Raw genomic sequence first — 144,179 nt, forward strand, 5'->3', positions numbered from 1 at the left:
AATCTTGGCTCTTTCCCCATAAAAATATGATTGAACTATTCCTATTGCCCTTTCAGAATTCCATTGTTCTCAAATATCACCAACCCGCTATTATATAGGCTTCATTCAACCATGATATTATCTGGATAACAGCAAGAATTGTCATGTAAACTCACCTTTTTTTTTTTCTGTAGGGGACGTAAATCATTTATTTGTATTTACCCCAATCTCCAAAGCTTTCCTGTAGATCTCTCACATTCTAACCTCCCTGGTTGACCTGATCCAGATTTTCCTTAAATTGGCTGGTTGTCTTGAGGAAATGTGACAGAGTGGTTATGCTGAAAGCCAGATTGCTGGCCAGGCGCGGTGGCTCACGCCTGTAATCTCAGCACTTTGGGAGGCCGAGGTGGGCATATCACCTGAGGTCAGGAGTTCGAGACTAGCCTGGCCAACATGGCGAAACCCCGTTTGTACTAAAAATACAAAAATTAGTCGGGCATGGTGGTGGGTGCCTGTAATCCCAGCTACTTGGGAGGCTGAGACTGGAGAATCACTTGAACCCAAGAGGCAGAGGTTGCAGTGAGCCAAGATTGTGCCATTGCACTCCAGCCTGGGCAACAAGAGTGAAACTCTGTCTCAAAAATAAATAAATAAATAAATAAGCAAGCCAGATTGCTGGGGATGGGATACTGGCTGGTGACTATAGGCAAGTTACTTAACCTCTTGGCCTCAGTGTCCGCATCTGCAAAATGAAGATAAGAATGGTATCTGTTTCATCAGGTTGTTGGACTGTTAAGTGAATTAATACATATAAAGCATTCCATTTGGTGCCTTGCACATAGTAAGACTTCAGATGTTAGCTAGTATATTGCCCCATACATGGGTCATACTTGCAGATGATGTGCAAGTGAACTCTGCGCTACTTTTCATTACTCTGCATTAAATAACTCCACAGGAAATATAGACATTTGCCTCATGGTATGAAAGATGATCTGCACATCTGAAAGAGGGCAGTGATCTCTGGTCATCAGTGTGTACTTTTACCTTGCTTCCCAGAGATGCATATAAAATATAAAACCCCAATTCATTCATTTCTGTACCCATAAATTCAACTCCCCAAGGCACTGGGAAATTACCATCCTGTTGGGTGGAGAAGTCAGAACTTGACCTTTCTTTTCTACTCTGTGATTGACCTTGTGTGTTAGAGCATAAGTTGAAAGAAGAGGAGGCGTGTCTCCCAGATGCTGAAGGTACTCTTGCACTCTTCCAAGAGTGTCTTACTCATTCAAAAATATTCATTGAGAACCTACTGTGTGCCAGGTACTGCTGTGGGTCCTGAAAATACAGCAGTAAACAAGGCAGATGAGGTCTTTGTTCTCTTGGAGCTTGCATTATCAAGATCCAATAAACTCCAGCATCCTACAAGAGTTTATTATTAATTGCCTCTTCTTCTTCAGTGCAACATATTCAAATGATGACCTTCAATGGCTGCAAGAGTCTAAAGAGCCCTGTGAACCACCAAAGAAAAACAACATCATGGCCACTATAGTTTTGATGATATGCATATTTTGTTGTATTATAATACCTTTTTTTCTTTTCTTTTTTTTTGAGACCGAATCTTGTTCTGTCACCCAGGCTGGAGTGCAGTGGTGCAATCTCTGTTCACTGTAACCTCCACTTCCTGGGTTCAAGTGATTCTTCTGCCTTGGCCTCCCAAGTAGCTGGGATTACAGGTGTGTGCCACCATGCCTGGCTAACTTTGTATTTTCAGTAGAGATGGCGTTTCACCACATTGGCCAGGCTGGTCTCGAACTCCTCGCCTCAAGCAAGCCACCTGCCTTGGCCTCCCAAAGTGCTGGGATTACGGGCGTGAGCCACTGTGCCCAGCCTTTTTTTCTTTTTAGAATTGGGGTCTTGCTATGTTGCCCAGGCTGGCCTCAAACTCCTGGGCTCAAGTGATTTTCCTGCCTCAGCCTCCCAAGTAGCTAGGACTAAAGCATGTGCCACTGCAACCCACTCTGTAATACTTTTTTGAAAACAGATAGTCCATATAACACATCTATAGCCTCCATAAATGTTTATTTAAACTGAAAGGCCGTTCCTAGACCATATTGAAAAATAAACATGCTTCCTCTACATGGTTTATTTGCACAGTGTGATTGGTTTTCATTTGTTTGTATGTTTTCCTTGTATGTGTCCTTCAGTCTCTCTCCAAGTGTGTCTTTCTTAACTCTCTGGATTTTGAGCTTCATCAGGGAGGAACCTTTCTAAGCCTATGCACACCCCACTGATGTCATTGCCTGACCCACAGCGAGCCCCAGTGTGGGAGGGCCAGATTAAGTTGAAGGGAAAAAAAGATCTTGTCTGCTGCCTCATAATATGTCCAAGCCCTCTCATGAGGTCTTAACGTGGGTGCTGTCCTCTGATAGTCAAAGGACACTGTCAGGGCAATGAGGTCCTAACACTCCTCTCCTGTGTGTGGCTTTCCCAGCCTCTGTGAAATGACCAGATGAAGTGGAGCTCTCCAAACTGCCCCCAGCACCCATGGTCTCTGCTTCTAAGATGCCTGGGCAGAATCCTTGGGAGAGCCTGGGGTCTGAAGGACTCTGTCTGCTAGGATGCCAAGAAGAGGCCAGGAGTTTACTGCAGATTCACACACAGGCACACAGAAGGGAACATCCCTGCCTGCCCTGCCCCGTCCGTGCCCTCAGAGGAGAAATGAAAACGTGCCTGATTTCTTGTGATAGGGGAGAATCTATCCCTTGGAGAAAGAAGGCCGTTTACACCACAGAGGGAGGATAGGGAAGAGGAAGAAAAACTCGCATATGGAAAGGGACACTAATGGTAGGGAAAGAAGTTTTATTTTCAAGCTTTTAAGAGAATATTACAAACAACAGAGAGTTTTAAAAAACCCTAAAAACTAGTTTAAAAAAGTACTTGACAGTGTCCTTTTAATACCCATGGATGACGCGACCATTGTGCAGTGACAACCAGAAACTTTGCAGGTGAACACCCAGTGGCCTTCCCTGGCAGGGTCCCCAGAGCGAGCAGGAGGGGTCCAGGGGTAGTGCTCCCTGCCAGGCACCCTTGGGCCCACCTGGCTGCACTGGAAGGAGCAGGGAGCACAAAGCACTGAGCATCAGCCTGACTGCCTCTTTGGGGAGGGTTCCAAACAGGGAGGGTTCCAAGCAGCAAGGAATACTTGGATTGGGCTCTACTCCACTCCTTGGGGCACACTGGTCAAGCTCCTCCCAACCACTGCAGCTGCTCTCTTGCAAGCCCCTAGGTCAGGGGTGCCCTACCGTGAGGGGACTGGGTCTGTGCATGTGCCAAGACAAGAAGGGGCTGGCATTGCACATGTCCTGGCCATGGTGGGGTTGGGTAGTTGGGAAAGTTGCTCCGGGATTGACAGCTTCCAAAGCTGAAGCCACAGCAGCAGAACTGTGCTTGAAATATCCACTGGAAATCTGTACTTTTCTCTAGGGGTGTGTGTGTGTGTGTGTGTGTGTGTGTGTGTGTGTCCTGTAAACATCTTTGAACCAAATCACTATAAAATAAATTAACAAGGGCACAGAAGGACACCCTTTTCCAAACCTAAGCCCTCTTTTAGCCCACCTGAAATTGGGAGTTCCATTTGGAAGTTCCTTCAGGAAGGAGACACACCTCTCCCTCTGGCTGCTCACACCAGCATATCCCTCCCTGAGCATCCCTCCCTGACCATCCACCCCACCATCCCCACAGCCATTTGTCAGTGAATCTTGCCCATCCAAATGAGCCCAGGAGCCCCAAAGGCAGTGTGTCCCTGCCAGCTCACCCGTGCCTCCCCCTTTCCTGGCTGCCTGCAGAACACAGCCCCAGGAGAAACAAAACCAAGCAGGGCGAGAGCAGAGCAGACCACAGATGCTTTTCCTCTTGGCCCCCTTGGCCTCCGGCACTGCCACAGTCACACAGGCTTTGCCTGCCCTCAGCCTCTGCTTCTTCGGGTACCTTGCCTGCAGGTGCATTGGGGCAGGGTTTTTCTGTTGGGCCAGGTTCAGCCTGTATTGCACTTTGTTGTTGAGTTGGTGTTGGTTTTCATTGTTGTTGTGGAGAGTGGCATTGACTGATTGGAAATAGCAGAACTGCTCCTGCACCAGCCTCACTCCCGCTCTGACCCTACCCCAGGGCTCCCGCCAGGCCCCCCACCCTCTGCCTGCTCCCTCTGTTGGCTCCGGGGGTGCCACTGCACCTCCCCACCCTGCTCTGGGCCCTCAGTGGTGGTCATGGCCTTCCTCCCGGGCCTCTGCTCTCACACTGTCGTGACTCTCATGACCAGCTCTCGGCTGCTGCCTGGGGGACTTCGCTGTTCATGAGGTCTCAAGTGACTCAGGATGTGCAGGATGGTATAAGCACAGTGGTGATGGGACAGAGGGCCTGAGGGGTGGCCGGCAGCCTGGGCAGGGCCCTGCTCAGGGGCAGGGGTGCCTGCGGTCTCCTCTTCCGAGGAGGGGATATTGGCCTGGGTGGATGAGGAGGTCCGGGGGTTGGTCCTGCCTCCTGCCTTTTGATCCTCCAGGTCTTTTGTCTTGTCATAGTTCAGCACTTTCCACTGCTGGTTGACAGCCTGCCACCGTTTAAAGATGCGGTACACCGAGGGTCCTTCATGGATGATGAGACCTGAGGCAGCAGGGAGAGGAGAAACAGAGGCCAAATGAGAGGAAGTGGGTCACGGCCAGGAGACCACAGTCTCTCTGAATCTATGCAAGGTATGGGCAATGGCTCCAGTGCTGAGCCATGAGAGGACCATCCCTAGATTCCCAGGCTCAGCGAGTTCCAGTAGGCAGAAGGTGGAGGGGCCACCAGGCCGAGTCCATGAAATAGTTGAGCACCTTCAGGCAGTGCCTTCGCCCACTTCTACTCCACCCCACCCCCTTCCTGCCTTGACAAAATCCAAATTCATCCACTAAGGCATAATATAAATATCTTTTCCTCCCTCTATTATGTATCCATGGCACCCAGTCCTTAGCAGATGTTGAATGAATTGTGTGCTTTTAAAGCACCACAAAAGAAAACCCATGGTTTCTCCACACCTGCTAAAGGTTGCTAGAAATCCCACTGGTTAACTCTTTGCATGGATACCCCAGTACTACTGAGATACAAACAGCCCTTTGATGCAGTTATATCTGCCAGAGGCAGTGATAGAGTTGGAAACAAGTTACACCAGGCAGCAAGGCAAATAAATAATCATTGTGTGCCTATTGTGTGCCAAGCACTGGGGATACTGCATTCGGCAGGACACCCTCTGAGAGCTTACATCTTCATGGAGACACACAATAGACAAACAAACCAAAGTGACAATTTCAGGTGCTGACAATTGCCTTAAGGAAGATAACTGGGGTTAAATATCCACTGGCTGCAGGCATTGAGATCCTGTTTTAGCAAGGGTGGTGGGAAAGGCCTTTTGGAGGAGATCATATCTGAGTTGAGACTTAAGTGATGAACAGGAGAGATCCATGCAAAGATCTGGAGAGAGAGCACTTCGGTGGAAGGAACTCCAAGTGCAAAGGCCAGGAGCTGGGAATGGAATGAACAAGGTCAGAGAGAAGGTCAGTGTGACCAATACAGTGCAGCAGTGAGGAAGTGGAGGGAGGTAAGTTGAGCAGAGGCCAATGGATGGTAGGGTCTTATAGGCCATGGCTAGGGATTTGCATTCTATCCTGAGTATAATGGGAAGCCATTGACGGTTTCAGTAGGGGGAATGATGTGATCTGATTCACCCTTCATAAAGCCACCTGTGGCACCTGTGAAGAGGGCCAAGAGAATGAGTGGAAAGCCAAGCAGGAAGCAGTGATGTCATGTGGGTTGGAAATGGTGATAGCATTGACTAGGGTCATGGTGGTGGAGCAGTGAGAAACTGCTGGAGTCAGGCTGTGTGCTGGAAGTAGAGCTGAAGACTTGCTGATTCGCAGGGTGGGAGTGAAGAGAAAGATCTGGTCAACTTCGAAGCTCTTGGCCTCAGCAGCTGCATGAATGGGAAGCCATTTCCTGAGAAGTGGAGGGCACCAGAGGCAGGCTATGGATTTGTGTGGTGGCTGCGGTGACTGGATTCATTTCCTATTGCTGCAGTGACAAAATACCACACATCTGGTAGCTTAAAATGGGATGCATGTTTCTCTTACAGTTCTGGAGATCAGAAGTCTAAAATCAGTCCCACTGGGCTGACGTGAAAGTGTCAGCAGGGCACCTTCTGGTTCTTTCTGGAGGCTTTGAGGGGGAAGAATCTGTCTCCTTGCCTTTTTTCAGCTTCTAGAAATTGCAATTTCTGCCTCGTTCTTGCATCACTCCAGCCTCTTTCTTCTGTTCTCACCTCTCCTACTACTCTTCTGTCATCAGATCTCCCTCTCCTTCTTGTAAGAACACTTGTGGCTACATTTAGGGCCCACCTGAATAATCCAGGATACTGTCCCCATTTCAAGATCCTTAAATTAATCACATTGGCAAAGTCCTTTTCCATATAAGGTAACATTGACAGGTTCAGGGATTAGGACCTGGATGTCTTTGGGGCCCATGATTCAAGCCTATCAGAGAGATTACTAGCTACATTTTGGTCATGGTTAGTTTAAGGTGTCTGATAGGAATCTAACTAGAAGGGTCAGATGGGCAACTGGACATATGAGTCTGAAGCTTAGGGAGAGGTCTGGCCTGGAGATAGAAGCCATCATTGTAGAGGTAGAACTTGAAGACTTGGAAATGGCTGAGACCTCTTAGGGGAGAGAAGAAGGCCAAAGACAGAGCCCTGGACTTCAGGTGTTTAGAGGCTTGGTGGAGGCTTTGGTGGAGATAGGGCCAATGAATGAGGCTCAAAAGAAGCAACCAATGGGGTAGAAGCAAGACCAGCAAGTGTGGAGACCCAAAAGCCTAGGGAAAGATTCAGAAAGAGTGCAGTGACTCTTTACAATGTTATCAAGAGGTCAGCTTGAGTAAAATGGGAAATGACCACCAGTTCCTTGGGCACAGAAGGAGGGAGAATGATAGAAATGACAGCAAGAAAATCAGGTAGTTCTCATCCAAGTACACATATATTTTTTTTCCCATGAAGTCATCAGCTAAGATAGAAGAGATAAGAGAGGAAGTGTTAAAGATTTGTGGAGAGAGGAGAAGGTGGGAAATAATTATCTCGGAAAGTAGGAGTGTGAATTTACAAGGGAGATGTGGTAGAATTAGCTCACTGTGTTAAGTATCCACTTGAGATTGGTAGCCATAAATCTGAAGTGAATCTAGTTACTGGTTGTGTGATTTTTCTCCACCCCTTCAAACTGCTTGCTCAGGTGCACATGTGGAAGAAGAAGAAACCTGGGCTTAATCAGGGTAAACGGTTTCCCTGGGCAAACAGACATGAGAATTATACGTACTTGCAAGAGAGTGATTATCATGCTGGACCATGGAGCCCAGGCTGGGGATGAGAATACGAAAGGTATAAGGAATAATGAAAAGTGGAAAGTGAGAGATTCAAGGCCAAGTCTTTATGAGGTTAGAGGATTATTGGAGTCAGTGAATGGGGGGTGATGGTTGGAGAGTGGGATGTTTAAATCCAGATTTTGGAGGTGGTGTGGTTACTAGCAATTATGAATCTAGGATGTGACTATTTGATTGGGGCTGGAGTGTGCTGGAGGCAAAGATCTTTGGAGCAGGGAATTGGAAAGACTATCTGCATCAGCCATCCTCAATGCTACCAAATATCCCCTTTTTATAACAAATATATTTTAACATCATCATTCCCATCCTGAAATGAAATTCATAGCTACTCTGTCTTTTAAATTAATATAATGCCCTAACAGAGAATATAAAATAAAAATAATAAAGGGAAATCTTTTATAACAAAACAATATACATTTCAGTGAAAATGCTACGGTACAACTACATTAGGAAACAGACAAACAAATGAACAAACCCCAGATATTTCCAAATGCCTCCGGGGGACAGGCCCATCTCTGCCAAGCACTGATCTATGTAGTGCTGAGGACAGGAGTGGGGGGAGTGTATGAGCAGGTGTGTGAGGGTATCTGAGGACTGAGTAGGCGGCCAGCATCCAACAGCATCCAGAAGGGAAAATGGGTGGTAAAGAAAGATGCACTTTGGCTAGGCGCAGTGGCTCATGCCTGAAATCCCAGCACTTTGGGAGGCCGCGGCAGGTGGATCACCTGTCAGGAATTCAAGACCAGCCAGGCCAACATGGTGAAACCCCATCTGTACTAAAAATTCAAAAATTAGTCAGCTATGGTGACACGCGCCTGTAATCCCAACTATTCAGGAGGCTGAGACAGGAAAATTGCTTGAACCCAGGAGGTGAAGGTTGCAGTGAGCTGAGATCATGCCACTGCACTCCAGCCTGGGTGACAAAATCAGGACTCTGCCTGAAAGAGAAAGAAAGAGAGAGAGAGAGAGAGAGAGAAAGAAAGAGAAAGAAAGAGAGAAAGAGAGAGAAAGAAAGAGAGAGAGAGAGAAAGAGAAAGAGAGAGAGAAGAAAGAAAGAAAGAAAGAAAGAAAGAAAGAAAGAAAGAAAGAAAGAAAGAAAGAGAAGGAAAGACTTCGAAGAGGCTGAGACTTCTGAAGCATGAAGGAAGACAAGTAGTTGCGAGTGGTAATGGAAATCAAGAAGGACATGGGCCCCACCTCCAGACCCCACAAGACACAGTGTATGGGGGAAAGAACAGCTGCCACCAGTGTGAGGGAAACGGTGTTCTCAGGACACAGCCATGCTTCAGGTAGGAAAGACGGAGGGAACACACAGAGAGGAGATTGCTAATGATGGACCATGAAGTGCAGGGGGGCACAGTGAAGGGCTGGGAAGATGGGCTCAGATGTAGGGATGAGCTGAGCAGGAAAGGGATGCTGGTGCAGAGAGTAAGGCTGCCAGGAGCTGGGCCCTGTGATGGTGGATGAGATGATCACACAGTGGGCTTCATCCCACAGCTACTGAGGATCCAGGGGAGCAGCCGGCTTGGAGCAAACAGTAATGAGTCACCCCAGCCTCCTGGTGCAAAACCTCAGAGCCTCTTCAGTCTCCAACAGGTTGCAATTCTCGGAGACCAGAGCCACCCACAAGGCCACTTTCTCCTCCAGTGTTCAAACTGTGTCTGAAATCATGCCTCGCTCAACGAGTCTTCAAGGTTCATCGAAAAAGAGGTAGTCTCAGGGGTTTCTAGCCCTTTGTTTGGATCACACCCCTTTGAGGATCTAATGAAGGGAAGGACCATCTCTCTGGAGGGGAAAGAAAACAGACACTCAAATTGTCCTTGTACTAAATCTCCTGAAGATCACTGGTGGACCCTCTGCTCTGGCCTGACAGATGCTGAACAAAGAGACTTCTTTTCTGTCCCACTCTCTCACCCTCTCCCAGTTGTACCAACTCCCATCATCTCTGCCAATCTTTTGAATGTGTACCTATGCACCCTTGGCACTGAAGCCATTCATCTGTCCATTTATCCCACAAACCTTGTTTGAACATTGGTATGTTCTTTTCTCCAGACTGTAAGCCCCTCGAGGACAGAGCCAGGTCTGGTTAATCTCCGGCAGCTAACACAGCACAAGGAGTGTAATGGTACAGTGGAAGAGATGGGGTGTGGAGAGAGAGAAGTGGGATCTTCTGAAGCCCCAAATTCACTCTTTCCAGTAAGGGACATTACATTTGATTCTCAATTAGCTTCTTGATCAGACAATTTCGTCCTGATTGAAGAGTGTGACTTAAATTCCTGGTGTGAATGCTGCCTTCCAATTATCTAACTGTCTAGTGTTCAGGAAGTAGTTAAACCATTTTAATGGATAGTTGGCTGAAGGTGAAGAAGGTGGACCTGTTTTTCTAGATAATGCTTGTTTGGGAAAAGAGGGAAAAGCACAAACTACCTCATTCAAATCCACTCTTCACAGCCCTTCCTCTGCTCCCTGCTCTACAAATTTCTTATTGATTTCTTGGGTGGCAGCATACCGAAGAAACAGGGGAAGATGACTGGGGCTCATCTGATAGGAGCAGGTGACGCGGCCAAGGTTGAAGAGGTGGGAAAAAGGGAAGGGGGATGAGAAGTGGCAGTGGATAGAGAAATAAACTGGATTCGATTGGGAAGAAAGGCTGCTGGTGAACAGAGGCAGAAAAGTCACAAGAGGAGAAAATGGGAAATGAGGGGGCATAGTAACATCAGAAACCCAACAAGTTTTGATTAAGTCCTTTCTGGTTTTTAAATACTTAATTTAATGGTGTTCTAGTGGTCACATACAATGTACCCAACCCTGGGCTGTATTTGTGGGAAATCCAGTTCTAGAAGAATTGTCTCCTTTGTCTTTCCAATGTCTCTCCACCTTCCGGGGCTCCTCTTCCTCATAAAGCTGCAAGCTCCACGGGTCATCAGAATCCCACCCCCACTCCATGTCCTGCTAATGGCCTGGGTTAAGTGATATAAAAGTTACTGACACTCTAGAACAGTGCTTTTCACACTTTTTCTTTTTGACAGGGTCTCTCTCTGTTGCCCAGGCTGGAGTGCAGTGGTGCGATCATGGCTCACTACAGCCTCGACCTCCTGGTTCAAGCGATTCTCCCGCCTCAGCCTCCCAAGTAGCTGGGACTTCAGGCACACACCACCATGCCCGGCTAATTTCTGCATTTTTTATAGACACAGGGTTTTGCCATGTTGCAGACTGATCTCAACTCCTGAACTCAAGCGATCCTCTTGCCTCAGCCTCCCAAACCCCTGGGATTACAGGCATGAGCCCCTGAGCCCAGCTGCCTTTCACACTCTACTGTGCATCAGAATCACCCAAAGAGCTTGTTAAGACAGATTCCCAGGCTGCAATCTTGGAGGCCTACTGGCTTAGTAGCTCTGGGCTGAGGCCTGAGAATATGCATTCCTAAGAAACCTCAGGTGAGGCTGATGCTGCCTGTGTGTGGACTGCTAGGCTAGGACATGGTTTTTATTCCTCACAGAAGGTTCTAAATTTTGATCACAAAACTTATTATTTAAAAAGTAATCTACTTCCAGATGTCATAGACATGGAAATGGGAAGAAACGGAAGAAATAAATACTTCCTCTCCTAGACCCAAAGGCCTTTGTGCCCCACAACTAAGAGTTAACTTACCAGTGAGTATGTATTAATATTAAGCTTTCAGAGTGTTTGCCACTTACTCACCTTGCGGCTTTAGGTAAGGGACTTCCTCTCTCTGAGACTCAGTTTTCTCATCAGTAAACCCTTCCTCATAGGGTTGTTTTGAGATTAAATAAAGTAATGAGTCCTGCGTGCCAATACTTGGTACCGTGCCTGGGACACATGTAACACTCAATGCCACATGATATTGATTATCGTAGGGGAGATTACAGGACACAAGAAAAGCCCACTCATCTCTCTTCCTCCTTCTTCATTGGCAACCTTGTCCCCAACACAAGTACCTGCTCTTTCATCTCCTGACTCCCCAGCCCTCAGTCAAGTCATTGTTTATAGATGAATGACATACCAGAGGTAAAAAGCACTCTAGAGACCAAATGATTCTCATACTGGTGCCTCCTCTCCAACCACAGAGAGGCACTCTCCTTCCCTGCAGAATTCCCCACTGTCAGACAGCTATGGGGTGAGGCTTAGTAGTGTCTCACTCTGAAGCCCTACCATTGCCAACCACCCATCTTCCAGATTCCACTCCTCCAGCGCCCAGCCCTGTTAAGAACCTGGACCAAAGCATATATCAGGCAACGGTTGAAAGAAATGAATATAACCAGCTATTTTGGGTGAGTTCAGGGGGTACTGCTGGGAAAGGCCAGGTTGACAACATCACTGCCTGCCCAGTATTCTCCAGGGTGCAGCTTTATACTGGACACAGGTATGGCCAGGCTACACGTCACATGAGCTATTATAAAATTACAAAGCTTATTATAAAGTTACCATAAAGTTACAAAAGTAGTTTATTTAAGTAAACATGCCAACACCTTTCTATATCGAATCAGAGTTTTGTCTTTTAAAATCCCAAGGATTGCCCTTTGGAAATAGGGTATTTACTCCTATTGGGCTATCCCAGTTCAGAACATTTCTGGAAATTGCTCAATGGGGTTGGCCTTCTGTGACAGAGATGGCTAACGGTCCACTAAAATCCACACTCCCTTTCCTTGGTATAAAGTTGCCACTGAGAAGTTACATTTTCTAGCTTTTTGCACCAAGGTGAGACCAGGTGACTAGTACTGAATGTGACCACAAGCCAGGCCAGCATTTAAGAAATGGGTCTAGGGAACACTCATTCCATTTGATTTTATAGAATGAGGTTTGCCCAATAAAAATAAAAACAAAGAAAAAGGAAATGGGTATTGAGAGAAAATGTGTGCAAGGCTGGCGCAGAAGACGACTTATTCATGCTGTCTTTAATTTTCTATTAGCTGGAGGCAAAAGACTCAGCAGCCCAAGGGGCCTGTGGAGCCCAGAGATGGAAGGAGTTTGGGACTCCAAATTGTTGTGTGGAAGAGAATCTCCTACAGCTCAGGAACTTCTATTGGGTTAAACCACTGACACATAGGGGCTTATTTTTTTCTATCTGCTGAAGTTACCCTAACTAACATACCTACAGCTCTAGGTTAGGGACCACACAAGAAGTTTGTGGCTTGATGGCGTGTTTCATATTGTCCCCAAAATGTATTAGCTGGCTTGAGCTTCCACCTTATTTATCAAATTGGGGCTATTTCTAGTCACAAACCCACTGCCAACAGACAGGCCACTCCTGAATCTGTTCTGTGCCAAAGAGAGTTCCCAAGAAATATTCCTAAAATACGTTGAGCTTTGTCAGAACAACTGGGATAAATGAAATGCCTCTCGAGGGGTCTCTTTGGAAAAGGACTGTGCATCTGCTTCTAAATCAGTCATCTTCATCTCTAAGCAACTAGCCACTTGGCTGTGGAGATTGGTGGCCGTCACAGGAGGCCCCGGGTGGGTGGGAAGGAGTTAACACGGAATCTAGAAAACCAGATAAGCTACATGCAAGTAACAGAACGTGGATGGGCATCATCTCGCCAGTTTCTACAGCTGCTGCTTCTCATGTCAGTTTTGTGGCCCAGCCCAATATTGCTGGGGATGCCCCACGGCCACAAGTGTCAGCCTTTGCAAGCCCTGGCATCTCAGTGTGGAGGTGACATCAAAATCCTGGGATGTCAGACCTGGAAGGAACCTGGAGGTTGTTGGTTTCACCCCTCTCATTTATAGATGAGGAACTAATTGTAGAGAGAGGGAGTAACTTGTCCAAGGCCATAGAGGTGATTAGTAGCCGATATGGTTTGGCTGTGTGTTCCCACCCAAGTCTCATCTTGAATTGTAATCCCCGTGTATCAAGAAAGGGACCTATAATCCCTACATGTCAAGGGAGGGAGGTGATTAGATCATGGAGGCGGTTTCCCCCATGCTGTTCTTGTGATAGTGAGTGAATTCTCACAAGATCTGTGTTTGGAAGTTCCTCCTTCATTCTTCTCTCTCCTGCTGCCTTGTGAAGAAGGTGCCTCCTTCCACTTCTGCCATGATTGTAAGTTTCCTGGGGCCTCCCAAGCCATGTGGAACTGAGTCAATTAAATCTCTTTCCTTTATAAATTACCTAGTATCAGGGAAGTCCTTTATAGCAGTGTGAAAATGGACTAATATAGTAGCTATTCTGGTCTTCAGACCTAGATCTGCTTCCTAGTTTCTTGTACTGCACTAGGCTGCCTCCAACAAATGTTCCAAGTTTCCTAATCAGGAAATTAAAAGGTTTTACAGGTAGAGTCATTTCTAGCTAGGAGGAGAGGAAGGAATTTTTGTGGCATATGTATGTTTTGTAGTTAACGTGGGTTAAAATTAGGTTTGAAAGAAAAATGTTTGTACAATCCTTCTGCCCCCATCCTCTGCCTATTTGCTATAAAATGAGATTTAAATTCCTTCATCTCAGAGGACAGGGGCCAGGCATCTTTAAATCACTGAAAAGAACCTCAGGGGACCACACACAGAGGAAGCTTAAAAAAAAACAAAACTTTCTATAATTTTGCTGATTACCATATTCTACTGTTTTAAAGCTTTGGAAATAATCTCAGGAACATTCCTTTCCTTCCTTCCCCTGACCCCATATCAATCACAAGTTAAAAACAAACATGATGAAGAAGAGAGCCTCATTTTTGCAGAGTTGACTATTTGATGTCCAATCTCTTACATCTGTGGAGTTAAAAGAATGTTTTTTTGGTGCCAAAGCCCTTAATTAATTTGCTCTTGTTAAATCCTAATAACTTGACCCACTGGAGCAGAGAATACCCCATTTGTTTGCTGGGAGGCTCTGTCAGCTTCTCTGCAGCAGAGGACAGCGTCATTAGAGATGACAGAAGAGGAGGCAGGTGGAACGAGGACATTAGATATAATCAGATCTTCTCATTGAGGCGACATGGGTGAGGGAACCAAGAACCTTCAAGAAAAAGCACTACTCCAAATAAGAGCAGACTTTTAATGACGTGAGGACACAGGTTCAGGCAATCTCTATATCTAGGCTGCGGCTGCATTCTGATTATAACAGTTTCGGCAAACCTTTCTTGAGTGTTCCCTCTGAGGGGAATCCACCCTGATCAAGCGCTTCCTACCTGGTCCCTGATGATTACAAGGACACACTCCTTTACATTTGCCACAGTGCTCAAACCTCTGAACCACCCTCTGATGATGGTGTTATTATCCTATTTCGTAGACAAGGAAAGGGAAGCAGAGAGAAGTGCCAGTTCCTCAAGGTCACAAGGTTAGTAAGAAGCTGAGCCCTGGGCCATTCTGTAGTACAGCTGCCACTTGGGAAACCCACCACTCTGGCCTTTGTGACTCAGTCCTTCCTATTGTTTTCTCATTCTCTATCTTCAACTCTCCCTTACTTGGTTAGTGTCCCCTAGTCCTCTGTCCTCAGCCACATACTCTCTGAGCACTGCATTTTCTCATCAAAACCCACAGCTTCAAACACCTTTTACTGTTCACTTCCAAATCTGTCTTCAAGCCTCATTATCCAATTGCCTACAGAAACCTAGGCATCCACCAGAATTTTTTTTTTTTTTTTGAGACAGGTTTCACTTTGTCACCCAGGCTGGAGTGCAGTGGCATAATCATAGCTCACTATAACCTCAAACTCCTGAGCTGAAGTGATCCTCCTGTCTCAGCCTCCTGAGTAACTGGGACTGCAGGTGTGCACCACCATGACTGGCTAATTTTTTAAATTTTTGTAGAGATGAGGACTCACTATGTTGCCTAGGCTGGTCTTGAACTCCTTGTTTCAAGTGATCCTCCTGCCTTAGCCTCCCAAAATGCTGGGATTATAGGCATTAGCCACCATGTCTGGCCTACCAGAGATTTTTAACCCTCTTTTATCACCAGCCCCAACCCCATCAGTCACCAACCCTTGTCAGAACAGGACCAATGCCCTCAACATCTTCCTCTATGTCACAGGAGGGGACCACCTGTGTGCTATAAAAGGCCTCTCCCTCTTTCTACCCTGACAAAGAAACCTCTTCTTAGTATTGCCTTCTCCTCCTTGTATTCCATAATGTACTCCATGTGTCTTGTTTATCTTCTACCACAAACTCTTGGCTTAGAGAGGCTCTTGCCTCTCTGCCTGCATTTTAGGCTTAAGGTAGTCCTTTTGTTCTGATGCCTTTGCCAAGGGCATACCCTTTTGTTGTCCTTTGTTCTATCCATTGCCCATCCCATTCTCAGGCTCCACAATGGTGCCCATTCCCCACTCAAGCCACACTCTGGGACTCTCACTCTCCTGAGAGGGACCCAAACAACCCTATCAAATCTACATCCTAAGTACCTCTCAAGGTCATCCCTACACTTCTTCCCTACTGCCACTGTGTTGCATCTCTATTTCTTGCTTAGCCTATTACAAGCATTTTCCAATGAAGTCCTTCCCTTCCCTATTCTGTCCACCTCTGACCCATTCTCTCCATAGTTGCTAGAGTTCAATTTAAAATGCACATCTGTTCACATTTCCCCATTTGAACTAGAGTTCAATTTAAAATGCAAATCTGATCATATTTCCCCATTCGAAATTTTATCAATGCCTCCCCACCACCAGTGGGGTCAAATCTGAGTGGCTTAGCATATGACCCATGACTCTGTGGGATTTGGCATGGCCAACTGCTCCAAGCCCCTTGCCCATCACCCACCTCCCAGCCTGACTATTTGCATTGAGCCATACAGACTCACCAATATTTCCTAAGCATACCTGGCTCACTCATGTCTCTGCACCTCCATACAATGCTAGTTCCTTTGCCTGAAATACTCTTTCCCCCTCTTCTGGATGAACTTTGATTTGTCTTTGGAAACTAGCTCAAGGATAGGGTTTCTTCCTTCAATAAGCCTTCCTGGACTCCCCCAAGAGAGTCAATTGCTCTCTGCTCTGCTCTACCTTCCTCTGTACCATGTACAGCCCATCCTGGATTGTGACTTATCTGTAGACTATGAGCTCCTTGAGGGCAAGGAATTGTGTCTTATTCATCTTTTTGTGAATGTTCTCTAGTTTTGGGAACAAAACAAGGCAGCCAACAAAAGCTACTGAAGGAATGGATATGACCCGCTCTGACTCAAGTTCCTCTTTCCTGGGCTCACACTCATTCTTATGTTCAGATCTCAGTCCCAGCTCTTATTATATGGGGTTCAGTGATTACCTTGTCTCCCTCCCCAACAAGAAGAAAGATTCTTGAAAGCAGGTGACTCTCTCATTTGAGTGTATATACCCAGGTTCCTCTGAATATTTCTTTCTTTTTTTTTTTGAGACATGGTCTTACTGTGTCACCCAGACTGGAGTACAGTGGCACCATCATAACTCACTGCAGCCTTGGCCTCCTGTGCTCAAGCGATCCTCCTATCTAAGCCTCCCAAGTAGCTGGGACTACAGGTGCACACCACCACACCTGGCTAATTTTTTTTTTTTTTTTTTTTTTTTTTTTTTTTTAGAGATCTCTGGTAGGCCAGACATGGTGGCTAATGCCTGTAATCCCAGCATTTTGGGAGGCTTAGAGATCTCTAAAAAAACACCCTATGTTGCCTAGGCTGTATCAAGCAATCCTCCCAGTTTGGCCTCCCAAAGTGCCAAGATTACAGGTATGAGCTACTGTGTCTGGCCTGAATAAATATTTTTAAATTAATGAATAAATGGATTCCCCAAGTTCATGTTAACTAGATTTAGCTTCTCTCACCTGAAGAACCTTTCACCAGAGTGTCTTATAGGGAGATAAACCATAAAATTTCATCTCAATTTCTCAGGCTTCTCTCTCAATTGATGTCAAAATAGCACAATCAAAAAGGAGATGCAATAATGGCTAACCTCCCAAACCCTGAATATAGGACAGGAGCAGCTGGGGCTCACTGAATTTCTGATTGTTACCAGCAGTTATTATGAGGGTCAAAATATTACTGGACTAATTTCCCCCCAACCTGCCTCCCCAACCAAGCTCTGCATTTGCAATTTTACAGAGCAATCAGAGAAGAAATAGATAGTAGAAAGAGCCCTGGAATTACAGCCAGAAGTTCTTGGTCCAATCCTCTGCTCCACCATTTTCTTAGCTGTGTGACTTGGAGCACAGTTGCTTTAAGCCTTTCCTCACCTGTTAAATATGCATCCTAATGCTTATCCTGCTTATCTTTTGGGGCTAATCGGTTTCTCTCTGTTCTTGCAGGGATGTCACAGTTTGTTCCATCCAAAGCAACATATGTTTGGCTTTCACAGTGGCATGCATTAGTCTAGAAAGTTAGGACCCTAAGCTAAGAGATGCTTTGTCTGTCGAGGCAGCTTGTGTCAGTAATTGTACAACCCTCTGGTATAACCAAGTCTAAAGACATCATCCTCAACTCTGGAGCTGTGCTGTATCAAATAGGGAGCTCAGGCTTTCCTGGCAGTCATTTCAGGCAAAATCCTTTGGTAAGCACTGAGCCATTCTCTGAGAGTCACTGTTCTGGAGTCTTCTCATTGACTGCTAAGAGCCAGTTGGATGGATACAGCTGTGGATGGGGTTGAAGCAGCTCCATGGGCAGCAAGCAGGCAGTGTCCTGCACAACATCCTCCTGGGTTCCTGGCAGGGCATATCTGCAGAGCTGCAGTTGGCTTTCGTGAAGTTTCTCCTTGGAGTCCCTCCCACTTTCATGAGCTGTCCCTCAGCACACCGCTCCAAAAGGAAAGGTAAACACATTGTTAACGATTTGTTAAAACTATCCATTTTATGTTTACTCGTATTCTTTACTATCTGTGGCCATTTAACAGTCTTAGGGAATAAACAAATTGTCCTTGGTATCTGAAATATAAAGAAAGTCTAGAGACTCATCGCAGCAGATGGTTTTGTTCCTCTTCTCTTACTCGGCTTTTTGAGCCAACACAGGGCTAGACTCATTTTCTTTTCTCCTGATGATAACATTTTTATCTCAGGTGCTGAATTGCTCCACCCATCCGAGGAGCTTGGGCTTATGGATATTGATGCTTTTTTGTCAATGTTTTCCTCAACCAGCATTTCTTGAGAAGATGCCCCTCTGCTGAAATCCCTTCCACTCACTCTCTGCCAGGGAGCCTTTTCTTCCTCTTCCCATTCACATTATCTTCTTCCACTCTCTCAGGACTTCTGGAAGGGAACCTTCCCCCTTTTTCATGGAAGCAAACTAACCTATCAGGTTTTGAAACTGTAGAATGCCTCAGATGTAAGATAGATGCCTCCCGTGGCTCCTGCCTTTGTTTCTGCCTTCGTGCAGCAAGAAGACCACGCTGAGCCTCCTTCTGGCAGTCCCAGCCAGGTCTCTGTTCCCTGTTCTAGCTTCTCTGTCTCTCATTGGTTCAGTAAATCCGGTTTGGGTGGCCAGAGGTCCAGGTTCATGGGTGGAGGCAGGAGGTGGTGGGAGAGGGGTGATGGGGACATTTTCTCCTTCTCTCAAAGCAAACTGCACCCTGGGTTGGCATTCTGGAAATTTGATGAAGTTGGAGTGTCGGTGGTGTTACAGCATCACTTGAGTTGGGGGCAACCCCTGGTTGATGGGTGCTTTATTGGGGATGCCTGCTGGGAGCCTGTGGCTTTGGGCTTCCCCGAGCACAGTGACCTGAACAGAATATGACTTCTGCGGGAATCCTGGAAATGATGCTCAGGTGGACCCTATACCCATGGTTGTGGGTCTCATCTTCTTGCTCCTGAGGTACTGTTTGGGAGCCAAGAGAATAGCCGGGGACTAGGATGTGGAGTGCGGTGAGGACTCCCTGCAGAGGTAAGCCCGACTTGCCATCCCAGAGGCTGTGGTTCCTGTCCTACATTGCCCTGAGTGAATCTAATGCCAAGTGTGCTCTCTGGAAGTCCCCATGAGTCAGAATGTCTAGTTGAGCCTAAAAATAAAGATATCCCTGGCAGGCATTGCAGGCTCTACCCGATTCTCCCTCCAGAGAGCCCTTAAAAAGCGGATATTTTTGCACCAAATTGTGCAGTGTGATGCGTTTTCCCTCTACTGGACAGAATACTGCACAGAAGGAGAAGTTGAATTTCACCCTCAAACCACTGTCATCACTACTGGTTATCATCATTTTACCATCAGTAAAATCCCCATCATTGCAACCCCAAGAACCTGTTTGTGGATTCCCACCATTGCCTTGCACCTCCCACTCTCTTGCAAGATCACATATTACTCCTTTTTATTTCTTCTCCTAGCATTTTCCCCTGTGGACAGCCTCTCCTACGAAAACCCTGAACTGAGAGTTCTACTCTGCTGTGGGAGTCAGCCTAAGACAAATGCTTCTGTTTCAGAATTTCACAATCTGAAAAATGGGAAGACGAATCCTTGGCCCCACAGTCATGCTCTGAAATGGTATAGGTTCTTATTATAATCAATACAATGATAGAGCTGTCTGAACTCCTTAAAGGTGAGATGGTCTAAATGTCAATAGATCTCACCACTTTTGGATGACACTGAAAGCAAGTAGGGTCCCTCTGCATTCCCTCTCCCATCCCATAGCTGTCTCCAAGCAGTCACTGGCTTGTCAGCACAGAATGGATAAATTATGGTGTGCTTTTGCATCTTGGGCTATTATGTTTTCCGAAGAAAGGAAAACAATGAAAACTCTCAATATTCAGCCCACTCTGCTTCTCCCAATAAATTGAAGGACTGAGTGCCACATGCGTATAAGAAAAAGAATTAGAGAGATAGAAGTGTGCCAGGGAAAAGGCAGGGAGCTAGAAAAAAGCCAAGAAACAGGAGGAGGAGGAGAGATGGCACAGAGCCCTACTCAGAGAGAAACACCATGAGAAGGAGAGACCAGAGCACCAGGCCAGGCTGAGTGGGAGGGCTGGGAGGCTCAGAGCCATGAGGAACAGACCTATGCATGACAGCCCCCTTGTGAGTGGGCCCAGGTGCACTCAAAGTCACAGGTGGCATCTGTAGGTTTTCCATAGGTCACACCATGGGACTCCTGCTATCTGGTGCAAGACGGCTAATGGAATGAGCACTGGGTTGTGAGTCAGGAGACCTCGCTTTTAATCCCAGATAAGAACCTTGAGCAGATTATTTCCTCTCTCTGAGCCTCAGTTCTCTCAGCTGCAAAGCAAGCAAGCCAGACTGGTCGATGACATGGTGGTCTCTTCTATATTCAATACCGTCTTCAAATCTGTAGAGCCATTGGTGGTAGCGGGCATTTATGCTCCTCTCTTTTGTCCGTGCTCCCTCCAGGGAAGGAACTTATTTCCCTGCCCTGTTACCCTATTGATGTTGGGCTTACTGACTACTTGTGTTAGCCAATAGGCTGTGGGCAGAAGGGAGAGTGCACTAGTTCTGAGCAGGCGTTTTGAGATGCATTGCAAGTTTCCACCAAGCCCCCTTGTTCTCCTGCATTCATCTAGGAAAATAGCACACCCAGTAGTCCCTGCTCCATTAGCCTGGGTCCCAGCATGAGGAGACACTCAGAGCAGGCCTGAACCCAATGCACAACCAGAAGTTAAGCCCAGCCAACCTCAGCAGAACCAAAGCCATCTCCCAAACCTCTGAATGGGAAATCAATGTTTGTTGTAAGGCACTGCGATTTGTGGAATTGTTTGTTACTGTAGCCAATGCTGACTAGCTGACTAATACATCATGTGACAGGAAAGCATGTCTTATAGGATACATCAGAGACTGATCTAAAGCCTGCCTGAAGGAGAATGAAGGGCAGCTAGAGGGGCCCCTCCACTGTTTCCCCCTTCCATGCCAGAGCTGCTGTAAACCTCCATATGGAGACACACCTGGCTTTTGGCATCAATAATCCAGGGCTCAGCAGGAGTAGGAAGGGAGTTTGGTGGGAGGGGGAAAGAAATGAGAATGCATCAATGTCAAATTGTTCCCTGTTCATAGTCCTCCAAACCTGGGCTATCTGCTTCTCTCACTGACTAGGTGCTGTAACTAAAAGACTCTTGAACTTGGAGTTGAAATATTGGTTTAGCTAACGTGGAGAGACAGCAAGATGGCTTAGAGAAGTTTACAAGTTCCAGCATCCCTGGTCTCTGGCTGCTGCAACCAGTATGTAAGTCTCCAGGCTTTTCTGATCCCTAATATTAAAGAACTCCAAAGAAATTCACACAAACATCATCCCAGCCAAATTCTAGCTAATAGATATTTTTCTGCCAAACAGAGAAGTGTAGCATACAATATACATACTAATAACACCTGGAGAGGATAACTGTGGAACTCTAATGCTCCCAGGACTGTGACTTAGGGGATAACCTGAGAGTTCTAGGGTGGGATGTCTGACCAGCGCTTCCCCACCTCCTTAGCTGCTTGGACCATATCTTCAGAGTCAGCAGCCACAATCATCTGTTGGGGGAGGGAGGGGAAAGACCCAGCCCTCAACCACCCAAACTACATGGTGGAAGAAAGGAAGAATATAAACTTGGGGATGGGGTCAGGGAAGGAGCAGGATCTAAAGCAGTAGGTTCCAATTTTTTTTTTCTAAAACACTGAAACCTTTTAAACGAAACCTTATCTGGAACAGAAACACATGTAAATAGATAAAAGAACAGAAGCCATGATGAAACAGGAGTGAGGATTTGAAGCCTCTCTGTGTGGCATTCCTTTTCCATTCCCTGGTGGGATGGGAGAGCCTGGAGCTGTGTGTGAGGCCCCAGTACTACACAAAGCTGGAAAACCACTGGACTAGAGAAACTCAGAGCATTGAAACAGGCTTAGAGAAAGCTGGAATAAGGCAGGGAGTGGGGGCAGATTCAACCATGGCTGTCTCTAGGCAGTTTGCTGTGAAGAGAATGGAATGAAATGGGCAGGCATCCCTTGTCATGCTTGGCAGTATAGGGTGCACAGTGGAGAGGAGGCCATGCACATCCTGCTTGAAGTACATAGACTAACAATTTTTCCCAAATCCTCCTAGAGGCAGGCCTCATCTTTATCTTCAACTGTGCAAGACAGGTTTGTTTGGGAAAGATCTAGATCTTTCTTCTTTTCCCTGCCTCCTCCCCCTTCCCATCCACCCCTTGAATCCAAGCCTCTGGCCTCTCCTGAGCTCCCAGTTCTCAAGCCTGGGGCCATATCTGCTTCAGCCTCCCACAGTGGGGGATCCTGAGGGATCTGTCCATCCCACGAGCACATGGTTCCCCACTTCCCATGGAGACAAACCCCCAGACCCACCTATGCACACCACGTCCATGAAGCCATACATCCCGTAGCAGATCTGGAAGAGAAGGTCTTGGCGCTGCCATCTTGCCGAGGGGCTGAAAGTTGACCAGATGAGCCAAGAAATACTGGCGATGAGGAAGAGGGAGCCCAGGATGGCGGCTGCAACCTGAACCTTCTCAATGACCGTCAGAGAGATGGCCTGCCACTGCAGGGGAGAGAGTGGCCAGTTAGCAGTTGCTTGGATGCCCTTATCCCATTCCCACCCCTCTTCTGTCTGCTGCTCCAACAGCTCACCTCTGATTTAGGATTTAAGCCAGGGCTTTCCAACCTGTGGTACAATGAGCATTTTGCAGGTTTCTGAATTTCACATTGAACTTTTGATGCAGAGGAAATCTCTGTCACACCAAATGATCACAGTTCATTGTAAGGAGGGGGCTCTAGGTGGGCATGGCTGGAAAGGAAGACCCTTAGACTTGATTATGATATACACAGAGAAATGGAGGGAACAATGAAAATGCAGAGCTAGTGAGGGTGATGTTCTAGGCCCCCAGATGATTCTTTTATTTATTTATTTATTTATTTATTTATTTATTTATTTATTTATTTTGAGATGGAGTCTTTGCTCTGTCGCCGGCTGGAGTGCAGTGGCACGATCTCGGCTCATTGCAAGCTCCACCTCCCGGGTTCACACCATTCTCTTGCCTCAGCCTCCCAAGTAGCTGGGACTACAGGCACCCAACACCATGCGTGGCTAATTTTTTTGTATTTTTTAGTAGAGACAGGGTTTCACTGTGTTAGCCAGGATGGTCTCGATCTCCTGACCTCGTGATCCGCCCACCTCGGCCTCCCAAAGTGCTGGGATTACAAGTGGGAGCCACCATGCCCAGCCTGCCCCCAGATCATTCTTTTCAGAGAAACACAGTCTATTTTCTCACTAACAGGTGCTGAGAGTGCACAGGCTTTTTTGTTTTTGATTTTTTTTTCTTGCTTTCTACAACATCACCTTGCATGCCCCTTAATTTATATGCTAGAGATTACCAGTTCAGTAGACAAGAGAATGAGATGTGGGGAGAGAGAAGAAAGGCAGCTTATAATTTACTGAATGTATATCAACGCTATTATTTCATTTTTTAACAGAAAAAGCCCTGTGCTTATACCAGTATTGACAGATGGGTTAAAGGCTAGGGTGTGGGTGAGTTTCAACTCTGAAAGTCTATGATTCTATGGCTGATCCAGGCAGTACAGGTCTGAAGGAGCCAGGAGTTAGATTTTTAACTTGGGGTTTATTCATGCACTTACTCAAGGAATATATATTGAGTATTTTCTATGTGCTGGCCACTATGCTAGGTGTTGGCAATGAAGCCCTAGGTGAAAACAGACAAGGTGCCTGCCCCTGTGGAGCTTATAGTCTAGGGAACTTAGACAACAATATAATTATTTGAACCTGCAATTTATCAAGGGTAAATCAGGGAGGAACATGGCACAGTGAGAGCTGGTGATAGGGGGATTCGACTTCCCAGAGGAAGCAATGCTTGAGCTGACTAAGTGGTTACTAGGCAAAGAAAGGAGGGAAGACTGCTCCCGGCAGAGGGAAGAGCATGTAGAGAGGCCTGTGCCAGAAGAAAGCATGGGAAGGATAAAAGCCTGGGAGAAGATACAAGTGGGTGGAGTGGAGACAGCAAAAGAGCTTGTGGGGTGAGACAACTGGAAAAGGAAGAATGAGAGATCACACAGGCAGAGACTTTGTGCTTTGTCCTAAGTGTAGATGTGATGATATGAATGGTTTTAAGCAGAGGACTGACAGGATCAAATTTGGGAAGGTAGGGGGAGGACATCTTTTGACTGGACAGATTTGCATAGCACTCTGCAAAGAACACCCCCAGAAAGCATCTCACTGAACTCTGAGGAAAGGCAGACTACTTTCCCTCTGCCAACAGGGAGACCCGGATGGAAGCATTTGATTCATTCTGGCTGCAGCTGGGATTGGCCTGGCCAGTGGCCTCCAGGGAATTTTAACTGTTGGGAAACATTTCACTTGCTGGTCCAGACATAGGACATCAGCCTCTACATTTAATTAAACAGATAGCCTCCATTACAGGTAATTGGGCCTTTACATTTTCCACTGTTTCCCCCCGCCTAGGGTTACACATAATGAAAGGATTTTCCAGAAGATGACTTTATCATACAGACTTCTTTCATGCACAACAAATGCTTTTTCCAGGACCTGCCCTCCTGCCTGGAAAGAGGGCTTCTGGCTGAGTTTTTGTTTCTACCATTGAGGCATCCATCATCCTCACTTTCTCCTGCTCCTCTAGACTTCAAAAATGCCAAATATAGAGGCCCAGAAAGCTTCTCTTCATCCCTAAAACCCCTTCTACCACCTCTGAAGCCAACTGTGGAACCTAAATGGGGCTCCTGACTGCAGTGTGAAGCGTGACGAAGGAGCAGGGTGGGGTTCTATGGACAAGGCACTCTCCTCCTGTCTGTCCCATATGAGGCTCCACAGAGATGAGGGAGAAAGCAGAGAGTGAGCGAGCTCTGAAAACTCACAGGAGGGCTGGGAGGGGGAGATGGACACCCAGGGTACCAGGCTGCCACCAGATCCCCACTCTGATCTCAGTATCATGAGGTTTCTCCATACCGTGAACTCCCATCCTGCAGCACCAATGAATGGAGAGACAAGGGGAAGAGCACAGAGACTGAATGCTGTGTGTCTTAGAACAGGAAGGGGCACCGACTGAGGGATCAGATGACCCGATCCTGATTGGGTTCCACTCCTACGCACTGAGTGTGACCTAGGAGAAGTCAATCAATCATGAGGACCCTCAACTTTCCTTTCTGTAAAATAGAAATAATTGGTCTTTCCTGCTTCCTAGAGTGTTATGTTAAATGAAATCACTCTTAAACCAGTGCTTTGAAGGGCATTCTTAATGATGTTTCAGCAAAAATACAGATCAGCCTGTCAAGGCGGGGATATTCCCAAACGTGCCTGTGCAGAAGTTAAGACCTGGACCCGGGAGTCAGACCCCCACATCTACGCCACCACTCGGTAGCTGTGTCACCCTGGGCATGTTGGTGAACCCTTCTGTGCCTCCATTGTCTCATCTGTAGTTTAGGAAAAATAATAGTGCCCACTTCACTGGGTTGTTTCCAGGACTAAATTATACAATATATGTGAATATTTAGAACACTGACTGGCCCCTAATAAGCACTAACTAAATGTTCATTAATAATTGCAATTCACATGTAACAAAGAGACAGTAGGAAGCAGCCATGAAAACTTTAGACTCTCAGGGCCATGCTGTGCCTCCTTTCTCAGTGGTTCTTCTGGCTGGAAATATTGCTTCTGGAGGGTCACTGAGATGATGCCCCATGTGACACAGGAAACAGTGTATTATTTCTCACAACTTTTTTGTTTTTTTTTTGAGACAGGATCTCGCTCTGCCACCCAGGCTGGAGTGGTGCACTGGCATAATCATAGCTCAATACAACCTAGACCTCTTGTGCTCAAATAATCCTCCCACCTCAGCCTCCCAAGTAGCTGGGACTACAGTCATGGGCTACTACTCCCAGCTAATTTCTTTTGTAGAGACAGGGTCTCATTATGTTGCCCAGGCTGGTGTTGAACTCCTGGCCTCAAGTGATCCTCCAGCCTCAGCCTCCCATCAGTGCTGGGATCACAAGTGTGAGCCACCATGCCTGGCCTATTTCTCATGACTCTGTCTGGGGCATGAACCAGGAGGTAAGAGAACCAGGAGACCTGGAAGGAGCTTCCCCTCTCTGATAGCAGAGGCAGGCCTGGGATTCCCATCCATTGCTCCGCCCACTTGTGGTGGGGCCTGCCAGCTCCATCCTACACTGCAAATGATCCAGCTGGGCTGGGGCACAGTAGCCCAGAAGTTGCCCACTGTACTGAGCAGGCAGCTGTCTCACATGTTGCTGGGCCTGAGGAGCACAGGACATACAATTGGGACAATTTGGACCACAACCACACAAAATTGCTTCTAATCCAAACTACTTCCTTCTTCCAGTGCTATCCAGAAGTGAGATGGCATTTACTGAGCACACACAATTGCATTTCCAGGAGCAACAGAATCAGAGGGAGCCCCCAGCAGTGAGTGTCAAGAACCTCACAGTGGAAGACAGGGTAGGGACTCAGGAATATATCCATATGGATCCTTATAGATCCATATTGCTAACACTGCCACTTGCTTACCTGACTTGGGAGATTAGAATAACCTTTTCATTTTTTACCCCCAGGAAAAAGTTATCCCTAAATGCATTTTCACTTTATGAGCCAAGGGTGGAGCCAAGGAAGGGTGCTTTGGGGTGGGCTCATGAGTTTGGAATCTGATCCTTTCTTGAGGCTTGAGCCGGCTGAAAAGGAAGGGGAGGGTTAATGCATTCAGACCCCTGCTGGAACCCAGAGGATGTGGAGTCAGCTGTCTCGTGACACTGCTATTTTAAGACACTTTGAGATTTTGAAATGAATTGAAGATGGAACCAGCAGCAGGGAAAGGCACCTCTTTATGACCCCTTGGTATACTACTAAGAAGGCTAAGGTGCCTGGGGCTTTTAGTGCCACCTTCCAGAAATGCCCTGCAACCCCAGCACACTTGTGTGTGTGCAACACACACACACACACACACACACACTCATTCCTGGGATTGCCCCATGTAAAACTCTATGGGGTGTAAAATAAAACACCCTGGACACCATAGCTGTGGATGCTTCCAGCTGCTCCTCCATGCAAAGACCCCACCGCCACCATCCCTCCCAACCCCCATTACCCCTCCTGGGCTTTCAGGACTCCCCCCTCCACCACCACCCCAGAGAGGAGGAGTGAGACTGTGCCAGGAGCTGAAGTCCCCATCCTCACTCTCGTGCTCACTAATTGATTATGTGGCAGCTTAATTGGCTGATCATGGATATGTGGAGGTATTTTCAGAAGCAAAATGCTCTTTGTATGTGTGTGCTCCTCAAAGGAGAGCTGCTTGATTTGGGGCATTTGTGAGGGTGGCACAGGCCTGCCAGCTCCCCTGGGGACAATGGATGTGTCAGGGCAGGGATAGAGGGGTGGGGGCAGGCAGCGGATCCCTAAGTTCTGTCTGAATCTGTGTGGCAGGCCCTCATTCCACCCTGGCCCTGCCTGCCTTTCCACAGTAGCTTTTTAATATTCTCTCCCCTTCTTCTATTTCTTATTGTTCTTATTCCCATTTTTCTCTGCCTCCCTCTCCTGTTTCTTCTGTTTTTCCCTCTGTCCCTTGCCATTGGAAGTGTGGTCTCTGAACCAGAAGCATCAACAGATGCTCCAGACCTACCGAATACAACATCCCTGCTCCAGACCTATAGAATAGCCTGCATTTTGAGAAGACTGCAGATCAATTACATGCACATTGATGTATGAGAAGTGCCATTGAGTCTATTCTTCTTATTTCTTCTTTACCAGCCCATAGCTTGATCTCAGTCCTTCTCCTCGCCCCTCCCACCTTCTGTCTTTTTGTTTCCTGTTCTCTTCTGCCCTCTGGCCTTTCTCTCTTTTTCTTCTTCTCCCCTGTCTCCTTCGTTTCTTCCTTTCCTTTCCTTCTTTCTTCCTCTCCTTTCTGCATTCATTTATTCATCCTTTCACTTACTTATTCTCCCTTTTCCCTCTGATTCTCCACACTTCTTTCCTTCTGTATCTATTTCCCTCTCTTTGCCCCATCTCTTCCTCTTCTTGCTGAAGCTTAAGAGAAAACACAAATGTCCTTTCATCCCCTCCTGCCCCACGCCACCCACCGTGCTTGCCCACCCAGCCCATCTTCTTCCTTTTCCTCAAACTGCCCTGAATCTAAGGTGAAGTAAGCCTCCTGCTAAAGCAGGTGGTGTGGAAGCCCCAGGCCCAGCAACCCCACCAGGCAGCCCTGGGTTGTACCTGCAGAGGATTTTTTGTGCTTATGGCGATGACGTGGTACTTGTAGTAGCACAGCTCGCAGCTCCAGCAGCCCCGCTCGCTGATCCACTTGATGAGGCAAGGCTGGTGTGTGCACTTGACCGAGCCATCACAGCGGCATGGGCTCAGCAGCTCCCCCTGCAGGGAGAGAGCACAGGGTGATGAGGCTGAGACCTACAGTGGCTGGTGGGTGAGTGATGGGCGGGAGGGTGGCAGCTGCAGCCTGGTTTGGGCCACCCAAGTAGGCCACAGGCTTTGTTTGGGGGCACCAGACTCCATGGAGGAGGCCTGGGCTCCTGCACCCCCACCATGAGAGCCAAACCATGTTGGTCAGCACAACAAACGGCTCTGAGCCCCTGCTACTGCTCGATACAGCACAGTACTATTAATTACTAGGGTTCTACGAACATGAGCGGGCTGGTTTCTGCGGAAGCCTCTGCTGTTCACAGTGGGGTGTCAGGCTGCAGAAGTGTCTCCGTAAAGGCTCAGCCAAGGGTTGCAAACTCAAATGCCCTCAAGGACAGACAGGCGACAGAGATAACAAAAGCTAGCTAGTGGAGACTGAATTGGAAGGATCAGACCCAAGCTAAAGGGAAAGCCACCATCAGCTCTAGCCAGTGTAGATGTGGGGATCTAGGAAGTTGGACAAATGCCCTCACTGAAGGCCTGGGTCCCTCCAGCCACCCTTGGGTCTGGCTGGCGGTAGCTAGGAAGCCCAGTTTGGAGGAGTTGGAATCAGAGAGGCAGAGGACTGAACTGAGCAAGATGGTGTGAGGATTTGAAACTTCCTTTGAGTGGACGGCAGCATTGGGCTCACTCTCCAGAACTTCCCATGACCATATGTCAGATGGCCATGGCTGAAACCTGTGTTTTTTGTTTATTTGTTGTTTTTGGAACAGGATCTCACTCTGCTGCCCAGTCTGGAGTGCAGTGGCACGATTGCGGCTAACCGCAACCTTGATCTTCTGAGCTCAAGTGATCCTCTGGCCTCGGCCTCCCAAGTAGCTGAAACTACAGGCATGCACCACCATGCCCGGCTAATTTTTTATTTTTTTTGTGAGATGGGGTCTCTTCATGTTGCCCAGGCTGGTCTTGAAATTACGGATTTCCATCTGCCTCTGTAATCATGCACTTGGCTGCAGACTATAGAAGCAGCTCGTCCTTCTAAGATTCCTGGAATCATATTTCTTTTCCATTTCAACTCCTATCATTCAAGGATCTCACTGTGGCCTGGCTGAGGTTTGGAATGTCCTTTAACACCTGGTCTACCTGTCAGCTGTTACTGTCTTCAAGATGATTCGAATGCCGCCTCCTACTGGGAGTGGTCCCTGACTTCTCCAGGTTGAGCACAGTGCTTTGAGCTCTGAGTGCCTTATGCTGAGTGACTTGGGCTCATCCCTGTTAGCACACTTGGCACATCATTATGAGGGTCTATGCATATCCCTGTCTACCCACGAGAGGAGCCCCAGAAGGCAGGGTGAGGTATTCATCTTTGCACCCCTTTCCTCCAGTGCCAAGCCCTAAATAAGTTTTCATGTTTGAATAAGTACATGAAAAAATAAATCAAGTGTCTTCTCAGGTTGCCTGCACTGCCTTGAGGAACAGGAATGAGAATGCCCACTCTGTGAGAATGGGAACCACATCCATTTTGTTAACTCTGGGAACAAACATCTTGCTCAGTGCCTGGCACTCTGTATTTGCGCAATGAATGAACTTGGCAGAAATGCTCAGGTGCTCATCCCCATGAAACCCTCCTTGGTTCCCCACTCTGCTCCTCCAATATCAACAGGCCCTCTTTGCTGTGGCTCCAGGCCCTTCCCATACCCTCTGTTATAGCACGCCCCCATTTGCTCCTCACAGGGACAATATCTTATCCATCTTTGCAGCCCTAACATCTAGTAAAGGGCCTGGTAAAGTTTGATACTCAATCCAATTTTGAGAGCTGAATGCACGCATATCTGTTTTATGAATGAGAAGTTTTGCTTCTCTAGGACATGGCCAGCCTTTGACTACAGGTAGGCAGCCACCTCCTGGAGAGGAGAAGAAGAGGCTGGAGATGCCCACGTTGCTGGGCATTTGGCACACCCATCACGGCCTAAGGGCCCTTGTACTGAGGAGCTGCTATATGACTCTGAAAAGGAAACAGGAGGGGATGAGTGGAGAGACATGCTGGGGGAGGGGTGGAATTCCTCATTATTCGTGGCAGCATTTCCTAGGCTCATTAATTCTAACAGGATGAGCTGGGTTTGATTAATCGGATTGCTAAGCAGCCACGTCAAATTGCCCATCAGGTAAGAGACATTACTTCTGGTCCCTGGCAACGGTGCTGAATGACAGTGAAGTCTCCACGCCTTGCTTCCCAAGCAGCAGCCAAGAGACAAGGCAGGAAGAGCTGCTGCCTGGGGCACAGCTGATAACAAGACCCAGGCTCTGGTTGTGGGACCACTGGGGCTCATGGGAGCCCCCCGAGCCTCAGCATGCTAATCTGGGTGGAGAAAGGAGGAGCGTGACCTGGCCTAATCCCAGTGCCTGGCTAAGGGACAAGAGGCCAGGACTATGCTGCTTCCCCTCCAGCGAACCATTCATTTTCCTTTAGGGAGAAGAAAATCCCAAAAGACAGCATAGGGACTTGCTTCTGGCATTACAAATATTAGAAAGCAAGGATGGTCCAGGTGCAGTGGCTCACGCCTGTAATGCCACACTTTGGGAGGCCGAGGCAGGTGAATCACTTGAGGTCAGGGGTTCAAGACCAGCCTGGCCAACATGGCGAAACCCCATCTCTACAAAAAATATAAAAATTAGCTGGCCATGGTGGCATGCTCCTAAAACGCCAGCTACTTGGGAGGCTGAGGCAGGAGAATTACTTGAACCCAGGAGGCAGAGGCAGAGGTTGCAGTGCCAGCCTGGGCGACAGAGTGCAACTCCATCTAAAAAAAAAAAAAAGAAGAAGAAGAAAATAAAGCAAGGACAACAAACTGTTAGAAAAGTTTAACTTTGGTAAAGGAAAAAGGAAGTGATGATTGGGTATTTGCTGTGGAGGTTGGGTGGAATCCAGAGAAACGAGCTATTTTAACTCTTGCATTCAGGCAAATTTTGTAGGTTATGATTTAGTGTATTTCTATATACATTTCGGGGAAAGCCCATCATCTTTTTAGTGTTTAGGGCTTCTAAAAAGCTTTCACAGGGACTCTTTGCCAACTACTGGTCAGACCTGTATGTCTCCAAGAACAACAGAAGTGGAAATGAGCCAGATGGATTCAAGCTAAACTTAGGAAGACGCTCTTTGCAGTAAGCTCTGTTAAAAGCTAAATGGACACTGAGATGAATTCTCGCCCCCTCTACCCTAGTAAAATTCTCTCAATATAAGAGATATCTCTGATTGAGGAGAAAGGTTAAATGACTCACTCAAGGTCACACGGGCGTCAGACGCTGAGCTTCACCACCCGCTGTGCTCATCCACCTTCCATCCTCTGGATCCTGCTGCCCCACCTGCACCTGTGCCTGTAAGTCTCCCCTTCTCCAGGTCCCACCCCAATTCCTGGCCCAGCTCAGACCCTCAGCCAAGTCTCCCACCATCATCCACAGTTTGGTACTTCACCATTTTCAAATGCTCTGGGATTAGAGCTGCTCCTACATACCCCCTAGAACTGAGCACATCAGCGATGTACAATTAAGGCGTGCTTACTAATTGAACAGGCCCCAGGGTATGGGAAAGGAAAAGCCCCTCTGGTCCAGCTACTGCGGCTCCAGCATTTGGGCTGGGAGGATTACTGTGATCTTGTTTGCAGAGCTCAGCAAACTCCACAGATCAAAGGGACTCATTAAATGCAAAGGGCACCAGACACTTCCTCAATGATCTGCTCAGAGTGCTGGGGCCAGAGACTGCCCTGGGAATGACTAAAACAAGAAAAATGGGATCTTCTCTAATCATCTGGCCCCCAAGGGACACACTGTGGGGGAGTGGTGAAGAACATGGTTTCATTGTTCAATTCCCAATGAGAACACGTGGACACAGGAAGGGGAACATCACACACCCGGGACTGTTGTGGGGTGGGGGGAGGGGGGAGGGATAGCATTAGGAGATATACCTAATGCTAAACGACGAGTTAATGGGTGCAGTACACCAACATGGCACACGTATACATATGTAACAAACCTGCAGGTTGTGCACATGTACCCTAAAACTTAAAGTATAATAATAATAAAATTTTAAAAAAAAGAACATGGTTTTGGGAAACAGCCGCTTTGTTTTTGAGTGTCTGTTCACCAGCTGTGCAAATTTAGCCAAGTCTCTTAACCTCTCTGAGGCTCCATTTCTTCATCTTTCCATTGCAAGTAACTCTTACCTCCTCAAGGGTAATTGTAAGGATTTTTTTTTTCCTTTGAGACACGATTTCACTCTGTTGCCCAGGCTGGGGTGCAGAGTGGCATGATCATGGCTCACTGCAGCCTTGAGCTCCCCAGGCTCAAGTGATCCTCCCACCTCAGCCTCTTGAGTAGCTGGGACTACAGGCACATGCCACCATGCCCAGCAACATGTATTGTACTTTTTGTAGAGGTGAGATTTCACCATGTAGCCCAGGCTGATCTCAAACTCCTAGGCTTAAATGATCCTCCGGCCTCAGCCTCCCAAAGTGTAGGGATTACAGGCGTGAGCCATTGTGCCTGGCCTGTAAGGATTAAATGAGATCATATATGCAAGAGTTTGACACAGTGCACGGCACAAGTAAGTCCTCCTGTTAAACTATTACAATTCTAACTCACATTTCTGTAAGAACTTTAATTTCATAGTTTTTTCTTCTGCAACTCTATTTCCTACTGTCACTCTAAGACAGGTGAAATAGATAAGGAAGGGAACGACTGCCTAAAGAAAAGAGTCAATTGAGTCACCAAGAGCAGTAAAGATTAAAGAATTTTCTAAGAGACTCTGCCCTCCTGGGATGGATAAGGGACCCTGACTTCTAGCCCAAGATTGTTCCTTATGTCACCTTGGGGACACTGGGAGCATCTGGGGAAGCTTCTTTTCAGGGGATGCCAAACAGAAGAAGAGTGCAGGCCTCTTGCATGGGTTAAGTGGGGTCGTGCTAGAGGCAGGAGGCAGGAGGTGACCCTTTTAGCCTTGGTTGTGATGGAGGTGGTGGGAGGGAGAACAGATGTATTCCGCTCACCGCAGTGGGAGACAATAATATCCCTCCCCAAAATACGAAGGCGTGTTGAGCTAAGACAATTAAGAAGCAGCAGATTTAGGAGAGCTCTCTGCTCTTTCTCTATTTGCATAAAAGCAGGACATAGATTTACAAAGACAAAAGTTATCCTGCCTCCCCCTCTCCATCAGGAGAACAAAGATAAACACTGAAGACAGCTTTAGACCCTCATCAGCCTCCAGATGACACCAGAGGAATTTATATATATCTATATATGAATATATATAAAAATTTATATATATATAAACATATATATTTATTTTTTATTTATTTATTTTTTTTGGAGACAGAGTCTCGCTCTGTCACCCAGGCTGGAGTGCAGTGGCACGATCTCAGCTCACTGCAAGGCTTACTGCAATAGAGGAATTTATATTAACAAGCTTTACTCACTGAAGTTCTTTTGCCCTTTGTTTTCTTCCCCACCCGAGTTGCTGCCCATAGAGACTCAAAGTCCTTTTCCTTTGTCTTGCCACTTCTCTAAAAATATATTGTTTTCGTTGAAGATGCTATATTAGCCAGAGTTCTAAGCCAGTGAATTGCCTTTCATTGAAATTTCTCCCACATGATACACACTGCATACCCTAATAAACTTGCTCGTTTTTCTCTTGTTTATCTGTCTTTTGTTACAAGGGTCTGTCCCAACTAGAAACTTGTGATGGTTGAGGAGAAATTGTTTCCCTCCCAACACTGCCAATAACACAGCAAGCTGCAGACGCCAGTCTCCAGTTGTTTCTCCATTTATAGATTTCTTTCTGTTTATTTTGAGCTTGTTTCATTTTTCACATCTTTCAGTCTGAAGGTCTTGCTTCTGGAGTCCCTAGCTTACCTGGTTGCCATGGTAGTGACAGGTAAACCAAAGACTTCCTTTTCTGCCCATACAGGTGTCAGGCATCCCTGCCACTAAGTAGAAAGAAATAAATACAGTCTAGTGTAGCAAAGGCAGTCCTGTACCATGCTGTAGTTTGGAAATCAGAGAGAACAGAACAAGGAGACAATAGGAACACCAGCCTTGGGGTGCAGTTTAGGGGCATATTCCTTTAATAAGACTAATATGGTGGTGAAAAGCTTGGGCTCTAATCTCAGGAAGACTTGGGTATATCCAAGCTGTTACAATCTGTGTGACCCTGGGCAAGTTGCTTAACGTCTCTGGGCCTTGCTCAATTATCATTTATTCATTAAATATTTATCTACTATGTTCCAGGTTTTGTTTTAGGTGATAAGGATACTGCAGTGAATGGAACTGACTAAAATTCTCTAGTCAAGACAGACAATAAATATGATTAAAAAGTAAACCATATATACCTAAGAGACTGTTATGTGCTATGGAGAAAAATAAGCAGGGAAAAGGGAAATGGAATAGAAAGGAGGGGGTGAGTTGAAATCCTACATAGGGTGACTGTGTATGAAGGCTTCACTCAATGGAGGTATTTGAGTGAAGAGCTGAGGAAAGTAAGGGAGCAAGCCATACAGTTATTTGGGGGCTGAGCATTCCAGACAGAGGGAATATCAAGTGCAAAGGCCCTGAGGCAGAAACATGCCTGGTATGTTCTAGGGGAACCAAAAAGGCTGGTGTCTCGGGGGTAGAGTAGTTTAGAGGAAGAGGAGCCGAAAATGAAGTTAGAGATATAACAGGGATCAAGAGTCAGGGGACAGATCAGGCCAGGCTTGTGAATCATTTTAAGGACTTGGCATTTGTGAGTGAGATGGGCAATCATGAGTGTTTTGAGCAGAGGAGAGTGGCATGATCTGATCATATTTGACAGGATCACTGGCTGCTCTATTGTAAACAGACTGGAGGGAAATAAGGGCTGGTGTTGTGTTCATCCAGGTGAGTCACGATGGTGTTTTGGACCACTAACGTAGCAGAGGAAGTCCTGAGAAATGGTCAGTTTCAGGATACATTGTGAGGATGTAGATGTTAAGATTTGCTGATGGATTGGATGTGGTAAGGAGAGAAGCAGAAAAGTCAAGAATGATGCTAATTTTTACCTGCACAATGAGAAGGATAGGGAGTTACCTTTAATTGAGATGAGAAAGACTGAAGGAGTTGCAGGTTTGGAGGAAAGATTGGGAGCTCAGTTTCAAAGTGTCAACTTTGAGATGCCTGTTAGATATCCAGGAGGCGATGTCACGTAAGTACTGAAAGACATGTTAGTCTGGAGTTTAGGGGAAGGTCCAGGCTCAAGATATAAATTTGAGAGTCATTTGGTGTACAGATGGTGTTAAAAGCTGAGTCTGAATGAGACAACCAAAGCAGTGAGTATAGGTAGGAAAAGGAAGGGGTGCCAGAGGTGATCGCTAGAGGATGTCAATATTTAGAGGTCAGGAGATGTAGAAGAACCAGCAGAAGAGACTGAGAAGGGAAGCTCAATGAGATGGCAAGAGGACATTTTTCCAAAAGCCAAGAAGACGACACTGTTTCAAGAAAACAGGGAGTAATGGACCTTGTCAAGTGCTGCTGATGGGAACCAAGCATTAACCATGGACTTCGCAAGTTTTCTTTCTGGTTTCTTCTATTTTCTTAGTGCAATATGAAGAAAAGGCATAGGCTGAGAGTGAAGATTGGCAGGGGGAGGTCCTGGATGTCTGAGGACTGGTATAAAATAGTCATCCAGGAGAGTTCTAGGGCGATTAGTCTAGAGAAATAAAGTATGCTTATGGGCAGCATGAAGTGTCCTTTCTATTAAAATAAAATGGCTCATCTGTGAAACTGAGGGAGGAGGGTAGTAAGAGACTCTGTTTAGCTCCATGCCTGGCACACAGTAAGCTCTCAGTAAATGCTGGCTAATAGGTAAGAGTTTATAGCAGATCTCCTCACTTCTAAGCCTACCTTCTCACCTACTTCAAATGTTGATCAATTTTCTGGCTTCCTTTCTTTCTCCTCTCTGTAACATTTTCTTATTAATAATTCTATTGTTATAAATATTTCACAGTTCTACATACAAACACTTTCACAGACATTATACCATCTACTACCTCAAAAGCTAAATGAAGCTAATAACAATTTCCTTCACTTTATAGATGAAGATAGAGAGGTTGTTACTTGCTCAAGAAAATGGAAAAGGAGGGCTCTGGAACCCGTCTGTCCATCAAATTTACCCACATCCTCTCTGCCCATTGCAGTGACTCTTGCCTTCTGTCTCTTCTCCCACCCACAGCAGCCTGTCCATCAGACCCTTACCTTCTTTGTCCCTATGTAAGAGATGCCCTTGCTGGCTCCCCTGTTATCATATTAACACCAAGACAGAAACCATATTGTGCTTTCCTCTGAGTCCCTTTCCTCTAAACCAGTTCCTGGTTGGTGGTATTTATTGGGGATTATTTGATGTGTGTTTATGTTAGGGGGTGGGACAACATGGGGTTTTACTTCCCCTTCACACTTTATTTACAACCCCACCCTTGGTGAGGGGGAGATATCTGTTAAGAGAAAGTTAAGGGACAGAGGTTTTTGGAAGCATAGCAACCCATTAAAATATGCTCTGAGATGGAGTCCACATTAGCAGGAAATGTCCAGTTGCCTTGTAGTTGTTCCACTGTGAAGACTCAGAGAATCTAAAGCCTTAAAATCAGAATTTCCCCTCCAGGGTGGAGGTGGAGCCCATGTGTATTAGTGTGGGGAGGAATGGGTATAGGAGCAGAAAAATTCACTGGACTTGTGGAGAAGAATAAGGAGAGATGACAGAGAAAGTAGGAATTCTCCAGTGTCCGTATTAGATCATCTCTATGATGATAGACTTGAGACAGAAAGTACTGTTTTGTAACACTTCCTGGACTCTATATTTGAGGAACCAGCTAACAATAAGGCTTGTCAGTAACACACACACAACCAACTTTATTGGCACAACCAAACTGTGTGTGATATTGACCAACTATTTGTGTCTGTGATCCGGGTTGGTGGAAAGGGTTTGGCAGGGGAGGAGACAAAAGAGGATCACCAATGGGGCCAGCGAATAGAAATAAGCTAGGAGAAACCAGAAGATTCCAGTGTCTTCTTCCTTCAGGACACCAGGCAGTAATTTCTTCACTCTACAGACCTGTGGGAGGTCAATGTATCCTGGTGTCAGGATCAAGAAAAATGACCTATCATGAAGACCTTCTTTCCAACAAAGATTGTGGAGGAGAGATGAATGGAGAAGGGTTTGACTCCTGCTGCCCTAGAGAATGATTGAGTTTCCCCCTTATGTGTGGGAGACAGGCCGATTGGCAAGATGACCTTCAAAGATCCTCTATGGCCCTAGAATCCATTGCTGTTCACAGACCAGCCAATCTGAATTCTCCTCATGTGGTGTCTGATAGTGTGTAAGCAGCTCTTTGTTTTCTGGCTGGAGTCCGTCCCAGCCAATCCTTTAGCTGCACCACCCGTCCATGGCATTTCACGTGCTCCCTTCCCAGCCAGCTCATGCTGGGCTTCTCGCTTCCCTCCTGATGGCACCAAGGCCAAGTCTTGGCTTCAGGAGACTAACAGTGTGTTGACACTGGCAAGAGGAAATAAGGCATTGTTGCAAGATAATTTGATTAAAAAAAGAAAGAACTCTATTACTAGGGAAAAAAGATTTAAGGCCTTAATGAGCTGTAGTTATCTACACTAAATCCAATTAACCACATAATTATTTCTAGTTCTACTCTCCTACCAGCAGCTTACTTTCACACAAACACACATACACACGTTTAATCTGCTTCCGTCTTCATGGAATATTTTCCAGCCTTTCTGCTCATCATTTCAATGTAAAAAAAAAAAAAACAATGTAAAAAGAGACAAGGAAAACAAACAGATCCAAGCCAAAACTTCCAAACTATGTTTTTCATTTTCACAATAATTATTTTGTTCCTACAGTGCTTTTCTCCCTATAATTTTACTGGTATAAGACAAATGTACCTATTTCCTCTAACTGCCTCTAAATTTACTCAACCAGTACTAGAAAGAAGAACTTAGCCTCACAATAATTGAATTTAAATAACATCCAATTCTATGAAGTCAAACATGATCTGCATAATAAACAAACCAAGCTATATGGGGTCTGGCGGAAAAAAAGGTCACGTTTAATGTGTACATTTATAATCATATCTGTATTTCTAATGACCTAAATGTGTAATATACTGTCCGTTTGTCTTTCTGCATAACTCATCATTACCATCACCATTGTTACCAAACAGCTACAGTTAAAGACTGACCTGCTCTCAGTTCTCCCCCTGGCTAAATAGAAAAGCATAATTTAGATAAATCTTGCATGACCAGAATTGCGCTATTTGCATATGTTGGGCTGGGCCTGTTTTCAAGGTCCAGGCCACTACCCTGAAATTTCAGGGATGCCAGGTCACCATGTTCTCTTTCTTTCCCAGAAATCAAGCCAAGGCAAAGGCACAGGCCCCCTGGCAAGTTAAGTGGCAAATACTCTTGCCTCTTACGAGCGGCCTTCCGTACACAGGCAGAGGGATCCCAGCCTCAGCTGTGCAAAACCCTCATGGTGTTCTTTGTAGGAGCTATGGTGAAATTCTTCAAAAATTAATTTTCAGTCACTGTAATTAATATTCAGTGTATTCAGGGGAAACAGCAGATGTTGCAAGTGCAAATGAGCTGTGATGACAAGTTACACTTCACTAATGTTCCGGATCATGGCCCCAGGCACTTAGAAACACTTCTGTGTATCACTGACTCTTACAAAGCAAGAAAAGCAAGATCTTTCCTAAGAATCAATTCCAGCTCTGCCACCCTCTCAGGCTGGCAGCCATGGGCTTAAGCAATCTAAGCCTTGATTTCTTGGTTCTCAGAGTTTAGCATGTGTAAGAATCACCTGGGAGGCTTGTTACGCATTCAGAAGCTCAGGCTTCACTCCAGAGATTCTGATTCCATGAAGACCCTCTCTTCTTCTCTTGAAGTAAGGTTGGCTGAGACTCATTTTGTGAAGCGCTGGACCAGATACTCTTCAGCAAACCTTGTCTCCTACATTAAGACTCTTATGTATACAAAGATAAAAATAAATACTAATAGCTGAAACTTACTGAGCACTTATCAGGTGCCCAACCCTGTATGCAAGCATTGACTGCTGGGTTCAAATCCCAGTTTTTCCACTTGCTTGGTGAGGGATGTTGTGCAAGGTACTTATCCACTCCAAACCCCATCCACACCATCTGCAGCTATACTGCTTTGCCAGTGCTTCTGCTATTGTTGCAGCCTCTCTTGGTAGCTCACGCCTTTGAACATGTACTAGAGGCTAGGTATTGTCCTGAGCACCTGATATGCATGGGGTGATACAGCATGGTTAGCGGGGCCTGCAGACCGAGGCTGGATGGGTTGAATCCTTGCTGACCTGTAGTGAGTTTTCTCAGGGGTAAAGTAGGATCAAAGATACTTCCTGCCTCCCAGGTGCTCATGAGGATTCAATGGGATAACACAAGGTGAGGGTTTTTGTTTTTTGTTTTGTTTTGTTTTTTGAGACAGGGTCTTGCCCTGTCACCCAGGCTGGAGTGTAGTGGCGTGATCTCAACTTACTTCAGCCCTCAACTTTCTGGGCTTAAGCTATCCTCCCACCTCAGCCTCCTGAGTTGCTGGGATTACAGGCCTGCACCACCGTGCCCTAATTCTGTTTATTTTTTGTAGAGATGGGGTCTCGCCATGTTGCCATGTTGGGATTACAGGCGTGAGCCACTGCACCCGGCTGTGAGATGTTCTTAGGACCCTGTCTGAAACCTAGGGAGTGTTTATTGTGGTGTCATTGTTGGCTTTCATGTACCCACCTATCCATACTTCATCTCTTCACATGCTAACAAAAAGAGGTAGGGAGAGGACACTGCTCTCTTTGCTTGTGGACAAGGGGTGCCTTCTGTGTGTGGCCTTCCCAGGCACCTCACTTTACTGCCTTGTAAATGAAGTTCATCAGTCTGAAACCTGAGAGTGTGTATTTGCCTGGGAGCCTAGATCATGTGTGTGGGTAATAACTATGCTGAAAGCCAGCTGTCTCCAGGTGTGGCTAACAGCCCTGTTGTGTCAAGGGGAGGAAAGAACAAAACAGATACCCCATGGCTGGGCGCGGTGGCTCACGCCTGTAATTCCAGCACTGTGGGAGGCCGAGGCAGGTGGATCACGTGGTCAGGAGTTCGAGACCAGCCTGGCCAATATGGCGAAACCCTGTTTCTACTAAAAATAGAAAAATTAGCCGGGCATGGTGGCGAATGCCTGTAATCCCAGCTACTAGGGGGGTTGAGGCAGGAGGATCGATTGAACCTGGGAGGCGGAGGTTGCAGTGAGCCAAGATCGTGCCACTGCACTCCAGCCTGGGCAACAGAGCAAGACTCCATCTCAATAAATAAACAAACAAACAAAAATAAATAAAAATAAAAGTACAAAAAAAATTACTCGAGCCTGGTGGCATGTGCCTGTAGTCCCAGCTACTTGGGAGGCTGAGGCAGGAGAATCGCTTGCACCTGGGAGGCAGAGGTTGCAGTGGGCTAAGATCGTGCCACTGCACTCCAGTCTGGGCGACAGAGCGAGACTCCATCTCAAACCAAACAAAACAAAACAAAAAAATCAGATACCCCGGCCCTTTCTGCACCTGCCGGCCTCCATGTCTCTTCCTAAGGACTCACCCCTCCCCGAGCCTTCTTCCTGCACATGTGTGTGTTTCTACCTCCTGTGACCGGAGGAAACAAACAGCATCTCCTCTCCTTACTTCCTGGCTTTCAGGTAGGGCTGTGAGCTTGTGTGTTTCTAGGAGCAACTGGGCGTTTTGTTTTGCCTGCAGAAAGTGAAAGCAGGGTCCAGAGGGTAAAATGATCTGCATTTTAAGAGCTTAGCAAGGAAAGGGGAATGGGAGAAAGAAAAAGAAACCTCTGCCCTATCATTTTCTCTGCCCACTTTATAAAGACATTGCAGTAAACATTTAAATTGTTTTTCAATTCTTTCTCTATGTGGGACTTGTATTTCTTCTTCATTATCAGCTTCATCATTATACTCAATTTAAACTGAAAAACCTGCCACCCAGAGAGGGCACTGGCCTTTCTGAGGGTGGCGTAATGGGGCAGCACTGAACTAGGAAAAAATTGAAGACCAAACCCTGCTCTGGGCTCAGAGCACCAAAGGGGGGGTCCTGCGCCCCTGGGAGATTGATGCCTCGTCGTTCTCACCAGGTGATAGCCGTGCCAGAGTCTGCTGGAAACCTGGCCCAGTTCTTTTCACACCTCTCAAGGAAACGTACTATTCCTGAAATCTTGGCTCCAGTTCCCTGTCAGGAATAAGCATGCTAAGTAGAATCTGAATTACTATGGCGTGTGAATAGACTTCGGTCTGTTGACTCCCAAGCTTCTGCTAAGCTGCTCCAAGTGGCTGTAGCTTCTGTCATCTTGGCAATTTTATTTTCTGTTTCAAAGAATTCTACATTCCTTACTTCTAGAGCTGGGAAGGGCCTGGTCATCAAAGGTCCTCCTCTCCTCCCCCAGCATCTGGTCAGACTGCCTACCCCCAGTCCTGGCAGATGGAAGGGAGCTCTGGGGTCTTCCTTGCTCACCAGTGCCTTCCAGTTTTCCCATTCCGATCCATATGTGAAAACCAACATGAGACAGGGCCAAAGCTCATAGAACAGCCCACACCTCTGCACTCAGGGATCAGGGGGATATTTATGGACCAGCACTGTTTCCGTCCAAAGGAGAGAGGCCATAGCCCATGGTCTTCTTCTTGGTTTTGTTTTGTTTTTTGAGATGGCGTTTCCCTCTTGTTGCCCAGGCTGGAGTGCAGTGGCACAATCTCAGCTCACCGCAACGTCCGCCTCCCCTGGGTTCAAGCAATTCTTTTGCCTCAGCCTCCCAAGTAGCTGGGATTACAGGCATATGCCACCACACCCGCCTAATGTTTTTGTATTTTTAGTAGAGACAGGGTTTCTCCATGTTGGTCAGGCTGATCTCGAACTCCCCACCTCAGGTGATCCACTCGGCTCGGCATCCCAAAGTGAGCCACCACACCCTTCCCCTATGGTCTTCTTTTAGGAGCCATTCAGCGGCATTGGTTGAGCACTGACTCTTAGCCCTGGTGTTGAGAACTCAAGAGGGCGCCTGCCCAAGAGACATTCACAAACGAGGACACACTCTCTCAAATCCAGATGGATTCTCAGCTTTTGCCATGCTTTTTAGGCCTGTATTTCACTTAATTAATAGCTGGTATATAACATATTACCTTTTTTATTTCAGATGACTAGATAGTTAAGCAATCAAGACCTGCTGTTCTCAGTTATTTTCTGGGATTTGGTGACCCAAGTTCATGTTCCCCATCCTCTTATGCTTCACAATTATTTAATCTTCATTCATCTTCTGCTCAACCATCGTCCATCCACCCTGAAAAGTTCTATTTTTAAATTCTATTCTTATGTCATTGATCATTTCAACAACCACTTTTTTTCCAGACTACTTTTACCAGTCTTTTAGTTTTTTTTTTTACAGGGTCTGACTCTGTTGTCCAGACTGGAGAGTACAGTGGCACAGTATGGCTCACTGCAGCCTTGACCTCTCAGGCTCAAGTGATTCTCCAACCTCAGCCTCCTGGGTAGCTGGGACTACAGGTGTGTGCCACCACGCTCAGCTAATTTTTGTATTTTTTGTAGAAATGGGGTTTCACCATGTTTCCCAGGCTGGTCTCAAACTCCTGGGCTCAAGAGATTCTCCTGCTTTGGCCTCCCAGAGTGCTGGGATTACAGGCGTGAGCCACTATGCACAGCCTCTGTTAGGTTTTTAAGGTATGTTTTCCTGCTACATTTGAGATAGCCATGGATGTATGTGCCCAGAGGCTGGGAAGGAAAAATTATTCCCATCTTAAAATATCTTAAAAATATGTACAGATTTATTGTAAATCAAAATTTTCCTCATAACTACAGCCCCTTCCCACACATAAAATTCCCCCTAAATCAGGAACATAATGTACAGCCTGTTTTTAACTTGTATTTTTCCATTCACACTATGTCACAAAAAAATTCTCATGGTGATCCATGATTTCACAGGTCCTGTCCATGAGTTTCCTGAGAAGACAGTCCTGGAATGGAATTACTAATTCAAACGGCATTTTTAAGGCTGTTACACATACTGCCAAATCAGCCTTCAGGCGGATGACACAAATTTCCACCTATGTCATCTGAGCGTGCCACTATCTGCTGCTATTGCCCCATGTTTGAGGTTTTGTCCTTTCTCCTCATTCTCATGGGCAACTGTCAACATCACCACCACTGTGATCCTGAAAAGAAAGGCTCAGAAGACATAGACAGTCTGGGATTTTTTTTTTTTTTTCCCCTACCTTTCTTTGCACTGTAGGGAAGGAGTGGGATGTGGCTGCAGGATTGGGGAATAGCTAAGTCAGAAATGAGCAGCAGTGCAACTGTGGCAATCTTGGAGGGGGGTCTCAGCCATGAAAGAGAACCAGGGGGTGCCTTGCCAGCTGGAGGCTGCAGAATCTTAGCTTGGGTATTTTGCCTTCTCCGTGGAACTGACAGATGACAGGAATGACGTGGAGTATTCTTATCAAGCGTCTCAGCATAGTCAGTCTCTGAGATGGCAAACTTTAGGGCAAAGACACCTGGGCTGAAAGGTCCCACATTTAAAACTTGTCAGTCAGATAACTGCCCACCACCACCCTCTGTAAGATACCTAGATATGGGAACCCCACACTCTTCCCCAATAAGGCTCTTGTGTGACTAAAAGACTTTGTGGTTAAAAACATATCTTAATCTAACCTGTATTTTCCCTGCTGCAATTTCAGCCTTTTCCTATCTTTTCATGGTGAATGAACACCACACAGGCTTTCAGATCAGACAACTTCTGGCTCCGTCATTTACTAGCTGTATCAGTTAACACCAGCTGCTGACTTCACTTCTGCATATGCATTCCAAAATTAGTGTCTTAAAATAACAACTACTTATTACTTTTCACAAGCCTAAAAGTTGACTGAATGGTTCTGCTGATCTGACTTGGTTGATCTTGGCTGGACACTGTCTGATTCAGCATAGGTTGACTGTCCTCTGCCTCATGTCTCTTATCATCCAGTAGAATTGCCCAGGCTTGCTTGCCTGAAGGCAGAAGAGTTCCCACCAGCAGGAGAGGGCAAGCACTTTTCAATGCACAAGCACCTTTCAAGCCTCTATTTGCATCAAGTTTGCTAATGTCCCGCTGACCAAAGCAAATCATGTGGCTTACTTCGGAGTCAGTGTGGGTAGGCATTACCCAAAGAAAGTGGCTATAGGGAAGCATGAAGATCTAGAGCCGTTAGTACAATCAATCTACCACATTAACTTTGTGACCTTGGGCAATTCCCTTAGCCTCTCTGAGCTTTAACTCTATAATCTATAAAAGTGCAGAATTTTTTTGGGATTCTTTGCTATAATGTATGTAAAATGTCTGCTACACGATAAACATGCCATATTTATTAATTTTCTTTTCTCCTCCTTTTCATCATTTGAATTTTTTCTTAAATGCATATATATGTGCATATATATATGTCCATCTCAAGATATATATATATACATATATATGTATATATACACATATATATGTATATATATACATATATATGTGTATATATACACATATATATGTGTGTGTATATATATATATGACTTACTCTGTCATCCAGGTGAGAGTGCAGTGGCATGATCACAGCTCACTGCAGCCTCGACCTCCCAGGCTCGAGTGATCATCCCACCTCAGCCTCCCAGGTAGCTGGAACTACAGATGTGTGCCACCACACCCAGCTAAATTTTTTTGTATATTTTATAGAGAAGGGTTTCATTATGTTGCTGAGGCTGGTCTTTAACTCCTGGGTTCAAGCAATCCACCCACCTTGACCTCCCAAAGTATTGGGGTTACAGGCATGAGCCACCATGCCTGGCCCTTAAATGCATCATTCTTATACATTACTTTATACATACAAAGCTCGAAGATAATAATAATAAACATTATTCCCATGGCTTCTGTTGAATCCCCAACTCCTAGCCTGTGCCTAATCAAGTGTGCCCTCAATTCATTCCAATGGTCTGGAATTTGAAGACTAAGGGAATCAAAGAGTATCTCTTCCCTTTGTTCCTGGGACCATCAAGTTGTGAAATGACCTCTTGGCTTTCTGATCTGGGTCCACTACCACAAATGAAATAGAAAGGAGTTAACACATTTGCATTAACTGATGATTCTTAATAGAGGCAATAAAATGAGAAACCCCCATTTCCTAATTTAAATGTGGCTTTGGGGATAGGATAAGTATCCTGGCCGCTCCTTAGCTAATCAGGCTCCAGAAGGGACATTAATTGCAGCCAGCGCATCCTGCTGGGGAGACCCAAGGCTGCCAGCTCCCTTGCTGAGAATGGAATAGAATTTTAATTGGCTGTGAAAGCATCATGGTAGGAGGTACAGGGAAGAGTTGGTCTGCTCCCCCAAAGCAGGTTAGGGAAGCTCCAAGGGAAAGGACTCAAACAGGTGCATGGCAGCAAGAACGTCCCATGCTCAGGGGCCTTCCCGGCTGCAACACCACAGTTCCAATTCCAGGGCTGGACTCCAGCCTAGGTGAAGGACCTTCTCACACTTGGGCGATTAGTACCGGAGCACGGAGCCTGTGAATCTTCTCATCTCTGTGCTTCCCCCAACTTCCATGAGAGAAGCACCACATAGTTACCGTCACTTGTATTGTCAATCTTCGACTTCAGAGAGGTCTCCAAATATAAGCTCAACTCCCCAGTGTACTGTGTGTGTGCCATTTGTCCATTTGTATGGTTTGAAGCAATGGCACAGCATTCCTGTACTGTTGTTTCAGAGCAATGCGAATTTATTTCACTCAAATAAAGTAATCTAACTATGCTTAGGGAAAAGTTGTTCTCATGGCAATGAGTATGTCCTTTCTGCCATGGCAATTTCTGGAACACAAATATAGAAAAGAATGACATGTGAAGGTCAATAGATGAGACTATGAAAAACAAGACAATATAGCTTTTTAGCCTAAATGTACAATGATGCATGTGGTTTTTGGAGAATGTTGGACAAATTACTTAACCTCTTGGTGCCTTAGTTTTCTAATTATTAAAATGAGGGCAATAGTATTGCTGATCTAATAAGGCTTTTGGAAAGAATAATGAGATGTAAAGAGCTTAGAATAGTGCAGAGTCTTAATAAACATGTCTTCGTGATTCCTTCTAGTGAAGTGACATAGAGAAGTGGGACCAGTCATTGACCCACCCAAGCTCTGTCAACCTAGTGGTATAATAAATCTGTTGGCAAAAAGCAAAGCAGAACAACAAAAACACGCAAGCAAAATCATTGCTTTCAGGAAACTATTTTGTGAGACAGAAGCTTGATAAAAATTCAAAATTTGCAGTAAACTCTACTTCATTAATACTTTAAAACTCACAGCAATAAACCATCACTTAGAACAAGTAAGCAGTTTTCTTTTTATTGTGCATTTTGATATTTATTTTCAAAAAAATTTTTTTTCTTGAGACGGAGTCTCGCTCTGTCACCCAGGCTGGAGTGCAGTGGTGTGATCTCGGCTCACTGCAAGCTCCGCCTCCTGGGTTCACTCCATTCTCCTGCCTCAGCCTCCCAAGTAGCTGGGACTACAGGCGCCTGCCACCACGCCCATCTAATTTTTTTTTTTTTTTTTTTGTATTTTTAGTAGAGATGGGGTTTCACCATGTTAGCCAGGATGGTATTTATCTCCTGACCTCGTGATCCACCCGCCTCGGCCTCCCAAAGTCCTGGGATTACAGGCATGAGCCACTGCGCCCGGCTATTTTCAAATTTTTATTGAAAGTTCATCACAAACTCAGTAAGGAAGGTGAGCAATACATTGAAGAGGACCATTGAAAATGGAATTTTAGGCCGGGTGTGGTGGTTTATTCCTGTAATCTCAACACTTTGGGAGGCTGAGGTGGGCGGATCACTTGAGGTCAGGAGTTCAAGACCAGCCTGGCCAACACGGTGAAACCCCGTCTCCACTAAAAACACAAAAATTAACCAGGTGTGGTGGTGGGTGCCTGTAATCACAGTTACTTGAGAGGCTGTGGCAGGAGAATCGCTTGAACCTGGGAGGTGGAGGTTGCAGTGAGCCAAGATAGCACCACTGCACTCCAGCCTGGGTGACAGGGTGAGACTCTGTATCAAAAAAAAAAAAAAAAAAAAAAAAAAAGAAAATGGCATTTTGTAACTATAAAGATGTATTTATAAAGATATAAAGGATCCTAATTTGTAATCCCCCCAAAATCACACCTCAATTCCATTTCTTCTCTCACAGCTCCTTTCTCCATTCATACTTCCTGTCTCTTCATTGAGGAGTAAAACATCCTGGTTTAAGCTCAGAACATAGGAATGAAAATAGGGAAGAAAATATGTGAACAATGCACAGTGTTCTCTCCGAAATGGCAAGAACTTCATCTCCTAGAAAAGCACTCAGAAGTCCTTGGCCTTTGGGAAAAAAGAGCTCGCGGAAGATGACATTGGTTCATTGTCCTTAAAAGGCAGAACAGGCCTCCCACTATTGAAAACAGCTCATTCCCTTCCACACCTGGTCCTCAGATCATGCTTGGGTGCCCAGGCTCCTGTGCTTAATCTTTCTTAACTGGATCATCAGTGCTTGGGAAATGGGCAGGATAACCATTTAAAGAGATAATTGACTGCACAAATCAGCTCATCCCTTCAAGGGATAAATTTTCTCACACTTTCTGGTTCTGTAATAGGTCAGGGGGTTGTTGGAGACAGAGCTGGCTTTTTCCCTGATGTCCAGGGTCCTGAAATGAAGTATGGCTGGGCCACTTGACTGGGAGTGCAGTTACAGAAGCCAATGCTAGTGCTGCAGAGAGCGTGATGCCCAAAGTGGGTGCATCTCTGATGGTGTAAAGGATGAAGAACAAGCTCTGAGAAAGGTTAGGTAAGTTCCTGGCTTTCAGTCTGTCCCCTCCACCTGCCAAGTGAGCAAGTCTGTTCCTCTTGCCAAGTGAGCTGCTGTTTTTCTCATTGGTTAAATGGGATGTTGGATAAATCATCTCTACTAGTCTGACAGTTTTTTATATTTAAAGATTTTATAAATTATACAAAGGTTCTGTAGATGAAAAGCAACACCAGATTCCAGGAATTGCTTAAAGGTGAGGTAGGCCAAAGGCATAGAAGCAGGAGTTCTTTGTAAAGGAAGGGAGCAGCACACTTCATGGGCAGGTCAAGAGGTCACCTGGAAATGGCACCAACAGCTACTGGAAACCTCCTACCCACCCCAGGACCCTGAAACAGGGAACTTGGAAAGAGAAATTTAGGGTTGTGTGTCTGCAGCACAACAGAGGGTGAGACATGTCATGGGGGTACTCAGGTTACTGGAAAGATTTGCTGCCTAGAGTAGAAAAAGGTAGATTTCTATTGCTCACCCCAAATCATGTATAAAGAGCTTCTGATTCACTTTCTCATGCGTCTTAGCTTTTACTTGGCTTCTCATATATACATATAGATTCTAGAATGAGTTTCCTTGACATGGGGACATAAGTATTCTAGGTATTGAAAAGGAGCATCTTCAATTGTAGCTATAAATCATCTTTCTGGTCTCTATCTTGATTTCTTATTAGTTTTCTTGGCTTGAATTATGACTTTACAGGATATGAATACCCAGGGATAAAGGGCCACTAAATCAAGGTGCCAGACTTGCAAAACTGACACCTAGATCCCTCAGTAGAGGAAAGAGAAGCTGTTTGTAATGACCAAGGACAAATCGAATGGTTTCCCTCAGGCCAAAATTTCTCCTAAGGTTGATCACCTCTTCTCTTCTTGTCCTAATTCTCCTTGCACTCTCATCCAAATAGGAGACTCATCATTCCTAAAATGTATATAAGGCCAACATAATGTATTTTTGTTTTTATTCCATTTTTGTTTTTGCTCTATAAATCTCCATCAGTCAAGTCTGTCTGAGACCCTAGGGCAATGTAGAAAACATTCATAGGGAGGCTGACGTGGGCGGATCACCTGAGGTCCGGAGTTTGAGACCAGCCTGGCTAACATGGAGAAACCCCATCTCTACTGAAAATACAAAAATGATCCAGGCATGGTGGCATGTGCTTGTAGTCCCAACTACTCAGAAGGCTGAGGCAGGAGAATCGCTTGAACCCAGGAGGTGGAGGTTGCAGTGAGCCGAGATCACGCCATTGTACTCCAGTCTGGGCAACACAGTGAGACTCCGTCTCAAAAAAAAAAAAGAAAACATTCATAGACTGCATGGAAGTCATTCAATTCAGCATGCAAGCATCCCATGCATCCTATTCCTAATCATTCACTAGCCTCTCAGTGACAGGAAGCTTACTACCTCACAAGGGTACCCACTGCATTAAAAAAAAATTGTTCCAATCAACAAATGCTTGCTGGAGAAATGAATAAATATTAGATTACAAGCTGCAGGAGGGCAGGACTATGTGTAAGGCATGGCAAAGAGGCATTATTAAAGATGTGAAGATAATCAGGATATCTGGTGATGTGTGTCTGTATTGGTGAGTCCGGTATGCATGTGGAGCCAGGAAAGGAGATAGGTGGGTAAAAGTTCAAGGTTATAAGGTATAGTTCAAGGTTCAAGTGTACCAGGTCTGTCTGAATGTGCATGTGGTCATGGTCTATAGTTTGAATGCTCTTTTGCAGCAATTTCCTCCATCACCTGTCCCACCTCTGTCTTCTGGGATAAATCCTTATTCCTATTCACCTTAAGTATCACCTTTCTTGCTCTGGCTCTAACGCTAAGACAAAAATTTCAGAGGCAAGAAGAATGGAAGAGAGGAAGAGAAGAAGAGAACATGAGACAAAAGAGCCAGCCTGGGGTGCTAAGGAGCTGCCAAAAGACTCAAAGTAGCAGAATGGGTGGGCAGGCCCTCACTGCCTGAGCCAAGCCAGCACCTGTTCACACCCACAGACTCAGACTCTATGGCCCAGAGCACTGAATCCATGTTTTTGGCCTTCCACTAATCAGACTGGTTTTATCACAGGCCCATATGGAGATGGAGCAACTTGCATCATCCTGGTCATATAAAAGAAATCAAGGGCTGATTGTCCTTGCCAACCGTCTCCCTGTACTCAGCCTGTCGGAGGAATGACATTACATAAATCCTCAAACATAAAGAGGCATAAGGACGGCACACATCTTGCCTTGGCATCCCACATATCTAATCTAAACATTCTCTGTTCTCACCAGGACATCCCAACACATTACCTAACCACACCCCACCCCTCCTGCGCCAAAACATTTTTTTATAATAGTTGTCATTATCATTATTGTCATCATCATTACCATAATTATCATCATTGTAGAGATTGTCTGAGTTCACCATTTCAACTCCAAGAACATTTTGATTCTGTATTTATACATGCAAAGTTTTAATTGAAATTATACATGCAAAGTTTTAATTGAAATTTATCTGCATTGATAAACTCTCATTGACAATCTATTCTCCAAAGAGAATTCTCTTTAGCCAATTTAATTTTTGATCAATCTTTTAAAATATAGAGCAGTTAAATTGTTTCCATTTTTTCCCATTTCTAATTTAATGTTATTGCAACTTTCCTCAGGACAAATCATTTTATAAGTAAAATAGGTATTAACCACTTGATAAGTTGATCAGTTTTGGATCCACATCAAAATTTACTAATTATAGTTCTGTCAATGAAGACTTTATTGTGTGGCTTTATAATCTTTCCAAAACTATTTTTTTCTAGATCAAAGTTTGCAGATCTGAATTTTGTCAAGAAGTTGTAATCTTCTGCCAGATTTTAATAAACCATACATTTAACTGAGGGTGGTTTTGATCACTATCAGTTTTATCTTATATTGAATATTTCTAAATATCATCAGAGTGAAGGTGTCCTGCCATATTATAGCAAGGGTACGTTACTAACTGCTTAGTATATACGGGCATCAAGTAAACATTATCTCATTTAATTCTACAGCAGTGTTGAGGGGTGGATATTATTATCCCCATTTTATAGATAAGTGAACTGAGGCTAGAAATGAGATCACTTGCCCAATCTCATACAGAGACTCTGTGATACACCTGGGAATTAAAAACCAGGACTTTGGGTGTTAAAATCTCCTTTTTTTTCCCCTACTGTACTGTTTTTTCCAGTGTCTCTCAATTCATTCATAAGTATACTGTGTTCACTGGCTGTACGTGCATCTCATAACACATTTTACCTTGTTTTTGCCTACCTCTTGTCCTCTGACTCTCTCTCTCTCTCACACACACACACACACACACACACACACACACATCCCCTTTGTGCTCCCAATAAAGCACAACAGACTGCCACTGTGCTCCAGGCCTCACCCTGGGAGCAGCACGACTTCCTCTCTCCTCCCTCCCTGGTAGGTGAGTCCCACAGCGGCCCCAGGAACCACCTGGAAGGAGCTCCCATGGCCAGCACGTTAGGTGGGCCCTCACAGGTATGCCTCTGAGTTCCAACTGGGAAACCTGAAGGAGGCAGCCCTGCAGGGACTCACAGGGGCTCAACCGCTGGCTGAGGGAGTCCATCAGTGTTGTTTTATTTAGAAAGGAAGAGCATGGTTTCTCAGTGGAGCACATCCAGACAGTTTCCTTTTTTACAACAAATTACAAGGGGGTGGGAAGGAAAGGAAATGGAGGAATAGAGGGAGGGAGAGGGGTTTCTATTTTTAAACCCTTGCTAGGCATTAGTTCTGTGGAAGTTTCTGTGAGGAAGGAAGTAGGAAGAAAAGATGGGAGTGAGCAAGGGGTAACTGGTGGGAGGGGTAAGGTCTAGGGAAGCGATTTTCAAATCTACTTTTTTTTTTGGAACTGGAATCTTTTCTCCAAAGGTATCCTATGAATAAATGCCAATATGAAAAATAAATAAAAGGAGAGCTGTTTATCTCCATGGACATAGGCAGCTTCCTGAGCCCTGCCCGCTTGGCTTCTCCCGGAGCACATGGAGGCCCCCGTGACAGCTCGACTGAATACAGGTTGAAACCACTTGTTGAGCAGGGTAAGGGAAAAGGATCACATTTCCATGTATTCATTCATTCGTTCATGAAATACTTATTGATGCCTAGGTGCTGAGGTGGGAAGAGCGCTTGAGGCCAGGATTTTGAGACTAGCCTGGGCAACATGGCAAGACCCCTATCTCTACAAAAAAATTTAAAATTTGAAAAACTTAGCTAGGCATGGTGGCATGCATCTATAGTCCCAGCTGTCCAGAAGGCTGACATGGGAGGATTGCTTGAGCCCAGGAGTTCAAGGCTGCAGTGAGCTATTATTGAGCCACTGCACTCCAGCCTGAGTGACAAAGCGAGACCCTATCTCAAGAAAACAAAAACAAAGAAAACCCTCAAAGTTGGAGAAAATATGTGTTTAGACAAGACAAAAAGGCTGGGTGCGGTAGTTCATGCCTGTAATCCCAACACTTTGGGAGGCTGAGGCAGGCAGATCGCTTGAGCTCAGGAGTTTGAGAGCATCCTGGGTAACATGGTGAAAACCTGTCTCTAACCCTCAAAAATACAAAAATTAGCTGGGGTTGGTGGTATGTGACTGTAGTCCCAGCTAGCTGAGAAGCTGTTCAGAGGATGGCTTGAGCCAAGGAGGCAGAGTTTCCAGTGAGCTATGATGGTGCCACTGCACTCCAGCCTGGGCAACAGAGCCAGACCCTCTCTCAAAAAAAGAAAAGAAAAAAAGTCAGGCACATGGAGCTCTATCCTGAACTCCAGGCCTTACTCCCTAGAATCCGTTTCCTGTATCACCCACGCTGAATGCTGATGATAGGCCTGTGCAATCCATATAGGCAGATGGCACAGAAGAGCCCTACAGTGTGCCTGGTACTGCCTAAGGTGTGGCTTGTAAGCCAGGCCTGCACTCTGCTTCCGGAACTCTGAGTTGTGATCCTTCCACTAACTTGCTTGTGCTTCTCAGCATTTGCCCCTGAGAGTCCTCAGAAAGACATCTTGCAAACTGATACAGGAACCCAGACTATGACGTATGCGTGCTGCCCAGACAGTTATATATCATTCATAGCTCATTAACCTGAGCTAAAAATAGAAAGCCACTGCCATAGCCAGCTGTGAATCCTCCAGGGTCTGATCCTGGTTTGATTGTAATTATACAACCTGCTTAGCAACTCCTGGTCCCCTGTTCCCATTTTTTTCCTATTCTTTTCGAAGAAGGGTGTGGATATTCAAACCTATTCATGGTTTTCATGTTTGCTCCTTGTGAACGGCAGAAGCAAAGTACTTGGAGAGGGAAGAGAATGGTTATCATGGTCAAAATGAAGTCTTGGGACTAGCTATAGATTTCCATCTCCTTGCCTTTTGGTCAATCTTCACCCCAACCACCAATCCCCTATAAGCATAAAAACTGGAGAATTGATTCTAGTGGCAACATATCTTCACAAAGCATTTGGTTCTGAAGATCCCATGACACTTTAAAGATGGTTTCTGGAAAAACCTAATTAATCCTCACAGTGTGTCTTTCAGGGAAGAGGTTTTGATCTGCGTCTACACTGAAGCTGGAACAGAATAAGACAGGTGAAAATTATAGCAGGAGAAATTCAAGCTAGAAGAGAGGTAGAATTACCAGATGGTATGGACATGAAATAGATTACCATGGCAGCTGGTATAACTCTTTTTCCAAAATATTTTTAACACAGGCACGATCTCCCTATAGTGGACATAGGACACTTTCCTTTGCTTATCCTGTTCAACTCACGTGGTCCACGTGAAGCTAAATTGCACCTACCACATCCAAGTTCCTAGGGTGTACATATAACCCCAGCCTAACTAATCAGAAGACTCCTACCCTGGGACACAGTGATTGGTTTAGAAATGGGTTACATGACCCAAACCATCTGAGGAGGGCTTCCCAGGGATTTTACTTAAGCTTTATTGGAAAAAACTATTTTAGTCTGAGCTGAGTTTATGAGCTACAAGTACAAGATAAACTTGGAAACCATCTTGCTTCCACATGGAGAGACCTGAGCTAGACCCAGCTACACAGACCAAGGGATGAAAATAGAAAGAGAGGCCTCGGCTGTAACCACATGCAGCCATTCACTTCAGCTTCCCTGTTTTCGTATAATTCCTTTTTTTTAATTATTATTTTGCATGATATAGTTCCACTTGGCTTTCTGCCCCTTTCAACCAAAAGAGCTCTAACTGATATAGCTCCATTTCCCTGATTCCGAAGCCCAATCCCATCCTAGCTACAAACACACACCACCTATCTAGAATGGCTTTGGTGCCTTCTGGCTCAAAACTGAGGAGCTGGCAAGAAGAGGGGATGATGACAAACTAATAACTCTAGGATTATCCTTCCCATTTTATGATAGGCAAAGTATAGAACCACTGGGCCTAGATGAGACCCTGGAGGGCACCTACCCAGTGCAATCACTCAAGTGGTGGCAGGCGCCTCTCAACTTTGCTACCAAGTGGTCACCTAGCCTCGACTCCAGTGATGAGTCTCCATCCTTGCTGAGGCTGCTCTTTCACTTTGGGGCAGTACTAATCATTAGATAGTTCTTTCTTTTCTTTTCTTTTTTTGAGGTAGGGTCTCACTCTGTCACCCAGGCTGGAGTGCAGTGGCATGATCATAGCTCACCGCAGCCTCAACCTTCTGGGCTCAAGCAATCCTCCCCCCTCAGCCTCCCGAGTAGCTGGGACTACAGGTGCATGACACCAAGCCCAGCTAATTTTTCTAAATTATTTATATAGACATTCTCCTTATGTTGCCTGGACTGGCCTTGAGCTCCTGGGCTCAAGCGATCCTCCTGCCTCAGCCTCTGAAAGTGTTAAGATTACAGGTGTGAGCCATCATACCCAGCCAGTTCTTTCTTAAACTGAATCAAAATCTAGTTGTCTGTTATTTCTAGCCACTGGCCCTCTCTTCTGGGGTGATGCAGGGTAAGCTTGCTCTCTGCTGCATGATAACCTTCAAAGTACTGGTGGGTAGCCAGTCTGGCTTTCTGGTCCTGCCATGTATTCCAGCTACTCTTCATGTCACATGGTTTTAAGTCTCTTCTTACAGTCACCTTTTTATTAATCTACTTTTGGGGGCATGTGGCATTCAGGCCTTCATCCTGCACAAGAGAGGTGTTAGGCTGACAAAATAGGAGTATGGGAGGTCTGTTACTCCCCTTTCCTGGATTCCATACTTCAGTGAGGATAGACTAGGACCACATTAACATCACCAAGTGATGGGAAGGAGTGGGGGAAGGATTATTTTAAATTAAATAGTAATATATTGGATTATAAAGAAGTCAAATATATTAAGAAGGAAGCCAAATATTACCTACAATCCTACCATCTAGAGATAAGCACTGCTAGCACCTTATTATCTCTCCTCTAATCTTTTCTCTATACAAATATAAACATAATTTTCAAATAAACTTTAGAATCAAATTCTGAATACTTATTAGATTCAGGAGCATATCCCATGCCATTAAGTAATTCATGGAAATATTATTGGTGATGGCTCCATAATAGTCCATGTCTGAATTTTTAAATCATGTCTTTTTTTTTGGGTGGGGGGGATCTCACTTTGTCAGAGTCTCACTCTGTCATCCAGGCTGGAGTGCAGTGGCGCCATCTCGGCTCACTGCAACCTCCGCCTCCCAAGTTCAAGTGATTCTCCTGCCTCATCCTCCTGAGTAGCTGGGATTACAGGCATGCGTCACCACACCTGGCTAATTTTTGTGTTTTTAGTAGAGATGGGGTTTCACCATGTTGGGCAGGCTGGTCTCAAACTCATGGCCTCAAGTGACCCACCTGCCTTGGCCTCCCAAAGTGCTGGGATTACAGGTGTGAGCCACTGCACTCGGCCGTAAATCATGTCTTTATTGTTAAACACTTAGGTTTCCTCACATTTTTGCTTTAATAGACAACCACAGTTTGAACATTTTTAGTAAAAATTTATAGAAATAAGATTAGAAATCAGTAGGGTAAGAACCTTTTTTATTATTATTTTAAATTACCAGACCATGGGCTTGCATAAGAGTAAGGACTTCTGTAAGGTTCTTGCATCTTCTTAGCAAATTCTAGCCCAGAAACGACTTAGCCATTTAATCTCCCATCCATAGTGTATGAAGCACTTGTCTTATCACTTTCTGCTCAGGATTAGGTATTATAATTTTTATATTGTAATCAGTGTATTAGGAGCAAATGGTATCCAATTGCTGTTTTAAGTTGTATACATTGATTATAAGGTTGATTTGTTTTTAGGTTTGATGAAATAATTTTTTATTAAATTTTATTTTAACTTAGATTCAAGAATACATACGCATGTTTGTTACATGGGTATATTGTGTACTGGTGGGGATTGAGTTTCCAGCATATCTGTTTCTCAAATAGTGAACATTGTGTCCATCAGATAATTTTTCATCCCTTATCCACCTTCTGGAGTCCCCAGTGCTTATTATTTCCACCTTTATGTCCACTTGTGTCCATTGTTTAGCTCCCATTTATAATTGGGAACATGTAGTTTTCTGTGTCTGGGTTCCTTTACTTAGGATAATGGCTTCCGGCTTCATCCATGTTGCTACAAAGAACATGATTTCATTCTTTTTATGTCTATGTAGTATTCCAAGGTGTATATATACCACATTTTCTTTATCCAGTCAGCTGCTGATGGTCACTTAGGTTGGTTCTATGACTCTGACATTGTGAATAGTGCTGTGATGAACAAACAAGTACAGGTGTCTTTTTTAACATAATGATTTCTTTTCCTTTGGGTAGATACACAGTGTGGAGGTTGAACTAACTTCATTCTCACCAACAGTGTATAAGCATTCCCTTTTCTCCATATCCATGCCATCTGTTGTTTTCTGACTTTTTAATAATAGCCTTTCTGACTAGTATAATATGATATCTCATTGTGGTTTTAATTTGCATTCCTCTGATGGTTAATGATGTTGAGCATTTTTTCGTGTGTTTGTTAGCTGCTTGGATGTCTTCTTTCGAGAAATGTCTATTCATGCCCTTCGCCCAGTTTTTAATGGAGTTGTTTCTTGTTGAGTTATTTGAGTTCCCTGTAGGTTCTGGACATTAGTCATTTGTCAGAGGCATAATTTGCAATTATTTTCTCCCATTCTATAGATTGTCTGTTTGCTCTGTTGATTATTTTATTTTGCTGTGCAGAAGCTTTTTTGGTTTAACTAAGTCCCATTTGTCTGTTTTTGGTTTTGTTGCATTTGCTTTTGGGATCTTCATTGTAAATTCTCTGCCTAGACCAATGTCCAGGGAGTTTTTTCTTGGCTTTCTTCTAGGATTTTTATAGTTTCAAGTCTTACGTTTAGTCTTTAATCCACCTTGAGTTAATTTTTGTGTATGGTGAGAGAGAGGGGTCCAGTTTCATTCTTCTGCACCTTGTTAGCCAATTATCCCAGCACCATTAACTGAATAGGGTGTCCTTTCCCCATTGTTTATTTTTGTCAAGTTTGTGAAAGGTCAATTTGTTGTAGGTATGTGGCTTTTCTTCTGGGTTCTCTATTCTGTTCCATTGATCTATGTTGATAAAACAATTTTTAAATTGAATAAATTTGGTTCCTCTATGTGACTTCCATTGATTTTAGAGGCAAATGGCATCTAATTTCTCTTTTAAGTTGCATTCCTTTGATTATTAGTAAAGTTGAACATTTCTAGTTCATTAAAACAGGTTTTAAATGGAGTAAAATTGCTTCTTTTACTATTTTATTCCTAGTGTGCTACTTTCACAAATTAGAAAAAAATTACTGATATTAAATTCTAAAGACTAAACGTTATGGCTTCCCTAGGCCTGACTGTAAAGCTCCCATACCTACTTCACAGGTCAGTTTTGAAGGAGCAAATAGCATGTAACATGAGGTGGCACTTGAAACTTTACTATCACATGTAAGCAAGTGTCCCTATCTTCCTCTTTCTGTCTCTGACAGCTCTCCATCTCTTTCAACCTTGTTCACAACTATTAGACATGATCCCTAGAAAAGGAAAGGGTGTAGAGAGATCTGCTTTCTCAGGATTGTGAAAGGAGCATAGATTTTTTCAGGGCTTTCAAAGGCTGATGTGAATATTGTATGAAACACATCAAAGATATCTGATTCTCCTGCCATTTAAATGATTTGAGTCAGCCAGTAAATACCATTAATTAAGGATCCACTCTAGGCTAAGCCCTGAAATAAGCATTATGGGAAGCACTTAGGGCTAAGGCAATAATGGAGAAAGGGAAGTCACTGCAGAGAGAAGAGACAGGGGGCTGGAGAACAGCAATAAGAAGAGCCATTGATTCTATTTCCCTCTTGCATCCTAGGTCTAACTTCTTGGTGCCAGGTGAAAGGGGATTATAAGACAGCTAGTCTGCATTGTAGTTGTATGTTATAATCACAAGATACTGTTTGGAAAGACTTAAATTAGATCTCTAGTTTACCCCTATACCAGAATAAATTCTAGATGGATTTAGCATGCAATGACTTTTAACAAATGTCTTTTGTACATCTACTGTGTACCAGTTGCTAGGTTAGGTTCTTAAAATGCAAAACAGATATGGTTTCTGCCCTCCATGGAGTTTACAATCTAATTAGGGGTGCATATATTAAATAAGTAGACAAATGATATAACTACTTTTTTTTTTTTTTTTTGAAACAGTCTCACTCCACTGCCCAGGCTGGAGTGCAGTGGTGCAATCTCAGCTCACTGCACCCTCTGCCTCTAGGGTTCAAGCAATTCTCCCACTGCAGTCTCCTGAGTAGCTGGTATTACAGGCACACGCCACCACGCCCAGCTAATTTTTGTATTTTTGTAGAGATGGGTTTTCACCATGTTAGCCAGGCTGGTCCTGAACTCCTGGCCTTAAGTGATCCACCTGCCTCAGCCTCCCAAAGTGCTGGGGTTACAGGCAAGAGCCACCGTGCTCGGCCTGTAACTACAATTATTGATAAAAGTTAAAAAGGAAAATAATAGGATGCTAAAAGAAAGAAGACCAGGGTTAGGGAAACCTCCTTTAGGTTATGTAACCAGGAAAGACTTCTCTAAGCAGATGGTATTTAATTTGAGATTTGAGGAATAAGAAGGAGCCACTCGGTTGAAGAGTAAAGGAAGATCATTCCAGGCAGAGAGGGCAAGTGGTAAGAAGAGCATGAGAGGTGACAGAGCTAGAAAGAAAACACAGATAAATATTTTTACAACCATGGAACAGAGAAGCCCTTTCTAAATGTGACTCCAAAAAAAGCTGGAACCACAGTAGTCAGACGACATCAGAATTTTTAAATTCTTCATGGCAGAGACCACATAAAGCTAAAGACAAATGGTAAACTGGTAAAAATCATTATAACTTGAATGTCAATATATTATTGTCCTTACTAGATTGAAAGTACTTAAAACTAAATATCAGAAAATTTAATACTCCCAAAGAAGGGGAAAAAGGTCAAGCAAATTCACAAAACAAGAAACACAAATAATCAATAAATATTGGAAATCTTCTTTAGTAAATAGAGACATAAACCTTAAAACGATAATGACATGCTATTGTTTACTCCTGATAGTGGCAGAGATTTAAAAGAATGGTAATTCACAGAATCAAGGAGAGTATGGAGAAGCAAGTATTCTATTCTCTGCTAGTCGGTGGGAATGTGCATTGGTATAACCCTTTCTAGAAAACAGAGAGTAAAGGCTTTAAAAATACACATATTCTTCAACTCAGCAAGTCTGCTGCTAGGAATTTGTTGTAAGGAAGCACCCTCAGTTCTGCAGAAAAATTTAACTATCAGGATGTTCATTATACTATATTCTATTATGATTTAAAATCAGAGACAACCTCAGGAGACTATATTCATACAATGGAATACAGTGAAGTTGTTAAGAAGAATTTTGTTAAATTTATATTTTATTGACATGAAAATGCCTTCAAGATGTTGAGTAGAAAAGTGCAGCTTACAAAACAGCACTTTCAATAGGACTGTATTTTATTTTAAAATACCATATATATGCATAGAAATGTCCGTAAAATGTTAACAATGGATTTCTCTAAGCGATGAGATTACATGTAACTTTTACTTTTTATATCTTTATATTTTATATGACCTTTTTAGAATGAGTGTGCATTACTGTTTATACTAAGAAAAAATTAAGCTGTTTTCTTACTGAGATGGGTAAAAAGTGAGTCATCCCAGTCGCCTTAGGCCAGAAGGAACTGGAAGAGGATCCCATCTATTTCGCTTCCTGGGAGCAGGTCTGTTTGATCTGCATCACTGGAGCCCTCCAGAGCAGGGCTAATCCCTAAGGGAGGCGACATCCTCCATCAGGGTCTTTCTATCCCATCCACATTAGACACAGTCACCATCCACATAAGCCCTCTGCTCAATGTTTTCTCTTTTCCCGGGGAAACAAAGCCCTTTGCTGCTCTGATTCATCGCCTGGTTGGAGGCCGAGTCACCACAGCTCAGACGCAGGTGTCTGGGGGTGACACAGCGCGACACTGCGCCTCCGGAATAAGGGCAGTCCTTCCGCCTTCGAGGCTGTGAAATGTCAGGCATGATTAGAAAGGTCACTTGTCCTGATAGCTCTCTGTGCTTCCCGGAGAGCAGCCTTCCTGCTGAGAACATTCTTAATTGTGCTTCCTGCTGTGGGGTCCCTGCCTGCTCACGCCCCTTTCTAAAACGGAGGCCCTATCTTCCTCCTAGTCCCTCTTGAACATGTGGGAAAATTGCTGAGGACTGCAAAATCTTGCAAAAACAGGGCAGCTCTCTGATTCAAGGAAAGAGATGAAAGGCAAATTTCTAGAACGGGGTATTGCATAGTGGAAGAAGGAAACTTCATTCTTGAAGAAATGAAATAGGTCCACAGTCCTGGGAAATGGGGAGCAGGAGAGGGGTGTGGGGACAGGGTCAGAAGAACAGAGGCACAAAAAAATAGACACACCCCCAAATCCCAAAATTATACCAGTAGAGCCAGGAACTAAGAGTAGTGTCAAGGTACTAAGTAAAAACTGAACACTGAGACAGAAGTTCCTAAATTGCTATGTGCTTCTTGCCCTACCCCCAGAACTTCTGATTCTGCAGGTCCAAGGTGTTGTCCAGAAATCTGCATTTTGAAAAAGGTACCCCAGGTCATTGAGAAGCAGGTGATCTGTGCACTTTACTTTGAGAATCGTGGCATAAGGGATGAGGAGAGACTAGTCACTGGGCACATCAGAGGACTCCAAGGGGGAATTCCTTACATTTTGCTCAACAGGAGTGGCTAGGGACGTCTGAGTAATCTAAGCATGACCAGCATGGGATGAGGTGGGAGAGGGGGGACTGCCTGCAAGGGAGGGAAACGATGAGCACTCTCCAACCTTCTCCAACCTTCTAACCTCTTCAGCCCAAGCTGGTCTGGAAGGGGCTTCTGAACCTGTCAAGTCCAAGCCTGATATGAGTGCCCCCACCCCCCAAAGCCATACTCTTTCATTGGCGTCTTTATAGAGGACCTGCTCTCCAGTGATACATTGCTGGACAATTATCTTATGGCAGAGCCATTGGTTGGTAGTGTCATTTTCTTATCTCATAGAAGTTTCTGGGGTAATGGGAATATTTTTATGTGTATTTAGCTTTTATCATATCTTGTCAGGGAAATGCAGCAGGAAGGTTGGGCTCTAAAACATTAAATCCAACTAAACCCCCTCTCCTCCCATGAGGAGCCAATTTGGGTGCCCACGTGCAACATCAGCTTCCTAATCCTTTTTTGTTTTTTTAGAAACAGGATCTCACTCTATCGCCCAGGCTGGAGTGCAGTGGTGTGATCTTGGCTCACTGCAACCTTCCACCTCCTGGGTTCAAGTGATCTCATGTCTCAGCCTCTCAAGTAGCTGAGATTACAGGTACAAGCCACAACGCCTGGCTAATTTTTGTATTTTTAGTAGAGATGGGGTTTCGCCATGTTGGCCACACTGGTCTCGAACTCCTGACCTCAAGTGATCCACCCACCTTGGCCTCCCAAAGTGCTGGGATTACAGACATGAGCCACCATGCCCGGCCCCTAATCCTTTTAAAGCAAGCTTTTTTTCCACCTCTCTATAAGCGGGTAAAGTAGAGAAAGCATATGACCGGGTCGTGTGGTGATGGCGTGAAGGATATGAATGGAAGAGTAAACAGTGGACACATTGACTATCAGAGAATTCTGCAATTCCAGGACAGTTTGTGCTGATGGAGGACAATAGAAAGATCTCAGCCATTGTGCCAGCTGTCTGACACTGAGAAGGTAAAGGGAGTAGGTGTGAAGATTACTAGGAAAACAAGAGTTCTTCCAAGCAAATGCAACCAGCGCTTTCGAGGCTGATCTTAGATACAAGCTGTGGAAATGAAAGCGTGTTACTCATTGCAGAATCTTTCCTTCTTACAGCAGGAAGCTCGATTCAAGTCACCAGCAGAAAACAGAGTTGCCTTCATGTCTTTACTCTCAAGGTTCTGCAGGTTAGTGCCTCGATCTAAGTTTTCCTTACCTTGGCACAGGTCATCCTTAAATGAACGTTACAGCAAGGGAAGCAGGCAGTTCCTCACCACCTCTGTTGAGCAAAATATAAGGGAAAGGGAGCCGAAGCAGAAAGCATCCTTGAGCGGGCAAATGAACGCCCCTCCCAGGCCAGCCAACTGCTGTAGGGGACGGGGATGTAGCAGTGAACAAATCAAACAAAGCCCTTGCTCTCAGGGGACTCATTCCAGCAGGACAAGATAGACTTTAATAAACAGGTAATTTCAAAATATATATGGGAGTGGGTCATAAGTGCTATGAAGATAATTAAATCTCAATAAAGGGATGGAGAGCAATGGAAAGTACCAGAGGGGTTCAGGGAAAGCCTTAGGTGATGAAATTTGAGCAGAGACTGGAAGGAAGTGAGGGAGTGAACTGTGTGAATATCAGAGGGAAGACCAGACAGGGAGGAGGGCAAGTTCACAGGCCCTGAGGTAGGAGCAGGCTGATGTGAGAAAAGGGGCTGCCGTGAATGAGAATGGCAGGAAATGAAATCAGAGAGGTGCCAGGGGCTCCACTGCCCAGGGCCTTGCTGTCATGATGGGACTTTGGGTTAACACACAGAAAGCGCTTACAGCTAAAGAGATTTTCCTCACCCCCAAACTTTAATGATGTGACTAAGAAAAAATCATCAAAGCTACTTCTTTAGGGGATTTTAAAGACACAGATTTCAGAAAAGGGACACACAAAAATGAAAGCAGTCTATGTAGGGGAGGTAGGATTATGGATTTTCTTTTCTTTTTTCAAAAAAGAAAAGAATTTGTGATTGCTGAAATAATTCTGGAATATGAAATATATTTACCTTAAAACAAATCTACCTGCTGGGTGCGGTGGCTCACATCTGTAATGCCGGCACTTTGCGGGGCTGAGGCAGGCGGATCACTTGAGGTCAGGAGTTCAAAACCAGCCTGGCCAACACGGTGAAACCCTGTTTCTACTAAAAATACAAAAATTAGCCCAGTGTGGTGGCGGGTGCCTGTAATCCCAGCTATTTGGGAGGATGAGGCAGGAGAATCGCTTACACCCAAGAAGCAGAGATTGCAGTGAGCCGAAATCGTGCCACTGCATTCCAGCCTGGGCAACAGAGTGAGACTCCATCTAAAACAAAACAAAACAAAACAAAACAAACACAAATCTACCACCACAGGGGCAATGGATAGGGGGTGCTTCTGTATCCCCAGTGTTTGGAATTGTACCCAGTGCACGGCAGACACTCATAAATGCTCGTAGAATCAATGAAATGAACCTCTTGAGACAGGTTACATGTCCTGTCTAGAGCAAGAGAATAAGAAACTATCCAGGCCCTACCTGAAGCAAGTCAATATAATCCTAATTTCTTTACCTCATTCTTAGAGTTTTGCAATTTTCAAATTATTCATGCCCTATAGAGAGTTTGATAATTAAAGAAATACTATGATTTTGAGCACAGAAGCTATAGAACTTTTATTGGTCTCTTGGGAAACATAATAAGCCTCTTCTTTGACTTCAGGCTCTGGATTTTCTGCTGAAACTGGTAATGGGAGAAACAGGATTGAATAAGGAAATCTACACTAGATGCTGGGATTTACGTCCCCAGCCCGTCACTCAAACTGCCTCCTTCCACAAGGACTGAGATGCCAAACTTCCCAGGCTCACTACTCTCAGGATGATAGAACTAATACCCCCAACTGCTTGGCCTGCCCTCACAAACAGCACTTGCCATTGTCATCTAGAAAGCCACATTCCTCACCAGAGCCTTCACTTGCTGCCTGGCTGGTCCTTGACATGCTCCTCCAACCTGGATGCTTCTATGAGTTTAGAAGCTGAATCATTAGTCAATGCCTTGGTTGAGTTTTTCTACCTCTCCCCAGTGTGATGGGTGGTGTTAAAGGGAAAGTAAAAAATCTGCCACAGAACTAAGATTACTGTAAGACACAAAGATATATTTAGGGAACATAAGGGACTCATTATTAAGCAAACCCGTAAACTATATCAGCTGTTAAGGTATTACTCCTTCCATATTTTCTGAGAAGAAAATAAGAAAGAAGGATGCCATGTATTAACTCTTTTTGACCCAGTTCCTATGGGTGCTTTATTCCCTGCCTCTCTTATGAGGATCCAGTTTAGTGAATAATAAACACTTCCAGTGATTGAGTCCTTACTAAAGGCCAGGTTCTCTAATAAGCATTTCACATTGCTTAACTCATTCAGTCCTTTGGGGAAGATAATATTATCCCCATTTACAGATTGAAGCAACTGAGGCTTTGAGGCATGAAATCATTTACTTAAAATCACACAGCCAGCAAATGGGCAACCCAGGTTTAAAACCAAGGTCTACCCAATTCCAAGGCCCATGTTTTAAGCCACTACCCTATTATGCAGGCTCTCATAGCAGATAAGGATGTAGAGCTATAGCCTCTTTTTCTTTCTTTCTTTCTTTTTTTTTTTTTTTTGAGATGGAGTCCCACTCTGTCACCCAGGCTGGAGTGCAATGGCGCGATCTCGGCTCACTGCAACCTCTGCCTCCCAGGTTCAAATGATTCTCCTGCCTCAGCCTCCTGAGTAGCTGGGATTACAGGCATGCACTACCACGCCTGGCTTTTTTTTTTTTTTTTGTATTTTTAGTAGAGACGGGGTTTCACCATGTTGGTCAGGCTGGTCTCGAACTCCTGACCTCATGATACACCTGCCTCAGCCTCCCAAAGTGCTGGGATTACAGGTGTGAGCCACTGCACCCAGATGCCTCTTTTTCTTTAAGTAAGATTTTGCAAAATTTCTCTGAAGTTGAGTAAGAGTGAAGAATAATGATGTTGGAATGCCAGAGCTATAATACACAGTTCAAAACTAGAACTTTGGAGTGAGACAAGAAGTTCTTTTAGTCCAGAAAATAGGCTTCCTACTGTCTGTAGGAAACTCTTAACTCTTCAGTCAAGACTCCAGGGCTTCTCACAATCTGGACTAATTACCTCCCATCCATTCATTCAGTCAAACAAATATTAAATTAGATACCGACTATGTGCCAGGCAATAGGAATGCAATGGTAAATACAAATAGAATGGCCCCCATTCTCATGAAGCTCATCGTTTTGAGGTGTATGGATATATATACAATTAACATATGTATATCCATAATATCTAAAATAACATGAAATTGCAATGGTGGTTAAGTTCAATGCAAGACAGAAATGTGGTGCTGTAAGAGGGGATTGGTCTGTCCTTGAAGGAATGATGCTTGAGCCAAGATATGAATGATGGCTAGGAACTGAGTTGGCAAAGAGGGGAGGGAAAATGCTAATGGAATAATCCACCCATTCTGTCCTTTCTCCTTCTCAGCTTGCCATAGCGGAAACCTGAATCTTGTTAAATGGAGATGGGCAATACAGGCAATGGATCCTTCAGGTCTCCTTCTTCCAAGCAAATGTAGCCCTGGGAACACTTTCATTGAAAAGAAAGAAGAGACAAAGTGACTGGTGACTGGTGATACAAAATCAGAATAAGGATATTGGTATTTTATCCTCCAATATGTCAGTCTTCTGGACTTCTTGGTGATACTACTAATCAGGCGGGACTGCTGTTGTCCCATATACTGCATTTGTATGACTCAGAAAAAGATGCCCATTCCTCCAGGAAGAATCAGCCTTGGGCATCTTGCTTGAGGAGGAGAGCACGGGCTCAATTTCTATTGCAGTGACTAGCTTCTCCAACCCAAACCAGCTACTCTTCTCCAATGAACAACCTGAACATCCACACATGGTGGACCTGTGAATAGACCTTTGTTTTACAAGTCACTGTGACTGAAATGGCTGTGAAATGAGGACTAAACTGACCGCAAGCATTGTGCACAATGAGGTATACTTAAGGGTGTGTGTGTGTGTGTGTGTGTGTGTCCTGGTAAATAACTGAATTGCCAAAGATGTCTACAGAAGTCCAAGGTGGGTAACAAGAATGAGAACCAACAAAGGCAGCATCTCCTAAAATGTGTTTAGCAGGACCAACTTACCAGGAGATAATGAAAAAGCAAGAGGTGGACCTCAAGTCATTAGGAGAGAAGAAAATTAAAACCAGACGATTGGCCCACTGGTGATAAGTTGCCTGGAATAATCAGAGAATTTGAAGGCTGGCTTGGTTATCCCTGGAATCTGGCCCAATTCTGGTTTATAGCAAATGTTGTTAACTAGGGGGTCCATCAGTGACCTTCAGGGGACCTGTGAACCTCCTGAAATTACGGTATTATTTTGCATGTATGTGTGCATACACACTTTTGCTGTGGAGGGTCTTAGCAGTCATCAGATTATCGGATTAAGAACTGGTCTCGGCCAGGCACGGTGGCTCACGCCTGTAATCTCAACACTTTGGGAGGCCGAGGCAGGCGGATCACCTGAGGTCAGGAGTTCGAAACCAGCCTGGACAACATGGCGAAACCCTGTCTCTACTAAAAATACAAAAATTAGCCGGGTGTGGTGGTGGGTGCCTGTAGTCCCAGCTACTAGGGAGGCTGAGGTGGGAGAATCATTTGAACCCAGGAGGTGGAGGTTGCAGTGAGCCAAGATCCTGCCATTGCACTACTGTCACCTGGGCGACAGAGCGAGACTCCGTCTCAAAAAAAAGAACCGGTCTCAAGATACACAGATGACCCAGCTGGGTGGGTCAGAGTGCATTTTGTTGAAGATGGAAACATTATACCATAAGATGTCCTGTTAGAAAACAAAGCTATTTACTATTAAGGCCAAGAAAGTTGTAATTTTTCTTGGAAAGAAGCTACTAATGCCTCAGAAGAACCTTTTTCCTTTTGTATGGAGTTTGATCACCTTGCCCATAAGAATCCAATGGTAATTCTCTGAGAGGCTTGGGTTTTCTGAATGAGTGTACCTAATATTGAATAAGCAAAGTGTGTTCCTCATTAGATGTTCAAACTGATACCCTAGTAAGTTATATTTACATTCTCTCAACCCCCTTAAGCTTATAGTAATTAATTTTCTCCTTTTTTGCAATCATCCAAATGAGTGGGTAAGAATCTGGGCCCTGGAGTCCTTCAATCTGAAATGCAAGATATGGCTCTTCCAGATACCAGTTGGAGAGGTTTGTATGTAATTTTATCACCCTGAATTTCAGTTTCAGCACTTGGTAAAATGGAGATAATAATAGTATCTACCGCACCGTCAACATTAGACAGATCAACGAGACAGAAAGTCAACAAGGATACCCAGGAATTGAACTCAGCTCTGCACCAAGCGGACCTAATAGACATCTACAGAACTCTCCACCCCAAATCAACAGACTATACATTTTTTTCAGCACCACACACCTATTCCTAAATTGACCACATACTTGGAAGTAAAGCTCTCCTCAGCAAATGTAAAAGAACACAAATTATAACAAACTATCTCTCAGACCACAGTGCAATCAAACTAGAACTCAGGATTAAGAATCTCACTCAAAACCGCTCAACTACATGGAAACTGAACAACCTGCTCCTGAATGACTACTGGGTACATAACAAAATGAAGGCAGAAATAAAGATGTTCTTTGAAACCAACGAGAACAAAGACACAACATACCAGAAACTCTGGGACACATTCAAAGCAGTGTGTAGAGGGAAATTTATAGCACTAAATGCCCACAAGAGAAAGCAGGAAAGATCTAAAATTGACACCCTGACATCACAATGAAAAGAACTAGAAAAGCAAGAGCAAACACATTCAAAAGCTAGCAGAAGGCAAGAAATAACTAAAATCAGAGCAGAACTGAAGGAAATAGAGACACAAAAAACCCTTCAAAAAATTAATGAATCCAGGAGCTGGTTTTTTGAAAGGATCAACAAAATTGACAGACCGCTAGCAAGACTAATAAAGAAAAAAAGAGAGAAGAATCTAATAGACACAATAAAAAATGATAAAGGGGATATCACCACCAATCCCACAGAAATACAAACTACCATCAGAGAATACTACAAACACCTCTACGCAAATAAACTAGAAAATCTAGAAGAAATGGATAAATTCCTCGACACATACACTCTTCCAAGACTAAACCAGGAAGAAGTTGAATCTCTGAATAGACCAATAACAGGATCTGAAATTGTGGCAATAATCAATAGCTTACCAACCAAAAAGAGTCCAGGACCAGATGGATTCACAGCTGAATTCTACCAGAGGTACAAGGAGGAACTGGTACCATTCCTTCTGAAACTATTCCAATCAATAGAAAAAGAGGGAATCCTCCCTAACTCATTTTACGAGGCCAGCATCATCCTGATACCAACGCCTGGCAGAGACACAACCAAAAAAGAGAATTTTAGACCAATATCCTTGATGAACATCGATGCAAAAATCCTCAATAAAATACTGGCAAACCGAATCCAGCAGCACATCAAAAAGCTTATCCACCATGATCAAGTGGGCTTCATCCCTGGGATGCAAGGCTGGTTCAATATACGCAAATCAATAAATGTAATCCAGCATATAAACAGAACCAAAACCAAAAACCACATGATTATCTCAATAGATGCAGAAAAGGCCTTTGACAAAATTCAACAACGTTCATGCTAAAAACTCTCAATAAATTAGGTATTGATGGGACATATTTCAAAATAATAAGAGCTATCTATGACAAACCCACAGCCAATATCATACTGAATGGGCAAAAACTGGAAGCATTCCCTTTGAAAACTGGCACAAGACAGGGATGCCCTCTCTCACCACTCCTATTCAACATAGTGTTGGAAGTTCTGGCCAGGGCAATTAGGAAGGAGAAGGAAATAAAGGGTATTCAATTAGGAGAAGAGGAAGTCAAATTGTCCCTGTTTGCAGACGACATGATCGTATATCTAGAAAACCCCATTGTCTCAGCCCAAAATCTCCTTAAGCTGATAAGCAACTTCAGCAAAGTCTTAGGATACAAAATCAATGTACAAAAATCACAAGCATTCTTATACACCAACAACAGACAAACAGAGAGCCAAATCATGAGTGAACTCCCATTCACAATTGCTTCAAAGAGAATAAAATACCTAGGAATCCAACTTACAAGGGATGTGAAGGACCTCTTCAAGGAGAACTACAAACCACTGCTCAACAAAATAAAAGAGGATACAAACAAATGGAAGAATATTCCATGCTCATGGGTAGGAAGAATCAATATCGTGAAAATGGCCATACTGCCCAAGGTAATTTACAGATTCAATGCCATCCCCATCAAGCTACCAATGACTTTCTTCACAGAATTGGAAAAAACTACTTTAAAGTTCATATGGAACCAAAAAAGAGCCCACATCACCAAGTCAATCCTAAGCCAAAAGAACAAAGCCGGAGGCATCCCACTACCTGACTTCAAACTATACTACAAGGCTACAGTAACCAAAACAGCATGGTACTGGTACCAAAACAGAGATATAGATCAATGGAACAGAACAGAGCCCTCAGAAATAACGCCGCATATCTACAACTATCTGATCTTTGACAAACCTGAGAAAAACAAGCAATAGGGAAAGGATTCCCTATTTAATAAATGGTGCTGGGAAAACTGGCTAGCCATATGTAGAAAGCTGAAACTGGATCCCTTCCTTACACCTTATACAAAAATCAATTCAAGATGGATTAAAGACTTAAATGTTAGACCTAAAACCATAAAAACCCTAGAAGAAAACCTAGGCATTACCATTCAGGACACACGCATGGGCAAGGACTTCATGTCTAAAACACCAAAAGCAATGGCAACAAAAGCCAGAATTGACAAATGGGATCTAATTAAACTAAAGAGCTTCTGCACAGCAAAAGAAACTACCATCAGAGTGAACAGGCAACCTACAACATGGGAGAAAATTTTCGCAACCTACTCATCTGACAAAGGGCTAATATCCAGAATCTACAATGAACTGAAACAAATTTACAAGAAAAAAACAACCCCATCAAAAAGTGGGCAAAGGACGTGAACAGACACTTCTCAAAAGAAGATATTTATGCAGCCAAAAAACACATGAAAAATGCTCACCATCACTGGCCATCAGAGAAATGCAAATCAAAACCACAATGAGATACCATCTCACACCAGTTAGAATGGCGATCATTAAAAAGTCAGGAAACAACAAGTACTGGAGAGGATGTGGAGAAATACGAACAGTTTTACACTGTTGGTGAGACTGTAAACTAGTTCAACCATTGTGGAAGTCAGTGTGGCGATTCCTCAGGGATCTAGAACTAGAAATACCATTTGACCCAGCCATCCCATTACTGGGTATATACCCAAAGGACTATAAATCATGCTGCTTTAAAGACACATGCACACGTATGTTTATTGTGGCATTATTCACAATAGCAAAGACTTGGAACCAACCCAAATGTCCAACAATGATAGACTGGATTAAGAAAATATGGCACATATACACCATGGAATACTATGCTGCTGTAAAAAATGATAAGTTCACATCCTTTGTAGGGACATGGATGAAATTGGAAATCATCATTCTCAGTAAACTATCGCAAGAACAAAAAACCAAACACCGCATATTCTCACTCATAGGTGGGAATTGAACAATGAGAACATATGGACACAGGAAGGGGAACATCACACTCTGGGGACTGTTGTGGGGGAGGGGGAGGGGGGAGGGATAGCATTGGGAGATACACCTAATGCTAGATGATGAGTTAGTGGGTGCAGCACACCAGCATGGCACATGTATACATACGTAACTAACCTGCACATTGTGCACATGCACCCTAAAACTTAAAGTATAATAATAATAAATAAATAAGTAAATAAATAAATAAATAAATAACAAAAAATAATAGTATCTACCGTATAAGTTACTGTGAGGATAAAATAATCCAATTAATCCATGTTAGTCACAGTGTTTGGCATATACTAAGTGCCTGATACAGGTTAGAATGAGACTTTACTCCCTGCCTCCCTTTTTAAATTTTGTTTTTACTTTGTATTTTTTTTTAAATTGAGATATAATTTACACACAGTGAAATTCACAGATTTTAACTGGACAGTTCAATATGTTTTGACAAATCCATGCCTCTTTTTGATAAAAGCCCCATGCCCTTTCTATTCCCTATATTCTAAAGTTTTTTGTTTTCCAAATGCTGAATTATATTACAATATATAATCTATCTATGAAAAACTCCACCCCCCCCCACCACCAGCATACAGATTCTATTTTTTCCCCTCATCTTAAGGTCTGCTTCTATAGGTTCTAAAATAGCTCCTCCCCACCCCCAGCCAAATTTAAAACCTAGAAGGACCTTGGTACAGTCATTTTGCCACTTTCCTGCATCCTGGAAAGTCTATAGATAAAAACCAGTTGGTTTTATTTTTAGATCTCCAGGGAAAGCTTTTCTGCAACCTCTCTCAGTCACCTGTTTCAGCGCTTAGCAACACTTAACATTAGAAAGCTCTGTCTCTGTGTGTCCCTAGCTTTTAAATGGGTAATAACCACTAATGTTGATATAATGCTTTAGCAAGAGCCATGAAATGAGATAAGAAAGGAGGCAGAGTGGAGTAAACCTGGCCACATAAATGAGTGCACGTTTGTCCTTGTTGAAAATGGCAGGATTTGACCCAACTGAGATTGTGCCCAGGCAGAGGGTAAGCACTATTCAGCTCTACCTCATTGTTCTACAGGCGTGAAACCAGATCTACAGGTTTTCTACAGTCACCAGATCTTCAGATTTTCCTTCCAGGGAAAAAGGCAGAAATTTGTATTTTTATGTGAAATATATTTTTTTTAATATTAGCTTGCAAAAAAAAAAAAAAAAGAAAAGAAAAAGAAAGAGAAAAGCAAGAAAGCTCTCTGTAGGCCAAGAAAACATGTCTGCTGCCTGCACATAGCCCATAGATCAGTTTATAATCCCTGTTGTAGTTCATACAGTGCTTTTACATCTACTACCTCATTTAATCTTGAGTATACCTGCAAGACAGGAAAGGCAAGGGGGTGTACAATCCTGATTTGTTTTGTTTTGTTTTGTTTTGAGACGGAGTCTCGCTCTGACGCCAGGCTAGAGTGCAATGGCGCGATCTTGGCTCACTGCAACCTCCACCTCCTGGGTTCAAGTGATTCTCCTGCCTCAGCCTCCCAAGTAACTGAGATTACAAGTGTGCACCACCATGCCCGACTAATTTTTGTTTTAGTAGAGACGGGGTTTCACCATGTTGGCCAGAATGGTCTCGATCTCCTAACCTCGTATTCGCCCAACAATCCTGAGGCTTGTTAAGAGAAGAAACTGAGGCTTAGAAATATGAAATAAGTTGTTCAAACCACACATCTGGCAGAACCTAGGACTTATGGTTCTGTTTCACTGTGACTCCTGCTACATCCCAGCTTTGCCCTCCAGGGGCCGTTAGAGCCCTTGTTCACTTCTTAGTGAATGGAGACATCACCAAGAGTTTACTAGTTGTTTGTGGAAAATGCAGGAAAAAATGAAGGGCAACTCAAAGAGTAAATTTGGTATAAATGCAATAGAATATTGGTTGCAAAGAGCAATAACAATGACATCTTATGGGGGATTAAATATCTGTAGAATTAAAAGCTATGATAGGCCGGGTGCAGAGGCTCACACTTGTAATCCCAACACTTTGGGAGGCTGAGGCAGCTGGATCACCTGAGGTCAGGAGTTTGAGACCAGCCTGGCCAGCAAGGTGAAACCCTGTCTCTACTAAAAATACAAAAATTAGCCAGGCATGGTGGTGGGTGCCTGTAATTCCAGCTACTCCGGAGGCTGAGGCACAAGAATCACTTGAACCGGTGAGGTGGAGGTTGCAGTAAGCCGAGATTTTGCTTGAGCAACAAGAACGAAATTCCGTCTCAGAAAAACAACAAACAAGAAAACAAAACAAAGATAAACAAATAAATAAAAGCTATGATAAAAATAAAAACACCCGGCCGGGTGCGGTGGCTCACGCCTGTAATCCCAGCACTTTGGGAGGCCAAGGCGGGCGGATCACGAGGTCAGGAGATCGAGACCATCCTGGCTAACATGGTGAAACCCCGTCTCTACTAAAAATACAAAGAAATTAGCCAGGCTTGGTGGCGGGCACCTGTAGTACCACCTACTCGGGAGGCGGAGGCAGGAGAATGGCGTGAACCCGGGAGGCAGAGCTTGCAGTGAGCCGAGATGGGGCCACTGGACTCCAGCCTGGGTGACAGAGCGAGACTCAGTCTCAAAAAACAAACAAACAAACAAACAAAAAACACCCTGAGGCAGTTGACAGGTTTAAACTTTCTAAGGTCTTTGGATTATTTCAGAAATGGGAAAAATATCAACTTATATTGGACCATAGTAAGCAAGAGTGGCCACTATAAGAAGAATAGAAGAACGTATAACTAAGAAGCTAATACAGGGAAAAATACTGGATTAATATAAAAGAAGGCAAGAAAGGAGAGAAAATGACATAAAACAGGTAGGACAAATAAAAAAATCAGAAAACAAATAGAAAGATAGTAAATATAAACCTAACCATATCAGTAATTACATTAAATGTAAATGGACTACTTCAATGAAAATATGAATACGGTCATGCTAGATAAAAAATAAAAACCCAACTGTATGTCCCTTAAGTATAAGGACACAAAAGGTAGAAAGAAAAGGGCTGGGTCGAGTGGCTCACACCTGTAATCTCAGCACTTTGGGAGGCCAAGGTGGGAGGATTGCTTGGGGCCAGGAGTTTGAGACCAGCCTGGGTAGCATTGTGACACCCCTGTTTCTACAAAAATAAAACATTAGCTGGTGTGGTGATGCACACCTGTCGTCCTAGCTACTTGGGAGGCTGAGGCAAGAGGATTCCTTGCCTCAAATTCCTGCAGCCCAGGAGTTTGAGGCTGCAGTGAGCTCTGATCACTGTACTCTAGCCTGGGCAACAGAATGAGAATCTGCCTCATTAAAAAAAAAAAATGCCTAGTATACACCAATCAAAAGAAAACTGTGTAGCTATACTGATACCAGGCAAAGTAGATTTATAGCATGAAGCACTACCAGAGAGATTAATGCTGTGATGAATGAATATGGTCATCCGTTTTATAAAGATAGTGTGATAGTGTGGTCAATTTTTTCATTGATAATGATTTTATAATGACAGTATGGTCAATGTGTCAGGAAAATATAACAATTATTGGCTTATATATAACTTTCATATCACTAAAAGTATATAAAACAAAGATGAACAGAACTAAAGGAGAAACAGATAAAGCCACAGTCACAGAGGGAAACTTTACCACATCTCTCTTGATAACTGACAGAATGATCAGACAAAAAAATTAACGAGGATATGAAAGATCTGAAAAACAAAATTGACACAAACTTGACCTACAGATGCATACAAAACACTGTTCACAATGATGACAAAAGTATTAATACATTCTTTCCAAGTCTACATGAAATTTTTCTAAAATTTGAACATATATTGTGGCAAAAACCAAGTTCTAAGAAAATCCCAAGAACTGAAATCAGTCAGAATTTTCTGAGTATGTTAACTTAAACTAGAAATCAATAACAAAAAAACCCTAAAATATCACCAAATATTAATAAAATTCTAAGTAATCCATGGGTTAAAGAAGAAATCACAGTGGAAAAATTTCATCCTTAATAATAAAATATGACAAATCAAAAATGTGTGATGCAATTAAAGCTTTACTTATAGCTTTATACATTTATATTAGGAAAGAACAAGGCTGAAATTCAAGAATCTAAGTATTCATTGAATAATGTCTTAAAAGAACAGCAAATTAAACTCAAAGTGAGTAGAAGGAAGGGAATCATAAAAATAAGATCAGAAATTAATGAAATAGAAAACAAAACAAAACAACAAAAAAAGAAAGTAATGAAATAGAAAACAAATGCACCTTAGAGAAAGTCAACAACGCCAAATTTTGGTCTTTGAAAAGACTAATAAAAATGAATTGATCTCTAACAAGACTCGTCAAGACAAAAAGAGGAAAAGCACAAATTACCTATATCAGAAAATAAATTACCGAAAACCTTTCAGACACTAAGAAGTTAATAGACTATTACATATCCTTATGCCAAACATTTTAGAAAATTTAGGTAAATGGAAAAATTTCTAGAAAAGCACAATTTAAAAAAAACAATTAAAAAAATAAAAATCTGAATAGCTGTATATCTACTAAATCAATTAAATATATAATTAAAAATCTTCACACAAAGAAAACTCTAGGCACAAATGGCTTCACTGATGAATTATCCCAAATATTTCAGAAATAAATAATATCAATACTGTGCAAACTCAAAAAATAGAGAATATTACATTCTATGAAGCCAATATAATTTGGATATCAAAATCTGACATACACATGAAAAGGAGAGAAGATTTTGGCCAATCTCTTCCAAGAATGTAGCACAAAACTTACAAACAAAATATCAGCAAATTGAATCCAATGATACATAAAATAGACAATAGATCAGGACTAAGCGGATTTGTTCAAAAACACAAGAATTATCTAACAAATGAAAACCGATCAACGTAGTTCATGCCATAAACAAAATAACTGAGAAAAATCAATATGGTCATCTAAATAAATGAGAAAAAGGTTTAATATTTTAACACCCATGAATGAAAAAGTTATTAGTGAACTAAGACTAAAAGAGAATTTCTAGATCTTTTAGAGTATCCACAAAACTCTTAAGGTAAAAATAATACTTGAGAAATAGTGAAAATTTTCCCATGAAATCAGAAATGAAAAGATGCTCAGCACACATCACGATTTCTATTCGTATTATACTAGGAGTCTTAAGCCACTTCAATAAAACAATAAAAACAAATATGTAACTTGTTATAAGAATTGGAAAGAAAAGAATAAAATTTGCATTATTTGTAGTCAGTACATTATATACATAGAAAAAAATAATCTACAAATTGTGATCAAAAACTGAATTTGGGGCCCGGCACAGTGGCTCATGCCTGTAATCCCAGCACTTTGGGAGGCCAAGGCGAAAGGATCGCTTGAGCCCAGGAATTCGAGATCAGCCTGGGCAACATGGCAAAACCCTGTCTCTATTAAAAATACAAAGAATTAGCCAGGCATGGTGGCACACACCTGTAATCCCAGCTACCCAGGACGCTGAGGCACAAGAATCGCTTGAACCCGGGAGGTGGAAGTTGCAGTGCACCGAGATTGAGCCACTGCACTCCAGCCTGAGTGACAGAGCAAGACTCTGTCTAAAAAAAAAAAAAAAAAAAAGAAAGAAAAGAAAAAAGAAAAAAACTAAAAACCCGAAACCCCCCAAATTTGGCAAGATTTATCGATTTTAAGGCCAATATAAAAATCACTGCTCTGTATACGTGCCAGTGCAAAAAAAAAAAAAAAAAAAAAAGGTCAATTTATATTATCAGTGCAAACAGAAAGGAAAAAAATTTTAATTAATTTCATTTACAATAGCATCAAAACTTTAAAATACTTAAAACTAGGTGTTATAAAAGATGTGCAAGACCTTTATACTGAAAACTATAAAACTTTGCTGAGAGAAATTTAATAAAATATAAAGACGGTCGTCTCCCCAAATGCATCTATGGATTAACAAAGCTGTCTGAACTACCAGATATTAAGACTAATGATATAGCCATAGTAATTAATTCAGTGTGGTATTGAATTAAATTGAAGGAGATTAGTGGAATAGAGAAGGGTACAGACATAGATCCACATACACGGATACACGATTACTTGATTTATGACAAGTGTGAAATGGTAGGGTGGTGAGGGAAAGTTAGTCTTCTTAATAAATAGTTGCTGTGTAAATTGCATATCCATACCAAAAAAAAGTGCATCTTGAACCCACCCAATCCCATACACAAAAACCAGTTCTAGATGGATTAAATGTGAAAGGAAAATCCATAACTCTTCTAGAAGAAAACAAAGAAGAATGTTTTCATGATCTTTGGGACAGGCAAAATTTTCTTACATAACACACAAATACCATTAATTATATAAAGGGAAAAATTGGTAAAATTAAGAACATTAGCTCAGCCAAAGATTTAATTTAGAGAGTAAAGGGGCAAGCCCCAGAATAGAAGAAGATATTTGCAAAACGCATATATGCCAAAGAACTGAAATTCAAAACATATAAAGAACTCTTAAAAACCAAAAAGAGACAGCTAACCCTGTAGAAAAATGAGTAAAAGGCTTGAACAGGTACTTCACAAAAGAAGATGGCCATAGGGCGAATAAATTTATGAAAAAGTGTTCAGTTTCAGTGCTCGTAAAAAATGAATTTAAAACCAAAATGAGATGTCATATGACCGCACTGGATTGACTCACATTAAAATGATGGAAAATACCATTGTTGCAGAAGCTGTGGAGACTCTTCATTGCTAGTGGGAATGGAAATTGCACAACATATATGGAAATCTATGTGGTAGGTGCCATGAAAATCACACATGCATGCCCCACGTCCCAGCAGCTGCAGTATAGGAATCATAAAATCAGCTCCTCACTTGCTCCAGGTTTACTCATGTCTCCCTGCACTAAAATAATCTCTTTTGAGCCCATTTTCTCTTAAAATCTTCCAAGTTTCTTCTCACCTTTTCTCCCTCAGGAGCATGACGAGGGCTTCTATCCTCCTATATTTAGCAGCCCCTGGAAAGAGACCTGTCCCTAGGACACATCTCAACACCCTTAGGAACTGAACACAGCCTGGAGCCACTGTGGCGTAGAATGTGGGGGAAACTTTTGTGACATGGTGCCAAAGCAATCATTGGGCCTCCTATGTCACTGTCCTAAATCGAGGCCTGAAACAGCCTGGCTGAAGTAATTTTTTTTTTTTTTAAGAATAATACCTAATGTTGGCTTGATAGGCAGAATAGAACATGACCCCCCAAAGATGCCCGTATCCTAAACCATGGAACTTGTGAATATGTTACACTGCATGACAAAGGGGAACTAAGGTTGCTAATCAGCTGAGTGTAGGAAGATTGTCCTAGATCATCCAGGTGGATCTGATCTAATGACACAGGCCCTTGAAAGTGGAAGAAGGCAGGAGAGTGGATCAGAAAGATGTGATGTGAGGAGGACTGACTGCTGTTGCTGGATTTGAAGATGGAGGAAGAAGGCCTTGAGCCAAGGAATGTGGTAGCCGCTAGCCAGCAAGAAAACAGAGACTTCTTCCTTCAGTCACAGGGAATTGAGTTCTGCCAGCAACCCGAAAGAGCAAAAAATGAATTTTTCCCTAGGGCCTCCAGAAAGTAAGGTGATATGCTAACATCTTTTTTTTTTTTTGGTCTTGCTCTGTTGCCCAGGGTGGAGTGCAGTGATATAATCACAGCTCACTGTAGCCTCCAACTCCTGAACTCAAGTGATCCTCCTGCCTTAGCCTCCCATGTAGCTAAGACTACAGTTGTAGGCCACCATGCCCAGCTAGTTTTTAAATTTTTTGTAGAGATGAGGTCTTGCTCCCTTGCCCAGGCTGGTCTCAAACTCCTGGCCTCAAGCAGTCCTCCCACCTCAGCCTCCCAAAGCACTGGGATTTCAGGCATGAGCCACCAGTGCGCCTGGCCTAAAGCTGCCTAGTTTATAGCTATTTATAATAGTACAGCAGCAATGGAAAACTGAGATAGTTGTCAAGGAGGCAAGAAAATAGGACTTTCATAAGAAAGCAGGCTGTTTTATCAGAAAAGAATTCACTAAAACATGGATTCTCCAAATAGCCCGTTAGTGGAATAAGTCAATAAATGTACCAAATTTACTGATTTACGACAACACTGAAAGTAGCCTGTGGATTCTGGAGTACTGTGAGGGATGATGTAGGAAGGGAACCTTCAGAACTACTCCCACTGTTCAAATGGCTATGTGCTACTTCCAGTAATCATAGATGATTTATATGTTGTAAAAAAATAATAATATCAACTGGGTAGCAATTTTCAGAAAATCTATATAGCTCACAATCAAGACAAAACTGGTCAAAATATAAAAAAGAAGGTATCAGTGACAGACTAGAATCACCAAATCTGGATATAGATTCGCTATAAATATGAAATTAACTAAGAGAGTCAAACACTAATTGGCTCCAAATAGTAGCCCAGAAGATGCGCCAAGCAAGAAAAGGGCAGAAACCATCAGAAGGATTTAAAATAGAAACTGATATGCCATTGAGAAATTGACAAAAGAAAGCCCCAAATGACTAAAAATGGGAATGATAGAAAATGGCACGCAGGAGTCCAAAACAATCCTGTGAATTCTTTACAGGAGAAATGATAAAAATTTAACAATTTAATGGCTAGAAATGCATTGAGGTTAACACACAATCTGAGGAATTAGCAAATGAATGCTAAAAATGCATGTAATTGAATAAATGTAAGAGACATTCACCAGCACACTAAAGAGATCGGAGGAAACAATCCCATCTAATATGAAATTCTGACATTTTGATGTCTAGCAAGGAATACTTGGGATCTGAGGACTTAGTAGCAGTTTGCAGAAGAGTTGACAAAAAAGAGTAAACTGTTCCAGGCAGCCGAAAAAGAGTACAGAAATCTAGGAGAGATTATTTTAATGAGCAGTACAATGAGTGCCTTGAATATGACAGACATTAATGATCAATATACAATAGAAATATATAAAATACAAAAATATTAAGGAAGGCCAAGCACAGTGGCTCATGCCTGTAATCCCAGCACTTTGGGAAGCCGAGGCAGGTGGATCACTTGAGGTCAGGAGTTCAAGACCAGCCTGGCCAACATGTTGAAACCCCATCTCTACTAAAAATACAGAAATTAGCTGGGCATGGTGGCACACACCTGTAATTCCAGCTACTTAGGAGGCTGAGGCAGGAGAATCACTTGAACCAGTGAGGCGGAGGTTGCAGTGAGCCGAGATTGCACCACTGCACTCTAGCCTGAGTGACAGAGTGAGACTCTGTCTAAAAAAAAAAAAAAAAAAAGGTATCTAAGGAAAGGTAACAAGTCAATTGGTTATTAATCCAAAAAATGCTAGACAATTGCTAAGCTGAGAAACTATGGAGAAAGTAGCTGAACACTCATAAAAATTTTAAGTGTGGCAACAGAAAATGACATTAAAAAAGAATTCAAAACAAATCAGTAAAAACCGAAAGATTCCTGTTTAAAATGACAACATTCTGGTGTCTAATGAGGAAATACACTTTTTGAATATTAAAGATACCCACACACAAAGCCCCATCATTTCAACAAACTGAGTAATCCGTAATGCCTGCTTAAGAACAAAATGAAAACCCATCCACTCAGACTTGTTAGTGATCTCCAAAAACCACATGAAAACCTTCTTGCGCAGTAGAAATCTTTACAACTATGTTAATCAGTACATTTGTTAAATTATTTACTCTGTTAATTGGTAGTTTGAAGAATTGGCTTTGGCTTGTTCTGTCTGTTCTGTCTGTCTTTGGCTTGTTCTATCCGTCTGTCTGTCACTCTATCTTCCTAACTGGCTATTTTGTGAATTGGTTATTTGATGAATTGGTTTTTGGAAAAATGGCTTTAGATCGATTCAATGTTGGTAAATTCACCCAAAACCACTTCCTCCATGGCAAATGGGAAAGGCAAATAGATTTAAAAAAAAAAAAAAAAAAAGCTTTCTGGAAAGCAATTTGGCAACCCTTGTTAGAAACTGTAAAAATGTGAATGGGATTCATTGACCAACAATTCTGCTTCAAATAAATTATTTTTAAAACAGTCCAGGCACAGTGGCTCACACCTGTAATCCCAGCATTTTGGGAGGCTGAGGCAGGCAGATCACCTGAGGTCAAGAGTTTGAGACCAGCCTGGCCAACAAGGTGAAACCCCGTCTCTACTAAAAATACAAAAATTAGCCAGGTATGGTAGTGCATGCCTGTAGTCCCAGCTACTCAGGAGGCTGAGGCAGGAGAATCGCTGGAACCTGGGAGACGGAGGTTGCAGTGAGCTGAGATCATGCCACTGCACTCCAGCCTGGGTGACAGAGCAAGACTCCCTCTTGAAAAAAAAAAAAAGAAAGGTTAAAAAAGAATGAATGACAATGTGCAAAAAGATCAGGCTACATGGATTTTGTACCAGAATTATCTAATACAGTAAAATATTAAAGACAAGTAAAAATTTCAATAACAGGTGTTGGTTAAATGGATCAGCGGACTGTTATGAAGCTTTAAAATTTGTGCTGTGAAAGCATATTTGATGTCTTGAAAAGTTCTTCAAGCATTACTGTTTTTAAAAAGCTGTGAAACAGACTGATACTACTTTAGTAAACACACAAAAAAATGCCATATGCATGTAACTGAGTGGATAAACTCCAAAATATTTAGTTATTTTGGGGTTGGCATTATGGATAATTTTTATTTTCTTCTTTTTGTTTACCTGAATTTTCTAAAATGTCCACACTGAAAATGTGTTATTCTTTATAAAAAGAAAAAAGAGTTTTTAATCACTCATTAGCTTAGAAGCCAGGACACGCGTCCAAGGTATATGGCCTTAAGTAAGCCACTGTGCTTCTCTCCAAGTCTTCGTGTTTCTCATTTTCCTTGACCTTCACATCTCTTTCGTGGTCTTTCCCTTCCCTTCTTTAAATTTGGTTAGCGACCTACTACTTCTAGAAATTCATACCCCACGAACTACAGCATTGCTTGGAGACTGTTTTTTAACACTTACATGTTGTATGCTGACATACAGGGTTTGCATCCTCTAACTGTTGAGTGGCAGGCACTCAAGGAGCAAAGGACACCAAAAGGAGGAAGACACTCCTAGAAGTTCAGACTCTAGTGGAAGAGACAGATATTTGATCAGAAATGGCACTGCAATGTGGAAAAACACACTCATAAAAGTACGAGCAAAGTGGTCTAAGATCACAGAGGTCAGCAGTGACTTCTTGAAGAGGTAAGACTGGAGTTGGATCCTGGAGGAGGGAACATGATGAGCCCACAGTTATTGGCTATGACCAGGCCCTGTGGTATAGACTTTATGTGCCTTATGTCATATAATTCTCCCAGCAATCATACCAAGCATCCTCTCCCCTTCCCAACTTTTTCTTAAGCAGTTTAGAACACTGTAGTGTAAGAGGGTAAGTAACTTGCCCAGGTGCTGTGTGGTCACTCCTTGCCTTGTCCTCTTCTGCTGTCTCTCCCAGAGCACTGACCCCTGCAATCTACACTACCTAGACACCATTGCCAACTGGTTCAGCCAAGTGGGAGTCTGGATGATGGGAGTTAGGGAGAAACCACAGAAGTTTCTGCCGCCTTCCTCCCAGCTCCAGGTAGCAACTGCAGGTAGTAGCTTCAACAGTGGCTGTTTGCCTCCTTGGTTCCAGCCCCCATAAACCTTGACAGCCCTTCCTCAGTGATCGCAGTTCTCATCAACCCTGGATTCCCAGGTTCTAGTAACCTACCTCCTCCTTTTGTCCCTCCAGCTTAGGCACTGCCTTCCTACATTCCATCTCTGCTCTGCCTCAGCCTCTCCTGCGTGGACTTGCAGCTCCACTGCCACCTCTATAATTAGTTCCTGATGTTAAAATCCCCACATGAACCATCTAGCATGGCCTGTGTTCCTGAACAGATCCTGACCCATATAGTCACACAGCTAATCAGTGGCTGAACTAGGATACTCATGGCTCTTGAACTCCAAAGTCTTCAAAGATGGTAGCCCACAGTCATTGAATAGTTACTAAGTGTCAAGGTCTTCAAACGGATCATCTCATTTAATCCTCACCACAACCCTACCAAGTGAGTGCTCTTATTATCTCCCATTTACAAGAGAAAAAGCCAAAGCCAAGAAACTTTCCCAAAAGGCACAGCAAGCAAGTTGGAGAAGGAAGAGTGAGACCCAGGCTGTTTGAATCCAGGACCTGTGTTCCTACCTCTTGGCTGTCCCAGGGTGGACAGAAAGGAGCGGGGAGATGGGAGAGATTCCTAAGAGAGGTGAGAGTTAGAAAAAAGGCAAGGGGAGCCTTGGACCAGTCTTTGACCTCAGGATTGCAGTTCCTGATCTGTAGTTTGAGAGGACAGACCTAGTCACCAATCCCCCCTTTCCTGGTGCCCAACAGCAGTCTTGTCATTCTAGGCATCTATGGGAGAAGACAGTAAAGGAAATATGCCAAGAAATCCAAGGTGTAGTGTTCAATGGCCATGCCCTTCTCTGCACCTTCCTCTGCTCCTCATCTCCACCCTCCTACTTCCCATGGTCCTCTCTCCTCCATTGGGAAAAAGCCCATAATCCCCTTGGGAAATCCACCCATCCTTCAGGCTCCCGCTGCCTTGGCATTTGCACATCACAGGGAGTGCAGGTTGCTCTGACTCTAATTAGCAGGTGCTGAGCAGTTTCCACATTTTTTAGTAAATATGTCAAAACACAAAATCCATTCATTCTTTCCTCTCCTCTACCCTTCCCCTCCTCTTGTAAAACACGCTTTTCTCTCTTGGCTGCTCAGTGGAGAAGTGTTTTTCTTCAGCAAGAGTGAAAGTGGCATTAACACAGGGAGTCTGGCAGTTTTACAATCCTTTTCAAATCCTCATCTGCCCTCCTGGTCATTCATCCATCTGTTCATTCGTTCATTCATGTGCCTTCTATGGGACAGGCACTGACTTAGGGCTTTGGGTTTTATTGGGGCCTCTCAAGTATAAGGTTGGCATCAGCAAGGATCCCATAGAGACCCTCCAGGAGATCCCATTATCACCCAGGACCCAGCCAGGGCAATAAGGTACCATGGAGCCTCGGGGGACTTAAGCACTTAATTTCCACCATCTCTCTGGGCCTCCTGCTGGGGTGACTGGAAAACAACTCCTTAAATCAAGTAGCAGCTGGCTCCCTCCCTGCTGGGCTCTCCTCCCCAGCACCCACCCCCTTTCCCTCAAGTCCCTGGGTTGGAGAAGCTGAATTTCCAGCCGTTATCCGCCTCTCCCTTTCCCAAACCTCCCCTGCAGCCTTTCTTCCCAAGCCCTCGCCCCAAACAAAAGAAACAGGAAGTTGAGAGGGTGGGGCTGCTGTTCAGACCCATCCAATCCCTGGAGCTTTTCCACAAAGCCTGCTGCCAGATTCCTTTTACAGCCTGGGCACTTGGAACCAGGCTTAGCTCTCCTGGCCAGAATGAGGGACCTCGGAGTGGGCTGGGAGGGAGTGGGGGTGGAATTCCCCATCTGAGTGTTGTTTGTTGTTGAATTTAGGGTGACACAAGAATATAAACCCCATAATGATTTTGAAGGGCTGGCAGTTCGGTTTCACCAGGAATTCACACAGGCCTCCCTGGCTCTCCTCCTGCAGCCTTCTGAGGCTATCTTTAGAGAAGGGAGAGGAAGAGGCCTGGGGTGTTCCAGGCTTGAGTCAGCAAACCCCATCCAAATCCAGTCAAGCCAGCAATTTCACCTAATTCCACCAGCACCTACTCTTCCTTTGGCCTTTGTCAGTAGCCTCCCAGGGCTGCCACCTGCAACAGTCTTAGCCTACCCTTGGTCCAGCCTCCCAGGGTTGACTGAGCATCTCCCATGCCCCTAGGACCTCATGGACAAAAAGGGAAAGGAAGTGGTCCCTACCCTTGAGGAGGAGCTCCTGGCTGTAGGAGACAGAGCTGTCTATGAGCCAAGTATTTCAACAGAGAAAATACAGTGTTGGGGTAGGGACAAGGGAAGTATAGTATATAAAACAGTATGTGGGGGCCACAGAATAGAGGCTGGCAGGGCCTTGGATGCTGCACTACCCCAGTCTACTCAGTGATATGAAAACTGAGGCCCAGAGAAGTGAGGCGCCTTGTCCAAGGTCACACAGCCGGTCAGGGGCAGCACAAGACTCACACTGAAGCCCTCTGGCTTGGAAAGTTAAATGTCCAGGTTGTGAACTACGCCCAGTTGTCAGTCAGTCCCTCTTCCTCCTCCCCTCACTCTCCTCAGATCCTCCAGCGTTTACCCTCTCTGAGTGGCTGGGCCCCAGGAAAGCAGTCACTGGAACTATTCGGAGGAGGCAGTGAGCAGTGCCAGCAGAATCATTTCCATTAGTTTATACCATTTTGCAGCTCCTCCAATCTGCGTGCTGCCTGCTGGTCCTTCCATGTCCTGACTGAGATGGCTGTTCTGTTTGTTTCCATTGTCTGAGAAATAAAATGGTTTTGATTACACCCACAGTCTCTCGTGAATGACTGTACTTTGGCTACCCACAAGGCAAAAGGCACCAGCTGCATCCCTCAACCATGGCTCCTGGAAGAGGCCTGCTTGCCTATTCCACAGGGGCTTGAGCCTGAGCCAAGGGAGCCGCCCAGACCCCACCCACGTTCACTGCTGATGCAGACTGAGCCTGGGGAGAGGCAGAGCTGTGCAAAGGGTAGCATCTGGGAGGGCCGTCTTCTGTTAGCCTCAAAGGAAGGGGAGGGCAAGGCCAAGGAGAGGAAACTAATGGTTTTAAGGGCATAAGGCAAAACTCAGTCCACAAAGTCAAAGTCCTAGTAGGCTTAGTACCTACTGTGCACCAGATCCTGTTCTCAAAGCTGAGGACTGAAGCAGTGAATGGAGGACAGCAACACCGGTGCCTCCCGGTGGGAATGTTACTCTAAATCTTTAACAACTGGACCTGCATAGACACCAATCCATCGGCCACCAAGTAGCACAGTCCCAGGGGCTCCCCCGCTGGGCTGGGAATTAACCCTTTAGGTGCTGAATCCTAATTAGGTCTTGGGGGTCCCAGGGAGGGACTGGAGCAGCCAGGATGGTGGAATCCCAGATAGCAGCTGCTCACCAACCAGCACAGAAGGACTGCAATATTACGGCAATATTAAGTATCAGCCATATGCCCAGAGGGTCAGATAAGAAGGTTGGAGAGACTGTGGCAAACTCATCATTAGGGGCAACCACTATTCAGCAGTGGCCCATAATTGCCTCATGGGAGGAAGCAGCCCATTGATTCTGGATCTTCCCATTTTTCAAGAGGAGTCCGATCTGAAGTGTGTATGTGTGTGTAGAACTTTTTATTTTAAAACATTTGTTTACATAGCCAGACTAGGCCAAAGAAAATGTATCTTTGCCCATATGCCCTCTGAGAGCCCCCAGTTTGAGCCCTCTGGCCTTAGGGTACCAGGAACTGTGCTGAAATTTAACTGCAGTTAATTCCTCACAACGACCCACCAGGTTCTTGTTATTCTCTCCACTTGAAAGAGGAGAAAACTGAAAATCAGTTTTCTATGGGGTGATGGGAGCCAACAGGAGAACTCATCTGGAACAAGAGAAGGCAGCTGGTTGAACCCAAATCTGCCTGTCTCCAAGGAGGAGAGAAGACCCTCTTGGGTGCAAAAATGTTTCTGTGCTCCAGTCGGTGTGTGTCCTGTTGATGGTTGGGCTGGGGCTGAGGACAGGTCTGCAGAGGGACTGGCAAGGTTGCTAGGGGTGGCTGAGATGGGCCTAGGATGCCTGCAGGAACGGTGGGAAGGGGTGTGAACCTGCATGGAGAAGTGGGAATGGGGTAGGTATGTTAGAGAGATTCTGGAGTTCATTCTTGTGGGAGGAATGAGTGGACTTGGGTCTTAGTGAGGACTCAGAGACCCCCTAGGAGGGGCTGAGGTTTTGTTTTCTATGATCCTGCAGAAAGGCCCACATGCCACCTTCTCTGCACTGGCCCAGGGAACTGATTGCCAAGTGTGGCCGCACGGTACACCCTCCCTTCCAAGATGCCTGCTGCTCCTGGGTTCCAGTCCAGTTCCTTCCCAGGTCCTGGGTGGGGCCACCAGCTGGTAGGTGGGCTCTTGTGATCACCTTCAGCAAGACTGTGCTGTAGTGACCAGCATGAGAGCAAGGTGGGGCTGTGGGGAGGGTGGGGCAGGCAGAAAGGACTGACTGAGGAAGAAGCATGGGGACAGGAGCACACATGTCTGTAGGAAGAATGGTGAACTGTCCCCCTGTCCCAAAGGACTGGGACTGGTGGAAAGTGAAGGCTTAAATGGCAGGCTGTGACCAAGTTGAGGGATTCTTAAAGGACAAGGACCAGAGTTGAGATATTTCATTCAGCAGGCAATAGAGAGCCATGGAAGATTTGCTAGTGGGGTATCTGTCTTAGTTTGGGCTGCTATAACAAAATATCATAGACTGAGTGGCTTAAATAACAGATATTTATTTCTCCCAGTTCTGGAGGCTGGGAAATCTGAGATCAGGGTGCCAGCATGATTGGGTTCTGGTGAGACCTGTCTTTCTAGCTTGCAGACAGCTTCCCTCTTGCTGTATTCTTACATGGCCGAGAGAGCTTTAGTCTCTTGCTTTTCTCATAAGGACACTAATCCCATCATGGAGAATCTACTCACATGACCTCATCTAAACTCAATTACCTCCTAAAGTCCCCACCCTTCCTAATACCATCACATCGGAGGTTAGGATTTCAGCATATGATCCGGGTGCTGGGGGCGGTGCACAAACATTTAGTCCATAATAGCGTCAGACACATTGTGAGGCTGGAAGCTAATATCTGAGCTCCTAACTTGTGCTAGCCCCTTTGTGTATCCTTTATCCAGCTTTATATATGTACATATATATTTATCTCCATATTCCTCTGATTCTGAGAACAGCCCTGTGAGAAAAATATTAAATAGTTTCACTTTGCACATAGGGATATTGCAGCTCAGAAATGTCCAACAACATTCCTGAGGTCATATAGCAGCTGGTAAATGACAGATCAGGATTGTAACTGAAGTCAGGGGACTTTGTGAAACTAGAGGTCAGAAGAGTAGCTAGAAGTACTATCTGGATATGAATAGCAATATCTGTAACTGCAATTGAGGCAGGAGAATCACGAGAGGGAATGAATGCTGGAGATCTCAGAGTGAGACCTAGTGATAATTGATCCAGTATGGATGGAGCCAGAGGAAGAAGCCACAGAGGATGGGGCAGGGGAGAGGGGACTGATGGGAACCCTGGCAAAACCATTAGCAATGTAGAGAATTTGGGAGAGAGCTCAGTTTTCAGAAGATAGTCTTACTATGATTTTGGAAATGTTGTGTTAGTTATAGAGGAATGGGAAGTGGCATTTTTACTTCCCAGCTTGGCAGTACAGAAAGACAAACTAAAACAGAAACTTCCCAACTTTTTAACTCATCCACAGCAAAACAAAAACAGAAACAAACAAACAAACAAACAAAAAAACATGTGACAATACTTGCTCTTCCTCTACATAATGTACTCTGACTTTTCCTATCCTATTCTACTGAGTTTCATGGTGGGGGCGTGGGTGGAGAAGGAGAACGCCGGCTGCCTCTCATAGAATTGATTTCATGACTCACAAATGGGGAAGGGCCCAAAGTTTGGCTAAGACTTCACCAGAAGCAGGGTGGAGTGGAGCAGCCAGTTCTCATGGTCACCACACACAGACTTTATGAAAGACAGAACCAAGAGAGGAATTGATATTGGCAAGAATGGGAAATTGAGAATACTTAATGTGCAGGGGAATCAAGGAGGGCAGGGCTTCTAAAAGGCCCCTTATTTTTACAATGAGGGCATCAGGGACCTTCCAAGGAACTGTTTCAGTCAGTGCGGGAGGTGGAAACAAGACTGGAAAATAGGAGTAGGCATAAGGAGATGAAAGAGGGAGGGGTGTTAAAGGCTTGCCTGCATGCAGAGGGGAGGGAGCCAGCAAAGAGGAAGTGATTGAAGGTGTCCCACGGTGAGCTGTGTGGGTGCGAGCGGAGGTGGTAATGGATGGAGCCAAGTCCACGTGGAGATGGAAAATCCTGGAATGAGCTGGGACAAAGAGCACTCTGGGAAGGAGGCCGGGTGCTTCTTTCTCTCAGATAGGGAAGGGGAGAGTCTAGGTAAAAATAGATATTTACAGGAGTGAAGAGGCAGTGATGGCAAGCAGAAGGGGAAAGATGTTAGAATGTGAACGGCTGACCCCAATTTTCTCAGCAATGTAGAAGGCAAGGTCATCTGCTGAGAATGAGGATGGCAACTTCATGTGAATGAGAAAAGTTGGGAACAGCTGCTAGGAAACATCAACAAGTAAAGAAACAAAAGAAAGGCTGAATGGTGGGAGGTCCAGTGTAGATTCTTGGTCTGTGAAACCTGTGGTTTGCTGGTTTGGAGGGCCTCTGCTTTCTCCCCACGAATACTGTAAAAGCACGGCCCCTTCTTCTCCCCAAGGTTACACATCGAGCAAGGGTTCAGGGGATGTTGTTGGTTCCCTGCTAAAAGGCCAAAGAACACAAACTATAATACCCTGATTTTTTTTTTTAAGAATCTTGCCTCGAGGCTTTCCAAAATAAGCTACTTCTTTTAGATTTCTGATTCTACTTCCAATAAATCTCTTGACAGCACAGCCTAGCCCATCTGGACCAATCAATCAGCCTTTATCATCAAGCTATATTTTTCTCCACTTCCCCCTTCCTGGGATTTGCAACCCTGTCTGCACATTGGAATAACCTAGGGAAAGTTAAAAATACCAATGCCTGGTCCCACCCCTAGGGATTGACTTAATTGGTCTGGTTTTGTGGCTGGGCATTGGGAAAACCCTCCCAGATAATTCTAATATGCCAGCTAAGAATGAGAACCACTGACCCCTTTGCTGCTCAAAGTGTGATCTGTGAATTAGAAGTACCTGCATGAGCCTGGATTCCTGTTTGAAATGCAGGATTTCGGGCTCTACCCCAGATCTGAGAAATCAGAATCTGCAATTCAACAAGGACTCCAGCCTTGTTCTCCACTGAAGCCTGAGACGCTCTATGCTAGAGAACTAACCTCTTAAATCCACCCACCCCATGTAAAATCAAATAGGAGGGTCTCCGAGATCACACCTCCTTATCTCTGAGCAGCCTGGCAAAGAGCTGATGTCTGCTTTTCCCTAGAGTGTGAAAACAGGCACCTATCAACCAATCACGAACAAGTGCTTCCTGACATCTCAGCAAGCAGACACTCAGTATTTGAGCGTTGTCTCTCGGGCTTAACAGTCTACAGTGTAGTTAGCTAGAGCATTCTTGTAAGATGACCAACTGTCCTGGTTTGTTAGGGACTGTCCCAATTTTAGCATTGTAAGTCTCACATCTTGGGAAATCTGTCAGTTCTGGGCAAACTAGAATAGTTGGTCATTCTATGTCAAGCAACATTTTGAACCGATTTTAAGCCCTCCACCCCCACCCACCCACACACGCACAGACACCCCATCAAAGGCAAGCTCTGCTTCTTTGGTACCCACCACCCCCTCATGAACACACATAGCTAGGAACTTGGGTGTTTTTGTGCATATAGTTAATGCTTTAAAATGTTGGTTCATTCATTCAACACAAATTCATTGAGTGTCCTCAGTGTGCCAGCCTCTGCAAAATACCGAAGTAGACACAACACCTGCCCTTATGGGGATTACAGTTTAGAGGGGAATACAGAGTGATGATATGCAGTGGAGTGAGCGCTGTGATCACTGTCTGAGTGTAGGGATCTGCTGAAGCTTATAGGAGGAACACCACACATGTGTGCCAGAAAGGTCTGAAGGATGGGGGAAATTAACCAGGTGGGGGCAAAGGGCATAAGTAAGGAGATGAAAGCTTCTAAGCAGAGGGAATAGTGGTCCATAGGTTGGGGCAAAAGAGAGCATGGCTCCTTTGAACCTGAAAGAAGTTCAATATTCCTAAGGAAGATACAATGAGAGGTGGGAGGTAAGGGTAGGCCATGAGTTTAGAGAGGTAGGCAGAGGGCAGTTGATAGGGTTTGAGTCTGTGTCCCCACTCAAATCTCATGTCAAATTGTAATCCCCAGTGTTAGAGGTGGGGCCTGGAGGGAGGTGATTAGATCACGGAGGGGATTTCCCCTTTGGTGCTGCTCTCATGGTAGTGAGTGAGTTATTGCGGGGTCTGGTTGTTTAAAAGTGTACAGCAACCCCCCCTTTTCTCTCTTCCTCCTGTTCTGGCTATGTAAAGATGTGCCTGTTTCCCCTTCACCTTCTGCCATGATTGTAAGTTTCCTGAGGCCTCCTCAGCCACGTTTCCTGCACAGCCTGTGGAACCATGAGCCAACTAAACCTATTTTCTTTGTGAATTACCCAATCTCAGGTATTTCTTGATAGCAGTGTAAGAACGGTCTAATACAGCAGCCTATGAATGACCCTGTAAAACAAGTCAAAGAACTGTGGCATCATTCTAAGAGAAGGGGATCCACAGAAGAATTTAAAGCCAATTTTGAGAAGCAGACTTGGGTGAAAAATGATCAATCACTCTGCAATTCTGTAGAAAATAGAATGGAGAAAATAAAAATGAAAGCAGGAAGTCAAAACAAAGGCTTAGTAATCCAGGAGCAAGAGAGGAGGGTAGCTTGAACGAGATGGTGGCAGTATAAACATCTCTTGAATCCATCCGTTTCTCTTTCTCCAGAGAGTAGAAGCCATAGAAGAACACGGTGTTTGAAAAATGCCGACCAGCCTGGCAAAGATGATGAAACCCCATCTCTACTAAAAATACAAAAATTAGCCGGGTGTGGTGGTGGGCGCCTGTAATCCCAGCTACTCAGGAGGCTGAGGCAGGGAATTGCTTAAACCTGGGAGGCGGAAGTTTCAGTGAGCTGAGATGGCGCCACTGCACTCCAGCCTGGGCAACAGAGCGAGACTTCGTCTCAAAAATAAAGCAAAAAAAAAAAAAAAAAGAAAAATGCCCTTGATGGAGATAGGGTGACGGTAAAGACAGAGAAGAATTGGGGATTAGGCACAGGGTTCTTTTTTTTTTTTTTTTTAACTTTTTATTTTGAACTACTTCTAGACTTATCTAAAAGTTGCAAAAATACGGTTTTCATACATCCCTCATTGAGTCTTTTCTAATGTTAATGTCAGAGGCATTTTAACCAGAGCAACTCCATCTTGAATAGAGGCTGGGTAAAATGAGGCTGAGACTCACTGGGCTGCATTCTCAGGAGGTTAAGGCATTCTTTTTTTTTTTTAGACAGAGTTTTGCTTTTGTTGTCCAGGCTGGAGTGCAATGGCGTGATCTCAGCTCACTGAAACCTCCGCCTCCCCGGTTCAAGTGATTCTCCTGCCTCAGCCTCCCGAGTAGCTGGGATTACAAGCATGCATCACCACACCAGGCTAATTTTGTATTTTTAGTAGAAATGGGGTTTCTCCATGTTGGTCAGCCTGGTATCGAACTCCTGACATCAGGTGATCCACCCTTTGATCGGCCTCTTAAAGTGCTGGCATTACAGACGTGAGCCACCATGCCTGGCCGGTTAAGGGATTCTTAGTAACATAATGAGACAGGAAGTCAGCACAAGATACAGGTCATAAAGACCTTGCTGATAAAATAGGTTGCAGTAAAGAAGCTGGCCAAAACCCACCAAAACCAAGAAGGTGACGAGACTGACCTCTGGTTGTCCTTACTGCTACCCTCCTACCAGTGCCATGACAGTTTACAGATGCCATGTGATGTCAGGAAGTCCCCCTATGTGGTCTAAAAAGGGGAGGCATGAATAATCCACCCCCTGTTTAGTATATCATCAAGAAATAACCATAAAAATGGGCAACCAGCAGCCCTGGGGGCTGCTCTATGGAGTAGCCATTCTTTATTCTTTTACTTTCCTTATAAACTTGCTTTCACTTTACTCTATGGACTTGCCCTGAATTATTTCTTGCTAGAAATCCAAGAACCCTCTTTTGGGGTCTGGATCAGGACCCTTTTCCTGTAACATTAACATTAGACATATTCACTGCACAATGATCAGAATCAGGAAATTATGGTACACACTAAAGACTCCATTCAAACTTGATCAATTTTCCACTAACATCCTATTTTTTTGGTTTGGTTCCAGAATTCCACATTGCACTTCATTGTTGTTTATCCTTGGCCTGCTGCCATATATCACAGTCCTTCAGTCTTTCTTGTCTTTCAGGATTTTGATACCGAGAAGACATCAGTGATTTTGCCTACTATCGGTCAGTTTGGGCTGGTCTGGTGTCTTTGGGTTTCTGTATCTGAGAGCAAGAAGGTAAGCTCCTTGAGAGCAATTAGTCATTGTTCAGTGACTAATTCCCAGTGTGGGGAGCAGTAACAAATTCAGTGTACACGTGCAATGTGCTGAAGAAAGGGCTGAGAGAATGATGTACTAACCACAAGATGGTTAAAAACATAAGTTTCAGGGATCTCTCCTCTCCCGTCTTAGCAGAAAGGGGAGAATACTGGTTAGGAAAACAAAAACAAGTTTTTCTTCAGTGGATCCATCAAAGTATCTAAATGCCTAATTGGCTTCGATTGTGGTAATTACATTACCTTTCTGAGCCTCTGCGATTGCTAGGCACAAGGTTCTGTATAAAGGTGAACTAGACACATGGAACAAGCTCCCCTGAGCTCATCGTTCACCTGGGAGGAGGAAATGGAGGTTTCACAGGTACATAGTGATAACAGGGCAGGCGGCCTGCACTGTGTGCTGCAGAAGCACAGCTGGGGATGATGTGAAGTGCAGGAAGGAGAAGGTGACATGTGACAGGCTAGGGCTTGGAGGAGGCTGGGCTTGGACTGGTGATGGAAGAGAGGCCTCAGGGGGGAAGAATGCCTTTGAATGGAAACGAAAGGCAGAGAGCTATGGAGTCTATATGGAGATGCAGGCAGTGGGGATTAGCCAGAGTATCTGGTGGGAGGTTAAAGTGACGAGGCTGGAGGCTCAACCAAAAGGTTAGGGTCGGACCTCAGGAGTGCCTGGTTGTCACTGGGCATTTAACATTTTTCTCAACAGTGAGAAGCAGCAGAGTGAACTGCTCAAAATCTTTATTATGTAGGGTCACTGGGTCAGGTGGTGGCCTGATGCTTTCCTCCCAATCTCACTGCAAGGGACAGCCGGGTGGAGGCAAAAAACTAACATGCTCAGGGGCCTCTGGGCCTTGCCCTCCTGTCTTCTGACACTCATCAAGTGGATTTCTTTCACCTGCCACACCACCTTGCTTTGCCACACCATAATGTGATACAACATGACCTCACTATGCCACAACACAACCATGCTATGCCACACGATGCCACGCCATGCCACATCACCATGACCATGCTATGCCATGGCATTACACTGTGCCACAACACAACCATGCTACGCCACTGTCTCATCATGCCACACCCCCTCGCTATGCTACTCCCTCTCACTCTGCTACTCCCCCTCACTCTGCCATACCCCCTCACTGTGCTACACCCCCTCACTGTGCCACACCCCTCACCGTGCCACACCCCCTCACCATGCCACACTCCTTCATTATGCCACACTCCCTCACTATGCCACACCCCTCACCATGCCACACCCCCTCACTATGCCAGAACTGCACACTATGCCACACTACCTTGCTTACCCACACCATCATGTGAGCCACACAACCTCATCATGCCACACCATCACCACTGTGCCACACCACCACACTGTGCCACACCACCTCACGGTGCTACACCACCACAGTACAGCATATCGTGCCATACTACCTCACTGTGCCACACCCTCACACTGTGACACCAGACCACCTCCCTGTGCTACGCCACCACAGTACAGCATATCATACCATACTACCTCACTGTGCCACACCACCACACTGTGACACCAGACCACCTTGTTTGACAGGTGCCTGCGGGCCCCTTCTCCCCCACCTCTCTGGTCGGCTGTTGCACATGCTCCTACCACCAGCTAGAGGTTCTGTTTTCTAGGAAGCCACTGGCCTCTGACTCATGCAATCTAAGCATGCCCCTCCCTGTTTTCTGCCCCTGATGTTATTGGAACATCTCATCATCATGGTTTTTTATGACAATCATTTGCTCACACACTTATCTCTCTTGTTAAACCAAAAAGTTATTGAGACGGAACCATATTTATTTGTTGAGTTCCTAGGGCTAGCACCATGCTTGGCACATCACAGGTACTTGAAAAATAGCTGCTAATTTTAATTATGGTTAATTAAACAGTAGAACGAGCATTGAACTTGGAGCCAGGAGCCCAGAACCCAAACCCCAGTCTTACAACAAACAAACAAGTTACCCAACCCTCCAAGTCTGCCTCTAATCCATAGGAGGGGAAAGGGATAATAATCTCAATTTCATAGTTTTCTCCTGAAGGACCCTATTATATTTCTGGAGCATAATAGCTGTACTTCTGCCCATTGCACTTACCTCAACTGTAATTGTTTATTCAGAGTGAATAGTTTCTACAGTGGAAACATGCAAAGAACAGACATTACTGCCACTGGGAGTCCCACTGCATGCCAGGCATCACCACGCGCAAGGAAAAGAACATCTTGGATATTTGAAGCAGAAATGTAGTGGAGAAAGGACATGAAAGTTGATCAAGAAATTGTCAACCCTTTTCGAGAGGCTGAAGGCTTATCAGCAGAGGGAATGCAAGAGCTACAAGCAGAACTATGCCAAGAAGCTTGGCTGGTCCAAATGCAGTGGTATTTACAAATAACTGATCACTACCAGTTACAAATTTCTTTGTTCCTTTTCCACCCCCACTGCTTCACTTGACTAGCCTTTAAAAAATAAATAAATAAAATAAATTTTAAAATAATAAAAAGAAGAAGCTGGTGCAGTTCAGCCAAGGGGCCAAGGCCACCAGGACCACTATCATGAGCTGAGGACCCACAGTTCTGCTGGACTTCACTTCTAGGGTAAGCTCCATGAGAGTGGAGGCCTTGTCCGTTTTGTTTATGACAATATGGCTATGGCTATGGCTAGCACAGCATCTGTGCCTGACAGTAACACAAACACCTCACTTAACCTCTCTAGACCTTGACTGACTCATCTCAAAGATGAAGGAAGTTCCCTTTCTCAAAATGCATTATTCTGTAAATTACAGAACCTGTTAACCCTTTCCAACATGAGGGTAGGTAGTAAGAATGCTGATGGCACCTGGGGATTAATTTTAAAAGGACAAAAAAAGGCAAATTTAGTACCTTGGTTGTGTGTCTACCAGATCCCTACAGGTATGAGCAAATGCAGAATAATGGGAAGGACTAGATAATTCCAAGTGCTGAGAAAACTATGGGGTATGTGCTGCATTTCTGACCCTTTTTTTGGCTCTCTGTCCAGAAAATGGCCTCTAGGTAAAAGATCTGGAATAAAAGTATGCATGAGTCTTGAAAGAGATCCGATTTGCCAACCACATTGGAGGGACCTTGGCATGTCCAGGGGTTTGGGGCTTCTGTACTCCCCTTTGTCCACCTGTTTTTGTCCCCAGCAACCTGATGTGATTGTTACCATAGTGATCACCCCAAATGGAGGTACTCCTGTGTCCCCCTTCCTCAAGTGGGCTAAGTATGGCAGCCTCCTGGTGGAAGCCAGGCTGGGTTAGGCCAGGGCCTGCACAGATGGAGCTCCCAAGTCAAGGGAAACTCAGCTGCCCCAGCAGATGCTCCAGGGAGGTCGACACAACTCTACTGCCCAGGGTGAGTGTGCAGAGAAAGGAGGATGAGTGAGTGCTTGTGTATGGAAGCAAAGTGGGCCTTTCCCTTCCTCCCAGGGGTGACATTTCTTTCCTCTCTCTGAGCTTTTGCTTTTTTTGTTGTTGTTTTTTTAATAGAGACAGGGTCCCACTATGTTGCCCAGGCTGGTCCTGAACTCCTGGGCTCAAGCCAGCCTCCCACCTTGGCCTCCCCAAGTGCTAGGATTACAGACATAAACCTCCATGCCCAGCCCCTCTGTGCTTTTGGAAAAGCTCCTCCTTCAACCTGGAGCGTGTTCCACTCTCTTATCTTGGCTAAATTCAGGTCTACCATAGATATCTCATCTTGTGAGAAGCCATCCCTGACCCTCCTCAAGCCTGCCCTCCCACAGCACCTTGAGCAGTTCTCAGTCCTTACCATACTATATCTTAATTCCTGCCCTGCAGTCACAAGACTGGCAAAGCACCAAGAAGACAGGAGCTGTGTTCCAATTCACCATGGTACCCAGAATCCTCATGCGGTTCTGGCACAAAGCAGCTGCTCAATAAATATTTGCAGAATGGATGAACTAGAGATTTTATTCCCCTTGTGTGGGAGAAAGATAAAACAAGTTGATATCACAGTTTAAATAAAAGCCACCCACCAGCTTCTACAAGATATCCTGTGGTCTGTGAAGCTAGAACTTCATTTCCTGTGCCTTTTCTAACCACGGAGCCTAACTTCAAACGACAACACTTCAACATAAAAAAAAAATTGAGGCGATGTTCAAATGCACTGCCAAGTAGCCTCACATTTTATAAAGACTTTCAACAATAAAACTGAAATAAAACTTACAGGGGTTAGCCCCAAATTCACTAGAAAATCAAATTAACCATAAACTCCCACCCATTCTCTTTGATCTCTTCCATTCTCTAAACATTCTGGTAAATTAGTCCTTTACTGCAATATATTAATATGTAGGAAGTGAATAGATGAATAGCTCTGAGGCTGGGAAAGGGGGTGAAAAAAGGAAGAATTTATTTCTCCTGAAAGGTGCAGATGTATTCACTGATATTTTCTAGTCTAAGAATAGGAAATATCAGCTTAGGGATTTGCCTTCCACCTTGAACAGTCCCCTCACCTCTCTGGGTCCTTGTTTCTTCTTCTTCTTCTTCTTCTTTTCTGCGATGGAGTCTTAATCTGTTGTCCAGGCTGGAGTGCAGTGGCACGATCTCAGCTCACTGCAACCTCCACCTCCCAGGTTCAAATGATTCTCTTGCCTCAGCCTCCTGAGTAGCTGGGATTACAGGTGCCTGCCACCATGCCCAGCTAATTATTGTATTTTTAGTAGAGACAGGGTTTTGCCATGTTGGCCAGACAGGTCTCAAACTCCTGACCTCAAGTGATGTGCCCACCTCGGCCTCCCAAAGTGCTGGGATTACAGGCATGAGCGACTGTGCCTGGCCTCCAGTTTCTCACTTCTAAAGATCAGGAAAACAATGCCTACTCTTCCCTCCCACCATAGAAACATGAGCTAGTGGCTATGCATGTGTTGGAAGATAAGGAAGCTTCTGAACTCACAAGGTTTCTTCCAGACCCTCTGGTGGCTTCCAGAGAAAAACTCCATTCAATCAACCAAGATGGCTGTTGTGGAGTTACTGTTCCCAGGCAGGTGCCTCCAAACACATCCAGACTTCTAGGCTGCTATTACAGAAAGGTCATTAGGACCAACCACAGAAAGGCTGGGCTTAAGAGGACTAGTTGCTAAAGAGGAGTAAGCACATCTCTCCCATCTCTGCACCCTACCCCGCATTCTGGGTCTTAAAGCACAGAGGGCAATCTGAAATGCAGTGAGAGAGAGACAGGATTAGGCTGAGTAGGAAGGAACACATTTCTGATGAGGAGAATCAGGGTTAATCTCTTATTGCCATATTTTGGCATACATTTCCACATGGAGAATTCTCTTAACTGCCTTGACTCCACCTACTCATTCACTCAACCACTAAAAGGCAAGTCCACGTGGGGTCCTTCTCCAGCTTTCCCAGGCATCACTAGTCACCCCTCCTGTGTGGTTTTTTAGCACAACATATGCAACCCTGGTCCACGGCACTCATTATGTTTTGTGGTTGTTCTCAGCACACCAGTTTCTTGCACTAGACTCCAAGCTCTCCATCTTATCTCTGCACTCCTGGGGCCTGACACCCAGTGGTGTTCACTCAACCTGTACTGAGTGGTCACTGATCTTTTTGCTGCCACTAGACCAGGGGAACCAGAAAGGAAATGGACGACAGGACATTTTCATCTCTAAATCATGACCTTGGGGGATGGAGGATCCCTTAAGAGGTCATCAAGTTGATTCCCCTCATTGAGCAAGACTGGTGAATACCTGGTGGGACTCACTCAGGTCCTCTCTCTCTTTGACTCTGGTCCTCAGCATAATTGTGCCCAAAGCTGTCTTGTCTACTCTCAGTTAATTCCTGCCTGTTCATGAAACTTATTTAATAATTGTTTTTTTTCTTTCTTTCTTTTTTTTTTTTTTTTGAGACAGAGTCTAACTTTGTCACCCAGGCTAGAGTGCAGTGGTGCGATCTTGGCTCACTGCAACCTCCACCTCCCAGGTTCAAGTGATTCTCCTGCCTCAGACTCCTGAGTAGTTGGGATTACAGGCATGTGCCACCACACCTGGCTCATTTTTGTATTTTTAGTAGAGACGGGTTTTCACTATGTTGGTCAGGCTGGTCTTGAACTCCTGACCTCAAGTGATCCACTCGCCTCGGCCTCCCAAAGTGCTGGGATTACAGACGTGAGCCACTGTGCCCAGCCCTAATACTTGTATTTTTATAATCTTTTTATTAACCAAACAATATGGAAACTTTCAAGCACATATAAAAGTAGAGAGAAAATCAGAATAAACCCCCCAGGTACCCAGCACCCACCTTCAGCAATGACGTGCAAAATCAGTCTTGTTTTACTTATAGTCACTGGATTATTTTGCGGCAAATTCCAGCCTCATGTCAAAGACACACTTTTTTACTTGAATTGCATTTGTAGAAAGAATAAAAATTAATTTAAATTGGGAGGAACCTCTCTCTAGGGTCACTTCCCAATAAGTGGATTTTTTTTTGTTGTTTGGTCTTTGGTTGGGGGTGGAAAGTCCTTGAAATCACATCACGTACTCTTTCTGATACTCAAACTGATTTTTTATTTTTTTGCAGGCAAATGCGTAATGGATGCCAAAATCCAGAAATAAGGCAGCAAGTATTGCACAGAATGTCTGCATTGACTTTGCAAAGACCAGATCCTCTGGGTTCTCCCTGGAACAAAGATGCACAAAAGGCTGGAGCAGCCAAATGGGCCAACCCCTGGAGTGCCTTTTTTCTTTTGTGTTAAAAAGTTGCATTTCATGCAGACCCAGCCTATTCCCCCAACCCCTCAATCTTCTCCCTCCCTCCTACCCACAAGCACACATACAACAGAAGGGACACCTCTACACCCTCACCAGCTGCCTACACTCATTCACCTGCCGCTGGCTGGTTTTGGCACTTGTTTTCCAAATCAGTCGAAGAACTGACAGCCCCAGGACTCGAAAGCTCTTATTGCTCCATAGAGGCTTAAATCTGTGGCTCCTAGAGGGATCACCATGGGATAAATCAAAATATACAACCCACATTCCTTCAGTGTGCGAAGGCACTTTTTTGGCGGTGTCAGGTTAAGAAGTGTTCAAGAACACTGCATAATGGCCAATACTGTTTGTGCTGATGATCCTTAACTCTGTTTAGATGCTGAAGGGCCCATATTGGGGAAACTTTCCTGGCCCCTCAACACTGCACTGCTCAGGTGTCCCTCCTGTCAATCTCAAAGCGTGCAGTATACTTATACCTGAGGAACTGCGTGAAGCATGTTTATCATCCGCTTTGGACAGACGGGGAAGGAAAGACCAGAAAGGGAACTAATACTTCTCAAGAGCCCATTTCATGCATGGTGCTACGTATTGTCTTCTTAAATTCCACACAATTCTATGAGATATTTATTTTCATTAGCCCCCTGTGACAGATAGAGGACACTGAAGTTCGGAGGATTTAATTGATTTGCCTAAAGCCACACAGCTAGTAAATGCTAGAGCCTGGATTCTAATACAGGTTTTTCTAACCAGTAAATCTATGCCCTTTTTGCTATACTGGTAATTCACAATTATTCCAAGTCTGAAAAGCCTCTTCCCTTTTAAGTTATTTTTATTTTTTAACTTTTCATTTTGAAATAACATTAAACTTACTTTAAAAATTATAAAAATAGGCCGGGCATAGTGGCTCACGTCTGTAATCCCAGCACTTTGAGAGGCCGAGGTGGGTGGATCACTTGAGGTCAGGAGTTTGAGACCAGCCTGGCCAACATGGTGAAACCCCGTCTCTACTAAAAATATAAAAATTAGCTGGGCGTGGTGGCGGGCCCCTGTAATCCCAGCTACTAGGGAGGCTGACGCAGGAGAATTACTTAAACCTGGGAGGTGGAGGTTGCAGTGAGCTGAGATCGTGCCACTGTACTCCAGCCTGGGCAACAAAGCGAGACTCTGTCTCAAAAAAAAAAATTATAAAGATAGCACAAAGATTTCTTATATGACTTTCACCCAAGTTCCCCAAAGGTTAAATCTCATGTAACCATAGTACAACGACCCAAACTAGGAACTCAACACTGATACAAGACTATTAACTAATCTACAGATCTTATTTGAATTTCACCGAGGGTCCCACTAATGTCCTTTATGTGGTCCAGAATCCAATCCAGATTATACATTGTATTTAATTGTTACATCACCTTAGACTGTTCCAATCTGAGATAGTTCCCCATCATTCTGTATGTACACTTTTATACACACACACACACACACACTTTTTTGACATGGTCTTGCTCTGTCACCCAGGCTGGAGTGCAGTAGTGCATCATGGCTCCCCGCAGCCTCTGCCTCTGGGTTCAAGCAATCCTCCCACCTCAGTCCCCTGAGTAGCTGGGACCACAGGCTTGTACCACCATGCTTGGCTAATTTTTAAATTTTTTGTAGAAACAAAGTTTCACTATATTGCCTAGTCTGGTCACAAACTCCTGGGCTCAAGCAATCTTCCCGCCTTAGTCAGCCAAAGGGCTGGGATTAAAGGCATGAGCCACCATGTCCAGCCTTCATTCTATATCTTTCATGATGTTGAGACTTTGGAAAGTACTGGCCAGTTATTTTATAAAATCTCTCTAATTAGACTATTTTTAATATTCAAAAAGTATCACAAACCCTCAAATGACTGTAGTTATACTTCAAGTATCTCTTTGAGAATATATTTATTGACAAGCTACAGTAAATTGAAGGATGCTTTTGAGTTTGTTCCATATACCTTTGAAAAACAGTACGTATATCTGTGAGATCATTTTATTTAGCTACAGGCAATGGTTGGGTATATTTAGGTTCATCTACTCCTGACAGATGATATTATGGCAGCTCCTCCTGAGGTCAGCAGCCCACAATCATACACAGTCCAAGGCAGAAATTTTCAAAGTTTGAAGAAAACAATAGAGAGCTCGTGAGGTCAGACAAAAACACGAAGCACTAATGTTTAATGTATGTTTGTGATTTTATTGTATGTTTGTATTCTGCACTATGCTAAGATTTTTGCATTCATTGTATCAGTTAACCTCACAACAACCTCTGGGACAGGTACTATTATTATCATTGCCATTCTACAGTGGAGGAAATTAAGATTCTGAGTCTATAAGTGACTTGCCCAAGGACACACATCTACTGCACAGTAACAATGGGATCTGAAAGCAGTTCTGCCTGACTCTACAAGCCCGTGTTCTTATCAACCTTGCTAATTTTCTCCAAAAGCATCTCTGACTCCTTGCTTTCATTGTCCTTATGCCAGGAACAGTCTTCATTTTCTATTTCCCAAATTCTTTTCCCTTTTCAGCCTTTAATGTCCAGTTTTTAGAACATTCTTCTAGGGAGGCATCTGCTATAGATAGAAGGAGGAATTGGATTTATATCAGCCCCAGGTGTGACTGGGGCACGATAAGGCATAAACAAGGACAGCAGAACTAGAAGCAGCGTGGATATTCCAGAGCACAACCTCCTCTTTTTATAAAAGAGCAAATAAGAACAATAACTAGGAATACTTATTGCATGCTTAATGTGGGTCAAGTGGTGTTCTAAAAGCTTGCCATGTGTTTTCTCATTCATTCACTCCCTCTAACTTTATTGAGGTAGAGACTTCTAGAACTCACCCATCTCTGGAAAAAAAGCCTTCATCTTTTTGACGGTACCCAGAAGGATTATACTCCCCACCCCTATTGCTGTTAGGCAGAGCCATGTTCCTAGATGCAGCCAGGCAGTTGTAGGCAAAAGTGATACGTCATTCCTGAGCTGAAACACTTCATTGTTGGGACTTAGTGAGCTGTGAGGGATGGAGCTGTGTACCATCTGTTGCCCTGCTCTGGGACCTAGGGGGAAGGAAACCAAATGGGGAGAAATGGGAAGCAAGCCCCAGATTTGGCTTCACTCAAGAATACCCTCAGAATATAATTCAGGAGTGGGAATTTATGGTTGTATTAGTCAGGGAAATTAACATTAGCTGGGTAACAGACAAACCCCCAAGCTTCAGTGTCTTAACACAATCAAAGTTAGCATTTCCTTCATGTCAGAGCCCATGTTGGTCAGACTTTCCCATCTTGCAGCTATCCCATATAGGACTCATAGTTCTCAGATCCCTGAGGCAGGGGAGAAGAGAGATGTAAGAGGCATCCCTTCCTACCTCTGCCATGGGTGACACATGCCTCTTCTTTCCTAGTCACATGGTCCTGTTGTAGCCAAGCACCCCCATTTTTCTACAAAGAAGAGAATGAATTATTATTTTTATTATTTTTTCCTCTTCTTTTCTCTGTTTCCCCCTATTCGCCACTTCCTACTTAGTCCTGCAGAAAGGCAATTACAGCTTTTTACCTCTTCTTCATCAGGCTCTCCCTACAGGGCAAGTTCACCTAACTATGTGTTTAGAAGCTTGAGTGGAACTCACCCACCAGGAGGTTGCCTCAAGAGACAACAGTCAATCTACAACCCCAAGTATGCCCACTACAAAACTCTCTCCCACCTGGAAAGCTTCAGTCACATTTGCAGTCTAGTTCTGCTCATGAAGGTGCCAGCAGTCACCAGCTTGACTACCCAGTAGATAAGGCACTGAAATGAGTTATGCAGACCTCCACCTGCTTGCTTTCTCCACTGTGTGCCTCTCACGCTGAGACCCCTTCTAAAAGCACCTGCTTTCTGCTCTAAAAACGAAGTAGTACCCTTAAAGCAAGAAACCTGTACTTCTTCCCCTAAGCTAGCTTTGGAATAAAAAGTCACTTTCTTCATAGCAGATCTTGCTCTTATTAATTGAACTCTGCCAGCACTGAATGACTGAACTTGCACTTTTGATTATATCATACCCTCCCAATTAACTCTCCTCTCCTTCTCCAGGGCCCACACCTCTGTTCCTTGTTCCAGAACCTCAGGTCTGGTGTACACATTTCTTCTCCCCACTTGATTTCCTACTAATACACGGTATTCCTGAAGTAATCACCTACTTTTTCTCAAAGTCAGAGATTGAAAATGCAGATCCCAGGGCACTACCCTGGGATCACAGCCTGGGACTCCATGTATCATCCCCTTCCTGAGGCACTTCTTGATGTCCACAGATGTTTCAAAACTATTTTAAATTGTAGCCAGGTCAGAATAACTTCAGTCACTTATACTTTTTGATGTATTCATGTACCATTTATACTATTATTTTCTTCAAACTTAACATTTGCCTTTAAATGTCTCACATTTCTATTTCAATAAATTTATTTCTAAGGGAGACTTTTTGTCACTGCCATAAATGAAAAAACTGGTACCATTTGCCATAAAAAGAATAGACAAACTCTGGGACATCCATGTGATGGAATATTATTCAGCGCTAAGAAGAAATGTGCTATCAACCACAAAAAGACACCGAGACATGGAGGAAGTTTAAATGCATATTACTAAGTGAAAAAGCCAATCTGAAAAGGCTACACACTGTATAATTCCAACTATATGACATCCTGGAAAAGGCCAAATATTTTGCCGGGAGATTGGGAGTGGAAGCAGGGAGATGAATAGGTGGTGGGGCACAGTGGGTTTTTAGGGAAGTAAAACCATTCTGTATGATACCATAATGGTGGATACATGTCACTATATATTGGTCAAAACCCTTAGAATGTACGATATCAACAGTGAACCCTCATGTAATCTATGAACTTTGGGTGATAATGATGTGTCAGTGTAGGGTCAGTTGTAACAAATGTTCCACCCTGGTGGGATTTTTTTTGCTTTTGTTTTGTTTTGTAGAGATGGAGTCTTGCTATGTTGCCCAGGCTGGTCTCAAATTCCAGGGCTCGTCTCAAATTCCAGGGCTCAAACGATCCTCCCACTTCAGCCTCCCAAAGTGCTGGGATTACAGGCATGAGCCACTGTACCTGGCCAAAGTATGGGATGTTGATGGTGGGGTTGCAGGGAGTACATGGGAACTCTCTGTACTTTCTGTTCAATTTTGCTGTGAACCTAAAGCTGCTCTAAAAAAATGAAGCCCATTAAAAAAAAGAATAGACACATACAAATATAAACAAAACAAGGTGAGAAATTCTAGCTAAAATAGTGCGTGTCCAAAGACTCTGAGTCTAATGCCTTCTTTCTTTGTTTATAAAGCAGACTGACACCACTAGAAAGGTGTTAAAGACATATTATCACTATGGTGAGATTTTCTCCTAGATATAATCATGAAGCATAAGAGCCAACTGAAAAGGGAACAACATTCTTACCTGGGGATCAACGTTATTTAAAATCATGTCTGTCTGGGGCTGTCCATCCCATCCCAGGCTTTCAGAAACACTAGTCCAAGGAGGATCCTCAATGCAAATCCCTTGCTGTTACATATTGGGCAACTGTTTCCTCTGCAACTTCTTCTGCATGCTTGTCTGCATGCATGGTCTGCCCCTGACCTCTAGGGACTCAAAGTCCAGGAAAGTGTCTTTCTACATAGTTCCTGCCAAGCACAGAGTGCTGCTTAATAAAGATCTGTCAGGGACCTGGTGATGATGGAGATGAATAAAGACAACTATGTTGGGAGTGAGGGATCCAAGGAAGAGAGGACACAGTTCAGCTGAATCAGACAACACAGAGGCAGAAAATGTGCTAAACAGAGGCTGGTCCAAAACATGCATCTCTGATTGTCAGTCACAAAAACAGCTTGGGGTTTACTGTGATGGAAGCATAGCCTTAGACATCTGATTTTTTAAAGACTCCAGTGAGAGAGGGTAGTAGGAAAAGCAACAGTGTGATCTGAGGGCTCCATTCCAGGTCTCTGAGACACACTGGTGGGATGGGGTAAATATCATTCTCATTCAATTAGCAGCTGTTGTGTGCCTAGATCTTTAATGCATCATGTCAATTCCTTACAAATGTTCAAACTTGGTATTTTATCTCTGTTTTATAAACAATAAAATCTAGGTCCAGGGAGGTTAAATAAGTTGCCCAAGACCACTCAGCTGGGAAGGGCCCCAAATGGGAATGAAATTCATGTCTTTTGGACTTCAAAGCCCATGTTCTTCCCATCATTCTGCAATAGTATAAGGAAATGCATGCTGGCCAAATGGTCTCAGGCCAAGATAATGATCACTATGATTACCAGGACAAGAATCATTGCTATTTCTCATTATAGAAACAGAAAATGAGGTTGGATGAGATTGCAAGGGGCCATCCATACCCCCATTGCTTGGCCTTTTCGTTTATACACACACACAAATATGTCTTCTACCACACATATACTAGGGACCAAAGATAGCACTATTAATCTGGAATGAACATGTGCGAGTAGCGGGGGAAACGATTAGCAAATAATGAGTCCCTACTGTATGCAGAGCCCTATGCTAGCCACTGGGGTGGCTTCAAGAGGGTTCTTTCAGACATTGATGTTGATTCTATTCAATCACATCCAAAACAATCTTTCCATGAAGGAGAAAAATAATTTGATCTGTCCTTCTCAACCCCTCTATGGACAGGTCCTGCAAAAATCCTCATGAATATAATTCGCTGGGTTCAGGACTGGGGCCCTTGTGTCCCCCTCGTGGGGCATGAGGTCATTCCTGGATTACAGAGTTGGATAGAACCTATATTTGGAAACTCCCCCCTTTCTTTCCCTGACAATTTGCATCTACCTGGATTTCAAATTGTAACTTACTCGATTGTGCTATTTCGTCATGAGACAGTCAGCCCTGGGTACACCTCACCTTTGCTTTTACCATACACAGAAGGAGGTATCAAATGTGTACTATATGCACATGTAAACTCTGGCTTATATATGATGCATCTCAGGAGGGGGATGGTATGCAGCTTGGGCCATACAGTATTTTCTTGCCAGCTCCTTTACATCCAGGCTCACTTCCAACTTGGCTTCCTTCCCAGCAAACAAGCAGCAGCTCGCTTATTCCCACACTCCTTTAAGTGTCTCCTCTCCCTCCAACCTCCTCTCCCTCCCCCATCTCACAGGCCACAGCTGGGCTTTTCCAGCATACCAGCTGGAAAAGGGGGCAGAAAGAGAGGAGAAAGAGAGAGTCCCAGTATCTCTCCTTTTTCTCTCCCAGCCTCTTCTGAAATCCATATTTCATAACTTCCTGCCCTGCTAGCCTTAAGTAACTTTCTCAATGGGGGCCTCAGCTAGAAGCCACATCCAATAAATTGGTCAACTCACCCCAAGCTGATACTGGTAAGTGAAGGATTACTACAAACAACACTGTGTAGAGAACCTCACAAACAATTGATTAGAGAACTGCTTCACAACTGTCAAAACACAGGCATCTCCCCTCCTCTCATTCCCAGTTCTGCCCGTGAAAGTGAGACAGATGCATTCAATGTTGTATCCGTGCTTATGCGTGAGCAAGTTTGTACATGTAAGATAGCTATACCTGTGAAAGAGCCTGTAACCCTGTGGTGGGGTTTTAACATCCTTACCTTATCTCCCAATAGAGAATTAGAGCTTTGGTAAGAGCCTTGAGTGAAGAAAAGGTTCTTGGAGCTTCCAATTTAAGTAGGATCAGGACTGACAGAAGTAGGAACTGAAAGCTCAAAACTCTTGGAGGTAACTGGGCTCCCCCTTTCCCAGGATGGTTTTGTATCCTTGGGTCCATAATGGTGTCTGTTGCCTATTGGCCATGAAGGGCTTGCTCTCCCATCATAGTGTGTGCATGGTGAAAATTTACAATTGCAGCAACAATGTGGCTGGCAACACCTTAGGATTTCTATGAACACAGGACAGAGACTGTTCTCTCCAATCTTTGCTGAAGATATATTTGTATATGCCATGTAACATGTTTACTGGGCCTGGATGTCCTGAGATGAGATGACCCCTTGAATTGGAGAGGCTGAGGGGATCATCCCTTTTTGCTCAGATTAAAAATCTCCTGGATCCCAAAATGACCTTATTTATGAATTCCAACTCCCGAGCTCAGAAAGGATCTTGAGGATTATCTAGTCTGCAGTCCCCATAAGATCCTCCTTCTAAGGTAGCCTATAAGATCTTGGGACAGCTTTGATAGAAAGTTTGTATAATAGTGAAACCCAAGTTTACTTCCCTGGAAATTCTATCACTATTGAAGGTACTGCCCTGTGGACCCTTTCTTCTGCAGAGCACACCTTTGGCATTTGACACCGCTTTTTTCCTAAATGTTCTCTTTTCCCCAGTTCTCCTACCTATGAAGCTGCCCACTAGATGAGCTCCAGAGGTTGTCCTTTCAAGAAATACTCATAGAGCATGAAGCGGGTGCCAGGTACTGGGTTGAGAGCCAATGATCTAACAATGAATGAACACACACAGTTCACTTCTTCCAGGGATCTTATAGTCCCTTTGCAGTGCTCCCCTTAGACCCAGGCAAGAGAACCCCTAGCTCTAGAGGACCCCACTCTGCTCCCCCTTCAGCTGCACCTCTCCCCACAGTGTGAGGAGTCTGCAGGGTCAAGGAACCTCACCTCTCTTCTGGAATATGCTCCAGTTACCCAGAACCCTGGAATTCCTGTCCAGACAGCCATGAACTTGCTCCCAGGACCTGCAGGACTCTCTTCTTTGGATCCATAAACTGTTCCCTCCTTGGCCTAAGGGCAGGGATTGGGGCAAGGCACCACTGTTTTGGGGATGATATGGACAGAGCTTGGACAAGCCAGCAGGACTGTCCATACACGTGGGTCCAAGGCTCATTAGTACAGGCTAGAGTCAGCATTGGAAAGAGAATCAGAATGTCCTGTAGACCAAAGGACAGTTATCCCCATTTGGCTAGTACAGAATCCAGAGACATCAAAAGTTCTAAATTCAAACCTGTCTTCCAGGTTGCTTTGAAGGAGCATTTTTCAGGAAAGGAGGATAAAATATATTTTGTTTAACAGTTTGTTAGCTGGATTTACTACTTTCAAATATTTTGGAGCATGGTATGTGAGCTTCCATTTATACTCCTGCCATAGGGCCTGTAAATGTTAGGGATGGGTCTCTTCTTTGTGGAAGACAGATACTAAATAACCACACAAAGAAATGTAAAATCAAACCATAGCACTAAAACGAGTAAGTACACCATTTAAGTCTCTTCTAAAATGCTCTACTTGAGCTCCATTCCCAGGTTCTCATTGCATCTTAGGATCTCCAGATTCCCCAAGCCCTGAAAAGCCATATCTTATTCCCAACTAACCAAAACACTGACTAGACCACTCTATACAATTATTGCCCCTTCTGAATGCAGAACTCCAGGGAAGCCAACCCCAGAAAGAATAAAAAGGCAGATTAAGCCTGCTAAACTTTTCCAGATACACGTCCTACTTTCCATTAGGGCCAGAACAGGTGGCCTCCCACCCTAGCTTCTGACTGCCATGGTGGATTTCATCTTTGTACCCACTGCTAGGCACTCCACAGCTGCCTAGCTGGGAGGCGGATTCACCTCTTTTCAAGGTATCCATGTGTGGAGTGCCTGGAGGTTGCTCCACAAAGATAAAATGGCAGTCAGGTGTGGGGGTGGGGGACACATCTCTTCTGCTTCCATCTGTCTAACCTCAGTCTTGCAGCCTAAATCTATTTCTTCTCACTTGGTCTTCAGCAGCAATAGAGAAGCCTTCTCTAACTAACTGTAGATTAGTAGCAAGTAGCAAATTCCCCGACTTGTCTTTTTGAGTAGGCACCCCGCCCACTAGCTGCTTTTAAACACGCATCTCCTTCTTGTACCTGATATTACTGTAATTCACTCAGCCTCACTGTCTGTGTGTTCTTGATCTCTATCAGCCCCTGTGATGTCTGGGTTAGATTGTGACACTCCCAGAGGGCAGGACCACATCTACCCTATGTGTCTGGACCTTGTCCAGCAGAACAGCAGGCAAAAGGTAGGTGCTTAATAAAGACTTTGATGATGGAAACGGACAAGCTCTGCTCTGTGCCTAGAGCATTATAAATCTGCAAGAAACAGTCCACATCCATGCCACAATCATAGTGGCTTCCTGACAGCCTGTGGGCTGGGGCACACCTTTCCTTTTAAACAAGGCAGGAACAGCACTCTCTTGCATCTGAGATAGTAATAACAATAACAAAATGCTACGATGGCACTGCTCTTATAGTATTGACTGATTTGATGCTCAGAATAATCTTATGACATGGGGACTATTATTATTATTCCATCTTTACAAATGAGGAATCCAAGACACAGACAGGCTATATAACTTGTTCAGGCCTCCAACTGGGGCCATCTGGCTTCAGAGAGTTCAGATTACTCACAATGGTACATTGTCCTGCAAAGTGGGCTAGTGCAGCTTCAACCAAAAAGGGAGAGTGAGGAGGTTGTGAGCTGGACTCTGGTTCTACAGTCTCATGGGTCCTGACCCCTGCTCAACATGAATGAATGGTAGAGAGGAGAGAGGCTACTCAGTAGCTTTCTAGGATGGAGCCAAGTAGGTTCTCAAAGCAAGTGTTCACACCTCTCTCTCTCTCTCTCTTCCTTTCTTCTCTTCTGTTTTTCCAACATGCTAAGCTCGTTCACATTCACGCTTTTGAACTTGCTATTTCCTTCACCTGAAATTCTCTTCCCCTAGACCTATGCATTGCTGGGCCCTTCTCATCATTTAGGTGTCAGCTCAGATGACACATTCTTAGGAAGACTTTTCCTGATTACCCTATCTAATGTGGTGGTACCTTTTCCACTGCCTCCCTTTCATTCCTTTCTAACTCATTTTCCTTTTTAAATTTCATCACAGAGCTTAAATCACCTTATTTAATTACTAGTTTACTTGTCTATTTATGTGTCTCTACTAGAATGTCAGCTTCAGGAGAGCAGAAATCTCATCTGTTTTGTTCACTCCTGAATACTCATGCCTGGAACAGCAACGGGCACACTGCAGGTGCCCCGAAAAATTTGTTAAATAAATGCATGCACCAATGAATGGATGCAAAGTCCTTTGTAGATAGGTACAAAGGTGAAACTAGCTGGATTCTCTTGTTGTTCCTCACCACAAATATTGCAAGCTGTTGGCAGGAAAAGATCAAATACTCATTTTTTGGCAGTCGTTTAGCCCCTATAGCAGTAGTAAATGATTGGGGTGATGGGGAGCAGGGAGGTGGGGGTCTGCTTAATTCCTTTGTTTGGGCAGAGATAACACCAAGACATTCAGCTACTAAGATTGCAGCCCACATTTCCTCCAGGGCCATGTGTAGACAATTGCTGGACAGCTCTCTCCCTGAACAGAAACTAAAACACAGAAATTTTAGCGTGTCTCTCTCTCTTTCTCTCTCCCCCTCCCTCCTCCTCCTCCTTCTCTCTCTATCCCTCTCTTTCTCCCTCCCCTTCACTGCTGTTGCCCCCCTATCTCTCTCTTCCTTTTCTAGAGTTTCCCTTATCTCCCCTCCTTTGTCTCCTTCATAGAAATGCTGTGAAAAAAAAATGAGAAGAAACTGGGAAACTGTGTTCTCCACATCTAATGCAGTACTCACATTGCTGTTATTACTACTATAACACAATCCCATTAAAGCCTCTTGGCTCCTGCACAGATAAGGTAAACCCCCAAAACAAAATAATCCTATGCAGGAAGTGCTTAATTTGATCCAGTCTTAATGCAGACAGGGCCCCCTAATCCTCCCACATAATAGAGCCCATTCCTTTACTGGTGTTAGCTTTCTTATTCAATGCTTTATTTATGACACACCATCAAAACAATGAACAAGAAAGGAAAGCTTCTAACCTCTGACCAGATCTTGTATCACATGAGGGTATTTCACAATATTGCCAATGATTTTTTTCTTTTTCTTTTTTCAATAAAATACAGCTTTCTGTTATCAAAATACATGCTCATTATATATAAATTCCTTCCAAGATATTTTTACACTTCTTTTCTCCTGGATTCTCCCAACACACCTCTGAGGAAAGGAGGGGGGGGCATGAAAAGGTGTCTCCAAATCACGTAAGTTGGAAAAGCAGCCCAGAGGCATAAAGCTATTTGAAAAAGTTCACACAGTGGGGGAAATATTATCCCAGGGCACCTCCAAGTCCTGCTGTTTTCTAGAGACAAGAATGCTCTTGCCAGAAGCCACACTCTCAGAAGCCCCTGTGACATGCAGACCTGAGCCCATATGGGAGAAAAAAGAAATGCCTTAGGAATTTAGGAAGCCAAATAATTCTTTCTTTTGGAGAGTATGAAGTACTTGATGGTGGCAAGATCCTGATATCAAAGTGAGGCATCCTCTTGTTGTCAGCCGAGCCACTCTACCCCATAGCTCTGCCAGAGCCTGGTGCTGGAAGTAGAGAGAAAGACTGAAGGGAAGGCACTCTGGAGGATTTTTCCTAACAGGAGTTTTCAACTCTGGACAACACTTTATTGGATACTTAGGTAATCTTAAGATGGAAGAACCCAGCCCCCAGCCTCTCAGAGACATTTATTCACACTGAGATCTATATCACTTCCCCTCATAATTCCAAGCTGTAGCTCCAGGGATCACTGGTCCCCAGAGTTCTTTGTCCATTGAGAGCAAAGCAAGAAAATGAATGAAAATGCCAGCTAAGCCCGCATCTTACAGAGCACACCCTCAGCAAGAACCAGAGCCAGTCAAAGCCTGGCATGGCACCCTACTGCACTGCCACTTCCTCAAGGAGTATCCAGAAATCTTCCCTGCACTTCAGGAAACTATTGAAGAAGTGGCTGATAGGAACACATAACCTTGCCCACCTTGCAATTGAATACTCCTTCTCCAGCATCACTAACTGCGTGAGCCTTTCTATCTGGGATTCTTTGGAGAGTGTTGCCACATTCTATAGTTCCTGAAGAATGTACACATGCTATCCAGCATTGCTGATACTAGATTGTAGGTGAACTTGGGAGGGGTGTCTGTGAAAATCTGAATGAATAGGGTAGGGAAAACCTGCCAGACTTGGAAAAGCCCTGGTCCATATGAGAGTTGGCATCCCTATCCTGGATGGGGAGCATTTAAGGGATTTTCTAAGTCAATACACTTTCTAGGTCTGAAAAGGAAAATAGCAAGATAGCTTATTGCCTATGTCAGTCTCTTAAACTCACTCTCATTCCCATTTACCTGCCTGTTTTCAACATAGAAAAATTTGAGTCTGCCAAGAAGTGTCTCAGCAAATCATATAGTCTTGGACCTAGAATCCCTCTCCATTTCCTCCTCAGTTGCTAGAACATAATGCTGAGGATGTCAACGTGATATGAAAGGAAGTTGTCCAAAGTAAAAGAACAAGCTTACTGGATTTCAACCTATGAGAAAAGGAAAAGAGAACAAGATCTCAGCATACTCTCAGAGCAGGAAGAAGTTGGGATATGGGACTGAAGATGGGCTAGACGAAATGTTACTAACAACAAGTTAGATAAAAGGATATCTTGGCAACCAGTGTGAATGTACCACCAAGTTTCTTCACTCCGTTGTTTCTAGATCTTCTATTCTGAGGATGTTTGTGAAATTTGGAGTTGGAATTGGAGACACTAGCATTGGAAGGAAAATGCAAAACCTAGAACACAAACGAACCACCAAACAGGCTCCACCAGGAACCAGACACTCATTGGGCAAACTTAACCACAAGAAACATCAATGAGGGCTCTTGAACATAGAGTCCTCATACTAAAGACAACATAACCGTTCCCCAGGGCAAGCAGGCGAGTAGCAATCTGCAAGACCTGAAAATACCACAGGAAGCAGGAGAAGAGAAAAGGGGACTCACCTGTTCTGGCCCCTGGAAGCAGATGCGGCAGAGTGGGGTCCTCATACCACTGTCCAAGCTGCTGCCCAGTGAGTAGCGATCCTCGGTCTTCTCCTTACAGAAGTCATCTGAGGAGGCACTGCTGAGCAGCGAGGCAGGTGGCTCTGTGGCTGGGCCACCCCAGTCATCTTCCACAGAAGAAGGTGGCAAGGGGGGTGGAGGTGGCACAGGAGGGGGCTCCCTGCCCACCACTTCTCGGGGGCCCCTCCAGCCTGCCCACCCCCCGGCGCCCAGAGCCGGAAGGGTGTTGTTGTTGGCCGCCAAACCGGGGGGCTGGGGGTCGCCGTGCATGGGCAGGGGCGCTTGAGGAGGGCGCCGCAGTAAGAAAACCTTCAGGTCATTGAAGAGCATGCGGCAGCGGCACTTGAGGAGACCCTGGTGGCGCAACATCTGGGGGGCTGGGGCACACAATCCATAGCAGTACCAGCCGGAGCAGCAGCACCACCACCACCAGAGCAGCCCACACAGGGGCATCAGCATGTGCCCCGTGGAAGTAGAGAGCCCAAGAGGGGTGGCTGGAGTCTCAAAAGAGGGGGACAGGACAGGTTTTGGGGGTCCACAGTGGATCTGTGTTGTGGGGGGAGTCTGCTTTCTCACTGGCTTTTCTTACAACCCCTCCAAGTAGCAAATAAATTGCTCCCAGGACTGAGAAGTGTGAGTCACTGGTTCTGAACTCCACCTGGAAAGCCCAATAACAAAAAAGTTTTTCTTGCCCTCACACACCCACCCCAACCTCCAACTTTGTTCAGTGTGTCTCCTTTCTGCCTTTGACCTGAGGACACTGGTAGGAGCAGAGGGATTGAAGAAGCGTGGTGGAGGGGCCACTAGAGCCTTAAAATCAATGTCGAATTGTTTAAAAGTTCCCCAGGAAAGGATTATTGGGTTCTTCTCAAATTCCTACGCAGTGAGAAATCTTTCTTTTATATAAAAGGGTGGGGACAATTGTAAATCAAATCTGGAGTGGATTGAGCTGGGCTTAGAGAAAACTAGCTCAATGAAGAATTGAGGACTGCATGTGTGAGAGAGAAAAGATGGTTTTTCTCAGGTGGTAGGGGTTGGGGGAGTCAAGGTAGGGGAGGAGAGAAGATTGGGAGAAGTTTTAATTCTCCTGGGCAGAAAACTGGGGCAATTAGCCCCCAGAAGCACCAGAGTTGCTTTTAAGAGAGCAGTTGGGTGGGGGAGGGGTGTTGCAGGTGAAACTGGGCTAGGGGCTTGTGCTTTGCCTCCGCAGCCAAAGGGCTACACCGAAGAGGGGAAAGCCAATTAGGAGAAGGGAAGTAAAATAGAGGTTTGGGAAGGAAAAAGGATGGGAGAAAAAGAAAAGATCGTTTAACCCTTGCAGAGGCGCCTCCTTCCTGAGCATGAAGATCCTGGCTAGAGGAAGGGTGTGTGTACCGGGGTGAGAGGGCGGTGGAGCAGAGAATAGGGGTAGAGGAGAGGGGCGTGTGGGAGAGAACAGGAGAAAGGAGTGGTTACATTATCTCAGCCCCCAGCCCACCCCTGCTGCAGTCGGCAAATCCGTGGCCCCCTCCCCTCGGTTCCATCAAAGGTCCCTTCGGGCGAGGGGCAAGAGCCGAGAGAAGGGCAGGTCCGGGCGGGCGAGTGGCCTCGCCTTCTCCTCCTCTTCCTCCTCTGGGTCGCGGTCGCCCTCCTTCTCCGGCTCCGGGTCGGCCCGCGCCCGCAGCTGCTGCTGCGGCGGCGGAGGCGACTGCTGCTCGGCGTCCGGGTGTCTCCGGGGCGGGGGCTGCTCCGGCTCGTCCTCTGGCTGCTGCCCGCCGTCCGGCGCGGTCGCGACTCCGGCCTTCATGATCCTCCTCCTCCTCCCCCTTCCCTGGGGGCCAGCCCTGAGCCCCCGCGCCCGGGCAGCGCTGCCATGCAACCAGAGGCGAGGCCGGCGTGGGGGTGGGGGCGGCTGGGGAGTGAGGAGGGGGGGTAATAAAAAATGAAATAATACTAGTGGAATAATTCGGTTCTCAGTCAGGCAAGAGTGCTTCTGGAGGGTGGGGGCGGAGGAGGGCGGCTGCCGGGTCTGCTCGGCAGCTCTGCCCCCGCTACCCCCACCAAGGGCGGCCTCGGCCCGCTCTCTGCCCCCCCACCCCGCCCCTTCCTCCTCTCCACCGCCTCTGGCTGGCTAGGCTCGCTGTTGCTACCTCTCCTCGCAGATGCAACGAGGTAAGGCTTGTTTGCGGTGCCAGCTGAAGGTGGGGAGGGGGGAGCGAAGCAGTGTGGCCGAGGTGGGAGGCAGCCGGCACTTGGCTCCAGCTTGGTCCTCGCGACTCCCCAAAACCGTATATAAATATATCTCTTATAAAAGCCGAGAGGAAGCAAATCAGATTCCAGGCTGCTGCCAGGTGTTGTCTCGTCTTCCGCCGTTGCTCAGCACCCGCCGCTGCCCCCACTGGCTCGATTCCCAAAGGGGTGGTGCTGGAAGGGAGGTGGCGGGGCGGCGAGCTGACCGTCCGAGAACTGGAAACAAGGTTCTTGCAGCGAGGGAGGCTCTCGGCTATCTCCGCCGCCGGCGCCGCGGCCGCCGCTGCTGCATTCAGCACCCCGGGCGAGTGGACAGCTCCCACCCAGACCCCGCGCGTCACGCTCGTGGGGGCCTGACGCAGACGCCGCGGAGGGATGGAGGAGGGAAAGGGGATGAGAGGAAAAGAAGCTGGAGGGAGAGGGAGCAAGAGGAGGAGAGAACTGTGCGAGGGAAGGGGATGGGGAGGGACCAAGGGAAAGGGAGGTAACCAGGAGAGGGAGGGATTTAGGAAGGGAAGGAGGAGGGAGCGAAGTGAAGAGTAAAAGAAAGAAGGAGAAAGGCCACGGGGAGGGAGGGGAGCGATTCAGGCACTAACTCTTGCATTTCACCTCAGCAGGAACGTGTCAGTGTGGAAGGTCTGGTTGTAGACTCTCTGCCCGCTGTCCACTATCACAGCTCCTCTCATTGCACATACAAGACACAGACACCTGTCAACCAGAGACCGTTTCTCTGTTCACATAAACATTTAAAGTAGATCTCAGTCTGCAAGCTTTCGAGGAGATAAAGTTTTGTGACTTCCACAATGAAGCTGGGACTTGATGGAGATTAAATTCCTCATGACTAAGGAAATGCTTGAGACATGAGACATGAGAAGGAAATGTTTCATTGAGGCTTGAGACATGAGAAGGAAATGCTTCAAATTTTCAAACAGGGAGGAGGTTGCTAGTACCATTTTTTTGTCAGCTTCTTCGCCTAGAATTTAAGCTCCAATTGACAGAGATAATTTTTTTAATCCATTTGATCCCGTGTGCCTAAGTCAGTGATGGCATGTAGCAAATGTTCAATGCATATTTGTTGAATGGCTTGTGGCCACCATCACCACAGTCATCATTACTATAAGTCACAGTCCTCTTTCAATTGTGAATCATAAGAATCCAGAGCAATATTTCAGCTTCGTCTTCACCAACCTCCTCCCTATTCAAGCCTTTCACTGAGCCGCTGACAAGAGGTAATTTGAAATGGATTTTAATTTCCTCTCCTATTTCTGCTACTGACTCATGTCACCCTACCCTATTTTTCTCAAGGAGTTTCTTGAGCAGCAAAGTGCCCCTAAATGTGAAGAGCAAGAAAAAGAAGGAAACTTAAAGTGGTCTATATAAAACCTCAGTGTTTGCAGCTGTAGACTTTGGTCATTGAAAACTTAGGATTGCTTTTTTTGCCTTTCCTTATAAACCTCTCTCTCTCTCTCTCTCTGTCTCTCTCTGTCTCTCTCTCTCTCTCTCTCACACACACACACACACACCCCTCTAGGGCCATAGAGAAGATATGCCAGTGATTCATCCAAACAGCCATGGTAATGCCTTTACAAATATTGGAGCCATAGACAGAGTAGCATGCAAAATTTCTGCAGCAAAATATCATTGGAATGAAGTTCAGTCCAATGAGTCATAAGAAAACTACCCCTTTGCTGCCATCTCTATGAAATGATTCATTCCTACAAGCTCTAAGGAGAAAGGACCTACATCTCAGTCTTGGTTAACCCAGCATGGCTACTTGTCTGAATCATGCCCCAGGACTCACCATGGATGCTGAGACCCAGCCCAAGGTGCTCGTTTAAAGATGATACTAATATTTTTAATAACTACAAAATAATATTTATTGATTAATATCAGCACAAATACTGTGCAGCAACAGAAAACCTCTTTATTTCAAAAATTCTATTAGTTCTTCAAGAAAATATTTTGTGTTCCACATCACTCTGTATCTGTTTCTGGTATTGCAGAAATCATAGTCTATATAATAATGATCTCACCATACATTCATCTCCCTTTGTCTGACTCCGAGCTTCTTTAAGGCGGGGATCAGTATCTATATTTGTATCACCAGCACATAATGCAGCACCTGAAGTTTAGTAGGTGTTCAAGAAAATGGACTCTGAATAAATAAAAGGCTTTTTTATTTCAGTGAAGCTACCATATTTCTCCCCTTCAGCCTGGACACATACATGTGAGTGCTCCCACATATGATTGAATATCTGCTTTACCTAAAATTGAGTTTTAGGGTTTTGTGCTCATTAAATTCTAGCTCCAAGTGTGTTGTGCAAGTAAATTAGGGCAGGAGATAGAAATGCCATATGAGACCTATATCCAGAGTCATAGAAATGGATGATGTCCGGCCAGGCATGGTGGCTCATGCCTGTAATCCCAACACTTTGGGAGGCTGAGGCGGGTGGATCATCTGAGGTTGGGAGTTCAAGACCACCCTGACTAACATGCAGAAACCCCGTCTCTACTAAAAATACAAAATTAGCCAGGTGTGGTGGCACATGCCTGTAATCCCAGCTACTCAGGAGGCTGAGGTAGAAGAATCGCTTGAACCTGGGAGGCGGAGGTTGCCGTGAGCCAACATTGCACCATTGCACTCCAGCCTGGGCAACAAGAGCGAAACTCTGTCAAAAAAAAAAAAAAAAAAGAAAGAGAGAAAGAAAGAAAAAGAAAGAAAGAAAGAAAGAAAGAAAGAAAGAAAGAAAGAAAGGGATGATGTCCATAACAAGACTGCCTTTCCCAAACCTTCCACTGAAAGTGAAAAGATTTCTAGAAACAGAAAACTGCTAAGGACAGACAGCAACAACAGGACTGCCTTTAGAAAGATTGAGAAGTGGCCGGGCGTGGTGACTCACACCTGTAATCCCAGCACTTTGGGAGGCCTAGGCAGGTGGATTGCCAGACAGAGGTCAGGAGTTCGAGACTGGCCTGGCCAACATGGTGAAACCCTGTCTCTACTAAAAATATTAATAATTAGCCAGGCATGGTGGTGTGCACCTGTAATCCCAGCTATTCAGGAGGCTGAGGCAGGGAATTGCTTGAACCAGGGAGGTGCAGGTTGCAATGAGCTGAGATTGCACCACTGTACTCCAGCCTGGGTGACAGAGTGAGACTCCATCTCAAAAAAAAAAAAAAAAAAAAAGATTGAGAAGCCTAAGAGGCCGGTTTTGAATATAATGTAAATCTTGTAAAACACTTCACTGAGTTAGATTCTTCTTACATAATTGCCTAATCATGAGCCCAAAAGTAAAAACCCCATTATTGTCTAATGAGCTCCAGAGTAAAAACAACCATAAAGACCATATTAAATCAATGGGTTCCTATTTAGACATTCAAAAAATATTTACTGAACACCCATCATCGGTAAGGCATTGAATTGTGTTGAAAGATGTGGGGAGCACAAACTGGTTGGAATTGCATCCTCAAGGGTCTAGTACTATAAATATGTAATCATAATATAAAGCATAAAATAGTAAGTGTTACAAAAGCATACAAAGTTTGGGGAGTGTTCAAAATAGGGAGATAATGCTTACAGCTTGGCAGCAATTAGGAGAGGTGGGAAGAGGGGGGAGGTAGAGATAGTTGCCACAGCTCTGGAAAAGCTTTGAAAGCCTTTTTCAAGAAGTGACATTTGAACTGAGTTAAAATATGTGGAATTTAGAGGAGGGAGGCATATTCCTGGCAGTGGGAGCACTGAATACTGTAGCTTTTCCATTAGGCTGTGGTGGAAGGTACTCAAAGGTAAGTAGCTAGAGGAAATGTCAGAAAGGTAGGCTGGAGCCAGATTCCAGAAGACCCTGAATGCTGCTTTGGGAGAAGATTTATTCATTGACCAGGTACTTGTTTTAATGGTTTTAAAGATTTGGAGCTGAAAGTGAAGGGCAAAAATAAACTTTATCTCTGAGCAGGTTAATTAACTGGATGGGATTTCATTGCTAACAGGTGGGAAGCAATCAATATTTTTCATTTCACGCCAGAAAGTTCTCAGCTCCTTAATAGATTTATTCTTTTAAACGAGGTTGTTTTCAGATATATTTCATTACATACAGGGATGCTGAGGTCATAAGAATTAGAAGAGGAATAGAGGAATGAAAGGCACCAAAAAATAGTCTTCAGGGAGAAATATTAGAAGACCCAGAGATTCAGAAGAGATGCATTATGGAGACCACTGTACTTGTTTCTCCAACAGAGAGCTCTAAAGGGACTCCATGTTAGTTGTTATTATTTCTTCTTTACCTAGACAGACAGTAACCCAGGCTAGAGGAGATTTTACGACCCTTTAAAAAAAGAGGTTTAGAAAAATTGGATAGCTCTATGACTAAGATCTCATTGCAAAGTAAGTGTCAGATAGAGGCCAGAACTCACATACCTCCTCTTCTAATCCTCAATACAATTTGCTTTCTACTATATCACATTTGACTTTCTTCAAACATATAGCTCCTCAAGAATAGGTGTAGAATTATGGTTAATAGGCAAATTAACAGCTACCATGTACTTTTCATATGTACTTAGAAGCACCTGGACACTTATTAAAAATATAAATTCTTAGGTGCCACTGCAAGTCTACTGAGTAAGAATTTCTTGGGAAACAACCTGGAAATTCACTTTTTGACAAGTGCCTTACCCAAGTGATTTTTTTAAACCTCAAAATGCCTTAGATGATAGGTGTTATTTTTCACATTTTTGAGGTAAGAAAACTGAGTCTTGGGGAAACTAAGTCTAAGGTCATGCAGTTGGTAAATACTAAAGCTGAGATTCTAACAGAGGCCTCTCTGAACCTGAAGTCTATGCTCTTCTTACCATGAAATACTGCCTTTTTAATTAGATCTCCAGGTGCCACATGGAATCCCCACATAGTTATCTGTCTGCCATACATGTCCCATGTCAAAAGATAGTTCAAATTCAAGGTAAAGTGTGGTAGGGAGCTTCTTAAATGGCCCCAGTGATCCCTGTCCCCTGACATCCATGCCTTATTTGATTCTAATAATTAGAATACAGTGAAAGTGATGGGATATCACTTCAGAGATCAGGATACAAAAGACTGTGATTTGGCTGGGTGCGGTGGCTTACACTTGTAATCCCAGCACTTTGGGAGGCCAAAGAAGACAGATCACTTGAAGTCAGGAGTTCAAGACCAGCCTTGCCAACATGGTGAAAATACAAAATACAACTAAAAATACAAAAATTAGCGAGGTATTGTGGTGTGCACCTGTAGTCCCAGCTACTTAGGAGGCTGAGGCTTGAGAATCACTTGAATCCAGGAGGTGGAGGTTACAGTGAGCTGAGATTGTGCCACAGCACTGTAGCCTGGGTGACAGAGTGAGATCCTGTCTCAAAAATATAGAAGAAGAAGAGGAAGAAGAAGAAGAAGAAGAAGAAGAAGGAGAAGGAGAAGGAGAAGGAGAAGAAGAAGAGGAAGAAGAGGAGGAGGAGGAGGAGAAGGAGGAGGAGGAGGAAGAAGAAGAAGAGGAGGAGGAGGGGGAGGGGGAGAGCTGTGACTTGCACCCTGCTTGCCCTTGCTCTCTCTGGCTCTTCTCACTTGTTCACTGTGATGGAGACCAGGTGCCATAGTGTGAGCTGTCCTATGGAGGCTCTCCCATGTGGTGAGGAACTGAGAACAGACTCCAGCCAACAGCCAGCAAGGAACCAAGGCCCTTAGTTCAACAGCCCATGAGGAACTAAATCTTGCCAACAGCCCTGTGAGTGAGCTTGGAAGTGGATCCTTCCCCAGTTGAGCCTTGAGATGACTGCAGTATTGGCTGACACCTCGATTGCAGCCTTATGAAAGTCCTGAGCCAGGGGTCCCAGAAAAGCTGTGCCTGAATTCCTAACTGTCAGAAACTATTAGATAGATGTGGTTGTCTTAAGCCCTCTATATGTGATCACAGCTGCCACCTCCAAAACACATACACAGAGATAACTGCCTGTCAACAAGAGTCTGCTTCCCTGCATAAAAACATTTTGGACAGATATCAATCTGCAAGCCTTGGAAGAGATAAAGTTTTCAGAATCCCTCATTGAGCTTCGGAACACAGTGTAGATATCAAGTGACCATGGCATGTGGTGGGATGGGAACTAGAGACTTATTTACTTGGTGTAGACCAAGTCTCTAATGACTAAGAACTCAAGAATGAAATGTTCCAAACATGGAAGGGGAATCCCAGCACCATCTTCTGTTTCCTTTTCTGAAATTTAGACTCCATGGGGCAAGTATTCTAGAGGGGATCCATTTTGATCCCATGTGCCTAGATCAGTGACGAGACATAGCAGGCGCTCAGTAAAAATGTGTTGAATTGGTTGTGTCCATCATCACTGTAGTCAGCATAATTCTAAGCCTAGTTCTCTTTGACTTATAGATCATAAGAATCCAGGGCAATATTGCAGCATCGTCTTCACCAATATCCCCAGCCTCTTCTCCAAGCCTTTAACTAAACCATTGACAAGGGGGTAATTTGAAATGGATTTTAATTTCCTCTCCTATTTCTACTCCTGACCTATGTTACCCTGCTCCATACTTCTCAAGGAGTTTCTGGTGAGCTGAGAGGTGCACACTACGTTTTGGGGTAATTTGTTACACAGCAATTGATAACCCATACATAAGGGCACTTAGAACACCAACCATTATGCCCATACTTCCTCTATCTCAAGGTATGCTACCCTAACCTCAGACAGAGTTTGATCATTCATAAGGCATTGAAAGTATAAATGTGAGAGCTCATGGGGGTGGGGAGGGGGAAGTATTTTGATATGCTTAATTGGTGAGCATGAATTCATGCCCTAAGATTATCTTAAGGATCACCTGTGGTGCTCATTAAAGGGGCAGATTCCTTGGTAGACTCTCGCCTCCAGAGATTCCAATTTAGTACAGTGTAGGATTTAGGTTATGCACTTTGGATTAGTTCCTTGGGCAATTCTGAGACAGGTGATCCTTGAGCTCCCTTGTGAAGAACACTGACTTAAAAGGTAAAGCCCAGAGCCAGGACCCCACCCTTCAGTTATCAGCTACTGTGAGAGCAGAGCTAGCCACTGCATGCCATGAGTTAATATTACTCTGTAGACATGAGTGAGTAAAGAGCAATTTCTGGATCAATGTCAAAAAGAAGCAACATAATGAAACAGAAAAGATGCTGAACAGAGATTTGATCATTTGGCACTGGAGCCCTAGACCCTCCCAGTGATAGGTGTACAGTAGGGAGCAAGACAGATCATGTCCATGCCCTCACAAAGTTAGCCTAATGCGAAAGACAGAAAAGTAAGCAAATAAAATAAGTTAATTTCCTGTGTTGATAAGTGCTATAAGTAGACTAAACACAGTAATGTGATAGAGAATGACCCACTAGAATGTGTGTTGATGAGAGGAAAATAGATGGTAAGGGCTGCGATGGCTTCCCTGAATTTAGACCTCAAAGAGAAGGAACTAATGATGTGAAGATCTGAGGCTGTTTTCAATCAGAGAAGTCAGCAAGCACAGAGCCTGAGGTGAGACTGATGTGGCACATTAGGGGAACAGAAAAAAAGGCCAGTTGGAGGCAAGGGAACGAGAGGCGGGGTAATGGAAGATGAAATGAGAGAGGAGGGCAGGAATCATGTTATGTAGGCTCCTGTAACAATGGGAAAAGAGATTGCATTTAATTCTAACTGAGCTGGAAAGCCATTGAAAGATTTTAAGTAATGGATTTTTATTTTGTAAAACATCCCTTTGGTTGCTGAGTAGGGAGTGGACTGGAAGTAGGCAAGAGTGGAAACAGCTTGGCCACTAATCAGCTGTATGACTCCAGAGATTGAGTACACTTGGGGCCTCAGTTTCCCAATCAGTAAAATGTTTGCTTGGCACCAAGGGAGCAGTATGGTTCCTTCTAGCTTCACTATTCCATGAATACACCGTGGTAGCCTGAATTTGAGCCAAGCTCTTATATGTGAGTGGAAAATAAGTCTCTGATTTCCATCTCACTGCATGGCATGGTCACTTGATATCAGCTCAGCACTTCCTCTTCCTCTCCAAGGCTCCTGACTAGTGCCTGAAACCACACAGATGGCATCCTTACCTGTCGCATCCCAGCCCAGAGCCATCTGCCAGGGTTTCCAGTTTGGGGATGCTCCTGGGGGGAAATAACTGGCCAGCCTGCTCTGTAGCATCACCGGCCCTGCTACCCACCCCCAGCACCACCCTGCTGCCTACTGCCAGCCTGTGCAGGCTTCTTTGAGCTCTTTTTCTGGGAAGGCAAATGGCATTATTAAATATTCAATACGCCTGCAAAGAGGCAGTGGACATGATAGACGGAACCTGCTTTTCAATTGTGCTGAGAGGGCAGCTGCCTACTCAGAGTGAGGCTGGGACAAAGGAGGTGTGGTCTCAGCCCATGCTTCCCAGGGCTTCTCTGATGTGTCCACCCTACATGTGGTCCCAGACATGAGGGCTTTTACCCTTCATGGGGACAAGTCCCTCCACAGACCATTCCTCATTGGTGACATATCATCTTGTTCAAGTGACATGTGACAATATATGGAATTATAGGTGTCTGAGATGTATGTGTATACATACATAGTTCTAAACAGAAATGTAATCTGTATTTACCTCAAATTCCCCCAGCTCATATGTGTACAGTGATACCCACATTCTGCAAACGTTAGCCATGTACACGTAACCCATTTTAACACAGGGCCCACTTAAAACAATGTGGCTTTAAAAACAGCCTGTTTTAAATGGCTGCCCAATGGGCACATGTAGCTTGATAGTCAGACAAATAGAAATATTGATTTTTAGATACAGACATAGCAACAATAAAACCTTTAATTTATACACGTCCTTCTCCTGGGGAATCTGCAGGATGTGTCACTTCTCCCCTATGTGGAGAGTCTAAAAGTTTATCTCTGCATGAGATGTGAAGCAGAATTAATATAAACACAGAGAAAGTCCTATGACATTCTAGTTAATGCTACCTATGCACCACATGCACCCTAAGCATCTGAATTCACACACCATCCAAAATATAAATTATAACAAGAATTTGTATGTAATACCATACACATGCATGCTATGTGACTATGTCCTAAGTAACATTACCTGGAGATTAAAAAAAACTTTGTAAGTGCATTTTCATTTCTGCTTTTTCAGATTAGGTATAGTTATTGAAATAGAACACTATTACATGATTAGATAATTGGGTAAAAATCCATTAAGTGATTCACTTAAGATTCGTGCAATTTGCTATATATAGGTAAATACCTCAATATTAAAAAGTGAGAAAAAACAAAGTTGCCTCTTGAAATCCAGGATGCTGTCTCATAACCTGGGGCCAGGGTAATAAAGAGTATAGGCATACCTCGTTTTATTACATGTCACTGTATTGCACTTCACAGATCTTGCATTTCTTACAAATTGAAGGTCTGTGGCAACCCTACATGGAGCAAGTCTATCGGTGACATTTTCACAATAACCTGTGCTCATTTCATGTCTCTATGTCCCATTCTGGTAATTCTCACAATACTTCAAACTTTTTCATTATTATTATATCTGTTATGGGGATCTGTAATGAGTGGTCTTAGATGTTACTATAGTAATTGTTTTGAGGTGTCATAAGCCATGCCCATATAAAACAATACATTTAATTGATAAATATTGTGTATGTCTTGATTGCTCCACTGACCGGCCATTCCCACATCTCTTTCCTGCTTCTCAGGCCTTCCTATTCCCTGAGACCAAACCATACTGTAATTAGGTCAATTAATAACACTACAATGACCTCTAAGGGTGCAAGTGAAAAGCAGAGTTGCATGTCTCTTATGTTAAATTGGAAACTAGAAATGATTATGCTTAGTGAGGAAGCCATTTTGCAAGTAGAGATAGGCCAAAAGCTAGACCTCTTGAGCCAAACAGCAAAGTTATGAATACAGAGAAAAAGTTCTTGAAGGAATTTAAAAGTACTACAGTGAACACATGAATGATAAGAAAGCAAAACTGCCTCATTGCTGATATGGAGAAAGTTTTAGTGGTCTGAATGGAAGGTCAAACCAGACACAACAGTCTTTTAAGCCAAAGACTAATCCAGAGCAAGGACCTAACTCTCTTCAATTCTATGAAGGCTGAGAGAGGTGAGGAAGCTGCACAAGAAAAGCTGGAAGCTAGCAAAGGTTGGTTCATGATCCTGTCTTCATAACATGAAAATACAAGGCGAAGCAGCAAGTGCTGGTGGAGAAGGGGCAGCAAGTTACCCAGAAGATCTAGCTAAGACAATAAATGAAGGTGGCCACACTAAATAACACATTTTCAGTGTAGACAAAACAGACTTATATTGGAAGAAGATGCTATCTAGGACTTTCACAGCTAGAGAAGTAATTGCCCGGCTTTGATGCTTTAAAGGACAGGCTGACTGTCTTGTCAGAAGCTAATGCAGCTGATGACTTTAAGTTGAGACTAATACTCATTGACCATTCCAAAAATCCTGGGGCCCTTAAGAATTATGCTAAATCTACTCTGTCTGTGCACTATAAATGTAACAACAAAGCCTGGATGCAAGACATTTGTTTATAGCAAGGTTTACTGAATATTTGATGTATATATATACACACACACAAATATACATATATATGTGTGTATATGTATACATATATGTGTGTATATGTATACATATATGTGTGTATATGTATACATATATGTGTATATGTATACATATATGTGTGTATATGTATACATATATGTGTGTATATGTATACATATATGTGTGTATATGTATACATATATGTGTATATGTATACATATATGTGTATATGTATACATATATGTGTATATGTATACATATATGTGTATATGTATACATATATGTGTATATGTATACATATATGTGTATATGTATACATATATGTGTATATGTATACATATATGTGTATATGTATACATATGTGTATATGTATACATATATGTGTATATGTATACATATGTGTATATGTATACATATATGTGTATATGTATACATATGTGTATATGTATACATATATGTGTATATGTATACATATGTGTATATGTATACATATATGTGTATATGTATACATATGTGTATATGTATACATATATGTGTGTGTATACATATGTGTATGTATACATATATGTGTGTGTATACATATATGTGTATGTATACATATATGTGTATATGTATACATATATGTGTATGTATACATATATGTGTATATGTATACATATATGTGTATGTATACATATATGTGTATATGTATACATATATGTGTATGTATACATATATGTGTATATGTATATAATGTGTATATGTATACATATATGTGTATGTATACATATGTGTGTATATGTATACATATATGTGTATGTATACATATGTGTGTATGTATACATATATGTGTGTATGTATACATATATGTGTATGTATACATATATGTGTATATGTATACATATATGTGTGTATGTATACATATATGTGTATATGTATACATATATGTGTATGTATACATATATGTGTATATGTATACATATGTGTATGTATACATATATGTGTATATGTATACATATATGTGTGTATGTATACATATATGTGTATATGTATACATATATGTGTGTATGTATACATATATGTGTATGTATACATATATGTGTATGTATACATATATGTGTATATGTATACACTTGTGTACATATGTATACATAGGTGTGTATGTATACATATATGTGTACATATGTATACATAGGTGTGTGTATACATATATGTGTACATATGTATACATAGGTGTATACATATGTGTATGCATATGTATCCGTATGTGTATATGTATACATATGTGTGTGCATATGTATACGTGTGTATATGTATACATATGTGTGTGCATATTTATACGTGTGTGTATATGTATACATATGTGTGTGCATATGTATACGTGTGTGTATATGTATACATATGTGTGTGCATATGTATACGTGTGTATATGTATACATATGTGTGTATATGTATACGTGTGTGTATATGTATACATATATGTGTGCATATGTATACGTGTGTATATGTATACATATGTGTGTGCATATGTATACGTGTGTATATGTATACATATGTGTGTGCATATGTATACGTGTATATGTATACATATATGTGTGTACATATGTATACGTGTGTATATGTATACATATATGTGTGTACATATGTATACGTGTGTGTATATGTATACATATGTGTGTACATATGTATACGTGTGTGTATATGTATACATATGTGTGTACATATGTATACGTGTATATGTATACATATATGTGTGTACATATGTATACGTGTGTGTATATGTATACATATACGTGTGTACATATGTATACGTATGTGTATACATATACATATATGTGTGTACATAAGTATACGTATGTGTATATGTATACATATATGTATACATTATTTGTCATTGTCTTAGATACACACACATACATACATATATACATATGTATACATATATTTGTACATGTATATATACACATACATATATGTACATATATGTATGTGTATATATACACATACACACACACACACATATATATATATTTTTTGAGAAAGAGTCTTACTCTGTTGCCCAGGCTGGAGTGCAGTGGTGTGATCTCAGCTCACTGCAACCTCCGCCTCCTGGGGTCAAGTGATTCTCCTGCCTCAGCCTCCTGAGTAGCTGGGACTACAGGCGCCTACCATCACACCTGGCTAATTTTTTTTGTAAGTAGAGATGGGGTTTCACCATGTTGCCAGCCTAGTCTTGAACTCCTGACCTCAGGTGATCTGCCCACCTTGGCCTCCCAAAGTGCTGGATTACAGGCATGAGTCACCATACCTGGCTGGTTTACTGAATATTTTAAGCTCACTGTTGAGAACTACTGCAAAGAAAAAAAAGATTCCTTTCAAAATATTACTGCTCATTAACAATGCACCTGGCCACCCAAGAGCTCTGATAGAGATGCACCAGAAGATTAATGCTGTTTTCCTGCCCTGTTAACCCAACGTCCACTCCATAGCCCATGGATCAAGGAGTCATTTTAACTTTCCTGTCTTGTTGTTTAAGAAATACATTTTGTAAGGCTATAGCAGCCATACATAGTGATTCTTCTGATGGATCTGGGTAAAGTACATTGAAAACCTTCTGGAAAAGATTCATCATTCTAGATGTCATTCAGCACATTTGTGTTTCATGGGAGGAGGTCAAAATATCAACTTTAAACATGAGTTTGGAAGAAGTTGATTTCAACCCTCATGGATGACTTTAAGGGGTTCAAGACTTCAGGGGAGGAGGTCACTGCAGATGTGGTGGAAATAGCAAGATAATCATAATTAGAAATTACAGCCTAAAGATGCTGCTGAGTTGCTGTAATTTTATGATAAAACTTAAATGAATGAGGAGTTGCTTCTTATGGATGAGCAAAGAAAGTAATTTCTTGAGATGGAATCTACTCCTGGTGAAGATGCTGTGAACATTGTTGAAATGACAACAAAGGATTTAGAACATTCCATACACTTAGTTGATCAAGCAGCTGCAGGGCTTAAGAGGAGTGACTCCGTTTTGAAAGAAGTTCTACTGTGGGTGATATGCTATCAAACAGCATCACATGCTACAGAGAAATCTTTCTTAAAAGAGCCAGTTGGGCCAGGAACGGTGGCTTGTGCCTGTAATCCCAGCACTTTGGGAGGCCAAGGCAGGCAAATCCCTTGAGGTCAGGAGTTTGAGACCAGCCTGGCCAACATGGTAAAACGCCGTCTCTACTAAAAATATAAAAATTAGCCAGGCATGGTGGTGGGCATCTGCAATCCCAGCTACTCTGGAGGCTGAGGCAGGAGAATCAACCTGGGAGGCAGAGGCTGCAGTGAGCTGATATCATGCCACCACACTTCAGCCTGGCAACAGAGCAAAACTCTGTCTCAAAAAACAAACAAACACAAAAGAGTCAATCAATGCAGCCAACTTCTTTGTTGTCTTATTTTAATAAATAACCACATGCCAGGTGCGTGACTCATGCCTGTAATTCCAGCACTTTGGGAGGCTGAGGATTGCTTGAGCCCAGGAGTTCAAGACCAGCCTGGGCAACATAGCAAGATCCTGTCTCTACAAATAATATTTAAAAACTAGCCAGGTGTGGTGGCACATGCCTGGTGTCCCAGCTACTTGAAAGGCTGCAGTGAGCTGTGATTGCACCTCTGCACTACAACCTAGGTGTGACAGAGTAAGACCCTGTCTCAAGGAAAAAAAAAACAAAAACAAAACCCACTGCCACTCCAACCTTCAACAACCACCAGCCTGATCTGCCAGCCACTGTCAACATAGAGACAAGGCCCTCCACCAGCAATAAGATTATGACTAGCTGAAGGCTCAGATGATCACTTGCATTTCTGGCAATAAAGTATTTTTTAATTAAGATGTGTACATTGTTTTTTAGACACAATGTTATTGCACACTTAATAGACTACAAGATAATGTAAACATAACTTCTATTACATTGGGAAACCAAAAGTGTGTGTAACCTGCTTTGTTGCAATATTCATTTTACTATGGTGGCCTAAAACTGAATCCGCAACATCTCAGAGGGATGCTGGAACTTACTACATGGGGCACTTCTCAGAACTCTGTTAGTTCAGATAAGGTGGAGCATTGAGTCTGGATTCTGATAATTCATGGTCATGTCACCTTGGCCACTTTACTCCTTGTGCTTGCTTCCTCATCCACAAACAAAACAGATCAAACCTCATAGAGCTGCAGAAAAATCAAATGAAAAAAATTAACGTAAAGCACTTTGCATGGTGTCTGGCACATAGTAACTCTCAGCAACAGTGGGCTCTTTCCAAGATGATCATGACCACCCCTTACTCCTCACACTGACAGAGCCAGAAGACACTCAATGCATAGCACTATTTATGGGACACAACCTCTGCCCTGAAGAATCTGTGAAAGCAAAAAAGGATTACACATAATCAGAGACCTAATGATTCTTAATGTCCTGGTTGTCCAACTCCATCCACAACAGTTGATCTCCCAATTCCTTGATGAGTCATCATGTTTTCTAACTTCCTCAGCAAACAGCACAACCTTGTTCCATCACCAGCTTCCCCATCTTAACACGTTGCCACACCTCTGCTTGCCTTTCCTAACCTAGAGGCTCTACCTCCCCGTCCTGTCCTTCCCAGCAATTCCCCTTCTTATACACCCCTGCAGTTATATACCCCAGAAAAATTAGCCCAATCAGTGTTATCTTGTAATTCATTTACGTGGGGTACGAGAGCATGAGTGAGCAGAGTGTGTATGCATGTGCACGTGTGTGTGTGTGTGTGTAATAGATGCCAGATGCGTCCCTCAGTGCAAGTCTCCTGACCTCTCAGAGCCTTGGTTTCCTCATCTAGAAAATGAGGCTATTCACTTCCACATTGAAGGGTTGTTGTGAGGATGGAATGAAAACACACATATCAAGTAAGTGCCTAGCACAATGCCTGGCATTAACACTACTGAAGATAAACATGTTCATGCTAAATAAGAAGGAGCTTGCTGCAAATTCCTTACTTAGGAGAAGATTTGCAGTTCTATTGGGCAGGATAACTCCTTATTAGCTAAAATTAAATCCCCATACCTCCTTGAGAATTACCTCTCTGAGCATTTTCACTCTGAGTTGGTCCCAGCTAGAGCTGGCAGGATTTGTGCAATGTACATATACTTGTGAAATTCAAGCACACTATCTCTTGCTGACAGACTATAATGACTGTAATAAACAGGGAAACCTCTGTTCTAATAAACAAGTAATTACAGTTGACAATAAATGTGTAAACATGATGCTAATTAGCAAATTGTCTCATAGCTGCTTCCAGCTTGGGGACACGTGTATACATGCCCTGGAATATGGATAAGATGGGTCACCATTCTATGTTCTCATCCATAGATATATAAAGATGTGGGCAATAAGTACCACCTTCTTTGTCAAATCTTTTTTTTTTCCTTTCTATAGAAAGTATTATCTTTTTCACTCCAGAAAAAGAGGTCATTTTAGCATCTTGGTTTCCTATGTAATCCCTTTAAACTCAGGTTTTCTAGTAACCTTGGGGGACTGTGATTTATTATACAAAGTGCCTTTAGATCCATGAACACTGGCCTCATTACCTGGGTTCTTTCCAAACTTAGATACAAAGACACGGCCTGTCGATCCTTGGGATTTGAGAGCAGTAGGTGATGGAGGGCTGAAAGGAGGAGGTGGTTAAGATTAATAAACAGTGTTAAACCAGCAAATTGTCTTTATTGAACCAAAAAAAGAGATAAACCACACAGGGAGACAATGACCCGAATGGAGTTTCCGTCCTGCTTTCCGGCAAAGCGGCTGTTGCTTGAAGCTTCTCTTCTAAAGCAGACAGAATTTCCACTTCGACTTCCCTAGAGATGGGCTGCAAGTTATTTTCAGTTAGAAGCAGCCACAATTAATTCCCTGGCCAAGAGCAAAAATCCTGGAGGCCTTATGTATAAACATTTTTCTAAAGATTCCTCTCTTTTATTTTCTTTAATTTTTTTATTGACATGGGGAGTAAAGGAAAGACAAGCATGATTTTTTGCTAATCCCTTTTCTAACATTTTTATTCCTTCAATAATAGTCCTCATGAGTATCACTTTCTTTTCTTTTGTCCCCTTTCACTCATCCTTCCAAAACCATAACTTTCAAGAAATTTCCATGGATTAAGAGGCAGGGAGAAGAAGTATTATCCAGTGGTTAAAGACACTGACTTTTGATTTGATCCTGGCTCCTTCACTGTTTCAGTCAGGATAGGTTAGGTTATGCTGCAGTAACAAGCAGCACCAAATTTTCAGTTTCTGAACACAATAAAAGCTTATTTTACCTTTATACCAAGTCAGTGCAGGTCCAAGTGACTCTGTAGGGCAACTGCCTTCATGCAGTGGGTCAGCAATCCACATCTCTTCAATCTTTTGGCACCTCCATTTCAACAAATGCCTCCATGACTGCTGGAGTAGAGAAATAAAGCATTAAAGCCCACATGAGAGCTGTTACATGTGTCAGCCTAGAAGTACCTTATCACTCAAAGTCACAACACATTGGCAAAACTAGTCACAAGACCCTACCCAATTGCCAAGAAAGATGGAAAACAAAGTTTTCCACGTATCTAGGAAGAGGAAGAGAATTGAAAATATTGGTGACCACTGGTATTAGCTACCACAGCCACTTACCAGCTGTTTGATCTTGGGCAAGACTTAATTCTCTGAGCCTCAGTTCCCTGAACTGTAAAATGTGAAAAACAAGAGTATCTAACATATAAGTTGTTGTGAAGATTAAATGAAGTAAAGCATCTTAAGTGCTTACCATAGAGTCTGGCACATAATGTGTTCAAGAAATGGGAGGCACCTTCATCAAATGTATCATGGTTAGTATACTTTTTACTTGCTTAGAAAATAGGGAGAAGAGGTTGGCAGAGATTGGAAGGAGAGAGAGAGAATAACCTGCAAATCCATCATTTTAACTACTAGGCTTCTCAAGAAGGCTAGGTCCTAAAAACAGGTATGAGTAGATGTTCTTTAGGCTCACAGAGCACTGGGTGTGATCAAAGCATGTGGTACCCGGGCACAACAGTCTCGCACGAGAGGCTCTTGTGCCTCCCACCTGCCTGTTAGTCAGGATCCTTATAGGAACCAGACAACACACTCAGAGACTTTCTAATGAAGGTACTATTTACAGATGTATAGGTAGAATTAAGAAAACCAATACTGACTCATCTAGGAAGGTACCATCAGTAATGTAATGTCACCTTTAGACCTAAAGGAGCAAAGGGAGGAAGTGGTGTTATGGGGAACCACCCAACAGAAGCACTAGTCAAAGCTGGATGTAGCGACTGCCAGAACTGTGACAAGTAGGGGAGGAAACAAGAGGAACAAATATCCCAATCTCTCATTCCTCTTCCCTTTCATCCCCTGATAATGCCACCCATTGACCAAACCCAACTGAAAGCCACAAGACAGGGAAGCCTGGGTTTCTGGGTCATAGAAATGGCCCCCAGCCCAGAGAAGTCATCTGGGGTTGGGGACAAACAGTATACCTGTGCTCCAACTCTCCCTCTCTCTGCACTCTTCTTAGCTGCTGCCTCCTCCTCTCCTTCTTCCTTCTCTGCTCCTCCCACTTTCACTTTGCTAGGTTGACTGAGCATCTCCTCAGGTGAAAAGTACTTCCTGGATGGTGATAATTAAAGTCAGTACTTCTATCTACCATGCGGAGTGAGAAATCCATGGAGTCAGCCCAGAGAGTTCCTGGACAGTCCCATTAGCCTGCTGTTGCTGCTGATGCTGCTGCTATCCAAGTCAAAGCACATGCACAATTTTTGTCCACAATTTCTCAGTAAGAGGACTGGGGTAGTGGACATCTGGGGTTTTGTTTGTTTGTTTGTGTTTGCTTGTTTATTGGTGCTCATCATATATTTATCTTATCTTGATAACATTCTTGCTTCTCTCTAGGGTATCATCCTTTCCTCTCCAAGTCTCAGCTCATGTGTTTCAGGTAGAGTTGACTTGAGCCTGGCTCAGAGGTGGAACATGTGACCTAGGCTTAATCCAATAATTGCGTCCCATTTTCCTATACACAGAAATTGTTTCAGGGGTGGATATGTGATGCAGTCAGAGCCAATAAAATGTAGTGAAATTTTGCTAGAAATTCTGGAACAAAGACTTTTCCTAGAGCAGACACTGCAGAAGACATTACGGCTGGTTGACTTTCCACCAGCCATTCCACCCTAGGTGATCGTCTAAGCCAGGATTCTCAACATTACACTATTGACACTTTGGACAAGAGAATTTTTTGTTGTAGAAGAATTGTCTTGTGCAATCTGGAATGTTTAGCAGCATTTCTGTCATCTACCTACTAGACTGCGGGAGCACCCCACCCCACCCCACTCAGTGACAACCCAAAATGACTCCAGACTTTGTCAAATGGCCCCAATGGGGCAACATCTCCCCTGATTGAGAACCACTAGTCTAAGCTAACTGTGAACATTTTATCCTACTTATCAGTGGCTGGGTGAGGAATGGGCATGTGATGCAATTCTGTCCCATAAGATGTAAAAAGCCTTCTAGGAGATTCTGGGAAACATTTCCTTTTTCTGACAAAAGAGCAGAAGGGAGAGGTAGTTTCACTTCTTTTTCTGCACATTGCAGTGTCTGAATATGACACTTAAAAATTTAACAGCCATTGTGTAACCATGAGGGAAGCCATCTGAGAGAATTGACACTGAAAATGAAGGGGTGGGAAAAACCTGGCATCTCAGCTACATTGTTGAGGTGCTTAATCAACCATTCTGGATCTCACCACATCTTTATATTTCTTGTGCACAGAGAAAAATTTCTTGGCCGGGCGCAGTGGCTCACGCCTGTAATCCCAGCACTTTGGGAGGCTGAGGCGGGTGGATCACGAGGTCAGGAGATCGAGACCATCCTGGCTAACACAGTGAAACCCCATCTCTACTAAAAATACAAAAAAATTAGCCGGGCGTGGTGGCAGGCGCCTGTAGTCCCAGCTACTCTGGAGGCTGAGGCAGAATTGTGTGAACCCGGGAGGCGGAGCTTGCAGTGAGCCGAGATTGCGCCACTGGACTCCAGCCTGGGCAACAAAGCGAGACTCTGTCTCAAAAAAAAAAAAAAAAATTGCTTTATCATCTAAGCTACTTTGGGGTCAGATTTTCTCCTGTTTGCAGCTCAAATTATCCTAACTGACATAGACTTCAATAAGGACATATGTGGCCCTGGGAGTTACTGGAAGTTCTCTCTCTTTTTTTTTTTTTCTTTTTGAGAAGGAGTCTTGCTCTGCAGCCCAGGCTGGAGTGCAGTGGCACCATCTTGGCTCACTGCAACCTCCGCCTCCTGTGTCTCGGTTCAAGCAATTCTCCTGCCTCAGCCTCCCGAGTAGCTGGGATTACAGGCTCGTGCCACCAGGCCCAGCAACTTTTTGTATTTTTAGTAGAGATGGGTTTCACCACGTTGGCCAGGCTGGTCTTGAACTCCTGACCTGGTGATCTGCCCACCTCAGCCTCCCAAAGTGCTGGGATTACAGGCATGAGCCACCGTGCCCAGCCTGGAAGTTTTCTTCTAATCATGAAGAAAGGCCCTATCTAAGACTCGAGGATGCAGAGCTGAGGACAGGGAAGAAGTGGATCTTAGTGACAAATGGCTTAGATTTATGAGACAATACGTTTTCTTTGCTTGGCTTTAGTCCATTAGGGTTGGGGTTTCTGTTGCTTGCAACAGAGTGATTTAACTGATACAGATGGAATAGGAATAGAGTTTCCAGTACCCAAAAGTCACCCCAGTGCAGACAACAGGTATAAGTATTTTCAAATTAATCTGAACCCAACAAATAAATCTAATCTATACCAGCAAATAAAGTAGAATGAAGCACTACTCAGCCTCCTCCCACCCCGTACCTTTCCCAAATATAACAAAATACTTCTCCTTAAAATATTAATAAAATTAAGGAAAGTATAGGCCTCAAGTTTGGACACTTGTCACAATTTCAAATGCCGCTGAATCATTGCAGATATTGCCTGGATGCTTCATACAGATATTTGGTCATAAGAATCATATTAAATCCATAAAAAGGAAGCGTTAAAAGGAAATAGATACAACCTATCCAGCCTTCTCATTTTACAGAGGAGGAAATGGAGGCCTAGAGAAGGAAATAATCACTAAGGTCACTCAGTTACTGAGAGGCAGAGTCAGGACCAGAAGCCACGTCTCCTCATTATTCTACCCCAGCTCATTTTCCCTCACCAACTCTATCTGATATTAGGTCCCATTTTCTGAAATGATCCATGTAGAGATTGAGGATTTGGCCTGAAGTGCTAGAAGTCACTATCCCTGCAACCCAATCTCAGTCGGTGGCACCTATGAGAAAACATGCTTTCGAATCTCTCTTGGCCGGATATGGTGACTCACACCCATAATCCCAGCACTTTGGAAGGCAGAGGAGGGCAGATCACCTGAGGCCAGGAGTTTAAGACCAGCCTGGCCAACATGGCAAAACCCCGTTCTACTAAAAATACAAAAATTAGGCTGGGCATGGTGGTACACGCCTGTAGTCCCAGCTACACAGGAGGCTGGGGCACAAGAATCGCTTGAGCCCAGGAGGCAGAGGCTGCAGTGAGCCAGGAGTGGAAATCGCGCCGCTGCACTCCAGCCTGGGCAACAGAGCGAGACGCTGTCTTAAAATAAATAAATAAATAAATTAAAATAAAATAAAATCTTCTTCTTGGAGCAGTTGTATCAGCAGCCCTGGGAGGCCTTGGGATAGGTGGGACTGCCACCCTCCTCTGGGACAGATGGCCAGTCTAGCAAGGCTGGTCTGGCAGCCTGCTGTCCTTCAAGCTGAGTGGAGCCAGCTGGGTGCTGGGGTCAGCGGGGAGGAGAAGGATGGAACATCCAGAGAATGGCAGGGTGGGAGAATGGGCCCTCCCAGTGGCAGGAGGCATAGACTCTTTTGTGCCACCAAAAATACCATCCAAATTTAAAGCTGACAACACAGGTGGAGTGGGCGGGCCGCTGTGATTTGACGGGTTCTCAGAGGCTCTGCCTGCCTAAAAATATCTCCTCTACCCACCTGCCTGGGACACCGTCCCTTCTTATCAAGCCTGAAATTCCTACCATTAGAGTTGCTAAGGGTTTAGATGACAAAGAATGGGGCATGTTTCCCAGCAGGTCACCATTAAAGCAGGCTTCCTGGGAGTGGAAGGGAGGCCCTTGAGTCTGCTCCTTTTAGCACAAAGAGCTAATACGGCCAGAAGCTCAGAGGAGGCAGGAGTGGCCTACTTTACAATTTTGCCTCCTACTGAGATGCCAGTCACTTAATTCATTCATGCCCATATGACCAGGGCCCTGAAGAAATTAGGAAGCAGGCTGTAAAGAAAATAAGACAATGGGCCCACAAGTAAAGCATCATATTCTGCTTCTCCTTTGCAGTTCCATTTAGGTTTTGCATTTTCTCCTCACGGGAATCTGGGTCCAAGTTGGAGAACTTTTTTATGTGCTCGGGGCAGCCAGGCATTAGGGTGCACCCAAAGCCCCACAGGACCCCCCAGAGATTGTTGTTCTCCCTAAGTTCTTCCCCACTTCTTCTCATCACCACTTCCCCTTGGCTAATCCCAGGAAAAAATTAAAAATCCAAGTGTGGGCTGGGCGCAATGGCTAACTCCTTTAATCTCAGCACTTTGGGAGGCCAAGGTGGGCGGGTTGCTTAAGCCCCGGAGTTCCAGACAAGCCTGGACAACATGGCAAAACCCTGTTCCTACAAAAAGTACAAAAATTAGCTGGCTGTGGTGGAGCGCGCTTGTAGTCCCAGCTACTAAGGAGGCTAGGGTGGGAGGATCGCTTGAGCCAGGGAGGTCGAGGCTGCTGTGAGCTGAGATCGCACCGCCGCACTCCAGCCTAGGCAAAAGAGTGAGACCCCTTCTCAAAGGAAAAAAAAAAAATCTAAATGTGTCAGGTCATGGCGTGCTATTGAGAAGTAGAGGAATGAAAGGGTGGGAGGCAGGGTGGGCAGTAGGGGAGATTCACACCCCTGTTGATTGGTTTTGCCCATTCCATTCTGACATGTGTGAGCCTCAGCTCTGCTGTCAGAGGCTGAGGCAAGGGAGGGGGACTGACAGGACAGGTCAGAGGGGACCATGGCTGACAGAAAGGGCCTGGTGGTGGCAGAGTGATTAATGATCCTGGGCTTGGAGAACTGACGATGGCCAGAGGAGGGGAAGATAGTGTTGATCCGTGCTGGAGGTTGTACTGGGAATTTATAAGCTCTGGTGTGAAGAGGAAGCTGTCTGAATACTTAAGAAGATGCTTGGTGTAGGCCTTGTTGGTTGGAATTAGGGTGGGTACCTTGACTTAGGTCACATCATTCATTGCTTCATCAATAAGGTGCACAGGAATAAGACTAGCAAACCCAAGTGAAGAAATTCATTAATGTCAGGCCATTCTGTGGTTGTCTTATCTAGGCCAGACACACCCTGGTGGAGGAACGGGGAGGGCTTGCCCTTGAAGCTAATGGATACTCTCATTGTCCATCATCCTGGCAAGAATTTGATTTGATGCTGGCTATAAGGATATAAAGAGGAGAGACAGAGAGTGGAAAGAAAAAAAAGTGTTCGTTTTCCCCAGAGCAGAGTATGTCTTTATCTGGTGTCCCAAGAGAGGGGTGGGATATTCCCAGTGAGTGCATTTTGGGGCAGAAGGAAGGCTGCCCTTTGCCAAATGTAGGCAGCCCAGGAGCCAAACAAGGAAACAGATCCTAGGGAAGAACCTGATATTGGGCAAGAGTTTTGGTAATTTTCAGTTTTTATATTTCCTTCCATTAATCTCCGACTTACAGAAAAGTCTCTTTAAGATTTACTGCCTGGTCTCAGTGATGCTGTAGAGGCTGAGGGAAGAGTCTGGTACCCATTTGGGACCAAAGAGCAGAGCAGTGGGCAGTGTCCCCTCCCTTGAGACCAGAGAAGTCGAATTAGTGGTAGTAGCAGGGCAATCATATCCAGTCGAAACACGGTGAAGGTCAGTGAAGGAGGCAGTGGCTCAGGGATAAGACAAGAGTAATCATCTCCTGGATTTCTTTCTGGACACATGCAAGGCAGCACTCTGGGAAACTCTCAGAAACAGTTTGGGGGTCTCTGAGGACTGGGGCTTCAGCTCAGCCACTGGCATTTGAGGGGTTTTATCTTAGACATCAAACATGTCCTGCAAGACCCAGCATTGTGTTGGGCTCTAAGGATACAGGGATGAATTCAATATGATCTTCCCACTTATGTGACTTTACCCTGTCCCTCCAGGTGCCTGGAACCACAGGACCCTCTATAAGAAAAGGCACCCTGAGTCCTGGCTAAACAGGACCACTCGTTTTCCTGTACATTGCCCATATTGCCAGGCCAATGGCTCAGGTTTAGGGAACACAGGGTTTTAAGATCTCAAAGAGAGGTTTGAGATTATCTGGCCCAAGTCTCCATTTTGGCAGATGTTGAGACGTTTATATAATACAATCTGTTGGGGAAAAGGGCATCTAGACCTGTCCTTTTTGCAAGTTGATATCAGAGCATCACCCTCACTCAGAAACAGAGAAAAGGAGGTGAGTCCTGCAGCCATCGTAAGTTGGGGAGCGTTTGTGTTTCAGTGTGACCATCACGGGGTCTATGCTGAAGCCCTAACCCCCAATTCCAGAGAATGTGACTTCATTTGGAAATAAGGTCTTTGTGGATGATTAAGTTAAGAAGAGGTCATTAGGGTGCACCATAATCCAATATGACTAGTGTCCTTATAAAAAGGGGAAATTTCGAAACAAAGGGATAGACACAGGGGGCATGTCATGTGAAGATGAAGGCAGAGATCACATGATGCAGTGGAAGGCAGGAAGTGCTAATGATTTGCAGCAAACCACCAGAAGCTTGACAAGAGGCATGGAGCAGATGCTTCCTCACAGCCCTCAGAAGGAACCAACCCGCCAACCCCTTGATCTCAGATTTCTGGCCTCCAGAACCGCGAGACAGCAGATTTCCATGGCTTGAGCCGCCCGGTTTGTAGTACTTCATTATGGCAGCTCCAGCAAACAAATACAGATTTATGACCTCGTCTACCCGACGAGGATGCCTGGCCCAAGCTGGCATACTAAGAGTTTTCCTGGAACTTGGGAACTGGGACAAAGAGGGACTAAGCCAGCAAGACCGAAAAGCATGGTAGTCCCAGGACAGCCATGAAAACCATATGTGAATTAATGAGTGAGCAGATTGGAGCAGGTAAGGAGAGGAAGCAGAGATGCCACGGGAGGGAGGTCCTAAGGCCCCACAAGCCAGAGAGAGCAGCACGGTGGTTGGAGTTTTGGTTCTCTTAACCCCCAGAGGTGCCTTGTGCCTTGTCCATTTCCCTAGAGTCCTCTGCAGCCTTTAATTTGTCTGGGTTAGCCAGAGTGGATTTCCATTCCTTGCAAATCTAAGGGCATGAATGAGAGCAGCCAAGAAGAATATGTAGAAAAATGTTAGTATTGGATATTTCCAGATGGTGGTTCTTATTTCATTCCCAAGGGTTATCAAAGTTTCTAATTTTCCTACAGAGAACCCCTATAATGTGTTTAATATCTTAAGCTAACTAGATTAATTCATTTATTCATTCACTTAGCAAATAATTATTGGAGCTTCCTTCATGCAAAGCATTGTTTTGGACCCTAAGGACGTCATGTACAAAATGCACTTAAATCCTTGCCCTCCTGGAGCTGATGATAAAGAAGATGGACAAGTAAAACATATGGGATGTGAAATGGTGATAAGAGTGATGGAGAAAATAAAACAGGAGAGGAGGTTGGAATTGCCAGGTAAGGAGAAAGATTTTCGTTTTAAATATGTTGACCAGGGAAGGCATCACTGAGAAAGGGAGATTTAAACCAAGTGTTGAAGGAGGCAAGGGGAACGAGTCACTTAAGTATCTGGGAGAAGGGTGGTTTGGGCAGAGAGGCCCACAGATACAAAGTGTGTGAGGCAGATGTGTGCCAGGCAAGTTCCAAGAAAAGCAGGTGACCAGGGTATCTGAAGCAGAATGAGAGAGAGGGAAAGGACCAGAAGATAAGGCCAAAGATGTAGTTGGGGGAGGAAAAACCAAAAGAAGTTGAAAAGAAAACAAAAGAAAAAAATAAAGATGTAGCTGGGAAAGGCCAGGTGTGGTGGCTCATGCCTGTAATCCCAGTACTTTGGGAGCCCAAGGTGGGTGGATCACCTGAGGTCAGGAGTTCAAGACCAACCCAGGCAACATGGAGAAACCCCATCTCTACTAAAAATACAAAAATTAGCCAGGCATGATGGTGTGCATCTATAGTCCCATTTACTTGGGAGGCTGAGGCAGGAGAATCGCTTGAACCCAGGAGGCAGAGGTTGCAGTGAACGGAGATTACGTCACTGTACTCCAGCCTGGGCGGCAAAGTGAGACTTGGTCTCAAAAAAAAAAAAAAAAAAAAAAAAAATGCAGCTGGGAAAAGAAAGTGGGAAGGCCACCTACAGTTTGTGAGGAGTTTGATTTGATTTTTGGGCTAAGTATCTATTGGAATATAACAAAACTTAAAACACAGTGGCTTAAAACAACAGCAAACATTGATTCCCTCACAGTTTCAGTGGCTCAGGGACACTCATGAGATTGTAATCAAGATGGTCGCCACATACTGTATTCATCTAAAGCCTCTTAACCAGGGCTGGAGGACCCTCTTCCAAGGTGGCTCACATACTCACAAGGCTGGCAAGTGGGGGCTGGCTGCTGGCAGGACGCTGTGTTCCTCAACACATGGCTGTCTCCATGGGGTCTTCATGACATGGGGAATAGCTTCCTCCCTAGTGAGTGATCCAAGAGACAAAGCAGAAGCCTCCATTTTTTATGACTCCACACATAATATTTCATAGTATTTTATTGCTTGCATAGGTCAGCCTTATTCCGTGTGGGAGGGGACTAGACAAGAATCTGAATACCAAGCAGCAAACAATACTGGGGGCCCTTTTGGAAACTGGCTATCACAGCTATTCTATTTAAATGAGAATTTCCAATATATCAAAAGACAGACGATTTGCCAAGTTCAACTGCATCCCCCTTTGTAGTGTTTATCTAAAAAAACAAACAAATTCAGGAACATAACAATTCTCTAATTTTGACTTCCAAAGGACCTAGTCTTAAGTAATCCATCTTTTATCTGTAAATCATCTCCTGAAATATTATTTGCCTCCAGAATGAAATACTCCTGCTAAAATTATTTGGTAATAAACAGCAAGCACCAACTTTAGCTGTCTTGGACACAAATGAAGGGAATCTGGGGGAAAGATTCTGTGGTGTCTCACAGAAACCTTGGAAGGACCAGATTACTAAGCCTCAACAAGGACAGAGAACAGGGTGGTTTTGGAGACTTCAGTTCCTGCAGGACAAGGCTCTTCTCTAGGAGTTGCCACCACTGTGACTCAGCTCCCACACCCCAGGCCCTCTCTTTTCAGAATGGCCAGATTCCTGTGCAATTTGATGGGCTTCAATTGGGTCAGGGGTGCTCCAGCCCCACATAGACTCATCACCTACAGACAGGGGAGTAAGGGACACAAACTCCACTACTAAGGTCCCCTTGAGTATTGTATTAAAGAAGTTCCACAAGATGAGTGAGTCTTTGGGAGCTG

The 144,179-nt window shown here is 44.1% G+C and overlaps 1 protein-coding gene and 1 long non-coding RNA gene across 2 annotated transcripts in view; one reads left to right on the top strand and one right to left on the bottom strand.

Moving 5' to 3' along the window:
- Positions 1-2,818: 2,818 nt before the first annotated feature.
- MARCHF4 (membrane associated ring-CH-type finger 4) lies at positions 2,819-116,550 on the bottom strand. The gene is made up of 4 exons (XM_526023.6): positions 114,676-116,550; positions 28,502-28,657; positions 22,600-22,792; positions 2,819-4,635 (listed from the first exon to the last, which is right to left on the bottom strand). The coding sequence occupies exons 1-4, from the start codon at positions 115,192-115,194 to the stop codon at positions 4,268-4,270; spliced, it is 1,236 nt and encodes a 411-aa protein (XP_526023.2). The 5' UTR covers positions 115,195-116,550; the 3' UTR covers positions 2,819-4,267.
- Positions 116,551-139,636: 23,086 nt separating this feature from the next.
- Positions 139,637-144,179, top strand: part of LOC107973918 (uncharacterized) — a 6,463-nt gene continuing 1,920 nt past the window's right edge. The window contains exons 1-2 of the long non-coding RNA XR_001716436.4: positions 139,637-141,782; positions 142,162-142,354. This is a non-coding gene — a long non-coding RNA (uncharacterized LOC107973918). The remainder of the gene's footprint in view (positions 141,783-142,161; positions 142,355-144,179) is intronic.

Source organism: Pan troglodytes, chromosome 13 (assembly GCF_028858775.2).
Source record: "Pan troglodytes isolate AG18354 chromosome 13, NHGRI_mPanTro3-v2.0_pri, whole genome shotgun sequence".
Taxonomy (NCBI): Eukaryota; Metazoa; Chordata; class Mammalia; order Primates; family Hominidae; genus Pan; species Pan troglodytes.

Bases quoted from the DNA above. Each gene is read 5' to 3' on its own strand.
- MARCHF4 (XM_526023.6), bottom strand. From the start codon at position 115,194: ATGCTGATGCCCCTGTGTGGGCTGCTCTGGTGGTGGTGGTGCTGCTGC. The intron at 28,658-114,675 runs GTGAGTCCCCTT...CTCTCCCTGCAG, and splicing joins GCTTCCAGGGGCCAGAACAG to GGGGAGCTGCTGAGCCCATG. The intron at 4,636-22,599 runs GTGGGTCTGGGG...CTGCTGCCTCAG, and splicing joins CATGGACGTGGTGTGCATAG to GTCTCATCATCCATGAAGGA.